Source organism: Brachycentrus maculatus, unplaced genomic scaffold (assembly GCF_059751285.1).
Source record: "Brachycentrus maculatus isolate JH-2025_06_01 unplaced genomic scaffold, ASM5975128v1 h1tg000175l, whole genome shotgun sequence".
Lineage (NCBI taxonomy): Eukaryota > Metazoa > Arthropoda > Insecta > Trichoptera > Brachycentridae > Brachycentrus > Brachycentrus maculatus.
The window spans coordinates 1,401,265-1,509,874 of record NW_028280927.1 but is presented as its reverse complement, the minus strand read 5'-3'; the positions used below and the strand labels follow the sequence as shown (position 1 = coordinate 1,509,874).

Below are 108,610 nucleotides of genomic sequence, written 5' to 3'. Positions count from 1 at the left end.
TTTTGCTTGTTATCATTAAGAACAATGACTTATAGGTAATTTAAAAGAAAATTTGTCATCCTATTATTATTGCAAAACACAGATGCAAGTAAAATTTAATATTTTGTGTTTCTATTATTTAATTGATTTTGTAAAAAATTCGCTGTTTACTTTTTTTTGTAAGTTGATTTTATAAAAATAATTAACAAATAAAAGATTCACACTACCACTTAATTTTCATAAAAATTCCATTTCTCTATATTCGATAATCCAGACGATAAAAAACGAGAGAAAAGTAATCTGATTAATTTATTTTCTTTCCATCAAAATAAATCCCCTCTTCCCCCTTTTTAATTAGTGATTTTTCAAATTAACGTATTTGTTTTTATTACAAAGAAAAATAAATCTGGCTCTAAATGCATCATGTAAAAATACTTACCAGTCAACCAATGTTATATTTATTTCATTTACCCAAAGTTAATTGTCAGTCAAGAAAAAAAACTTCATTGCCTTTTTTCTTGTATAATAATCCACAACAAATTTATTTTCAGATAATAAAGTTGTTGTAGTAAATTATTCATTGAGGGTCTCTTTGCTTTACTTCATATATTTTTCCTTATCTTCCTATGTGCATGTCATGTCAGGTTCCCCCTGACGTCAACTATCACTTGAAAGTAATTGTCCTTGCCTTGGGTAGCTCTAAACAGTGCCTTGACGGTCCTGATTCCTGTCTAATCTCATATATTCGGGAGCCAGGTGATCTGTCTTCTGCCCACACCTCATGAACCTTCTATTAGATGCAATAACTCATATTTCTCTCCTCATACTTAGAACATGCCCCAGATAGAACATCTGGAACTTGATATTAGTCAGTAACTGTCCCCTTGCTCTTGCTCTTTGCAGTATGTTTGTGCAATACTCTCTTTAATAGGAAAAGTTGAAGACCACATCTTAGTTATTATTCAGAAATTGTATAACTCAATGAGTAAGTTATTGTTTTTTAAAACTCGCTAGGCAAATAGGACTCATGTGATGTCACATGGTCAAAACCAGAAATAATTCCAAATAATACATTTCTTTTGAATTTTTTGTGACATGGTGAAGTCATGCCGTAATATGTTTTTCTTGCCATACAATTTTTTTTTTAGAAAACGATTACAAGAAAATAATTTAAGGCAGCATTGAACTTTTTCTTTAAATTACCATTTCCTTAATAAAAAATCACTAATTATTGTACTATGTCATGTGTTTCGATGCTTTCTCGTTTAATTTGACTTTTTTGAAAAGATGACTTATTATCTCAATGGACTAGCCATTATAATCTTCACAAGTCCTACAGGGATGAGGGATAACAAATAAATGTTAATAAAAAACAATCAATTTATTGCATTGTTTAACCTATAACACAACCGTAACAGTATTTATTAAGACATAAATAAAAATATTAATTATCACGGTTGACTAGTTTAATTCAGTATATTGCATATAAAAATGCGATATATGGATTTTTGGTGTTATTATTAGAATAACAACAGCGATATGTTTGCCAGTAGATAGATTGTGTTACAATGAGTTCTATATCAATAACATTTTAGGCTACTTTTCTGCAGGTACTGTAGTTTGTATTCTAATCCCATGCATGTCTTTAATTTGATCTTTAAGTGCTGTAGTAACTAAGCGATGCTGCTTTACAATGGATAGACCTTTGAAATCACTCGACTCAACCGAAACCTGAAAGATAAAAAGTTTTTTAAAATTATTTTTACCCTCAAACATTTTATGAATAATGTTTAAATCGTCATATGCATCCGATGGTGCATAGAGCACTGCATCAGATAGACAGACTAGTATTACCTCAAACATAGCTCCACAGCCTCCGGACACATCATTGACTTGTATAAATGAAGCATTAGGGAAGTGTGTGCGAAGTGATACCGCAAGGTCATCTTCTACAACCAAGGGCCGGCGATTGGACCCCCCTGCTCCTGCTTCCCACCTCCTCTGAAGAATACCCTGTAACTAAACCAAAATAATTATATTCTCAATATTATTATAGGCTGAGATAAGCATTATCGATAAAATTAAGAAAGGTGTGTTGAGATGGTTTGGACATGTGGAACGTATGAGTGAAGAAAGAACGGTTAAACAAATTTATGAGGCGAATGTAGTTGGAAAAAGAAGCAGAGGAAGACCGAGGAAAACTTGGCACAATCAGGTATGTCAAATACTTGAAAGCGGCCGGGTCAGGAGTCGTAATAATCGTCGGGTATGTATGAGGACATGCATGAATATAGAAGAGGCAAAGAATGTTTGCAAAGACAGAGTGGTGTGGCATTCGATTCTCTCTGCTTACCCCTGCGGAGAAGCGGCATGATGTTTAGTTAGTTAGTTTTTAAAAAGTGTTTAAAATACATACGGGTTTTGACAAAAAAAAATTCAAAGTTTATCAACTTTTCAAATAAAATATTACAATTTAACCATATTTCATTTAAAATTATTGTAAATAAAAATTAAGTAGATTTTGGTAGATTTTTAACCATCAGGCTGCCAAAACAAAAAGATATTATTCAAATTTAAATTGTGAAAGTTGATACTATAGTAAAAATATAATTGTATAAATACATCGAGGAACTATCAGTGTGAACGAGTGTTTTTTTTTATTATTTTGAAAACGTTAAAACACTAGGATTCAAAATTATAAAGCACTAAAATATCCTCAGTTTTTTTTTATGATAGCCAAATAAGCGATTGAGTGCATTAAGTATAATTTTGAAAAAATATGCTTTTTAACATTGTTCATTTTTATTTTGGGTTTCAGTAAGTTTTTCAGTTGGAAAAGAGTAAAATATTGTGATTTTTGTGTCGACATTGATCATTTTCTCACCCAGGGCTTCCGAGAAAGTTTTTCTGGCCCATCTGATAAGATTTTTTTCAAAATATTTCGACATGTTATTGTCGTACTAAAAAAAATTTAAACTAGGGGGTACAAAGTATTTTATTTTACATAAATATAAATTTCCATTAAATAATTATAATTGAATTATTATTAAGTTAAACCATAGATATGAGAATAAATTTGCCATTTCATGGTGATAAAATACAGATTAAATATATTACTTTTATTATTACCTACATAATACAGAAAGTTACGTACTGAAAATAGTCTGAAGATAGTCGCGTTTGATCATATTGCCGGAAAGGTGTTCGTGAAAAGTACTTACGTTTAATTGTTTTCCATTTATGGAGGCGAAAATTCTCTTCAACATCTTTAAGTGTATTTATTAAACGCGTTTAAGATCGCATGTTTTAACACCGAGCGCGATAATTTAACAAGACATCCTTCTGTGTAACCTATAAATTGGTAAGTTTAATTTGACATTTAGAATTTAGAATCTTTACAGATATAAAATGTCATTCAATCCATAGACAATTTCAAATAATTTTTACTTTTGCTCCGACATTATCCTCCAATAAACTCATCTTGAAAGCGTTTTCTGTCGGAACTAAAAGGATTTCATACAGTTGTGTAAATCTTGCATGGTCAATGCCAGTTTCGTATGACACTGGCGCCCCCCAAGTGTTCTCCAGATAATTTTATCGAAGTGTACTCTACGTAGAAGTAGGTACCTACTCATTTCAACTAACCATAAACATTTTACATAAATGTTTGAAGCGCTAACATTCTGATTTTCCATTTAAATTATATTGGCGACCTGTTTTGAAACAAAAGCGTCTTTCTCAAGACTAATAATTACTAAAATTAATATTCATTCTTTACACAATTCAGATATAAGACAGAAGATCTTGGGTTGTAATTTGAATCAAAGATGGTCAATGAGCAAACCATTATTAATAACTGACTTAACATACTAAGAAAATTTGTTAATAGTAAATTATTTTTAATTGTTTATATCGTATTTCCCAATATTTTTTTGATAATCTAACGTAAGTCTTCAGTTGCACGTGTGTGATAAATTTGTCCGTGTATATCATATTGCTAATCAACACGTTATCCACGTATATCTTTTTGTTTTCGATCTAATTTCAATTTTCGTATTAAATTAGTAAAGTGTAGTTTTAAATTAACTCGTGTGAAACGCGTGTACAGTGTACGATCATGGGTATGCATCCCTGACTACCCTAGCCGTTATTGCTATTCCCCCTTTCCCAACTGCTGTTTCTCTTTATTTCCCTTACCACATAGCAGTAACATCCATCACTCTGACATCCTTCATTTACGTCAAATATATACCATAAAAGAAATAATGTCAATATGTCCCATAAATTACTATATTCCATACAATAAAATGAAGTTATTTTCCATTCTTAAATCGAAAAACTGGAGTACAAGTCTGATCGCTTTGCTTTCATAAAATAATTAAGTTACGGATTGTATAGCTTATGCGGATGAAAATTTTTATTTTTCTTGTTTTATATACAGATTTAACTATTTTTATTTTGGATGTAACATGTATAGATATGACAAACTAAACTCGAGCATACCGATTATTCTATAGTTAGCGTAGTTTAAATTTATTTGAGTACTAGTTACGTAAACAAAACGATTTCCCCACAACTAATTTCCTCTCATTACCTGCCTCTTGACATATACATAATTACATTTACGTCAAAATCTTTTTAAAAAGATCAAGGAACCTTATATAGGTTTAAATACATAGTTTATATTAAGAGTATCCCTTGCTTCGGTAACTTCGTGATATATTATTTTAATATTATTGTCCAACTTCAATTGTGTAATCATGCATGTAAATACAGCAAAAAACATCAAAATTATGCAGGTTTTTTTATTTATTTAATTTTTTAATACGAATTAGTACCTATCTTGTAGTTGGTGTACAGTGTTATCGTTTTTAATGGTAAGGTACCTCAAATTATGAAGTAAACATTACACAATTTTAGGACGATTTTATCTGTTGATGATAACGTTATGTAGGTAGGTCCACGAGTTACGTTTTAATGAACTCGTATTTTATATTGGATGCACGAGCTATTTTCCAGCCAACGTGAAAAATAAGTGTCGTATATCAAAAGTTACATTTATTTACGGAGTTAGCTTTTAGTAGCGTATAGTAATAATAATGCACATTTCGGCAAAGCCCGATAAGTTTTCGCTTTAGTAGTGTGTTCCGAAGATCGTATCGTACAGGCGCAGTCGTTATTATTGCAGCCACTCCCCTCCCCCCTCTCTTCCCAACCATAGGCCAGGGCTAGCGAGCAAGTGGATGACGGAAGCACTGTTTGTTTACGAGTGGTGTTTGTACACACAGCCGTCGCGCCTGCGCAGTCATACCAAAACAATACGCCGGTCCGCCATTCAGTTCAATTCGAGAAGTTGTCGCGGCCGGAGTGCGTCCGCCGTTCATAACTTTCTAAGAAAACATTTGCAAGAGTCGCGATGCCTAGTAAGCAGGAATTGTGTTTGGTGGGGAATAGTGATTTACAAACGGATTACTTGGCTCGGGACGTGGAAGAGCTAGTGTCGGAAATCAAGGAAAACCTGCGTCTCAAGGCCAAGCCACAGCGAACGCAGGCGCAGAGGCCGTCTCCCTACAGCAGGCCCGAGCGGGCGGCGCGACCCCCCGCCCCCACGGCCGTGGAGGACCCCTACGAGATGCTGCAACAGCTGCTCCAGACCAACTCGCTGGTGGCGGAGGCCGTCCGCCGGCTGCAGGAGGGTCTGGGCCCCAAGCAGCGCTTCTTCTACGACGACGAGGACGAGGTGCCTCTCCTCAACGGAGTGTATCCCGTCGGAGTGTAAGCGCGTCACCACCACCGTCACCCGGGGCCAGCCTGCAGGAGCTCGTGAAAGTGCATGTTGTGAAACTCCGGTCAGGTGATCGTGCGCCGCGTGTATGTGTATGTGTGTCTGTGTACATTCGAGAGAACTCGTTCTCGAATAGTATTTCGCAACGAAGAGTGCTAATTGCGTGTATACGAGTGTGAGCGAGACGAAAACTCGTGACGCATAAAAAAACGAGCAAAATGGCGGCGTGATATTTCTATTTATACCTGAGTAGTTAAATCAATAAATAAAACATTATGTTACAGGAAACAGTTCTCGGCGTGCATAGTACACCCAGATGAGAGTTGACGAGTGATAACGTGTAAATAATTAATTCATTAGTCAAATATTTTCATGTCTAGTTAATAAGTATAGCGTTAATAACGACGATCTGTCGTAAGCACAGAGTAAAAAAAAACTATAAAGATTAAAAACATTACGCTTATATTATGTATAATTTCTTTTTAGTAACTTTCGTTTAGTTTTTAGTAAATTATTTCGGAGCAAAGTTTACTTTTGTTACTATTTATTTATTACAAGCAGAGGTGATCGAATCTTCGGCCTTTAGTCACTCGCCCGTTTTCTTATCCAAAGTAGATTAATGATTAATGACAAGATAGAATATTTCGTCACATCCGACAGCCGTCGGTAGATGAGTCAGAATAGCATTGTTACGGCGTTAATGTTCCTAGCAGTATGGGCGGGTGGTGGCGACTGTCGACTGTCGACTGCCGACCAGCAGTTAGCTTGGCAGTTAGCTGACCCACTTCGGTTACCTCTGCCGGGTACAAAGTTCTGTTCATTCATGTGACGTCCATTACCTGTAAGGATGAGGATAGCGGATAGCTGTAGGACGCCTGACGCAGGCGAGACGGGAGACGACGTTGGAAGCAATGCATGTTTTAATGCAACATTCAGCGTATTCCTACCAATGTATTATTATGTAATCGGTTATGATTTGTGATCATAAAACAAATTCAAGTGATATAAATATAAAAATGAAAAGATACCTGTCTTTTTATTTCCTTCGATACCTCAATCTCGTACGGCTAATTCTGTTTTTATACGGCTATTTTTACATTACTTCGATAAAAATCGACCCAGTTCGTTTTGACACAGCTAAAAATTCGAGAATTCATTTATTTTTATGTAACATATTTGTTTGAAAAAATCGGTGTTAATTAACTACAAATTTACGTTAATTTTGTACCAAACCGAATTAAATGTCCTATTATGTATGTAGCTATTTGTTTTATTCGTGATATTTTCGGTAATGTATCTACATCCACCGTGTAAGAACAGAATTAGATGTACAAACTTAGTATTGTCTGTTAAGTAATTAATCGTGATATCCAAAAAGGTGGCTTGGCGTCATCACAGATGTATTGGAGCTTTTGCAGTCCACAAAACAAAAAAGCTATTTTAGCTAAAAGACGAGGCAGACTAAATGCAGACCGCAAACCATAATTTGCCAAACCTGTTTTAGAATGTGAATTACAGACCTTAGACTCCGAAGCTGTGGGTACACATATGCATACTGAACTAACACGAAAGTCACCCGATCGATGAAATTATTAACATATTTATAAATCATTAGTTTAGATATATAAATAAAACACTTGTTTAAGACCATTTTTTTGGTTAATTAATGTAAAAGCGACTAGTTTCAAAATCTACAGATATTCTCATCAACAGGTGAAAATACAAACAGTTTGTATTTTCAACAGTTAATGAGGGCATCTGTAGTTCTTAAAACTAGTGTTTACATTAATGAACTCAAAAAAGTGATCCATTATACAAGTATTTTGTTTTTATATTTGAATCATCATGTTTTTCCACAAATTTAATACCAAATTATAAATAATGTCATTCGTTTAGTCGCGTGATTTCGGATTTCGTTATTTATCTTTATTTTAAACCTTGAGGTGAAGTGTGCAAGCCTCTAGGTGCATATGACACATACAATGATAATAAAGATGACATAAAATGCTATTTTTTAACGTTAATATGAAATACACATTGTGGGATCGTTAACTTTAATCGTGTATCAAGCACGTGTCTAAGTCAAGTCGCACTGGTTTGAACTCGCGTAGTTTTTGTTTACGGTAAAACGGTTGATCAAATGATCAACTCATGACAGTGTCTTTTTGACGCAGTGCGACCTAATGAAAATTAATTTTAAAAAAAATGAAATTTCGCATTAGTCCTGTATTTATGCTATAAGATAATGGACTAGTACTTGTGCATTTTCGGATAAAATAACGCAACAACAACAAAAAAATCACTTGTATTGATGACGTAGTCATGAAAAGATGACATTCTGTCACCCTAAGGAGTGTATTATGCGCTATCAAGGAAGGCGAATGAAAGAAGAAAAATTAATATTGTTATTGTTTGCAAACTCCGAAACAAATGCAATACAATGGAAAAATATCATACACACATACCAGTATTAGTCATAGCACCGCTATTTGTTTTGACTACGATGTTTTATTTCGGAAATACTGACGGTGATAAATTAGTCATAAAATGTAATCATAATACTTGTATATTTCCTCTTAATTTGTGCTTAGTCACCACCAATCGAATATTAGAAAAAAATATTTCGTCATACTGTAATTATGATGACAAAACTTACCTTTGTGTCTACAAAATGCATTTCCGTTACGAAGTAAGTGGTTGGTAGAAAGGATTTTTAGACATAAATAGTTGTAAAATGGATGCATCATTTTCATTTGCATCCATTGCACAAGAATATAATATAAAACTGATTATTCAGGACTATTAGTCCTTACTATATGACAGTTCTATCTTTTTTATCAAGTCAGGTTTGTATGTCGTTATTTTTATCACTTTTCCAGGTTCTCGTCAATAAGACGATTTCTCAGTTTGATTTATATAAGGTTCATGCTTCAAAAATATTGTTCGCATGAATACGTAGAGTCGAAGAGCCTTCCTGCGGATATTTGTGCCGGAGCTGCACTTAAAAGGTCGAAGAACCGCATACGGCTCCGGAACCACACTTTGCCGACCCATAACTTGTATTGATTTAAAATATGCCTTCATTATTTAGTAGTTATATGTTCTACATATTAATATGGAATTGATTGTCTGTTCATTCACCGAGTGAGTTGAAACTTTGACTTTTGTTTGACTTCGACCGAAAACAGGAATGCGGTACTCTTTTCAAACCAGTCTCTCAAGTTCTTCAGCCGAAGATCCGTCTTCTTTCAGGTCTTCGACTTCCTCGTATCTTACAAAGTGTAATTAATTGGAGAAGTTTAACTGGTTACCCGTGATATATGTATGTCGACGATATTAATTTCCGTTGCTCTATTGTTATTTGAGTGTTTTTTTGTTCGTTTATTGTCGAAACGACAAAAGGAGATTGCGACATGATTCTACACTATGACCATTTGTATCAATGTGTACACAGGTTTCTTGTAACAAAAACTTATTTTCTTACATTTTACTATAATGTTTAACTTATCGTTAATCGTTTATATATATATTTTTAACTAAGGTTAAAAAAAAATAAAAATGTATCAAATTGAATTTAAAAAAGGTTGTTTTTTGTAGACTATTTTTATACGTATTGGTACCTTATTGAAAATAACGTCATCGGTGTTTTGTTGTTTATTCTATCAGACACTGGATCATTACTGGACTCCAAAAAATATGTGAATTATAATAATTTCAAATGAATCCCACTAATGTTCAATTGGAGAAAGCTATATACTTACTTCACAAATTCTCAACTGAGGACAAATTTCCACATGTCGCTCACTCCTTTCAAGAACGTCATAAATCAAAAATCGTCAATTTTCAGTTGTGCATGTTTTCGGAATGCCCAAAAAATGTGCTATATCCCAGCAAAAGAGGCATATTTTTAACTTAATATTTACCCGCTACAGGGCAGAGAATGTTGATTTTGCATTTTGAAGAAAAGGTATTGTTTAATTATTTTTTTAAATATACTAAATATTTTTCAAATGGAGAAAAAACCTTCGGTTTTTACCTAAAATGATCTGTTCCACAGTAAAAAGATCAATAAGGGGCTTGATATTTATTTTTAATACATTGTGTTATATTTTTAAACTTTAAAAACGTTCTTTGATTTATGACGTTCTTGAAAGGAGTGAGCGATGTATCAAAATTACCATTAACTAACATACGAAAGGAATGCAATCACACTGCTTATATAAGTACATACATCTTTAAAAAATGTGCATATGGATGTTCAATAATGGGCAGAATGACTGTTATACAAATGTATAAAGTAATCATTTAAGCCAGCCAAATTCCAGGTCATAAAAGCAATGGAATACTCAAACATCCTTCTTCATTCATATAACTATGATAGATGCTTTCTCCTAAATTTGAAACAGCTGTAACGTAGAAAGTAACGTTCCTCAATAAAGTTTATATGATAAGCTTATCTAGTTATGAAACATGGAGTTGGCAAAAGAAGGATGAATGTAGACTGAATGCAGTCGAAATGCGATGTCTCAGAAGAATGTGCGACAAAACGATGCATGATTGATGTGCGAATAGTGAAATAAGGAAAGCTGAGATAAGCATTATCGATAAAATTAAGAAAGGTGTGTTGAGATGGTTTGGACATGTAGAACGAATGAGTGAGGAAAGAACGGCAAAACAATTTTATGAGGCGAATGTTAGTGGGAAAAGAAGCAGAGGAAGACCGAGAAAAACATGGCACGATCAGGTGTGCCAAATACTTGAAAGTGGTCAGGTTAGGAGTCGTAACAATCGGCGGGTATGTATGAGGAGATGCATGAACGTGGAAGAGGCGAAGAATGTTTGCAAGGACAGAGTGGTGTGGCGCTCCATTCTCTCTGCCTACCCCTGCGGGGAAGCGGCGTGATGGTTAGTTAGTTAGTTTTTTTTTTTATCTAGTTATCTTTTTTTAAGTGATGAAATGGTTTGGCGACACGAAAGCACTTGTAAATAGGAAAATCACAATATTTACCCACGTGTACGTATTATGATTTATTGGACTTTGATGCTGTTTACTCAATTGAACCGAACATGCTAAGCTGTTCATAGGTAGGTACTCGTGTCACAATGATTGGGCCCAAGGATGCTTTGGTCTTATAACTGCATACAAAGTACCTTTACTACGACCAGCGAATCTATAATGGTCATTTGTAAAGTGCAGTTTTGTTATATGCGTATTAGCCTTTCTTGATTGATCTTGATCCTTAATTGTACTATCTGGCGAAGTGCTTTATTCGTCATTGGATGAGGATTAAAAACCATTCATGGGTTGTCTCGGTATTATTTTTGTCAATACTGTCGGTAGATTAGATATTGTACCACATAATGTTTTCTGTGTGACCAAAATCGACATTGTATGGCAAAATAATCAACATAGTTACATATATATTTTTTTTTACGTGCTACCTCACTAAGAGAGCAGATTGCTCGTGTTTAGAGAGGGAGTTCGCTTACAGGGTTTGTACATATAAATAAGAAGTAAAAATAAACTTACAGGGTTTTTACATATAAATAAGAAGTAAAAATAAGAGATAATAAATGGCAATCAAACGGGAGTTTGCCTTATATGTTTTTGTAAATCATTTTTGAAAGATTTTAAATTGATTATATTTTTTATTCTTGCAGGTAGTTTATTAAAATGTTTTATTCCTATAAAAGAATAGTGATTTTGAGCTGCACTAGTATTATATTTTGGGGTCTTTAAGTTATTATGTGATCTTGTATTTCTAAAATTATGTGTCAATAATGTTTCCCTTTCTTTAAATATGAAACAATATCGTCATGAAACAATATCATCTATATAACTAATATATTATATGTAAAACCCTTTAACCAACATTCGAACGGTCACTTGGCTTTATATTTTTTTTTAGCTCAAGCTTTTGATGTCAAATGGATCATTCTCATGTGTTATTATTGGCTAATAAATTAATATGAAAAATCACAAGATTATCGGTAACATTCTTATTGAAATCTGTAGAGAAGTAAGAGAGATATGAAGTTTTAATCTTAAGATATTTTAATAAAACGGACACCGCTATACGTTATCAAATTTTACGTCATCGGGTGTGTTATGGCACGTACCCCTTTATGTATCTGGTTTATAGAGCTGTAATAGTACTGTGGATTCTTTTCTGTGACGTCATTCATTACCAACTTACGAAAATAACGTTTTTTCGAAGGTGAATTTTCCAAAAGAAAAAGATGAATTAAAATATTAATTATTCGGCTGTTATAAACACAAAACGAATCTAATACAATCCTTAATAGGTTGAGTATGTTTAATTAGATATTCATCTTGTCTGACAAAGATCCATTATCGATGAGCAAATGGAGCTGAATATTTGCAAATCTTTGTATGTATCGTTATTATAAAATGTAATGTACATCAAGAACCGTACTTTTTCTTGCTCGCTGACCTACTGCGAGAAATCTCGCACTGAGCACATCAAAACCGTGTCAAGTCTGCTAAGAAAATGTTACTGTTGATATTTATGATTGCGTCGAACCACATTTTTCGATTAGACTGCTCGCCGTAAACACGGCACGCAGTGTTGTTACTAGAAATGGCGCATTTCTCCTACCTGCGTGTTATTGTTTACATTATTCGAACGGACGGGTAGGTACTTACGAGTGTCATGATAAACAACAAAACGTCGTATTTGCCCGATGCGCATTCTAAGAAAGGTTTGCCGCTCATGACGAATGCGATTTCTCCGAATGGATCATTCTAATAATGTGTTATTATTGGCTAATAAATTAACATGAAAAATCCCAAAACTATCCAAAACATTCTTATTTATTGTAACTACAGACAGTTGGTAGAATTCCATAATGGATTGTTGGGAAATATATCCAAAATTAAACACCGTTATTGGATTGAATTCTACTTTTATTTACATATACCTATATGATAATATGTGACGCGTTTTGTCTTATTTGATAATGTCTTATAAAGCAGATACATACAGGGATACGCCCCATAACACACCCGATGACGTAGAGCGGTGTCCGTTTTTCGTTTTATTCAAATATCTAAAGTTTAAACCTTTATATCTCCCTTACTTCTCTACAGATTTCAATAAGAATGTTACCGATAGTCTTGCGATTTTTCAAATGAATTTATTAGCCAATAATAACACATCATGAGAATGATCCCTTGGGGATAATCCAGATTTGTGTACACTCAAAGTATTTGGGCACACTCAAAATATAGTGAAAAATCAGTGTTTTTTTAGTATTAAATAAATATAATAATATAAAATTGGTTTTTCCTTTTAAAAGGGACTGATAAGCCCCGTAAATGCCCAGACTTCCATATTCTTCTTAAATTGTTGAGATGTCAAAAAACTAATAGAATAGGTAGGTATTTTTCTCGAACGTATCGTGTCTGTATGTAAACAGACGGTACTACGTACAAAATAATCTTCACCGTTACAGAGAGCCGTTCTTTTGACCTGACGTCGTCTGTTACTCGACTGGTAATATCTCTGAATAGATGATACGCGGTACCATGACACCAGCCAGCTTCGTTTTCCCGCCTAAGTATCTCATTAAAAAAAACAATAATAAGTAGGTAGGTACTTATTTTAATTAAATCCGTTACATGAAGAATAGTTTTTTTATTTATTATTTTGCCGTATAATATGAAAACTAAAACCACGTACACGAGATACGCCAGAAAAAATCCTTTTCGTTTTATTATTTTAGAATGATTAAGGAAACACTTGTTTTTTTTTTTTAAAATTATTTTAGCTTATAATTTGATCAGTTGATTTATTTACAACATTTTGAGTAGGCCCAAATACTGGTTCACAAGTCGAGATTATCTCCAATTAAATTAATTGGAGATAATCCAAATTTGTGAACAAGTATTTGGACACACTCAAAATGCTGTAAGAAAAGTATTTATTAACAACCCAAAACAATTCTTTATACATTTATTTATTTATATTATTTTTAAATATAAATAAGTACATAAAGTATACGTCTTTTTCCCTTATCCGCACCCGATGGTACATAGGGCACTGCATCATATAAACGCAGTGTTATCTTGATCGTTATATCGTTAACACATAAAGGAAAGGTGATCAGCCCTCCGCTTGTACGTGTAAGTACCAGTCCAGGGTAGTATTGAATAAATATTAGAGTGAAAAAAATCACTTATTTGACCCCTTGGGAATCGAACCCGAGACCTCCAGTACCGAAGCCGAGCGTGCTGACGATTACACTACGGAGGCTACTTTATATAATTTAATTGAAAATGCTTAAAATTTATACTAAATTGTATGACTTTTAAAATCTCACTCGATAGAATGAAGTTACTAAGAAATATCACGAGAAACTTTAAGTCGTGGGTATACTGGCAAAAAACCTTAACTCTAAAATTCCTGTTTTAATAATCTCTGTTATTAAAAGCTTGTAACCTGAACAAAATTCCTGATATTAAACTCAAAGTTGAATTTACTTTTAAAACCACATTAATGTGACTTTTTAAACTACTTAGTGTACTTTCCCACTTTAAAGAACGTTGAAAACTTTACAATATGCATCTTGAAGTCAAAATTTCATATTTTCGAGTAAACGTTTCTTACCAGTGCACCCACGAAATATTCTTAGTGAAAAAATAATGTTTTTGTTTTGTAGTTGGTAATATGAAATTGGTTTATCCTTTTAAAAGGGGCCGATAAGGGTATAGCAATTACTATAGCTATCATATTTCTCGACATTTTATTATCATATTTCTCACGTATATTGCTAACTCCGATTTGATAACCTATTATTTGTTTTTCAACACGTGGAAAGTATTCAACTCAAGGAAAACAATAATGCCAAATCATCAATGAGTAGCTTGACCAGGGATGGCGAACCTTTGTGAGCCTGAGTGCCATTTTTTTTTCAATATAATAATATGTCGCGTGTCACATGCCATGGAAATAAAAATGTATCAAATATTTGTGTAACTTCAGATTTTTAATACATATAAAGACATCTTTAATACATCGAAAAAAATAATCAAGTACTTATTTATGGCAAAGTTAAAGAAATAAATAAAAAAATATATTATTTCGAGAAATAAAAATACTTTGTGTTCTGATCCAATCACATTTTTATTAACCAACTAGTTTCGGCAACAACCTGTTGCCGAAACTAGTTGGTTAATAAAAATGTGAGTAGATCAGAACACAAAGTATTTTTATTTCTCGAAATAATATATCAATATGATCCACAAAGTTAATGCTTTCAATATTCAAAACGAAATAAAAAATAGACTCAATCAATAAAATGTAGAACCAACATTTTGAGTGTGTCGAAATATGATCACTTAAACCAACCTATGACGGTCGTAAGCCCTGTAAATGCCCATACTTCCACATTCTTTTTCATCTTTGATGAGATGAGAAAATAGACTCAATCAAAATAATGTTGTACCTACCAACATTTTGAGTGTGTCCAAATATGATCACTTAAACCAGCCTATGACGGTCGTAAGCCCCGTAAATGCTCAGACTTCCATATTATTTTTTATCTTTGATGAAATGAGAAAATAGACTCAATCACATAATGTAGAACCAACATTTTGAGTGTGTCCAAATATGATCCCTTAAACCAGCCTATGACGGTCGTAAGCCCCGTAAATGCCCAGACTTTCATATTCTTCTTCATCTTTGTTGAGATGTAATAAAATAATATTAAATGTAGAACCCTTGAAACTTCATTATTAGTGAGATTTTTTTTATGCAAAATGCCATTTTTGAAAAATCGGCTTCATAGCTGGTGGCTTTTGATAGAATACAATCAATGGTACTTTCGTCTGCAAGTCTACTTCTTATGTCTGATTTCGTAAAGTTCATTGAAGAAAATAATGATTCACAGAAATAAGTCGACGAAAAAACTGTTAAAATGCCCATTACTGTTTTGTTTTTTTTTCACCTTTATTTCATCACTTTTATTTTTTCTCTTCATTCGCGTGCCATGCAAAATCGTCTCGTGTGCCACCTATGGCACGCGTGCCATAGGTTCGCCATCTCTGAGCTAGTATATCGATGTTTATGAGAATAATATTTACGTCGTCGACTGCGCATTATGTTAGATCGAGGTTCGTTTACCTTAACTGTACCTGTGTGTTGACTTTTTGAACATATAATACTGCGCACACCTACTCATACGTACATGTACCATCGTATTCTTTTATTACGTATAAAACAGTACTTTTTATTCCAATTACATATAATAAACTACCATTAATGGGATTTGTTCACACCGAACAATAAAGCTGTGTATGAATACCACACTTTTGTTCAGGCAAGCAATACGGCTTTAGGCGATTGTCCTCAAATATGAACACCTCTGGGATCGAAATACAGTGAAAAGCTAAAATAATAAAAATGAAAATTATATTTTCTGGCGTTTCTAATGTATGTGATTATAATCCAGAATTCGGTGCTCACATACTAATAAAAGAGTTTCTGCTTAGTAAAAAAGCTTATTTTTATCTCACCAATAGATGTCTCTATTGAAGTTCTAATGATTCAAGAACTACGTTTCGGAATTGGTTCATATATCGGTAATATAAAGGCAATGGGGTATATCTGTCTCAGACCAAATTTTACAGGAGAGCAAAAACAAAGTTGCGTATTGATTTATGTATTTTTACATATAAATATCTTAATATAACTAAAAAAGTATTGCAACTACAGCTATATCCTTTTGCCAGATTATGGAATCCACTATTTTAGACATTTTCTGGAACAAACTTAGAAAATGAAAAATTTTACAGATACGAGTATACCCCTTTGCCATTACACTACTGATGTATAGAACTTCCAAGAATTTGAGTAGTGTGTTTGTCAATAATGGGTAGAATTGGTTTACACGTGTGTCAAGTGATCACTTAAACCAGCCCATGATGGCATTTACAGGGCTGACGCCCTGTAAATGCCCAGACTTCCATACTCTTCCTCATCTTTGATGAGATGTCAGAAAATAATACAAAATTTATTGTACTTTTTGACGATTTGGCTGCCAGTACAGGAGCCATCCATAATTTAGGCGCTATAGGCCCCTCAGGATGGCGTCGTTTGGGTATATGCATACGAGTATTTAATATTATCATATCGCACCCCTAGATCAAAAGAGTATCAACTCAAAAAACTGTTCAGGAGAGACGAAAAACGTATAGTGATGTCGCCTTATATAACAGAAGTTTCCTGTTTTCTTTTATAAAAGGACTTTTACGAACTCTTTTATTCACCAAAAGGAACAAATAGTGCTATATTTTGAAGAATATTTTAGATATTGACAAATCGAATAAATTGATATACTTATGCATCTTCGTTTGTAGAATCCGAATAAGTCTATTACTTCTTCTTTTTCTAGATCCTAAAGATCTGTTTGTGCCTCCACTTTTAGCTCTTGGGATGTTGACTCCCAGCTGTCTTTCCACCTTTTTGGAGGTCTGCCTGGGGGTCTGCGTCCTTCAGGGATTCCTTGAAGAGCGATACGTGGAAGTCTGTCATCTGACATTCTGTTTACATGATCATTCCAGTATCGCCTTCGTTGTCGTCCCAACCTCAGGATATCCTCCGTCTTACACATGCTCCGGATGTCGGTATTTCTTACTCGGTCTCACAATGTGTTTCCGGTTATGGATCGGAGAGTCTTCATCTCGGAAGTTCTAGATTTTGTATCTAAAAAATCACAATTTTTGAGTTGATACAGTTTTGATCTAGGTGTGCGATATATAGGTAGGTATATATATTATCATGACTTAAGTCAATTGGTAATGCTTATCTGGTAATATTTATCACGTTTTATTTTGCGGAATATGTCTTCCTGGCTGTTTTGCGGTTTCATTTACTACAAAAAATAAATATTATGTCGCTAACAAAATAGTGGAATGCTCGACTGTTATCTGGAGCAGCGGTTTCCAAACTTGGAGGCGCCAAAAACTTTCTAAGGAACCAAAATTTCATACCATGAAAATTAGTAAAAATAAATAAAACTTTGTAACGTATCAGTAAAAATTATAAATGAATGCTCATTTGTGTTTTTCTTACATTTTTATACATTTTATTACTCTGTAACAAAATATCTATAAGTAAATTAAGATCTTTTATACGTATTAGTAAAAAATCGGTAAAAAAAAACCATAATAAGTAGGTAGGTACCTATTTTAATTAAGTCCGTTACATGAAGAATAGTACTTACAACATTATGAGTATGTCCAAATTGTTCACAAATCTGGATTATCTCGAATTATAGGAGATATTCAATTATTGTTAGTCAATCATGGGTAGAATTGGCGAATGTTACACGTGTGTAAAGTAATCACTTAAACCAGCCTATGACGGTCGTAAGCCTCGTAAATGCTCAGACTTCCATATTCATTTTCATCTTTGTTGAGATGTCAAAAAATATTTTAAATTTATTTTCATATAACGGACTTTTCGGTTATAAAGAACACACCCCTAATTAGTCCCATATATCTAGGTTTTACTGTATTACAAATTCATCGTTAAACACATTGCTAACTCCTTTCAACAACGTCATATATAAAAAAAAAACTTGATTTTTCAGGCGATCGTTTTTAAAGTTTAAGTATATAATGAAATGTATTAAAAAATAAATATCAAGCCACTCATTGAACGTTTTACTGTGCAACAGATATTTTTAGGTATTTTTTTATTTTTTTTATTTTATTGGCAAAGCACCCAATTTTGGGTGATACCTGTTATATTTTTAGTAAAACCTGAAGTTTTTTTCTCCATTTGAAAAACATTTAATATATTAAGAAAAATAATTAAACAATACCTTTTCTTCAAAATGTAAAAACAATACTTTCTGCCCTGTAGCGGGAAAATATTAAGTTTAAAATATGCCTCTTTTGCTGGGATATAGTACATTTTGTGTGCATTCCGAAAACATGCACAAATGAAATTTGAAGATTTTTGATATATGACGTTGGTGAAAGGAGTGAGCGACATATGTTCAATATTCTTATGCTTAGAAATTAAATACATAGTGACGTCGGTTGTCATAATAATCGGGTTTACCAGTTTAGAAAGGTTTTTATTTTAATGAATGGTTATAGATTTAAAGGACGTCTAAATCATAAAAACATACGGCAGTTAATATTTTTCACATTGATTATATGGTAAATAGACAAGACATTTAAGTCGGAATCAAATAAATATAAGTGATTTTTTCCCTCTTATATTTATTCAATATTACTCTGGACTGGTAGCTGAAGCGGAAGCCTGATCACCTTTACTTCATGTGTTAACTAACGATCATGATTACACTGCATTACACTGCACTTATATGATAGAGTGCCCTATGCACCATTGTTGTACGGATAAGGGTTTGAATGAACGAAATTAAGTGTAAAAAAATATTTGTTTAAAATGTAAGGATGGTGACTGACTGGAGCATTTCGTCGTAACGTAATGTCGTAACATCGCTCGCGGCGAGCATCAGCGAGCATCCGAAACTATGGATGGAGCGCTCGGCTCGGTGTACTGACTACCTGAATGCTCGCATCGTGACGTGTTACGTTACGACGAAATGCTCCGGTCAGTCACCACCCTTATATAAGCTAACTAAAGAAATACAAAATACAAAATAAAAATATCAAGTTGAGACCATTTTAACTAGCAAGCTCATTTAAAATCTCGTACGAAGGCTAGTTTCATATTCTCAATTTGACACGATTTCATAAAGATTATTCCGCACAATATCGCGACTATGTCTCATTATAATTTGGTCTCGTTTGATTTTTATGATGCATGTACTGTTTGTCGTCCGTTTAGTACATCGATACTCAACCCGCGGCCCGCGGGCCTCACGCGGCCCACCAAGTTTTTATGTACGGCCCTAAACGCATTGATTATCAAGAGCATGATTTAAAAAAAAAATCTGGTATTCTTAGTTTCGTACTTTAAAAAAAATTAAGTAGAAATATTTGCGTTTTTATTATTTACACAAATATTTCAACTTCATACTATTACTGTGAGCCTAAGTGGCTCATTATTAGAAATAGGTATCAAATTGTGGTAGAGTGGGTTCGAACCGAGAAACTCTGACTTAAGAGTCCGCGACACTAACCACGGGACCGCAAGCCCACATTCGTTTCAACTTTGACGCACAAGTAGTAACACCTGAAGAGGATTCTCATTATGGTCCACGTCATATCTAGTATAAGAGTGTTGCTATTGCACACGCTAGATTTGTTCCGAAAACAAATATTATATTTTACAGAAAAAAGTACGCGCGCAAATACTTTTGCTTTGATTTTTAATAACACTGGCCAACAATGATTTTGTAACTTAAAATTTGATGACTGATTTGGACCAAGTTAATCGTTCTTATTCAATGTCTAAATGGTGACAAGCTTGTATCACGTTAAGTTTTTATGTTGCAGACATATTTTTATTTGTATGGACCCGATACGTTGAAACCGTAATAGTGGTTGGTATCTAGACATGTTTTAGTCTAAGGTCTAAGGGATTCAAAAAAAGTGTTGATAATTATTGAGTAACAGTGGAAATATTTTTACTTTTTAATATTGAATACGATTCCATTATATGTTTATGTATGTTTATACATAAATAATAAGATAAACTTGAGTCAATATCAGAATTAAAAATATCCATAACTTAAAAAAAGCTAAATTTTTTTGGTATCGTTTTTTAATTTAGCTATGCTATGAAGACCAGCTATTTTTATGCCAGTTACAAAATAAAAGTTGTTTTTTTTTTTAATTACCTAACGTCCAAGTGACTCTGAATTATAGCTACGGCTTATGCAACACCGCTTATCATGACCCTACTCAGGCTTCAACTTTTTAATTTTCATAGCCTATGCCTACTCGTGAGTGGATTTACTTTTTATGTTTGAAGTTACTATAATTTCATGTAATTCATGAGTGAAAATTCTAGGCAAAAACACTTGCTATCTCGCTAGAGGCATGAGTTTATACATTTCATTGATTCTAATTTAGCAGTGAAGTTACATAGGTGTATGATTTAAAATAAATAATAGTTGTTAATTGTTGGCCAGTGTTATTAAATCTCAAAATTGTTTTCTAAAGGGTTGAAGGAGGGGTGTTTCATGATTTTTTTCGTCATACCAGTATTGTCTTGCGATCCGCGTAACATTAAAAACATTTGTACGTGGCCCGAAGGAAAAAAGGTTGAATATTGGTTTAGTAGTACAATGTGAGCCGGCTCATGGCCTCCAGATGCAAGTCTATGGCTAATGCCATTTGCCTACTCTAACCTCTTTTCTGCGCTAAAATTCAATGACTAACGACTCAGCGTAACCACTGAAATCGGTCACAGGTTGCATAACACTGCAGAGACGCCAACGCGACAATCCTATTTAAATGTTTGAAATACAAAGATAAAATAATATTTTGTGTCTTGAGGCCCAGTATTCGTTAAAACGCATCTTAATTTTCTCTAAACCCAGATAACATTTGTGTCGCCTCGTTTCAAAATCCGCCAGATCCAATTTTATAATATTTAAAAAAAAATACTCTATCGGAATGCCAATTTCAGGTATTATTGTTTTAAATATTTATATACTTGAAATCCCTGCTAAAATACTTTAAAATAGCGTTGTATTTCAAATTCTGCTATATTCATGAAACTTACCTTCTGACCCATATCGGCCGATCAGAGAGCGGGGATAGGTCAAAAATTAAAATGACGTCATTATCGGTTTGTGACTCGTGTTTTTTTTAAATACTGAAAAAAATTCCAAAAAAATGTGAAAATTCTCTATTTCATAATATTTTATCTAAAGATAGACAAATCTTTGAAACATAATTGTTAGAATTTTGCATTTGTTGTAAAATCGACTTACATGGATCTGGCGGATTTTGAAAGTAGGCGACACATTTGACGTAATTGATTTTTTTTCTTAAAACACCGTTTATGTATTGGAAAGGTAAGTTTTTCTTCGAAATAAATATACTGTATTCAAAAGAAAAGAATTTAAAAAAAGGGAGAATTTTTTAAAGAAAATACAATTATTATTTTCAATTATATTCTAAAAAACAATAAATATCCAATATATATTATTTTTTAAAATCGTCCGTAAACACACATGTGACATCTCCGGTGGCTTCCAGTGGAATGGATTCTGCGTCTATGAATATCCCCTTAACACAATACTTTTTTTTCATATTCAACATCTCAACGTAGATGAAGAATAATATGGAAGTCTGAGCGTTTACAGGGCTTACGACCGTCATAGGCTTAGTTATATGATCACTTTATATACATGTGTAACATTCACCAATTCTACCTATGATTAATAACCAACGACACTACTCAAAGTTTTGGAAATCATAGATATGTATATTGATCAAATTCGTGACGTAGCATATGTGAGTTCACAACAGCCATCTATGTCGGAAAATGGAATTATTACCATGAATCGATTACAAATAAATATCCGTGAATGTATGTATCATAATATCAAGTATTATTTTTTGTTGCTTCAAATAACAACCTGGTTGATTTTTTCGATTAAAAAATATTACATCTATTCCGTTTCATTTTATTTTTATTTTCAGATCTTATCTTATCTCGTCGACGCTTCGAATATTAGTGCGATGACCTTCATCAGGGTTGTTGGATAATAAACGTCCATGAAAGTCTGTTTTTATGTTACTGGACGTATTTTAGTCTCTCTGGAATGCTGAAAATGATTGAAATGAAGACGGTTTCTGAAAAAAAGCACGGAATTTAAAGCATCTGATATTTTTGACGATGTGAAGCTTCTTTGTATGGTGGTACCTCTATATTCGTCCACCTCGTATTCGTCGCCGTGAAGTTTTTTGTTTCTCGAGAATACTATGATAAAGTTATTTATTACTATAGGCTTATAACTTAATTTAAAATCGTCTTCAACAAAAAGTGACCCTGTGATTTTAAAAGATTTTTTAAAAATCGCATTCGATAACTAAAAAAACTGACTTAACTCCCTGACATTCCAGTGGTTTAAAAATGGCTATGTTCATGATTTTTATCTGCCAAAACAAAATATTTATTTTATCCCATATATTTAAAATGGGGCGAGTAACGGTATAAACATCACTTATTTTGTGCATTAAGGCTTAAAAATATATTAATTTATCTTTAATAATATTTTAAATATTAAAATAGTACACCGATTCTACTGAGTTGTAAATTTTTATATGAAAAAAAACATAAAAACAAAATTCAGTAAAAAGACAGGTCATATTTGATAATGCCCTAACAAGGCGAAACAATTGTCACGAATTTCATTTTTATTTGTTTATTAAAATATGAAAATACACATCTTATTAGACCCTAAAAATCAGTGTTTGAATTTAATATTTAAAATATAAATTATGAAGTTCTACAAATCAAACGCCAAATCAATAATTATTTTAAATAAGGTCGCATATGGTGGAATTCTTAGTATTAATATCGTAACATTTATAATTTACACTAATTTATCAGAAAAAGACTTTATCAAATTTTTAAATTATCTCCTCAACACTCGATTTTTTCAATGATAACTGTGCTCAAAATAATGGTACAAAAATATAAGTATGTAAACAAAAAAACAATGGCATAGTTCCGTTTATCTTGATGTAAATATTATTTATGCGAGTAACAGGCGAACATGTTTTAGTAGGTCAATCATACATTCAGCTATTTTATAATACGGTATAAACAATATTTTTGTTTATTTATTTATAAACCAATCAGTACATTCGCTCTTACGCTTTTGCAATAGGGTCAACTGCTGTTTCTTTAAAGAAAGGCGCATTTTTTAATAAATTATTTTTCGTGCGTTTAAAAAAAATAACTAGAAATAGGCAAAACGTAATAATTACAATTAAAAACGTACTTCGAAAATAGCAGATAATAAATCAATATATTTTTTAAAATTATTTTTCGTGTGTTTGATAAAAACATATACAAGAAATAGGCAAGTTATAATACATAATTACAATAAATAAAATACTTTGAAAATACTAGATAATAAATCAATAAGTATGTGTAATTTTTTCAACAACAGTGATGAAGAATATGGAAGACTAAGCATTTACAGGGCCTACGATCTGTCATAGGCTGGTTAAGTGATTACTTGATACACGTGCAACATTCACCAATTCTACCCAAGATTAACAAACACACTACTTAAATTTTTATAACTCCTAGATATATTGATCAATCTCGTGATACAACACATATGAGTTCACAGGGTAGAATTGATGAATATTGCACTTGTGTAAAGTGATCACTTAACCAGTCTATGACAGGTCGTAAGCCCTGTGAATGGCCCGACTTCTATATTCTTCTTCATCTATATTGTTGAGATGTCAAAAAATGTAAAGCGATTGAGGACGAAGAATTCAACATGTAGGAATAAAAAATTAAATATGTATATCAAAAAAGTATCAGAATCAATAAATCAATATTCACGCATCTTTCTTTGAAGAAATGCTAAATTTTTCGTGTACGTATTTTTTTAAATTTAATTAATCGATTCGGCAGTCACTTTGTGGTAATATCCATCCATTTTTAACTCAAGTTTTACTTGGTAAATACCACTAAGTCCCTTGTGATACGTGTTTCGATGCATTCCGCATCATTCTCTAAAACGTAAATTAAAATCACATTTTTTTTTGTTGAAGATGAACGCCGACGACTAAATAGGGTTACTACTTAATATACATAGGTACTAAATAGGGTTGGGAAAATTCAACATTAGAGATGACCGGTACCTACTTTTCCAGGAAATAGTGTTGGGAACTCTTGGTACTAAATAGGGTTGGGAAAATTCAACATTACAGATGAACGGTACCTACTTTTCCGGGAAATAGTGTTGGGTAACTCGGAGGCAGAAAAGGCAAGTCCTGGCTTTACAATACAAGGGAACGGATTTGGGTTCAACGAACTGAGGATCTGTTTGCCCTGGCGAGGAACCGTTCAAGACATTCCAATATAGCGTCCGAACGAACAACTAACCATCACGGCGCTCCTCGCAGGGGTAGGCAGAGAGAAAAGAACGCCAAACCGATCTGTCTTTCGCAAACAATCTTCGCATCTTCCACATTCATGTATCTCCTCATTTAAAATCTTTCAATATACCTGTCACTGCCAATCTAAATAAATACAAGTGTGTAAATCCGTCACCAAATTTTCTAAATGTAAATTCACAGTAAAATCGGGATATAATTTTTATATTGTTTCATATTTTCAATAAATTTCGCAACAAGAGCAGATCTGTCAGGAAGCCTAGGTGCTTCTGTATCAGATCTAACTAATCAGATTAAACTGTTTTTTTTTAATTATTTATATTATTATCATTTTTTATTATTTTGTTTGTAAATAAAAACAAGGCGATACTAGCTGAAACAATCTCTCACTGGGCGACTGCCAAATAAAAAAATAAAAAATTAAATGTTCAAAGATTTTCACTGCAGACAAAACAGTTTTATTGCAGACTTGTATATATTTGAATACGAAAATGCTTCGATGATTAGGAAATAAATTGTGTTGCAATAAATGTATAAACATTGTTGTTTTTATGTCACTACTTACGTAGCTAAAAGCAGGACTCTGGTCTCGCAAGCATCTCGCTACGTGACCACAAATACGTAGGTAGTGTTTTGTTGATTTATTTATCTACAATACATGTACATATATCGCTCACTCATTTCAACAACGTCATATATCAAAAAACATGATTTTTCAGGAGATCGTTTTTAAAGTTAAAAAATAAAATATAATGTATAAAAATAAATATCAAGCCACTTATTACTGTGCATCAGATCTTTTTACGTAAAACCTGATTTTTTTTCTCCATTTGAAAAATATTAAGTATATTTAAAAAAATAATTAAACAATACCTTTTTTCAAAATGCAAAAACAACTATTAAAGTAAAGGGTAAGTATTATGTTTAAAATATGCCACTTTTGCTGGGATACAGTACGTTTTCTGGGCATTCCGAAAACATGCACAACTGAAAATTGTCGATTTTTGAAATATGACGTTGTTGAAAGGGGTGAGCGATATATCATAATGTATGTATTCCAAACCTTGAGTTGAAGTGTGCAAGCTTCTAAGGTTTATATGGTATAAGAAGTACAATGGTTTTAATATTAAAATCAAACACTGATTTTAAGAGTCTGCTTATTTGTATTTTATTATGAAAAACATACATAAATAAAATTTGTAATCATTGTTTCGCCTTGCTATGGCATTATCAAACTAATGTGAAGATTAAATGAACGGAGGGTCTTTATATAGCTATACAATACTAGGTACATAAGTAATAGTTATAATATGTGCAGTAATAATTTATGGGAGAACTAATAGTTAATGGTAATGCTAGGTGTTCAATAGGTAATGGGGAATTAAGGTACTTTTATTCATTTTCGGGGAAATTCATAATAAAGGAAGAATTGATTAATTAAAGAATTGATATTGACATATCGTTGTTTCTTCACCACTGTTAAACATATATAAATCATTACTTGATTCGGCAGTCACTTTGTGGTAAAATCTATCCATTTTTAATTAATGTTTTACTTAGTACAAACACTTAGTATAAACACGCGTCACAGTAGATTTTAAGAAATAGTGGTATTTACTAAGTAAAACATTAATTAAAAAACAATATAAATCGACTGTTCTGTTAAACATATTTAAATGGACTGTTATTTTACACTATGTTTTTAGTGAAAAAGTTTGTGTGATGCGTTATTGATACACAATACATTTTAAATTACATTTATATTAATATAAATTCTTAAAAAATAGTTAGTGAAAATTCATTTGTGCTAATGCAAGTCCTTGATGATACTTAAGTCATGTATTGGAATAAAAAAAGAATACTAACCTATTATAATATTACGTCCGCCTCCGTAGTGTAATGGTCAGCATGCTCGGCTACCGTTCTGGAGGTCCCGGGTTCGATTCCCAGGGGGGTTTAGTAAATATAAGTGATTTTTTTACTCTAATATTTATTCAATATTACACTGGACTGGTACCTGAAGTGGAGGGCTGATCACCTTTCCTTCATGTGTAATCGATCGAGATAACACTGCGTTTATATGAAGCAGTGCCCTATGCACCATTGGGGTGCGGTAAGGGATTTATTATAATATTACCAATATAATTTTCACAACAATTGTCTAAACCTATTTAAACATTAATTGTCTCAAGACGTTCAATTAGTGGTTCTAAAGCAAGTGTTTAATTTTTAATAATCAACATGTCATTCCACGAAGTTAATGCTATACCAATAAATAATATACTGTAAATAATAAAATACTTTACTACTGTTTTCAACGGTAAGTAATTCGATTAATCTGTTATGGTATCCGACTTTTAAAAATGTAATTACCTAAGATGTTTCGGTTGATAACATGATATTTTCTTAAAAAACTTTTGTGTATTAAATTTTTTTTGGTAGTATTCCTCGTTTCACTTAATTCTCTCTAATTTTAAGGATAATATTACTTTTTACTTGCCCAATTTCACTTTCTAATGTAAGAGCAAGTCATATAACAAATCGCTCACTCCTTTCAAGAACGCCATAAATCAAAAATAGTCAATTTTGAGTTGTGCATGTTTTCGGAATGCCCAAAAAATGTACTATATCCCAGCAAAAGAGGCATATTTTTAACTCAATATTTACCCTCTACAGGGCAGAAAATGTTCTTTTTGTATTTTGAAGAAAAGGTATTGTTTAATTATTTTTTTAAACATACTAAATATTTTTCAAATGTAGAAAAAACCTTCAGGTTTTACCTAAAAAGATCTGTTGCACGGTGAAAAGTTCAATAAGTGGCTTGATATTTATTTTTAATACATTGTATTATATTTTTAAACTTTGAAAACGTTCTTCTGAAAAATCAAGTTTTTTGATTTATGACGTTCTTGAAAGAAGTGAGCGAAATGTGATATTGTTTCTGTCGTTATTTGTAAAAGTTTGGGAATAGGAAAAAGCGTTCTCAGAGAGCAGTTGTGCTGTGAGCGGATTTTCTCCATTGAGATTTTCTAAATGGGAGAGAATCGATTATTATATTGCGGTAGAAATCGACTGGAAAACGCTGTAAGATAGTGACGTGGCATCGATTAAATTAATTATATGTGATATTGAGTGTTATACGAGTTGGCGTCTCCACGTCTGCAAAGCAAACTGCATGGCATTGTAGATTGAAAGTTGAAAGTGTAGATCGAGTGCTAACCAAGGTGCGGTAGGCATGATGTCTTTACTCGACGAAACAAAACGAATTGATATCGAAAATTCGTTTTTGCGCTGCGAGCGTTGAAATTCATCCTTGCTTGCGAGATGCCGAGGCTTCGGTAACCTTTTAGTATTCAGCGTCTTTAGACCGGAATTTATCAAATATCATAAATATATATATATATATATATATATATATATATATATATATATATATATATATATATATGATCCATAGTTACCTAAAACAACGTCGGAATATATTGTTTCACTTTTCGACATATAGGGTCATCCTGCCAATCGTTATGCCTGTTGGAAGATCCAACTCGCTAAACTCGCTATGCTAAACAATATTACTTAGGGTGTTGATCTATTCATTTGTATATTGATTTTTATCAAATACTAGCTGTCCCCGGCCACGTATTGTGTAGCTTAGTCTAGTTAAACAGAAAAAAGATTGAAAATGGAAAGCACACATTTATAATATGTTTCATTCTAATGAAAATGTTTTTAAAATCTTGAAAACAACAATTCAATCGATGCTATCAAGTGACAACAGCTATTTTAAAACATGTTCTCCGCCATGACCAATGTTTAGTATTGCGTGTGTTGCTAATACGTTATACAGATGGCGCTACCATTGCGGTAAAAATATATGTTTATAGAAAAAAGTTTTTTAACAGTAATTTGTTACATTTTTATTTATATAGATAAAAACACGCGTATATTCGAATGCAACGCTGTGTGTAAAATTCAATGAAATCGGTTGATACTTCTAGAAGATGAAAGTTTTATAACAAACGAACATTTAATTCACATGTATTATATAGATATAGAAATATTCTTGAATACTAAAAATATTATTCATCGATTACTACACGATAAGGTCGCTGTTTCTCTTTGTCGAGTAAAGACTAAAGACGTCGTGCTTGTCTCACTGAACTCTGCTATGCTTGAAGTATCTCGTGATTACCGGTTTGAAATGTAGCAAGTCATGGCACCAAACCAAACAAGCCTTTTTGGATTAATATAGCGATGAATCAAACTCCGAATGAAAAGTCTTTTTGACGAAGGTTCATTCAGTACTTATCGTCATTCAGCCGACTGAAAGAAGCTGTCGAGACAAGAATTCTAACGGAAATCTGACCATGCCATGTTTTATTTTGCACGAAGCTGTTTTAACGTAGTTAATGCTCTTTGATCAAAACCTCCGTTTATCTCCATTTACCTCGTTCTTGTCAGATGAAATGTTTATAACTTTTCCACGACAAGCCTCTCTTGTTGCAAACCTTGGCCTGTATTTAGGATCCATGTGTGAGTTGATAAATTAACGATTTTGAAACTAAAGCAAACTTGGCTTTAGGCAATCAGCTATTACTATTACTCGGCTCCATTGTTAGTTTGTTTTGTAAATAATGGGGAACTATTGTATTCGTTGTAAAAATAATGACTTAGCGTAGGTTTTAGATTACTCATAATTATTTTAGCTGGATAAACCTATTTTAGATGAAGGCAATCTATTTTTTGCTGACGTACCCACGTAAAAGGTTTTTGTATACGTAAACGCAAGGCCGTGTGAAATACATGGATTTGTCAAAGTTATAATTATTATTTGATACACTACCTTCGTGAATTTTCATAACTTACAAAATAAATTTGTTATAAAATTACTATATAACTCAAATACAATGAGACATAATGATTTTATAACGAAGTTATTTGGTAAGTTATTTGCTTAAGTAAATAAAATAGAATCTTCACAACTTTTTGAGTGTGTCCAAATACTTCACAAATCTGGGTTTCTCCACTTATAAGGAGTTATTTTTACATTTTTAAAAAGGGTCTCTACTAAATAAAAGCTTTCTGAATCTAATCATAGATAATGTGAACTCCATCATTGAACGTTATGAGATTGATCATACATGTATAACTTCTAAAATTTGGGTGCTTTGGTTATCGATCCTGCGTAAAATGGTGAATATTACACGTGTGTAAAATGTGTATCACTTAACCAGTCTTTGACTGATCGTAAGCCCTTTAAATACCCTGACTTCCATATTCTTCTTTATCTATTTTGAGATGTCAAAATGTCATTTTCAATTGTTACTATCCAGAACTTTACATGTTCTATTGAATTTTTTGACTGTATTTTAATGTTTATTATTTATAAAATATATCAATTTCGTGTTGATCACGAAAAATTACAAATTACGGGTTTCCACCAATTAGCTGTTGGTTATTCAGAGAGTGACGTAACTACATACGTGCAAAACGACCGTCCCATCTCTCACATAAGAAAGTATCTACACCCGATCAACTTTCAAATTCGGCTGAATCATTACTGAACTAATCAATTACACATAATATTGAAACAAGTCTAGAAATATCTGTGGAGCCACTAAAAATACATACCTAATACTGTCCTTTCCTTCTTTGTATTTACATAAGTCCTGTAAATGCAAGTCTGGGTTATATTTTAATTAAAAAACGGAAAATCACATGGTTATTGCTTCAATTATAAAAAGTACAAGTCTAGGTATTTACATGGCTCATGACCTGTAATAGGCTGGTTAAGTGATCACTTTACACACGTTATCATTCTATTCTAAACTATACACCTCTACAAAGAATCCAAAGGGCGGAAAGTAATCAATTTGGTTCCATATAGAAACCCATCAAAAGGAATGTTCAGAGTACAAAATACGCATTTACTACCAATGACGTCATCGCTGACGGGTGCGCGTCACGTGGTTTCGTTCGTCTTCGCGTTAAGAGTGTCAGAGAAGTCTCTAAGGAGCATATCTGGCAAGAGTATAAGAAAATGGGGAATACCAAATATATAAACCCTTATCCGCACCCCAATGGTGCATAGGGCACTGCGTCATATAAACGCAGTGTTATCTTGATCGTTTAACACATGAAGGAAAGGTGGTCAGCCCTCCGTTTCAGGTACCAGTCCAGGGTAATATTGAATAAATATGACAGTGAAAAAATCACTTTTATTTATTTTACCCCCCTTGGGAATCGAACCCGGGACCTCCAGAACGGTAGCCGAGCGTGCTGACCATTACACTACGGAGGCGGACAAAAGGATAAGAGAAATATGCGAGATCCAAGACGACGCGTCGTTAGGTGGGGAAGACAACGAAGAAGACAATGGTATGCGCATGTGAGGAGAATGGAACCATCCAAACTCCCCAAAGGAGAAGACTTCCGGGCAGACAATCAAAGAGATGGATCCCTCTTAAAAACAGGCCACCAGGTCGACATCAAGCAGAAGATGAACAATTCGTACATATTTATTTTTCACAAAAATGTAAGTAATATTGGTATATAACTACTCACCGAGTGAGTGGTTATATACTAATATTACTAACATTTTTGTAAAAAAAAAATAAGTAAAAATGACTAACCACAAAGTAAATGCTTTATAATAATAATAATAAAACCCTTATCCGCACCACAATGGTGCATAGGGCACTGTGTCTTATAAACGCAGTGTTATCATGATCGTTTTACACATGAAGGAAAGGTGATCAGCCCTCCGCTTCAGGTACCAGTCCATGGTAATATTGTATAAATATTACAGTGAAAAAATTACTTATATTTATTTTTACCCCCCTTGGGAATCGAACCCGGGATCCTTTAAATAATAATAATATTGAGAATAGGACAATCAGAATATCGACGTCACAAAATGTGATTTTAAAATTATTAAGTACTATCTAGCAGACTTTAAATTAAAAATTATCGCAAATTTTAGAGATTCGCTGTTCAATTAGACGTAAATTATTTCTATCGCATATCGCTCACTCCTTTCAAGAACGTCATAAATCAAAATACTTGATTTTTCAGGAGAACGTTTTAAAGTTTAAAAATATAATACAATGTATTAAAAATAAATATCAAGCCACTTATTGAACTTTTTACTGTGCAACAGATCTTTTTAGGTAGAACCTGAAGTTTTTTTCTCCATTTGAAAAATATTTATTATATTTAAAAAAAAATTAAACAATACCTTTTCTTCAAAATGCAAAAACAACACTTTCCGCCCTGTAGAGGGTAAATATTAAGTTTAAAATATGCCTCTTTTGCTGGGATATAGTACATTTTCTGGGCATTCCGAAAATATGCACAACTGAAAATTGACGAATTTTGATTTATGACGTTCTTGAAAGGAGTGAGCGATATGTCGATTTGTATAAATTGAAATCAATTATTATAACTATTCTTATTAGTTTTATCTCATTGTTTAGCGTTTGCTTGATAACAAATCATATCATTATGCCTTGTTGCGATAAAATAAATAACATTTTTAATGGAGGAATACAAGGAAAAATGAACCAATTATTCATAGGTACTTTTTGTACCTCGAAATTTGTTTTTAAATATATTTTTTAGTGTTGTTTAAACTAACTTTCAACAGAATTAAAGAATATAGTCAATAGTTGTCTTTATAGTGCAGTATTTTAAAAGAAAAAAAAAGCCTATCAGCGGAAGCTAAACTGGCAGTGCACAACGGAGTCCTGGTTCCAACTCTAATGTATGGAAGTGAAGCATGGAGTTGGAAAAAGAAGGATGAAAGTAGACTAAATGCAGTCGAAATGCGATCTCTCAGAAGAATGTGCGACAAAACGTTGTATAATAGATGTACGAATAGTGAAATAAGGAAGGAATGCAAAACTGAGATAAGCATTATCGATAAAATTAAGAAAGGTGTGTTAAGATGATTTGGACATGTAGAACTAATGAGAAAGAACGGTAAAACAAATTTATGAGGCGAATGTTAGCGGGAAAAGAAGCAGAGGAAGACCGAGAAAAACATGGCACGATCAGGTATCCCAAATACTTGAAAGTGGTCAGGTTAGGAGTCGTAACAATCGGCGGGTATGTATGAGGAGATGCATGAACGTGGAAGAGGCGAAGAATGTTTGCAAGGACAGAGTGGTGTGGCGCTCTATTCTCTCTGCCTACCCCTGCGGGGAAGCGGCGTGATGGTTAGTTAGTTAGTTAGTTTTTATTTTAAAAGAATTGGTACTTAAGATAGGTAACATTTATTTTCAATTGTTCTGGGTGTTTGTGATGTTTTTCACATTTACCTTCCCTATCCTTACTATCCTACCTGCATTAAGCATCTAAAATAGACGCTTTGCGGGTTATTCCTTTAAAAAAACTTAGTCTTCCTTTTTAAATAATTTTTTTATGTCTTTGTTCACCTTGTCAAATATCTTATTTTTTCGATTCGCACAAAACATTGTCGCTATTTGCAGTTAATTTAAGTTTTACTTGGTAAATACCATTATTTTTATACATCGAAACACGTGTCACAATGGATTTTAAGGATTATGATATTTACCACGTAAAAATTAAATTTAAATTGATACATGATACCACAAAGTGACTGCCGAATCAATAAATGAAATTTGGAGTTACATTGGCAGGGATAATATTGACTTATTATAGAACTTATTATGTAAGTTACCATACAATTTAATATGATTTTTACTATTATTAATTTATTTTTATTATTTAAGTACTATACAATTGAATATTATAATAATAAATACAACCCTTATCCGCACCCCAATGGTGCATAGGGCACTGCGTCATTTAACGCAGTGTTATCTTGATCGTTTACGCATGAAGGAAAGGTGATCAGCCCTCCGCTTCAGGTACCAGTCCAGGGTAATATTGAATAAATATAACAGTGAAAAAATCACTTATATTATTTTACCCCCCTTGGGAATCAAACCCGGAACCTACAGAACGGTAGCCGAGCGTGCTGACCACTTCGGAGGCGGGCAAAAGAAAATTGAATATAACTTTTACTATTATTAATTTATTATTATTATTATTGTAAAACAATTTGAAAGGAAAATTCAGCAAAATTTTCTGTATATTTACTGTAGAAAATGCTAAAGGAGAATAAGCTGACAATTGTAACATTTGGTTAACAAAGATGTTACAGAAACTAAAAAGCATTAATAAAAAATACAATAGCAACAAACTGTTGATCTCATGTATGTAATTCAACACCGACTCAATACTTTACGAATTAAACTGATTTATATAACTTGCCCAAATATCACAATGCCTCGATGTAGAAATTATAAAGACGCCGACGCGACGCAAGACGTAACGTTTTATTACTTCCGTCACAACTTTCGGATCGGAGAACTGGATACCGTTTTTCATACCAATTTGTGATCTTTTTTTATTTTTTTTTTATTCATTTAATATATTTACATTTTTATTTATAACGTAATACATTTGAATCATTTATACATATGGAGAACTTTTATATTTCGATTCGCTGTGCCTCTCCATAAAAGACACTGTGCTCTTGTGCTTGGAGAGGGACTTACACTCGTGGTTTAATGTTATATAATAAAATATATAATAGTTTTTTTTTGTATATTTTAAATATTTAAATGTATAGAGCTTTATTTTTTTTCTTAAGTATTTATATATCATCTATTTTTTTTAAATTTCTTTAGGGAGTTTATTGAAATGTTTGATTGCCAAATATTTGAAGTTTTGCTGAAATTGCTTGGTGTTGCATTTCAACGGAGAGATTACTCATCGATGTTTCTCCGTTTTACTTGAGAATTTCATATTCTCTATTAGTGAATATGAAATTCTTGCATGTGTAGAGCACAATATTGTACACGGGTTACATAAGTAATGTGAGAGTATTTTTGTAGGTACTTTTAAAGACTGAAAACATTAAAGTCACGTTTTATTTATATTGAGTTAATAATGCTAATGTATTCATGTATCTACAATTCATATTATAACGATGAAGATATCTTACGTTTCACCGTTTCTTAAAGTCTACACATATCGCTCACTCCTTTCAAGAACGTCATAAATCAAAAAACTAGATTTTTAGGATAACGTTTTTAAAGTTTAAAAATATAATACAATGTATTAAAAATAAATATCAAGCCACTTACTGAACTTTTTACGCAACAGATCTTTTTAGGTAAAACCTGAAGATTTTTTCATTTGAAAATTATTTAGTAAATTAAAAAAAAAATAAACAATACCTTTTCTTCAAATGCAAAAACGACACTTTCTGCCCTGTAGCGAGTAAATATTAAGTTAAAAATATGCCTCTTTTGCTGGGATATAGCACATTTTCTGGGCATTCCGAAAACATGCACAACTGAAAATTGACGATTTTTGATTTATAACGTTCTTGAAAGGGGTGAGCGATATATTAAATTAAAAATTACGTTTGTCAAGGGGCATAGCGTACTAATTACAGATATACATAATTTTTTTGAATATGCCCAAATAGTTGTTCACAAATCTGGATCATCTCCAATTAGGGGTTATTTTTTACAATATTTTTGACATCTCAACATAGATGAAGAAGAATATGGAAGTCTGAGAATTTACGGGGCTTACGACCGTCATAGGCTGGTTTAAGTGATCAGCTCATTTCATCTCACCAATAGATATGTTGTCATGATTCATTCGAACCCTTATCCGCACCCGAATGGTGCATAGGGCACTGCATCATATAAACGCACTGTTATCTTGATCGTTAACACACGAAGGAAAGGTGATCAGTCCTCCACTTCAGGTACCAGTCCAGGGTAGTATTGAATAAATTTTAGAGTGAAAAAATCACTTATATTTATTAGACCTCTGGGAATCGAATCTAGGGTTGCCATGATAGATAGATGATAAATAATATTTATACCATGTCTCAGTTTGTCCCATAATCCCTATAATTTGTTATCGACACTTACAAAGACTTTGCGGTGATGGAGATAAACGGTCATTGTTATCGTTATTATTTATTTGTATATGTTTCCGTCGTTCATTACAGGAGAGTGTACGGACAGCTGGTGACAGTCCCATCCTCAGTGAAACGTTGTCAGCTGGCAAAACTGCAACTATCGCATTCCATATTTTGTCGCTGGTGTAACTTTGCACACGAACAAGATGGCTGCTAAAGGAAAGAATCAAAGGTATGTTGAAATTAGATAATAAAACTAACTTTACATAGATAAAAAGTGGCAATTTTTTTAGGTTTATTGCGTAAAAGTTCACGAGGATGACCTATGCCAAATTGTGTGACACGATAAGATTCATCAATTGATACCTGATTCAAAAACACTCCAGAGGTCACAAGGCCTTAAAATTATACCGTAGAAGTAGAGATGGGTAAGATCCGATCATAATTCGATGGTGGATCTTTTCGGTTATTCTGTCATTCGTTGTGAATAAAAAACAGACGTTTCTTCTCTTAAAAATTTCCAACCTTATTGTAGACCCTCGCTCCAAAAGTTTTACCCTAAGACAGGCGGGCAGAATGTTCGCTATAAATCATATTGACGTTAGCGACTAAATCAATGAGTTTGTGAACCAATGAATTGGTGAATCAGTAAGCTAGTAAACGAATGAGTCAATGATGCAATGAATTTATTTATTGTTTCGGCATTAACTTTGTGGTAAGACATGTTACAATGATTAAAGAAAACACTTCGTTTTTTACCACTTGAGTTTTATTATAGACTACATGTTTCAGAAGTTAAACTTCCGTCATTCAGGTCTGTATAATAACAGATTATACAGACCTGAATGATGGAAGTTTAACTTCTGAAACATGTAGTCTATAATAAAACTCAAGTGGTAAAAAACGAAGTGTTTTCTTTAATCATTATACAATGAATTAGTAACCGAATCAACAAAAGATTCGTTGATGTGATGAGATCAACGATCTGAATGGATTTTCGCTCATGAACGACACTCACTTAAAATTGAGATACACTGATTGAGAGAATGCTTATCCGTTCCGAATGCCACACTGATTGAGTATATCTGGACGGATAATTAAGATTTGGTCGAAGTACGCAGGAACAATTTTACATCCACTATCCTCGCTCATGCGGAATATGAAAAAGAGAGAAATATCTCAAATGTATACTAATGAAAAATAATTACTTTACCGCTTGTCAAAATATATCTACATTCTGTAGAGTGCATTTAGTACCGTAAAATTCTGATTCTTCTCATGGAACTGAGGCTGCAACGTACTAATCATCATACTTTATTCTTCTTTATACGAGTATCGGTGGCATCTATCTCTTTTTTTCGTAAGATATTTTCTGTTGTTTATGCTTCTAGCACAGTGTTCCGCAGACTTTTTCTGTTCAAGGTACAGAAAAAGTCTGCGGAACACCTGCCAAATTAAGAAATTTCAGAGGTACACCATAGAAGAATTTTTTTTATTTATTTTAAATATTGATTTATTATTAAAATAAAATGCGAAAACATATTATATCATAACAAAGTTTATTTAATATCTTGACAAAACTAGACGTTTTTTTCCGCGGCACACCAACTAATCACCACGTTACACCAGTGTGCCGCGGCACACACTTTACGGATTAATGCTCTAGGAATAAAAAAACTGACTCTAATTCACATTCTAGAACGCATGAAAATAGGTCTTTTTAATTTTTCTTTTCACGTAAACGTTTAAAGTCAAAGCGAACTTTTAAAATAATACTTAAATACCTACTAAAATAATGTTTTATTGCTTATACGTTTAACCATTTACCTATTCATTACGTGAATCGGATGTGTGCATTCATATATAGGGTAGACTGGGTACGGTTGAAACAATTTTGCTTATATTGTCCATAGTATTGCTCTTTACAAGTCAAGCGATGAGGAAGATGCATTAAATACAAGAGCGTGTTTCTATCTACTAATGGGAAGTATTATTTCAGTACCCAGTGTGTTATTTTTAGTGGCAGATCAAATTTAAAAAATATATCCGATTTGTTTCAACCGTCCCCATACCAGGGGCAGTTGAAACAGTGATTGGGGTCAGTTGAAACACACGCAAATAAATCAATATTTAATATTGTAAGACTTTTTATTCATTATTTACTTTTGTGTTATAAATAATTATGGCACCGCATGACAATATTAATCAGTCTACAGATATGTAATGAACAAAAACAACTAAAAACAATGGCATTTAAAAAAAAACAAATCGAACGAAAATAATCTGTGAATAAACTAAAAGGAAACACTTCTGTCATTTTGATTAGTCATAAATCAAGCGGAAATCTAGCTTTGGGATCATTCCGAGTCGCAATTGTGGCAAACATAGCTAAGACCACCTTTTGTGCAGTCTTCTTGAGCCCACAGTTTACAAGTGGTGCACTGTATCCACTTTTCACCGGATCTGCTCTCTGAATACAGTGACAGACAAACAAGACAATAGCACTCGTCCTCTTTTGATGATGATTCCTGTTGCGTATTATGATTATTTTTTCCTTTAACGATCCTTCTACTTTTTCTTCCATCCAATTTTTTCTTCACTTACTTAGTTTTCATCCGTTTCAACCTTATTTCATGCTCCTTTCTTATCTCTTCTTTCTCTGTTTTTTTTAGTAGCAAGTATTTTGCAAGCTCCTGCTCCTGCTATTTATTAAAAACTTTGTTGTGGGGTTCATATCCCATTTTCTTCTTCACCAGATGCATCTCGCTTTCGTATATATCTAATGAGCGAACAGTGGTTTAATCCATGCTTTTCCGACGCTTTTCGCAGTGAATCTCCTGCTTTAACCTCCTCATCAGCGTATGTATACCTCGACAAGTCGACCTCTCCTCTCGAAGTCTTTCTTGCGCGTACTCTCGGCATCTAGAAAACAGGAAAACTGAAAAAATATGTTGTTTCAACCGTACCCACAAAAAATGTTTCAACCGTCCCCAACCCCTCCTTTAGGTGGAAAACAGAAAATAGTAATGTTAACAATAATGGCACATTAAAACTAATCACTATATCGTGTTCTACAAGCTTCATTTCAAACACGAAATCATACTCAATAATATCGTTTCAATAGAAACCGTAATAAAAGGAAAATTCTCAGAACAAAAATACTTACTTTTGGTTATCAAAATACAATAGGACCTCCTACAAGCAACTGCACAGTGCGGCGAGCGATGCAACACTGATATTTGTGTTTGAACTTGTTGTCCACTTTGTTCGTCCCTTGGACCCTTCACCCTACCGCATACGGTTTGCAAGATATTTGCTCTGTTTCAACCGTCCTTTGTTTCAACCGTACCCAGTCTACCCTATATATTTCCTAAGTAGACTTTTATGTACTATGTATATATTGTGTTTATCCTGTGAATTTTTTTCTCATGTAATTTTTTTTTTAAAATAATTGTCAAACGTTACAAAAAAATCTTGTATTCTCAGCACGGGATCTTCCAGTGAGAAATACATTGTAAAATCAATACTATTAATACTTGTGTGAAACTTCAAATAAATAAATAATCTTGAACAAACAAAAGGCTTGTGTACGTAATACAAAATAAAAATATTACTTTTGATTTTGATAGCGATAATCACTATTATTGCTACTTATTATTTTTAATCAATTGTTTTTTTTTCTTCCTTTGATTGATTTAGAAACAGTATTATCAGATAGTGACTTTTTCTACGTATTACAAATCAAGGGATTTGTTGTCATTATTGTTGAATGCCTTTCCAAGATAAAATTGTATTTATTATAGTAATTATTAAGACTTATCACGTCTACTTACTTAAAATTTTAAGATTAAGGAAATTCCTTTCAAGAAGGATGTCCAGAGTCCAGATTTTATCCGTGATTTGATCAATTTAATTAAAATATATGATTAAAGAGCGTCGCTAAACGAGTCCCGCAGGACTCATAAAAGGAAAAACCTGTTGTAGCTTAAATACTTAAAGTAGGATATCAAATTAAATTACGAAATAATTGTAGAGAAAAATCAAATAAAAAAGTAACAATTATAATTAATCATAATTAATTTAAGTTAAATTGATTTAAAAAGAGTTTGAATAATTTATTAAAGCGAGAAAATGTTTGAATGTCAGAAGAAAAATAAATATCGATTCAAAACAAATAAATAATGTCAATAATGATAAATGCAATAAAAATATATAAAATCGTAATTTAATTTTTTTTACATGTATGTTAGACTATAAGTTTATAGGATTAAACTAACCAACCGTTACGCCGCTTCCCTGAAGGAGTAAGCAGAGAGAATAGAACGCCACAGCAATCTGTCTTTGCAAACAATCTTTGCCTCTTTCACATTCATGCATTTTCCCATACGTCCCCTAGTTTCTTCCAACTCCTGACCTGACCATTATCAAGTATTTGAAATTCTTGATTATGTCAAGTTTTCCTCGAAGTTAGAAGGAATTCGTTTATGATGAATAGTATGTCTTGTCTAAGCAGATGGTCTATGGGGCCCGGGACACTGGAAGTCCCACTGGAACTCTTCGCCCTCAACAGGAGGCGCCTTGGCTCCCAACTCCCCCCCGACACCATCGCTTTCCTTCAAGGAGGAGACAACATAAACCTCTACGACACCGACGTGGAGTACATCTTCAGGCAGGTAAGTCCGCTAAATTGTCCAACTATGTATGGTGAAAGTCGGTTATAAGGAATGCTTGAGACATCGCTCACTCCTTCAACAACGTCATAAATAAAATAAAAACTAGATTTTTCAGGAGATCGTTTTTAAAGTTTAAAAATATAATAACATACTTATACGAAAAATATTGATCCACTTATTGAACTTTTTACTATGCAACAAATCTTTTTAGGTAAACCCTGAATGATTTTTCTCCATTTGAAAAATATTTAGTATATTTAAAAAAAATAATTAAACACTACCTTTTCTTCAAAATGCAAAAACAACACTTTCCGCCTTATAGCGGGTAAATATTAAGTCAAAAATATGTCGCTTTTGCTGGCATTGGCTGGCTGGCTGGTACATTTTCTAGGCATTCCGAAAACATGCACAACTGAAAATTGACTATTTTTTTATATATGACGTTGTTGAAAGGAGTGAGCGACATATCTAACCCCATCATATGACCACCGCGGTATAAACGAATTGTCCAAAATTATGAATTTTTTTGTATGATGAACAAAACATTTTAAAATTGTATTTATTGTTTTTATACATTTTTATTAAATATAAATAAAAATTATAACACAATCCCATTTTAAAAAAACCGTGATCTCTTGCTGGTTTTTCCTTAAGGATCTTTTTTTAGAATACAATTTTTCAGGGATTATTTTTATTGGGTCATTGTGCCCCCAGCCATTCAATCGCAGTCTCTAATCCTTGCACTGCTTCTTGCTATGTTGGAACATCAACTGACTCCTCATATTACACGTCTTCGTCGACTTCCTCAAAAATTCGTTTCGTATTTATATTTTCGGCTATATCATCATCTATTAGTACGTGACAGATTATTTCATCTTTGTCAGTATTAACCCATTGGTGAATTATTTCTTCGGTAATAAAAAAAGATCTGGGGCCAAGCGCGGACAATTTTTTTTTAAATTTACGAGCGACCATCCACGATAATAAATTAATTTAGCAAACGTTACTTTCTTTATTTCGGATCAATTTCGGTAGGGTTTCCATCAAAATATTGCTTTTTGAATTTAAGCTTTACTTAGTAAATACCACTATTTATTAAAATCTATTGTGACACGTGTTTCGATGCATTCCGCGTCATTTTCAAACACCGTATGTAATTATGTAAGTATGAAAATTATGCGAAATGCAACGAAACGCGTGTCAAAATAGATTTTAATAAAAAGTGGTATTTACTAGGTAAAATTTAAATTAAAAATGGATGGAAACATTGCTTGACAAAAACTTTATTCAACCTTTATTTCATTTTATAAGGTATATTTCAATTAACCTTACAGTGCTTGTAAGTTTATGTTTTTTTTTTCGCTGTGTGCCTTAAAACAAAAATGTCAAAAAATAACCGCGGTAGGCATATATTTGAATGCGCGTTATAAAAGACGCGTTATAACCGACCTCTAATGTAATTAAATGAATCAATAAGATTAATAAAACGAACATATTTTAGGATTTGATACTATAACACATGTTGGTTGTTTGATTATCGCAAACAAATGCATCGAATGTGAAAAAATGCTGCGCACACAAACGATTCATAGGCAATTCGTATTAGTTTTTGTGTTTACAAATCAATAAACCAAATGATGTAATCTACCGAAATAATCAAATTGGATTTTAGAACACTTGTTGATATTCCAGACTTTGCGGTTATGTCATTCACTTTTTACCATTATTGTCTGGGATAACGATCAATTGAATACTATCGGACATAACGTCTTCGAATATTTTTTGTCATTAGTCGGTTGGACTCTTGTGAACTTCGTCGACTTATTAAAAAAAACTAACTAACCATCACGCCGCTTTCCCGTAGGGGTAGGCAGAGAGAATAGAACGCCACACCACTCTGTCCTTGCAAACATTCCAATGACCCATTTATTGTAATATTCATAACGAAATTCGAACTCAACTTTTTCCAATTAACAAACTAAAAATCTGATACATATACTAAAATTTCACAAAATCATACTGAAATCCTTGCCATAACTTATATGTAATTTTAATTGTAATGCACTGCTTAAATTCATTCATTTTTTAAATTTAAGTTTTACATGTAAAAAAAAACCCTTATCCGCACCCAATGTTGCATAGGGCACTGCGTCATATAAACGCAGTGTTATCTTGATCGTTTACACATGAAGGAAAGGTGATCAGCCCTCCGCTTCAGGTACCAGTCCAGTCATATTGAATAAATATTACAGTGAAAAAATCACTTATATTTATTTTACCCCCCTTGGAAATCGAACCCGGGACCTCCAGAACAGTAGCTGACCGTGCTGACCATTACACTACGGAGGCGGACAAACTACCACTTTACTTAAACTACCTTATTATTACTTGTAAACTACCACGTTTTTCTTAAAATCTATTGTGACTCGTGTTTCGATGCATTTTGCATAATTTTCAAATACCATTTTAAATTTTTCACGGTGTTAGGAAATACGTGTCACAATAGATTTTTAACAAATAGTGGTATTTACCAAGTAAAATTTACATTAAAAATCGTTGGATATTAACTACCACAAAGTGACTGCCGAATCAATGAATAAAGTCATCTTATTTAGGCTGTCTTTATTTTATTTATTGATTTGGCGTTGAATTTGTAAAACTCCTTTTTTTAATCAAACATAGTTTTTTTGAGTCTACTAAGTTGTATTTTATTAACAGAAACACATACCAAATTAATATTGTGACAATTGTTTCGCCTAGATATGGCATTTTCAAACGAATGTCTAAATGCCATAACTAGGCGAAACAATTGTCACAATATATTTGTTTTTGTTAATGAAATACAACTTAGTAGACTCGAAAAATCTGTGTTTGATTTAAAAATTAAAACATAATGTTGGGAATAATTTTAAATAAATTAAATTTATTATTTATTATATATTTATTTATTTAGTTCGTCAAAGTTTTTTTGCGATTGATAAAATAGCTGTGAGTCATTTAGTCGTTATTTGGCATTGGAAAACGTTTTATTAAAACCGATTGTAATTATAATGATTTAAACAGATGTTTTTTGGGACACTTGAATTCTTATCGAAATAAATACAGACATTTTGTAAATTGACATAACTGGCAGGCGATTGTGTTCAAACAGCAGTGAATTCATGTGTTTAAAATTTGCTGTGTTTTAAGAGTCCAGTCTTCAACGCCCGAGGCCACTTTTTGGTACTGAAAATATTCTTCAAAAATAATGAGGATGAAATTTATTAAAACAAAATCGTTGTGTTTTTTGCACATTTCGAACTGATAGCTATAATTATTCTGAGTGATAAATATAGCACCATTTTTGTAAAATGCTTCCTCAAGAAAACACTTATGTATATAATTTTCTGTTAAATATATATTATATTTGTGTTTTTATTATTTACAAAAATACTTCAATTTCATACTGTTTTTGTGAGCCTAAGCGGCTCATTGTTAGAGATAGGTATCAAATTGTGATAGAGTGGGTTTGAACCGAGAAACTCTGACTTAAGAGTCCGCGACGCTAACCACGGGACCGCAACACGACACAAGCGATATCTACATTCGCACAAGTTAGAAAAATGATAAGACTTAAATATTAGAATACACCATACCGACTTTTAGCGTTGATCGGTTGTTCGACTAATCGGTCACCTGATAGTTAAACCGGAAAAAGTAAAAAAAATCGGTCGCATTGAAAGCTCTTAACCGCATTCCCAGATCTGTTACAGAAGATCTAGGCTTCCTGAGAGATTCCTGCAAAGCAATTTTTTACGAACTAAGTAGCGAAGATTAATAAAAGTGAGATGAAATACTATCGCAATTTTACTGTGAATTTACTTTTAATAGCTTTCAATGTCCCTGTCTCTGCCAATCAAAATACATTAATCCAAATTAAAAAAAAAACCACCACCGAATTTCTAGAAGAAGATTTTTTTAAAAAGGAATAACCCACAAAGCCTATATTTGAGAAGCTTGTCTGCAGGTAGGATACTTACGAAAGGGAACGTTTATGTGAAAAATACATAACAAACACCCAGACCAATTGATAATGAATATTTCTTGAATTTATTTTGCAATAGGCGGGGGTCGAACACTTAGTTCAGTTAATCAGCTAGATCTGAGTTCCAACCCGACGTTGGCTGGTGGCTAGACGCCTCCACAATCCTGACCAGCACAGCAAGCAGACACGGAGCGGTGCCAAGGCATTTTCAGAAAATGTACAGTCATCGCTATTCCCACTCATCCATTATTCAGCGACATTCTATTACATATCCCTTTCACAAGAAGCCAATTAAGAAAAATAATATCACAGGTAACTGAATTTTCCACACATAATCACAACATGATTTATCAATAACAACAAACAATTGTTTAAAATAATAAAATCACTATCAACGCGATAAGGAAATAATATATACATTTAGGTTTATTTTGTGTTCGTATTAAATTTATCAATGCTAGATTGTGAGTAAAAAAATGCAATTTTTTGCTCAATCTTTTCTCTTCATAAATATTTCCCGCTTCTATGAAGTGCCTTTGTAAAAACATGTACCTACGACTACGGTGACAAATTGGCCTGATAAGTCAGCTTGAAAAATCACCGTGTATTCTACAGAAATATTATAATGTTATTGGTACACTCGTCATGCGTGTAGGCCATTTCGGGCAATTTTATTGTTTGGTCATTTGATTTAACCGAGTGCTATTGAGTATAGTATTCGCTAATATCTCTTTTGCTTGGAGTTTTCGTTACTAGGTTAACAATTGACTGGATCTGTAAATACGGATATTGATCAGAGATAAAAGAAATATGCGAGATCTAAGATGTCGTTAGGTGGGGAAGACAACGAAGAAGAAAATGATATGCGCATGTGAGGAGAATGGAACCATCCAGACTCCCCACATCGCATTACATGGCCAAGGTAGACGATTCCCGGTCAGAGCACTAAAGAGATGGATTGACAGCTGGGAATCAACATCACAGCAGGCCAATTAGCTAATCCCTCTCAAAAACAGGCCACAAGGCCTACACCAAGAAAAAGAAGGATATTGATCAATTTGTCTTCGAATTGTGGTAATGCGATGATATTGACCATAAATTAGATTAAGCCCATGAATGATTAGTCCAGATCACACATATAGTAAGAGGATAGAATGAGATAACTGCATCATTCCGTGTGATGCAGTGAATAAATGGATGACAAGAAGAAAAAGAAGTGTTTCCAAACACGCCCTCTTGAGGTATTCACCTGAGAAATCGTTTATTCATTATGTATCTGGGCGCTTATTTTTCGATGTTTGTTCAGTTTTCCGACTTCCGCTCCGACTGTCTGGAGCATGGTGAATACTGAGGAAGTGTTCGGCTAAATTTCATTGTTATTCCGAACATTACTTTCTCCGTTCTTTCTCTCTTCGCTTCATGCTCGATTTCACTAATTGTCTACCAAAGCATAATCACTCGTTACTTCTTTATTTATTTCAGACAATCGTCGAATTACTTATTAGGGAAAACCTATCATAATAAATTAACACTTTCATTAACAATCAATAGTTTGTTTTTACAATTAAATTGTGACTTGTGGTATAGCACGCATTATCGGTTTTTCGGTAAATCGGTTTATTGGTAAATGCATCTTTTTCTTCTTCCCGTGTCGTATCGAGTCCCCCTACTTATGATAATATGTCCTTATTTTGGGCAGTCCAAAACAGCTCCTCGGCGTTCTGTACTCCTGTTCACTCGTATTTATTATGGAGCCAGGAGATTCATTTTCTTCTGACAACTCTTCGACCCTCCATCTTACTCTTAATGATCAGTTTCAGTAGCTTGTACTTTTGACCTCTGAGCACATGTCCCAAATAGGACACTTTCCGGGTTTTAATATGTAATATTAGTTCCCTAAATGTGTGTAAATTCATATTAATTTTTGACATCTTATCAAAGATGAAGAAAAATATGGAAGTCTGGGCATTTATGGGGCTGGCGACCGTTTATATGATATTTTCTGGCGTTTCTCGTGTGTGTGATTATAATCCAGGATTCGGACCTCAAATACTAGTATAAGAGTTTCTGCTCAATAAAAGGCTTGTTTTCATCTCACCAATAGATGTCTCTAGTGAAGTTTTAGTGATTCAAGAACAATGTTTTAAAATTGGTTCATATATAAAGAACTTTCAAGAATTTGAGTAGTGTGGTTGTCAATAATGGGTAGAATTGGCGAATGTTACATTTGTGTAAAGTGATCACTTAAACCAGCCTATGAAGGTCGTCAGCCCCGTAAATGCCCAGACTTCCATATTCTTCTTCATCTTTGATGAGATGTCAATAAATAAATAAATTTGTGAACAAGTATTTGGACACGCTCAAAATATTTTGTCTAAATTCTATGATCAAATTACCAGTAAATATATTTCCTATATATATCACCATAAATTCAGTAAATTATTTATCGCTTTTTTGTATGTTTGATATAATCAACAATAATAAAATAACTAAGGAATACACGATAAACATACACAAGTAAAAGTCACAATGGATTACTAAATTTGTAATATTTAATGTGTCAGCAAGAAACACACCATTATAAACTCGTAATACGTATACTAATTACCGATATAATCTTTTCTGTTGTCACTTTTAACTATGAAACCTTTCTCTGACAGACAATTCCTTGTTAATAATAAGTTGAAGGATTCGATTCCAGAGGAAAGATCATACTTTAACTATGTAATGTACGAGTAGATATGGTATATTTAACCTTTTCACTCTGGCCATTTTTTCTCATAACTGATCAGCTACTCTGATCAAAAAAATGTGACGTTTTTCTACCATTAAAATAAATATTTTGGTTCGCTAATTTTGGGACACTCTGTCTGGCAATTCGTATGACCATTCGTTTTTATAACTGAACTTGAAAGTGTAACATTCATCGTTTTCCATGGCGGATTAACTATAAAATGTTTAATATAAACACATAAAATGCAATTTCTGTTATTTTAACTACTTACAAAAATTTTGAAATATAATAGTTCCACAAAAAGAAAAAATATGGTCACAAAAAGTGGGAGTATCCTTGGAGAACCGTCATAAATTAAGGATAACGACTGACTGTCCCAAAGCATATAAGCGTATGACAAATATTCTATCACCCATAATGATAATCTATTTTTCCTAGATTATATCTAAATAATGGAAAGTTTTATTGAAGAAATGTTGGTTAATTCAATATGTTGCGATGATTAACTGTATTTATCTGAAATATTTTTTGGTAGAATATACTTGGGTGATAGAGAAATCAGTGATTAAAGTTATACCTGCGCCGGGACAGACATTGTGGCCCACGGAGCTGCCTACTAGAATCACACGGGCCAGAATGTCTGGCCTACAGAGTGGTAAGAGTTAACATTGCTCTAACTAACTAACTAACCATCACGCCGCTTCCCCGCAGGGGTAGGCAGAGAGAATAGAGCGCCACACCACTCTATCCTTCTGCAAACATTCTTCGCCTCTTCCACGTTCATGCATCTCCTCATACATACCCGCCGATTGTTACGACTTCTAACCTGACCACTTTCAAGTATTTGGCATACCTGATCGTGCCATGTTTTTCTCGGTCTTCCTCTGCTTCTTTTCCCACTAACATTCGCCCCATAAATCCGTTTTACCGTTCTTTCCTCACTCATTCGTTCCACATGTCCAAACCATCTCAACACACCTTTCTTAATTTTATCGATAATGCTTATCTCAGCTTTGCATTCCTTCCTTATTTCACTATTCGCACATCTATCATACATCGTTTTGTCGCACATTCTTCTGAGAGATCGCATTTCGACTGAATTCAGTCTACTTTCATCCTTCTTTTGCCAACTCCATGTTTCACTTCCATACATTAGAGTTGGAACCAGGACTCCGTTGTGCACTGCCAGTTTAGCTTCCATTAACATTGCTCACATTCGCTAAAGAACAGATTAAAAAATCGGTAATTTTAACTTGCTGACAATACGGATCCTCGACCGGTTTCAAAATGCGACATTCTTTATAGATAAAATTACATAAGTGATGCTTAAGTTGTCTATCTTAATTCTTTCATAGAAGTCGTTACTTAATTCAGTTTTTAGAATCGATATCTCAAAACTAATCACGCCAATCCGTGCTGAAATTTTGTTACGTATTTCGTATTTTTAGATCCTAATTTACATACTTGACAATTTGACATCAAAAACCTTAGCTGGAAAGGAACATGAATGAAGACAAAATAACAAGTACCGTCATAATAGGGCACTGAAAAAGTAAAAGTAACCCATTTGTCACATCGCTCACTGCTGCTTTCAACAACGTCATATATCAAAAACTTGATTTTTCAGGAGATCGTTTTTAAAGTATTACAATATAATGAAATGTATTAAAAATAAATATCAAACCACTTATTAAACTTTTTACTGTGTAACAGATCTTTAAGGTAAAACCTAAAGGTTTTTTTCTCCATTTGGCTTCTCTGTCCGCCTCCGTAGTGTAATGGTCAGCACGCTCAGCTACCGTTCTGGAGGTCCCGGGTTCGATTCCCAAGGGGGGTAAAATAAATTTATGTGATTTTTTTCACTGTCATATTTATTCAATATTACCCTGGACTGGTACCTGAAGCGGAGGGCTGATCACCTTTCCTTCATGTGTAAACGATCAAGATAACACTGCGTTTATATGACGCAGTGCCCTATGCACCATTGGGGTGCGGATAAGGGTTTTATTATTTTTTTATTATATTTAAAAAAAATAATTAAACAATACTGTAACCGGCGTGGGTTACGTGCGATGACTCTCAAAAATGTACACGCCTGGCCTTCTTCGGAATCTCCCAACTATGCCACCGTTGTAAGGGGTGACGTTCCAGACGGCCCCGCCGTACCGAGTTACCGAGTAAGCGGGATACGGACGGAGGTGAATGGATGTATGAGCCGGGAAGAGCGGCACTGGACCGACAAGTCAACCTCAATAGCCCTGATAAGGGCTTTCCGAAACTGGTCCGTGAATCGGTATAATGAGGCGAAGCGGTCCAGGCTGGCGGCGCGGCGAGTAGTCCAAGGAGCGGGAGCGGAGAAATGAAACACAGGTTTCAACAGTCACACCAGAACTGGTTTATTATTAGAAAATGCGCCCTCTATATACCCGGCCGTGATCGCGTACCGCCCGACAGTGGGAAAGTACAGCCAATCAGCGGCCGGGGGAGAGAGACAGCCATATCTCTGTCTCTCTCTAATGGGCACCGGACGGGCTACACTTTCATACCGTACCGGTGCCGTTCCAACAGTTCGTTATTACATTACAATTTACAAGTTTATTTTATCAGTAATCTATATCAGTAATCTATTTATACAACTTAACATCTAGGCGCATTTAATATTAACATTGTCTTATTCTTTCTTACATCTAATACATTCTGTAAATACATGAGAAATCGGTAGAATCCATAGAGGCCCTTCTTCGGGCCGCATTCCGACGGGCGACCGTTTCGCTCGCCGCCAGGCGCCTGGAATTCTTTTTCAGGGCCGCCGCACGGGGTGTGCGATCTGTCCGTAACACTCCCCCCGTGCAGCTAGTCTGCACCAAATTTCCTGGGACGGATTGCACGTTCTTCTCCCTTATCACGCCGATGGTGATGATTGTGGCCCGTTCAGCGTGGTCTCTCGGCAGCATCCTCGCGTCACCAGAGACACCAGGCCGCGACTCGCCCTGATGGAGTCGCCTTCCGGGTCACAACGCCAGACTGGAGAAGTCTGGGCTTGAGGTGATGCTTCGCGTCACGTCCAGTGATCAGCATCCTTGTCATCCTTCCAGAGTCATCCGGCCGCATCCATACTCGGGCGGAGACATCTGGCTGCGACTTGTCATCTAAGTCGCCTTGGTTTCCATATTACATTTGCCAGGCTGGCATCGCCTGGGCTTGAGTTGATGCTCCGCGTCACATCATGTGATCACCCGGCAGCATCCTTGTACGGCCAAAGTCATCCGGCCACATCCATAATCGGGCGGAGACGTTTGGCTGCGACTCGTCCTTCGTGAAGTCGCCTTGATTCCCCAGCATCCTTACCAGAGTCATCCGGCCGCGACCTTGTTCGGGCGGAGACGTCCGGCTACGACTTGTCCTAAGTCGCCTAAGTTCCGGAATTCTCACCGGAACCGCATGTGCCAGGCTGGCGTCGCCTGGGCTTCAATTGATGCTCCGCGTCACATCCTTGTGATCACCCGGCAGCATCTTCGTACGACCAGAGTCGTCCAGCCGCAATCGTTCGGGTGGAGACGTCTGGCTGCGACTTATCCTGAGTTTCCTAAGTCGCCTAAGCTCCGGTATTCTCACCGGAACCGCAGGGGCCAGGCTGGCGTCGCCTGGACTTTGAAATGATGCTCCGCGTCACGTGCATAGTGATCACCCGGCAGCATCCTTGTTCGGCCAGAGTTGCCAGCCGCAATCGTTCGGGTGGAGACGTCTGGCTGCGACTTATCTTAGTTTCCTAAGTCGCCTAAGTTCCGGAATCCTCACCGGAACCGCAAGTGCCAGGCAAGCGTCGCCTGGGCTTGAATTGATGCTCCGCGTCACATCCTTGTGATCACCCGGCAGCATCCTTGCCAGAGTCATCCGGCCGCAACCATTCGGGCGGAGACATCTGGTTGCGACTTGTCTTAAGTTTCCTAAGTCGCCTAAATTCCGCATCGGAACCGCGTCAATTGCCAGGCAAGCGTCGCCTGGGCTTGAGTTGATGCTCCGCGTCACATCTTTGTGATCACCCGGCAGCATCCTGGCCAGAGTCGTCCGGCCGCAACCATTCGGGCGGAGACATCTGGCTGCGACTTGTCTTGAGTTTCCTAAGTCGCCTAAGCTCCGAACTTCCCGTCGGAACCGCATTACATATGCCAGGCTAGAATCGCCTGGGCTTGAAGTGATGCTCCGCGTCACGTGCTTGTGATCACCCGGCAGCATCCATGTGTGGCCATGAGTCATCCAGCCGCAATCATTCAGGTGGAGACATCTGGCCGCGACTTTTCCTTAATGTCGCCTTGGTTCCGAACTACCCGTCGGAACCGCATAAGTTTCCTGGCCGTCAGGCCACGACCCCTCTGCGAGTCGCATCGGTTCCGAACTACCCGTCGGAACTGCATAAGTTTCCTGGCCGTCAGGCCACGACCCTTCTGTGAGTCGCCTTGGTTCCGAACTTTCCGTCGGAACCGTATGAATTCCCGGGCCCTCAGGCCGCGACCCCTCCGTGAGTCGCCTAAGTTCCGAACTTCCCGTCGGAACCGTATGAAGTGTGCTACCGGGCCGCGACTTGTCCGAGAGTCGCTCCGGATTCCCCATCGGAACCGCATCAGGCGGCAAATCGTCTCGGGCCCGCAGCGACCCCGCCTTCCCATGATTAGGCGGTCGCTGCGTGGTAGCCTTCGCTGTTCTTGCACGCGTATTCGCCGCGCGGCTTCTTTCCTTTGATACTCCCAAGGAGTCGATTGCGCACATTTGCGCCTGCAGTACTCCGCTCGCGGAGTCATTCCCCTTCACTTTGGGGCGTCCGTACGTGACCGGTCCCAGTGCTGTCACTATAGTCAGCTGACCGTCCCTTTGAAGCACTGGGGTGTCGATCGGGAACATTAGAGACGCGTTGTCGAGGCCGATAAGCAACTGCGGCTTGATAACGCCTCCGGTCTGCGCGAGCGCGCCACCTTCACGAACAAGATCCAAGTCCTTAATGGTCCTCGCCCTGATCTCGAATTCCCCGTTTTGTTCACTTTCCAAAGTCACCGTTACACGCTGTGACCTGTGTGTGTTGCCTCGTCCACACGCGCCTTTGATTATTAAATTCTCAGCTATCCCTGTAGCACCAATTGCGCGGGCGACGCCCTCCTCCAGGAGGGTTACAGATGCAGCCTCGTCCATCAAGGCGAACACTTTTGCGGTCCCCCGTGGTCCCTTCAGAGTGATCGGCAACACTTTGAAGGTGACCGGGACCTCACCGTCATTTATCCACAACACCTGCGCACTGTCCACAGCGTCCTCACTTTCATCTTCCACAACACTGTCCGTGCGGAAGGAGTGCAGGATCCTATTGTGGTGTTTTCCGCATACATCACAACTTCTCGCTTCACAATTTGGCACCTTGTGCCCTGATTCCAAACACTGGTAACACAGTTTGGATGACCGCACAAAGTCCCAGCGGTCATCCACGGTTTTCTTCTCGAACCGTTTGCATCGGCGTATGTTATGCCCGTTGGCCTTACAAAATACGCATTCCTTATCACTTGTTGTGTCGCGCGTCGCAAACACGTGATACCTCGGCTCGACGCGTCGAGCGTTCTCGCGGCGGGCGGGCTCGGCGCACTTGTCGCGCTGACCCGCGCGCTCCTTGTCTCTGTTCCTCGCCACCATTCTGAACAGACCTCCGTGGCGCGTGATGCCGGCGGTGATCTCGTCAAGCCAAGCGGCGAGATCGTAGATACTGCTCCTCGTTTCGCGGCGGCGATCGCGGAACCAATCCCACCGGAGTTGCGTCGGCATCTTGGCAACCATCTCCGCTAGCAGCTGCGGGTTGTCGAGATAGCAAGCGTCCATCCCGTCCACGGTGGTGATGACGTTGCGTATCGAAACCGCAAAATCCACGACTGCTTCGTCCGCGGGGTGGTCGGCGAGACTCGGCATCCTCCGGGCGTCTTCCAGTATCTGCGCGATGATGAGTGTCGGGCTGCCGAAAGCGTCCTCCAGCGTCCGCAATATTTCCGACACGTTGCGCGGATACAGTAGCAGGCCTGCTACCATGTGACGCGCACGCCCTTCCAGTGCGCGCGCTAATCTTCCGATGTTGTCAGCGTCCCCTATCCCCCATCTCTCAGTAGATTGGAGATATGCCGCGTTGAAGCGGCGCCATTCCCTCGGGTCTCCGCTGAACTTGGGCAACTCCGGCGGCTGCCCCGACCATCGAAAGTAGTCCCCGCCTCGGGGTGAGGGCTCCGCGTAGATTGCTCTTCCGTCATCTCTGCGGTGCCGTTCGTCCGGTCGAGCTCTGTCGACCCATTCGCGTACCGGGTAGCGATCGCGTTCGTCCGGTGCGCGCCAACGCAAGCCAGAGGTTTCCATACGCCTCGGCTCCGGATCCAACACCGGAACCGGTAGAGCTGCGGCCGATGTCCTGAATCCCGTTCTGGGCTGATTGGCGGCGTCGTCCTGCCGCGTTCGTAGGTGGGTGGATTGTTCGACACCCGCGATAACCTCCCCCCCTGGGGAGCTTACGTTAGCTGCTGTGCACTTCGACAACAGCTCACGGAGTTGCTGGAACTGCCTCTCGTTGCTGGCGGCTAGCTCCGCCATCTGGCGGCGCAAGTCGCTACTCGTATCAGTCCGGACTGAACTGACAGAGTCCCGATCCTCCTCACGGCGCTGCTCTTCGGGCTCCATGGCGACGTTGCGTCCCGACCTCAGGGATGCAGGCATCGTAGCTGGAGACTGCGTTGAAGGATCCGGCTCGAAGGACCAAAATGTAACCGGCGTGGGTTACGTGCGATGACTCTCAAAAATGTACACGCCTGGCCTTCTTCGGAATCTCCCAACTATGCCACCGTTGTAAGGGGTGACGTTCCAGACGGCCCCGCCGTACCGAGTTACCGAGTAAGCTGGATACGGACGGAGGTGAATGGATGTATGAGCCGGGAAGAGCGGGCACTGGACCGACAAGTCAACCTCAATAGCCCTGATAAGGGCTTTCCGAAACTGGTCCGTGAATCGGTATAATGAGGCGAAGCGGTCCAGGCTGGCGGCGCGGCGAGTAGTCCAAGGAGCGGGAGCGGAGAAATGAAACACAGGTTTCAACAGTCACACCAGAACTGGTTTATTATTAGAAAATGCGCCCTCTATATACCCGGCCGTGATCGCGTACCGCCCGACAGTGGGAAAGTACAGCCAATCAGCGGCCGGGGGAGAGAGACAGCCATATCTCTGTCTCTCTCTAATGGGCACCGGACGGGCTACACTTTCATACCGTACCGGTGCCGTTCCAACAGTTCGTTATTACATTACAATTTACAAGTTTATTTTATCAGTAATCTATATCAGTAATCTATTTATACAACTTAACATCTAGGCGCATTTAATATTAACATTGTCTTATTCTTTCTTACATCTAATACATTCTGTAAATACATGAGAAATCGGTAGAATCCATAGAGGCCCTTCTTCGGGCCGCATTCCGACGGGCGACCGTTTCGCTCGCCGCCAGGCGCCTGGAATTCTTTTTCAGGGCCGCCGCACGGGGTGTGCGATCTGTCCGTAACAAATACCTTTTCTTCAAAATGCAAAAACAACAATTTCTGTCCTGTACCGGGTAAATGATAAGTTAAAAATATGCCGCTTTTGCTGGGATATAGAACATTTTCTGGGCATTCCGAAAACATGCACAACTGAAAATTGTCGATTTTTTTTTTATATAATATGACGTTGTTGAAAGGAGTGAGCAACATCTCTAGGTTTACTAGGTGTAGGTGTACCAGAGATATTTCGGGCGGCAAACGCGACGCGCGACGTCTCCATCCGACAAGCGAAAAAAGATCGCACGTGTCACTAACGTGCCTGTCGATGTTTGTTCTCTGACTTGATCTGACTAGGTATCGTCGTCATATGAAAACTAAATAAATTATTTAAAAAAGACAAAATGAACATAAAAATATACGGCTCCCATGAGTACATTTTCCGATAGTTTACACTTTAAATGAAATGTTTTAGAGGATTTTTTTGAATTACCTAACGTCCAACTGACTCTGAAATCTAGCTACGGCTTGTGCAACACCGCTTATCGTGACCTATGCCTACTCGTGAGTGGATTTACTCTTTATGTTTAAAGTTGGGGGGTAAAAATAAATATAAGTGATTTTTTCACTGTAATATTTATTCAATATTACCATGGACTGGTACCTGAAGCGGAGGGCTGATCACCTTTCCTTCATAAGTAAAACGATCATGATAACACTGCGTTTATAAGACACAGTGCCCTATGCACCATTGGGGTGCGGATAAGGGTTTAATTATTATTTATTATATAATTTCGTGTAATTCAAGAGTAAAAATTCTAGGCAAAAACATTCACCATCTCGCTTAGAGGCTAATTTGTTTTAATGCCAAACATATGAAATGCATCCTTATAGAATATTTTTTTGTAAAAACGCATATAAGACAGTTAGTCGAGAGAGCGACGAAATTACATCAATCTTACGTCTTATCGATCTTACGAAATTCCACCGAACTTCATTCTCACTTCGTGTCGTACATAACTCCATGCTAAGTACAGATGTATTGCGCAGTTCTGAGTCCAGAGCGAATCAGAATTGTGCGTAGGTATGTCGTTAGATAGGTAACACGAATATACGTAACTGAACTGTAATGAAATCATGCGACAGAGTTATGCAAACAATAGACAGTAACCCTAAAAATCCCACTGATACTCTAAATTAGATTCTAATAAAGGAGTTCCTATCATCATCAGCCTGTGTCCGTCCACTGTTGAACGTAGGTCTCCCGCACGAGTTTCCATCCTCTTTGATCCTCCGCCTTCCGCATCCAGGTCACTCCCGCCGTTCTTCTTATATCGTCTGTCCATCTTGTAGGGGGTCGGCCGATGCTTCGTTTGCCAGTTCTTGGGCGCCATTCCAATACTTTTCTTCCCCATCGACCGTCGTCTCTTCGACAGATATGTCCTGCCCATTGCCACTTGAGTGTGCCTGTTCGTTGGGTAGCCCGCCTCCGTAGTGTAATGGTCAGCACGCTCGGCTACCGTTCTGGAGGTCCCGGGTTTGATTCCCAGGGGGGGTAAAATAAATATAAGTGATTATTTAACGGTAATATTTATTCAATATTACCCTGGACTGGTACCTGAACCGGAGGCCTGATCACCTTTCCTTCATGTGTAAACGATCAAGATAACACTGCGTTTATATGACGCAGTGCCCTATGCACCATTGGGTGCGGATAAGGGTTTTATTATATTTAAAACTGAGAATCAATTTATAAATTCTCAACAAATTAAGAAGGAAAAACTTGATTTAATAAATAATAATCACGTGTATACACAGTGGCGTCCACACAGATTTTGTTTTTTGTTTTTTTTTATTTGTTCGGGAATTGTACAGCTTTACATATAAAAAAGTAAATAATAAACAAAAGTTACATTAACAATAATAAACATTACATTACATTAACAAAAATAGTTACATTAATAAAAATAAAGCCAATTACACAATTCTACATTTATGTTATATTAACTATTAAAAAACATCCAGAGATTAAAAAAAGGGTATGGTATAAAAAATAGATTTTGCAGGAAGAAGAAGATATAATTAGGGTAGATAGTATAGGTAGGTAGTAAGGTAAGTGTAATGGCCCTGCCATTTCTCATTCGCACTTTTATTGTCCCTTTTAGAAAGTCGAGGGACTCGTCATTTGCTTGCAGTATGTTGTCCGGTTTTAGTATGCGTTCCCATGACCATAAATCGGTACAGCATTTTATGATTCTCTACCCTAAAGCAAGAGGGTTTTTAACATAGTCTAATTTAGTATTTCGTGAGAGTCGGGTGTAACATAACTTAACAGAACTGTTTGGAAGCACATGAGTATTGACTGCCGTATTGTTGTTTTTAAATAAACATTTATATAAATAGTCGATACCGTGTTTTAATTCATACTCGCTTCAGTCCAACCTTCCTCCTGACAAAAAGGGGACTAAAGTGTCCTGTTTAATAGGGACGTCATCAAGTGCACGCGTACGCTGATCACAAAGTGTCTTCGCGCACGTAGCGCACGCGTCCGTCATAACATTACATAAGCTAGATACTACTTACTAGGTTTTTTCCGATGGGAATTGCATTTATTATTTACCTTGCTTATTATGTACAAGGTTTATAGATCATTCAGTGAATTTTTGTTTCTTCTAGATAATTCAATATGTTTTATTTCAATCTGTGTTGGGAACAGGAGGGACAATCTAGTGTACTTACTAGGGTAGACAGTAGATGTAGGTAGTAAGGTAAGCTAGTACTACTTAGTAAGGTACGGTAGGTACTGGTTGGGTTTTTATGTCAGGCGGGTAAGTTAGGATAGACACCTGCTTTTCTGCCTACATGGAATGCATGCCCCTGCTTGTATAAGTTTTATTTCACATGATTAGTTTCGAAAACAGATGTTTTCTTCGACAGGTGATATCACTATTATAAGTGTACTTATACCAACATGAAATTAACTTATACGAGTATTTTGTAGACAAAGGGACTGCTCGAATAATTTTATTTCAATAATTAATTCTTTCCACTCTGACCATTTTTTTTCATAACTGATCAGCTACTCTGATCAAAAAAATGCCACTTTTTTCTACCATTAAAATAAATATTTTGCTTCCCTAATTTTGGGACACTCTGTCTGGCAATTCGTATGACCATTTTAATTAAGATTAACTGTATTTATCTGAAATATTTTTGGTAGAATATACTTGGGTGATAGAGAAATCAGTGATTAAAGTTATACCTGCGCCGGGCCAGACTTTGTGGCCCACGGAGCTGCCTACTAGAATCATACGGGCCAGAATGTCTGGCCTACAGAGTGGTAAGAGTTAATATATCTATGAGACGAAGCAGTTCATAAAAAACGAATATACAAGTATTTGGGTAATTACGACCTGTCATCGGTTGGCCTAAGTAATCACTTTAGTTTATATCAAATCACGGAGTGGTCACCTTTTTTTTAACCTGTCTGTTTTCTGATTTTTTTTTGTGGTCGTCTGAGGCATGGAGCGAAACAAACCCCTTGAAAAATACTGTCCTAAATGACCCATGTTTAGTGTTCTAGTGGGTTAAACACTAAACGTCTCTTTTCACTATCATAAGTTTGAGATCACACGCTAAATGCTAAACCGAGGTTATTTGTCGACGGCAAAATAGTTTTCGTATGGCGAAGCATTGACGTCATACTCGTACTAATATAATTCTAGTTAATTTATTTTAAAAATAGGTTAGTTCAGTTCAGAAAATCGTTGTTCTTGTAGTAAAAAAATACAATTTCTTTACATATATTTTTTGAAATCTCAACACCGATGAAGAAGAATATGGAAGTCTGGGCATACGAACGTCATAGGATACTTTACACACTTTACACATTCACCAATTCTACCCATGATTGACAACCACACTACTCAAATTCTTGTAACTTCTAGATATATTGATTTAACTCAAAACATACTGTTTGAGATAAGAGAAGATTTTTATTAAACTTTTTATTTCAATTGTATGTGTAGTCCGAATCCTCGATTGTATTCACATACTCGAGAAACGCTAAAAAATATCCTTTTCATTTTTTTATTATAGCTTATAATTTGACCAGTTAATTTATTTACAACGTTTTGAGTGTGTCCAAATACTTGTTCACAAATATGGTTTATCTCCAATTAAGACAATCTTCCTAGTTGGAGATAATCCAGATTTGTGAACAAGTAGTTGGACACACTCAAAATGTTGTACAATAAGTTCGGTTTGTAACAGTGGAAAAGAAAAAGTTATAAAATTAAGTAAAAATTAAACACAGCATACGTATTAGACACTGTCCATTCTGACAAGCAATTGTAAATACTATAATGAGGTTGGCGGCATTTACTTTTTTATTTTATAAAATACTAGACTATTTTTTTTAATTTATTTAGTCCAGAGATGATTTAAGTATAGATATCGTCGAAAAAAATATTTTGAACGAACTACGTCAAATAATACCTAATATTATTTAAATGATACCTTATATTTAATTAATTTTCTTATATACTGCCCTAATATTCAGGCAATTTTTTAAAAGTTTAAATAAGTCTAGTATTTTGCGTTTTTGCCAATGCAATGCACCACAACTGTTTTTTTTTATATATACTCGTATATGCATTTTAAAAATGTTGTTTTTTTAGATAAACAAAGTCTAACCATAGATTATAGTAATTTTTAACAAAAGATAGGTACCCAAAAGATGGTATTGTCACAATTTATCTTTGGAAATCTCGTTATAAAAGATAACAAATCGTAAGTCACCACGTTGAAATGATATCTTTGTTTCGTTTCGACGATTATTAACTAGAGAAAATGATGATTTTTGAAATGGATTATGGGTTGAATATATCTGAGAAAATCCGGTTCATCTTTTATTGTGTACACTTTTCGTTACACTGATCAGCTTTCAACATGTGTATGGTATAGTCCCAGGAAGTATCAATATTATGGTAATAAAAACACCAGGGTTGAATGGCCAGGTCAACGCTGTGACGGAAATATTTTAAAACACTTTTTACAATACTTTCGCCAAACGACGCGGTGTATTTTCAAACTGAATTCTAGGTGGCATTGACTTCCTCATTGGCGGGAATCGGCCATAAGCCGACATGCGCTAGGGATTACGAACTGAGCGGACAAGTCAGGATATTGACCCACCGCTCTGTACCATCATTACATTTGGTGGATGCCATTTATAGACAACCAACACGTACCCGATATCAACTTGACTAATAAAGTATATTTTATGACTTATAAGATTGTCTGCTCGTCATATCAAGCTGTGAAGTTAGTAACTAGATTTTGTCGTAACCAAAATCGTCTGATCGTAAAGTTTCATTTTTATATCCATGATAGGGAAGATACACCTTGTTCTTATTTTGAACTTATTCATAGATAAATAACGCAGGTGTGTTAATCAAAACAACTTAACTATAAAATGTACCCCATCTGCCGATTATTTTAGAAGCTCAGTGCCAATAACAATAATAAATACATATACCTCGAAGCAAGCACATTGAAGCAAGATGGCTACCAGCAGAAAATGCTTGGCTATTTTTTTCTTTAAACACAATACATTTGAAAAGTTGGCTTAAATAACAAAACAAATAATTATTTTTGTATACGAAGTAGTTGGTTTGGAACTAAATCCATGCCATACTTACATGTCTTTATATAAATGAGATTTGTCTTAGATGAAGTACGATATATATACTATATAATTACTTGAATTTATTAAATCCTAATAAGTATACATTTATTTATAAACTAACTATATATCTTATTTACTGTATCCGGCTACGCGTTGCTGTGACATAGTCTGGTTAAATGGAAAAGAAAGAAAATTGAAAGCACACATTTCTAACATGTTCAATGATAATATAAAAAAATAAATAACAATGTAATCAATGATATTGAAAGTGACAGCAGCTGTCAAGAATGATGCTGTCTGCTATAAGCAATGTATAATATTTCGTGTGCTGCTGTTACATTCAATGAATGGCGCAGCCATTGCGGTAAAAACTGCATAGTGAAATATATGTTTTTACCTAACAGGCAAATAAAACACGCACTTATTGGAATGCAACGTTGTGATATAATTTCAAGGCAAAAAGGGTGGGTTACTTGAGGATACTTAAGATTTGAACTTAGATAGATAAACTCCCTTTTTATCTCATTGCATTGTCTTCCACCTGTCAACCTGGTTTTGTTCTATACCGGAAAGCGAATTCCGCCATTTGAAACGTCACACTTTTTGCTCGTTCAAAACACACTTTTTATTTGTGTAAGTACCTACTTACATAAGTCAAAAAAGTAAGTTTATAACTCTCTTCCGGAAATGTAAGTTTTGTTTTTATTTGTTTTTAAATGTTTTGTTTCGGCGACCCGGTTAACGGAGAAAAGAGTCTTCCGTTTAGTATCCATACCAGAGTTTCTCAAACTATTATATTTTTTTCACTAGAATCAACAGCGGTCGTTTTGACGGTCAATTTGTTGTAATGTGATCTTATCAGAAGCCATATATAAGAGGATGAAACTAAAAATGCTTAGCAGTAACGAGTATTTTGACTAGAATTTTCACTCATGAATTACATTAAATTATAGTAACTTTAAACATGAAAAGTAAACCCACTCACATGTAGGAATAGGCTATAAAACTTATAAAATTTCAGCCTAAGTAAGGACATGTTAAGCGGATGCATAATCCGTTGCAAGATTTAGAGCCACCTGGACGATAAGTAATTAAAAAAAATCGTACTATTTTGATGAGCCTAAGCGGCTCATTATTAAAATGGGTTTCAAACTGTGATAGAGTGGGTTCGAACCCAGAAATCTTTAGTTTACCGTTTGGTTTAGTTTAAAGTGGGTTCAGAAATTCTGATTTATACATAGTCCACGATACTAACCACCCTACATGTTTACGTAAAACCCGGTCTGGGGTTTTTATTTAATAAATATTTTTATATTTTTTTCATAATTAACCCTAGATTACTAAACTATCCTACGAGTGACGTTGTAAGTAAATATTCGTAAAAAAATACGACATAGAATTGAAATGAGAATAAATAAAATAAAATCAAAAACTTTAAATAATAGTAAAATAATCTCGGTTTAAGAGATCACGTAATAATATAAAAAAAAGGACATTAGGAAGGTACGTACTTTGAAGCAAGAGCACGGGTACGATGCGAACATTGCTTTTTACAGAAATTGTCATTTTGTCGTCGTAATTTTTACGATAGTTTTGTATTTTAAGGTTAATAAAGATTTGCTTTCGCATATAGTTTTCTCCGCCTCCGTAGTGAAATGGTCAGCACGCTCGGCTACCATTCTGGAGGTCCCGGGTTCGATTCCCCGGGGGTGGGGGTCAAATAAATATAAGTGATTTTTTCACTCTAATATTTATTCAATTTTACCCTGGACTGATACATGAAGCGGAGGGCTGATCCTTTCCTTCATGTGTTAACGATTAAGATAACACTGCGTTTATGATGCAGTGCCCTATGCACCATTTGGCTGTAGATAAGGGTTTAAAGAAGAAGAAAAAGAATATATTCTCGGTCGCGTTTAGGATCCCACAGTTTGTGAACATTGGGTAGTAGTATTGCGGAAAATCTGCGAATGATATTTCCGTGGCTAGTGGGAGTAAGTTTTCCACGTACGTTTGTAGATAACGCATTACTCGACCCGTCTGAGATGAAATTTAATAACGTTTAACCTCATTCTCATCCTTCCTTCTCGTCTCGCATCACTTCGTTCAGCTGGCACCGCACATGTGCGCGAGCGTCTAGTTTCTAACTTTAACACCGATTATTTACTTAAAGGGCTGTTAGAAATCAAACAAGATGATAGCTATTCTCAAAGCGTCCCGTTATTTTTTCAAAGTGTATGCTTACCTTTAAATATATAGACTCTTGAATATATAGCTTACCTTTAAATATATAGACTCTTGACATACGAACAATTTATTTATAAAATCAGGTCTTTCAAAATGAAAATGTATAAGATTGTACTACAATTTTATTACCACGAAACTTCTGTCAAAAATTGATATGTTTTATCATATTTATTTCCAACGTAACAAATCCATATCTTTAAAAAATTACATGAAAATATTTTGATAATATTTGTACTGCGTTAATGATATTTCATTAACGGTTGTATTTTTAAAGTGTTTTAATTATTTGACCATGGAGTGTCGAACTATCATCCAAATATGATCGCGATTTCGACCTAATTCCTTTCGGTAGATTGACCCGAATTTCCGATTTTCGGATGTAGAAAAAATTATCGTAAAAAGCAATTTTTTCGGAAACTCGTTAAATTTTTAATAAACTTGTGAAGAATAGCCCTCAGACAAACATTTTTTTAGCCTGCCTTTAAAATATTAAAGGTAGTTCTAGAATAGTCTCAGCGCGCTTGCCAAGCGAAAAAACTATAAATCTATACAATGTTTTGCGTGATGATTTTGAGTTTATTTTTCTATTAATTTATGTGTGCATTGAGCTTAAAATTAATTATGAACCACTAAGTAAATATAGCACCATGATGTAGCTGCAAGTATTCAAGTCCCGTATTCGATATCCGGTGAGACCTTATGCACACCGGACTGCCTCTAGAGAAATTCTGATTAGCTTTGTGTTTTTTTTCCCACTGATTCTACGTTTTATAGTTTTTGATCGGACACGAGTTCACACTTAGGAGTACCTCCGATATACGCATCGACTCCATTAAGAAATTGAAGTTACGTTCACAAGCACTGTATCACAGCAAACACTTTTGTAGGGAAAGTGGCAAGTTAAAATCCCTACGCGAAATCTAAGGGAAAACAAACACTACGCGAAATTGAAATAGTTCACACTTCACATGCTGAACGGAAATACATTTGTTAAGAATATATTATAATACATGCTAAATAAGTTATTTAAATACATGATAAGTTATTTATAATACATCTTAACATTAGTCTAACTTAAGAGTTAGAACTTAAATAATCTTAACTTAGCCGAAAGAAAATATAAGATTAGTTAGGAGACGAGAAGTCAATCTGCTGCTGTTAGCTTTGCCCAAAGTCAACTAACTTTATAGGAAAAGAATGCGCAAGGGAAACAATGTCATCTGGTAAATTCGCATAATGAGTAGTTTGAATTTACCCTAGACCTGATTACGAGCTTAGGAAAGAAACAATAAGAAAAGGTATGGTTCTGAAAGGTCCAAACTTTTCAATCGAACAGGATAACTTCGAGTATGGTCTGGCCGAAATCTACTAGAGACTAGATCAGAAAACATGTTGCTGACTGCGTAAAGTGCATAGCGAGACCTCTCTACTTAATAAAAATCCTCCAAATGTAAATTTTGTTGGAAATATTATCATTCGTCAACCTTTGAGGACCTCCACAATTATAGTATAGGTCCCCATCTCATTAATATTTTCAATAACATTTCTGACATCGTAGCTCTTCCGAGATCGTAAATTCAAACATTCAAAAATGTATTTTAAAAAGGCAATATTTGTGGAGGTCCCCACCAAAAAGTTACATTTCCAATATTGCACAAACAAATCCTTTAAATGGAAATTTGTTCTGTTTACTGTATTGTATCAAAATCTTAATTAAAGTTGCTATAAAATGTGACCAATCCTGTGTAAAACCAATATGAAAGCATTAATCACACCAAAACGTAACAATTTTACAAGCTACAATTCCTGATCACCTAAAATCATTTATAATGGAAATGATACTTTTGGTGAGGACCTCCACAAATACTAACATACCCAACATTTGGTTAATGACTATAAAGTGAGCTTTAAATATTTATAAAAAGTAATATATTATGCTAATAATTTAAGGTTGTACGGAAGCCAATACTATGATGGTACCGTGTTCAGCTCCATCAAATCATTTATAATGTAAATGTAACGTTTTGGTGAGGACCTCCACATATACTTACATAACCAACATTTGGTAATGACTATAAAGTTAGCTTTATATACGAGTATTTATAGAAAGTAATATATTATGCTAATAATTTAAGGTTGCACGGAAGACAATAATGTGATGGTACCGTGTCCAGCTCCATTAAATAATTTATAATGGAAATGTAACGTTTTGGTGAGGACCTCCACATCTGTTGTCGTTTGTTGGGTATCGAGCGGACTAAGCGAGGTACGCGCCTCCGTCGGTTGCAGACACGTTTTGCAAGCTCCACGTCACTAGTTAGCAGAGGTGTCTCTTTCAGAAGCCGGTTGTTGACTTTCGTCGGATTCGCAAAATTGCCGTTGCCCCCCACTTAGCCACATCGCGCCACATGGGGGGACATTTAAATTTCAGATTATAAATATTGTCGTGTCACGTTGCCGACGTTGATCCGGCGAAACGTCGCATGTGCACATTTTTCCCTAACTAACTAACCATCACGCCGCTTCTCCGCAGGGGTAGGCAGAGAGATAAACACCACACCATTCTGTCTTCGCAAACATTCTTCGACACTCATGCATCTCCTTATACATACTCGACGATTGTTGCGACTCCTGACCCTGCCGCTTTCAAGTATTTGACATACTCGATTGTGACAAGTTTTCTTCGGTCTTCCTCTGCTTCTTTTTCCAATTACATTCGCCTCATAAATTTGTTTAACCGTTCTCTCCTCACTCATACGTTCCATATGTCCATCTCAACATACCTTTCTTAATTTTATCGATAATGTCGTGTGAGATAAGATCTCAACCTTGCATTCTTTCCTTATTTCATCATTCGAACATCTATCAAACATCGTTTCAAACAAACGAATATTTGAATGTTTGACATTCGTTTGAAAATGCCATAACTAGGCGAAACAATTGTCACAATATTGATTTTTATGTGTTTTTTTTATTAAATACTATATAACTTAGTAGACTCCAAAAATCTGTGTTTGGTTTAAAAATTAATACGTAAATTAAAATAGAGTTATACAAATTAAACGCCAAATCAATAAATAATCCGATAAAATATTAATATTGATACTGTTGATATCTTTAATTTTTGGCATGAGTGTTCCACAGGACCCTAAAAGTGACCCCTCAAATGTCCTGTCGGTTTTTTGTTAACTTTCCGCAAAAACGTTTAGAGTTCAATGAAAACTGTCTAGGAAAAAAATAACCACTGTTTAATTACAGACTGAACAGCATTTACTTTATTTTGAAGTGACTTGAGTTTTGAAAATTTATTTATATTTTTATTTATTCAGAACATATTACATACTAAGTCATATATACATATAATATTCCCGATGAGTAATTTCTGTTTCTCATTTTGGGACATGGGATTAAGGTTAACAAGACTGGAACACAAATAATAAAGTAACAAAAAGATTTTTATTTTAAATAACCAAAACTATTTTTTTTATTTATTTAATATATTTACATTTTTAAGTTTAACATAATACATATTACACATTTATACATTTAGGAAACTTTTATATTTAGATTCGCTGTGCCTCTCCAAAAAAGAGACTGAGCTCTTGTGCTTGGAGAGGGACTTACACTCATGGTTGAATATTTTATATAATAAATGGTATAATAGTCTTTTTTTTTAGTATATTTTTTCAAGATTTATATGTAATGGGCTTTAATTTTTGCTTAAGAATTTTTAAATCTTCTATTTTTTTAAATTTTTAGGGAGTTTATTGAAATATTTAATTCCCAAATATTTGAAGTTTTGTTGAAATTGCTTAGTGTTTCATTTTGGAGTAGAAAAATTATTTAAGAATCTCGAAGATAAACTTTGTTTTTAATTCAAATAATTGTCACCCTTTAGTAAAACTGATACATGGCAAAATATAAAAACAGTAAACAGGTTAATTAATAGGCATAAAAAGCATATTTAAAAGAAATAAATGAGAAAAACATTAGGTATGAAGCATATTTAAAATAAACAAATGAGAAAATATAAAAAAACATAAGGTTAAAACAAAAAAAGAAAATATGACTAATCACTACATATCGCTCACTCCTTTCAAGAACGTCATAAATCAAAAAACTCTAATTTTCAGGAGAACGTTTTTAATGTTTAAAAATATAATACAATGTATTAAAAATAAATATCAAGCAACTTATTGAACTTCTTACTGTGCAACAGACCTTTTAAGGTAAAACCTGAATGTTTTTTCTCCATTTAAAAAAAAAACTTGGTATATTTAAAAAAATTATTAAACAATGCCTTTTCTTCAAAATGCAAAAACAATACTTTCTGCCCTGAAGCGGGTAAATATTTAGTTAAAAATATGCCGCTTTTGGTGGGATATAGTACATTTTCTGGGCATTCCAAAAACACGCAAAACTGAAAACTGACGATTTTTGATTTATGACGTTCTTGAAAGGAGTGAGCGATATATATCTTTCCCTAAAGTATTTTTCAGATACTTATTTTGGATCCTCGAATGGGTTCTATTTTATATTTATGAAATCCCGGGAGCTGGTCGTTCCTCGTCAGTTCTCTTATTTTGTCGTTCAAATATTACGTTTAGAAGGTTTTGCTGAACAAGGGGCGATCGGACACGCGCACACAAGGAGACAAGCTAACACAATATTAGAATATATAAATAAACCTCTTACATCCACAGACATGTTGTGTTTACTCACATCGAGCACAAACACAGACATAAAGAACAATTGTACCAGACGAGACGTCCTTGTCCCCTATGCATGAATATTAGTAATATATTATCGTGAAACATTCATAGAATTACTCCATTACTCGCACACGTTTCCAGTTCGTTATAAATTATAAATTTTAAAACGTGTCTCATGCGTCTGCGAGACAGTTTCAGAACAAAAAAACTGTTTCGCAATAAATACAGTCATGTAAAATACAGCATTTTTTGAAGTCTTCTTTAATTTTTTTGTCTCCAAATACTCTATTACGTAAAAAATAAAGGAATTTTGTTATATTATTTTTTGACATCTCATCAAAGATGAAGAAGAATATGGAAGTCTGGGTATTTACGGGGCTGACGACCGTCATAGGCTGGTTTAAGTGATCACTTTACACACGTGTAACATTCACCAATTCTACCCATTATTGACGACCACACTACTCAAATTCTTGGAAGAATATATGAACCAATTTTGAAACATTGTTCTTGAATAACTAGAACTTCACTAGAGACATCTAGAGGTGAGATGAAAATAAGCTTTTTATTGAGCAGAAACTCTTTTATTAGTATGTGAGGTCCGAATCCTGGATTATAATCACACACATGAGAAACGCCAGAAAATATCATTTTCATTTTTATCATTTAAGCTTATAAAATTATAATTATAATATTATATTTGGTCAATGACCAAATAATTTATTTACAACATTTTGAGTGTGTCCAAATACGTGTTCACAAATCTGGATTATCTCCAATTATAATTGGAGATAATCCAGATTTGTGAACAAGTTGGACATACTCAAAATGTTGTAAATGAATTTTGTTATAAATTATAAATTTTAAAACGTGTCTCATGCGTCTGCGAGACAGTTTCAGAACAACAAAATGATTTGTAATTATTTTGATGTGTTGTTTGATCTTTATTTGTCTTCAAATCCTCTATTACGTAAAAAAGAAAGGAATTTTGTCGTAAATCATAATTTTTTAAACATGTCTCATGCGTTTACGAGACAGTTTCAGAACAAAATAACTGTTTTGCAATAGATACAGCCGTGCTCATGTAAAATACAACATATTTTTGATGTGTTGTTTTATCTTTATTTGTCTCCAAATCCTCTTTTACGTAAAAAAAAAGGAATTTCGTCATAAATTATAAATTTTAAACATGTTACATTCGTCTATGAGACAGTTATCAGAACAAAATAAAACTGTTTTGCAATAAATACAGCCGTGCTCATGTAAAATATACCATTTTTTTATGTGTTGTGTTTGATATTTGTTTGTCTGCAAATCCTCTATTACGTAAAAAAAGGAAAATAATGACTTCAGGAAAAACGGTCACTGGTTTTTACAAAATATGTGGAATGACAAACGGTAGTCCGATTCATCTCCCTGGTATTTTGAGACAATTTTTTACAGGTATAGAGGTATTTTATTGTAAAAAAACTTACAACATAATATTTCCAATGAGTAATTTGTATTACTCATTTGGGACAGTACTATGTAAGGTATCTACAAACTTGATAAATAACAAAAAGTATTTGTTATATGGTTATTAATTCATATCCTATTCTCAACTCACAAGTTTATTTATTTTTATTTAATTTCATCATAAACATAACTACGAGTACAAATTACAATATGGGCCCTCACTGCGTTTTCCCGTGCCGAGGGCACATTTTACAACATTTATATATAAAATTAAATGAACGAAAATTTATTACCATATTCAATAAAAAAATGTAAAATCTTAGAACTAAAATCATACTCCTACGTAAGTAGCTTCATTACTAACTTAGAATTATTGAATTGTATAAACTCGTGCCTTTACGAGATAGCAAGTGTGTTTGCCAAAATAAACCAGTTAAGAATTATATGAATTTATACTTACTTTGACCATAAAAATTAAACTCACTCACAACGAGGAATAAACTGTAAAAAATATATAAAATTGGCTTTAAAATTGGAGTCTGAGTAGGAACATGATAAGCAGTGTTGCATAAGCCGTAGCTAGATTAGGTAATTCCGAAAAACCTTGTTACACATCGTGGGTTTACTGCCAAAACACTTCAACTCTAAATCCCTGTTATTTAAAACTGTTAAGTTATTTAAGCCTGAATAAAATATCCTCTACTAAACTCAAAGTCAAATTTACTTTTAAAACCACATAAATATGACATTTCAAAGTACTTGGTGTACTTTGCCAGCATATATTGTACATAGAACGTTTGAAAACTTTATAATACTGCATAAGTAGTCAAAATTGCATATTTTCGAATTAACGGGTACACGCACCATACTTTATTCGGCTCTTTATTGAGGTAGAATTATATATTTTATTAATCTTATTAATTAACGTATAATTTTTGTCTCATGTAGCATGTATGGCCACAGCTAAGTCAGAAAGAGATACTAAAAACCGATTTAAAGTCTTGATTTGTATCTGATTCTTTTGAAATCAACAATTTTTTACGATATCTGCGTCGCAAAAAATCGTCTGTGACGTTTAAGTTCGTATGCTAATAGTTTCCTGATTATTTTGATATATTCTGGGTAGGAGAGTCGACACGTGTCGTATCTATCGGTAAGCTTATCACGAATGTGGACATCAAGGTCAATGGTAAGGAATCACGAATTGGTGTTTATCAATACAATAAAACTTACAAAATGTAGGAATCTTTTTCTTCTTATATAACCCTTATCTGCACCTTATCTTGATATTTAATAAGCTAGTATCGCTTAACACCCAGTTTTCGATAAATCGGAACTTAAATTTCTTTTAACCTAGGTTACATTTGATTACGGTTACGGTGAAAACACCGTTTTCGTATTGAAATAATAAACTTTTCTTCGAAATAAATATACGGGTTTGAAAGGAGAAGAGTTATTAAATGGTAAGGAATTAAAACATATCAATATGTATATTTCCTAAAAGACAAAACAAAAAAATCAATAAACATATACTGAAAAGAAAAATTGGGCGTGAAACAACGTCCGGATATTAACGATGCCGGACGCTTACTGAATTTTATTTTTGCGAGTATGGGCGAGGTCCCATTGAAGCGAATAACTCGACACTGGCTAGATCACTCAAAACGGGTGAAAAGCCATTAAAAAGAAGAAAAAGAAGTCCCATTAAAGCGATGCGCTGCGTTCCGTCGTCGCAGCGTCGATCCTATAACCTTTATGCCTTCTTAATTCCATTCCTAAATCCGAGAATCTGGAGCTTTTGAGCTACAGATTCTGATCACCTTGCAATCACATGATTGATATTTGCAATCACATGATTAATAATAAAATTAACACCGCGTCGACCCTATGCGGTGGACGCTGCGACGACGCAACGCAGCGCATCGCACTAATGGAACATAACCCTAAGGCATGAAACGTTACGTTAAATGTACCTACAGTAGGAATTAGAGTAAACTAACAATACTGGATAACTGTTACTTCTTCGGTCACCCAATTGTATGCCATAAAAAATGTTCTTTCATGTAGTTTTATAAAGTAATTTGAAAATGTATACTCGCTACGGGAAAAATCATTATTGTAATTTGTAATTATGTGTATGATAAAATATTATTAAATACATACTTACACTACGTGGTTGAAATGTCGGCTTTCGTATGTAATTCAAGCCCTAGGACCATCAGGGACATGGATAAATGATATACGTAACACCTAAAATTGTAGGTACATATGATAAATATTTGTCAGAAAAAGTGCAGTTCGCTCATTTTGTTTATAGAAGATCCCTACCTCGACTACATTTGTAGTTAGTTACGTGCAAATTTCGTAATAACTTTCATTTTGAACGTTGTTTAGTGTAGTTAATTGTTCATCAAATGTCATCAAACTCCTATTTTTAACGCTTTCTTAATTGCGACTATCTGAAAATTTGATTGTTCGGATAACCGCAGCGGAACGAAGCGGTATAATCTCGGTGTCTTAAGTTTTATGTTTGTATACAGTAAGACCTCTATCTATCGTTTCTCGACTGATCGTTTTCCCGGATGGGCCGTTTACTTCTCCTAACCCGAATTGATTTCATGCAAAAATAGATCGCATCGATCGTATCTCTATCACCATTTAACCACATTCGTCGTTTGAATTACGCTGCATATTTGATATATTTTGTCCGTGTTTTTTTACATTCCTCTCAATTTTCTCAATTTCGTTACATTCGATGACAATTTTCCAACGTGTGGGATAGAAACTATCGAAAGCTGAAGAATGCAGAAGAGGTCAATATTGATGAAAAGGAGCTACTGTCTGTACCTATGTACATTTCAGAGGCATGCACACTCTTTGGAAGATTGAATACTTTCCACTACGCGTACATTGATGCCGAAAAAATATTATTTGCAAAGCCAAAAATATACTGTTGACTTACGGAAATAAAACAGTTAAAAACGAATGTCGATCAAAGATTATTAACAATGCTATAAACTTTCATCTTTTTTTAAAAAAAATTTCAGCTTTGTGTGTGTTTAAAAAAATACATTTATTTACATATAATACTTCCATTATTGTAAGAATTTTAACCTACCAATGGTTATGCAGTTTGGGAGGATGGTATCTTTACTCGATCGTATCTTCGTGTATATTGACCTCTTAATCCCGCATTCATAGTTTATTTCAGTAGGTCCCTTCAAAAACGATAGATAGAGGTTTCAATATATTATGATTTATTTTTTCTAGACAACATTCCACTGGCCTTTGTTCTCTCTGTCTGTTCGTCAACCTAATCTCAAAACCGAGCTTGATGACAAAAATAACAGCATCAGCATTTAGCCGAGGCGCGTGGTCGAATTACACCACGGTCTCTCGCCAAAACTTCGTGATATCTCGTATAAACTTAGTTTGTGATCACTCGAAAAAGTCGTGGGGATTGTTCGGTAGTTGGAATTATCAGTTAAAAGCACGTGACTGCCAGAATGTCGTCTCAATGTTTCGGTTTTCCGGATCGAATTATAATTAGCGCAGCAGAAATAGTCAAAACATTATTATCGCTTTCATGAAGCGATACGTCATTTTTTATTGTCATACGAACGAGAACTTTCTAGATAACAAAATGCATTTCTTCATTGTGCATTATAATTAATAGGAATTGCATCATCCATTGGCAAATGGAGCGAAGTTTACTTTTGGTATTATCGGCAACACGGGAAATGCTAGTTGACGTAAACACACAGGTTCCCAAGTATTTTTAGTCTAGCGCCTCTCTGCCGAAATTTCTAGACGAAAAAAATATTTTTCTTATTTATTTTTTTTACAAAAATGTTAATAATAATAGTGTATAACCACTCACCGAGATTTTTATGTCTACCGGTTTCGAGACGTACCCGTCTCTTCGTCAGGACAATCACTAACACAGCATGCAAACAATACCACCTTTCACCACCATAGCACCATTTACACACTCAAAACTACACAAAATGTCTAACACATGCAATTTTTGGTTTTAAGTGCAACATGCACTTAAGTTTTCGACACAGACATGCATATATGCAGACATGCACATATTTTTTTCATTTCCCAGACCTCCCCTCTGTCTCGTAGACCCTTTAGTAGTCCCTAGAAGACCTCTCAGCACCCACAAAGGGCGACTGCCCTCGTTAGGAATCACTGATATAGGAGAAAACATCGAATATTGTAATTCTACAAGTTATCCGTATACAAATTGTTAAAGAAACAATTAAGAATGTCACTAATATGGTCACTATTAAATAATTGTACATTTTAAAACATTCTAACAGTATTTTTACTTTTAATTATCAATAATACCGGTATTATCGGTTATGAGACAAAATGCTTCGATAGTGAGAAATGACATTAAATTTGTAATTCATAATTAAGTATAGTTTTGTTTGTCAAAAATGCAAAGAAAGGTTTCGTGGATTCGTGGGTTAGCAAGAGTAAGTCAGAAAGTATAATACAAAAACTGAAATCCTGATCTCAAACAATTATTCTTATAATCGTTGATTATATATATTTAAAAAAAATAGATTTCAACACATTATATGAGAATTTATATATTTAAAACTTAATTAAATGATTAAAAAAAAACTATGAAATGATTTTTTTCTGATTTTTTCATGCAAAAGTTATAATAATGTCACGATTAAGTACGCAGATTAGAAGATAGTTCTTCCCCACAGTCTTGAAGTAAATTTTTTGCTTAAAAAAATAAATCAGCGACGCCAAAAGATGACACAATTGATAAAACTGTATCTGGCGTCACGTGTGGTTTGATAGTTAAAATGTTGAAAATAGTATAGCTTTAGTATTAGCATTTCTTGGATAATTTAGAATTTTTTAAAACACGTGTAACATTTTCATGTAGGCCCTATAAAAGTACCTACGTCTGGAGCCACAGTATTTACTCGAATTCGACGTTAGTCATTAGTCATTAGTCATTGTATTGTACGAATATAGTCAGTGTAGGTACTCGTACATTCCCTGTCGTAGCTTGGTTATGTTAATCTAATTTATTTTGGTTTGCAGTCGGCGTGGGGCTAAATAACAATACATATGCGAGAGCCATACGAGTGGAATATATTATGGGATGGCCCGTCTGGGGGTCAAGAAAGACGAGAATGGCACCCGATGTACCTCCACTTCGGCAAGACAATGATTTCTGACGACAATATTATTTCAATCGTTATTTTTTCACTAAACAAAGACAATAACATAAAAATACCTACTTTGTAAAAACTTTTTTTTGTTGACAGGGACATACACGATTGAATGTACTTAAGAAAGATTAATATTTTTTTACAATTAATTAAATAAATTAAAAATCCAAAAAAATTTTTTTTTAGGATTTTTATGGAGTGTGTGGAAATTTTTGGTGAGAGTATTTTAATGTTTTTGAATTAAAATAAACCCTGATGGTTAAATAGTATTAATAAAAAAGTGGTGAAAACAAAGTTAATTAATTTTATTAAGTTTATAAAATGTGCAACAAAGTATCTGGGGAAAACATTCAAGAAATATTTTTTTTTTACAATCACAGTTTTTTTTAGATTGGAGTTTCTTTTATTATTTACTAGGTTTAGAGATCAATTAGTGGATTTTTGTTTCTTCTAGCTATGTATACTAGCTGTTACGGCTGTCCAAACTCAAAACACAGTAAGGGACATTTTTTTAGTACGTTTTATTTTTTATTTTTGGATTAAGTAGAATCTAAGTCCAAAAATGCAAAAAAAACGTAAATAATAACCATATCCGCTCCCTAGGTGGAGCATATGGAGTCCATAAACTGTCTCCAGGCTTTTCTGTCGGCTGCCAGCTCCCTTGCATCCTCCCAAGTCAGATCCGCGTCCCGAAGTTCTGACGAGAACTGCCGACGAATTGTCAGCAGTGGTCGTCCTGGGCGGCGCGAACCTGATGCCTTGTAAAAGAGGCAAACTTGATTAAGGCTCTCAGGAGGCATGCGGAGTACATGGCCAAGCCAACTGAATCGCCTTTTCTTGACGACAGTTGTGACCAAGATTTGCTGCGTCCTACGCCTTATCTCTTCATTCCTCACAAAGTCAAACCTGTTGAGGGGTCCTCGGACCTCAGGCCTCGGGAGCGCAGGGCCAATCACTCTGCCTCCCTAAATCTTTCGATTACGTTAAGTCGCAAAAAAACGTACTGCAAAAAAATGTCCCTTACTGTGTTTTGAGTTTGGACAGCTGTGTAGGTATGATAACATGTTTTATTTTTATCTGTGTAGGGAACAGGAAGGATAAACTAGTGTGGGCCAATCAGGAACTTCTAAGCATTTACTCATTGCTGTGTCAAAACCATATTAAACTCTTCAGGAGAAGCCAGAAGGACTGTTGACTATCGTCAACAGACCTTCCGTTCCTTTAGAAGGTTTCACTGGGTTTAATCCTGGATGGTCATACATTAACCGTTAGAGCACTGAGAATCGATATATCGGCTCTGGTAAAATTTGCAAAAGCAGGGCCGTCGATATACCGACGGTGATGCCAGGATATTTTGGCGGTCGAGCTGGGAGGTTGTGTCATTTTCAAAGATCCCATTCGCCTATAATATTCACAAATAATCAAATGTAACTATTTTTTTTAGTTTAATGTAAGACAGGGGTTGAAAATCCCTGTCTTGTTGTATAAATTTAAAATCCTGGAAAAAATAAGATTAAAATATTCAATAGTCAAAGGACCAAGTCATGTATTCACCTTTAATATACCCACTAGAAAACAAACAATATCCTGTCGATAAGAAATAACTGCCGGAAATTTTACGAGTATATTTCAGAGAACACAGGACTTCCCCATACAGTAATGAGAAGAAAGAGTTGTCAATTAACGGTGATCGATTCAACCGTGTATTATTTAAATTTACATGCTAAAATCCATTTCTATAGTAAAATTATCATTAGGTACAATCCTATTTATTGATTTGGCGTTTAATTTGTAGAACTCCATTTTAATTTATGTATTAATTTTAAATCAAACACAAATTTTTGGGTCTACAAGTTGTATTTTATTAACAAAAACACATAAAAAATTAATATTGTGGCAATTGTTTCGCCTAGTTATGGCATTTTCAAACGAATGTGAAGATCAAACACATAAAAAAAATATATTTTGTTTATGAAATTTTTATGGGTTTTTGTCAATAAAATACAACTTAGTAGACTCAAATGATTGATTTAAAATTAATACATAAATTAAAATTAACACATAAGGTACAATCCTACTTAAAACTTGACCGAGAGTTAAATGCTATTATTATTACAATACGCTACTTCAATTTATTCAATTTAATTTAATTGAATCTTCTATTTATTCTAACCCCTATCCGCACCCAATAGTGCATAGGGCACTAGATCGTATAGAAGCAGTGTTATCTTGATCGTTAAATACACGAATAATAGTTCTTTCTTGGTAATAACGAAATGAAAGACTATGATCATAATAGGTATAATCTTCTCTAATCAGATTAATCCTTGTTGGGTAATATATCCAAAATAAAACAAGGTTTTTGTTGGATTGAATTCTACATTTATTTATATATAATTTAATACGTGACGCGTTTCGTCTTCTTAGGACATTATCAAACACGTTATCAAACAAATGTATTTCATAATGTCCTAAGAAGACGAAACGCGTCACGTATTAAGATATACATAAATAAATGTAGAATTCAATCGAACAAAAAACTTGTTTTATTTTGGATATATTACCCAACAATTCAATATGGAATTCTACCAACTGCCTGCAGTTACAATAAATAAGATTAATCCTTCTTTTTAGGAATCTTATTTCACCTGGACATGTGGGGTCCGCGAGCCCGGATGCTACCTGGCCGTGCAGGCCGGCTCAGGAGCCGCGTCTCTGTTCGTGCCTCGACTCCCGGAGGAGTACGCCGTCTGGATGGGCCCCCTCCTCTCCCTGGAGGACTTCAAGGAGATCTACCAAGTGGAGCAGGTCTTCTACGTCGACGAGGTAAACACAACTCGACAAACTAATGTATTTTTATTTTATTTTATTGGAAGGAAAAACAACAGTTACAATTTATGATAAATCAGAATACAAAAAAAAATCATGAGTACCAATTCGGCTGTCCAAATTTAAAACACAGTAAGGGACATTTTTTTTGTAGTAGGTTTTTTTTGTAGTAGGTAGTCCATAAATGCAAAAAAAACCTACTACAAAAAAAATGTCCCTTACTGTGTTTTAAATTTGGACAGCCGAATTACAGTTCTTCACACCTATGCATAAGAAAAGTCTATATATAAGAAGAGACATGAGACAAGGATGGGATAATGAGAAAAGGAGATGACAGTGATAGGAAAAGAAGAAAAGGAAAGGACTGGGAATAGAATTACCCTTTTAGGTTTATAAGATTTCGAACAATTTAGCTTTAAAGTTTGAAATATTGTATATTTATAGATTTGGTTTTTAATTTGTAGAACTCTAATTCAATTTTTGCATTAAATGTTACACCAAACATTTTGAGTCTACTAAGTTGTTTTTGGGTGATTCCATTAGATGTTATTTGGGGTTGCCACGCAATGCATAGTAAAAATAACATTTAGGATTTTTTACGGAATGTGTGGAAGTTTTAGTAAGGGAATGTAATTAATTATGAGTATTTTAATGTTTTAGAATTTAATGAACCCTGATGATGACAATGTTCTTGTCGAAACCGGTAGGTTAAAGTGTACTAATACTAAAAAAGTGGTTAGAACAAAGTTGTTTAATTTTTTAAAGTTTATAAAATGTGCCACAAAGTACCTGCGAAAAACATTGAAAAAAAACTACTAAGTTGTATTTTATTGTTGAAAAAACGCATAAAAATCAAGTTTGTGACAGTATATACTTTTTTATTTTTTATTTTTTTATTTAAATATTAAAAAACAGGAATAACCCGCAAAGCGTCTATTTTAGATGCTTGTCTGCAGGTAGGATAGTAAGGACAGGGAAGGTAAATGTGAAAAATACATTACAAATACCCAGTGTCCGGTTGTGGTCCCGTGGTTAGTGTCGCAGACTTTTGAGTCAGAGTTTCTCAGTTCGAACCCACTCTATCACAATTTTGATACCTATTTCTAATAGTGAGCCGCTTAGGCTCACAGAAATAGTATGAAATCGAAGTATTTTTGTAAATAATAAAAACATAAATATTTATCTTTTTATTTAAAAAAAAATACCAATTGAAAATAAATCTTTCTTGAATTCATTTTGCAATTGGCGAGAATCGAACCCGCGACGCGAGTTTCGCAGTCGAGCGTGTACCCAACTACGCTACGGCGCCTGTCTTGTTTCACCTAGTTATGGCATTTTCAAACTTTCGTTTGAAACTCCTATAATTCGTCCGCCTCCGTAGTGTAATGGTCAGAACGCTCGGCTACCGTTTTGGAGGTCCCGGATTCGATTCCCAGAGGGGGTCAAATAAATATAAGTGATTTTTTTAGTCTAATATTTATTCAATATTACCCTGGACTGGTACCTGAAGCGGAGGGCTGATCACCTTTCCTTCGAGTGTTAACGATCAAGATAACACTGTGTTTGTATAATGCAGTGCCCTATGCACCATTGGGGTGTGGATAAGGGTTTGAATTGGAAAAATAATTGGAGATAATCCAGATTTGTCAACAAGTATCGTTAAAATGTTGTAAGTAGTAAGTGTGTAATGTCGAGTTTCATACTTCGGCGATGAAATTGAATAATATCGTCGGCGCTTCGCTAACCTCAGTCAACAGTTATGTAAACCGAGCCCGGGCGGGGTCGGGAGAGGGGTGTGGTGAGGTGTGAGGAGAGGGGGTGAGAGTCGCCCGATCAATATGAGCCGTTCCCTCCGCCCGACCAAGGGCGGCCGGTCGATATTGGCCCACATCCCCATTCCCGACTTGAACTCTGAATACTATACTCGTTATTAGGTGCCTAACCCCGCGGGCTCGATGGCTCGATCACACGCCAAACAGGCCTCATTATCAAAGGTGTCTCAACATGATTCTTCTTCTTCTCTTCTGTTCTCTACTGCTCGGCTGTCCAAAATTCACAGTAAAATCGGGATACAATTTTATATTGTTTCACATTTTTAATAAATTTCGCAACTCAGTTTAAAAAAATAAAAAAATTGCTTAGCAAGAGCAGATCTGTCAGGAAGCCTAGATGCTTCTGTGGGACAGCTTTCAATATGTCCAAACTTAAAACACAGTAAGGGACATTTTTCTGTAATACGTATTTTTGCATTTTTGGACTAAGTAGAATCTACTTAGTCCAAAAATGCAAAAAAAAACGTAGTAGAAAAAAATGACCCTTACTGTGTTTTAAGTTTGGACAGCCGTGCTAGATATCACGGAACTAAAATGGCTTCACTTCAACCAGCGCATAAATCTTCAATCATAGTTGAGAGTTAACTCTCAACTATGAAGTCATTAATATGCCCAATAATTAATAGACTAAAAAAATAACGACGAAATTCTCTATTATCAACCAAGACGTCATTAGTGTGACCAATAGTTAATTATTTTAAAAAAAATACAAACTTCTCTACTCTCAACTAAGATATGACCATGATCCACCTTCTCGCACGGGACTAAAATTGCTTCATTTCAACCAGTGCATAAATCTTCAATCTCTCACGCTACTTTATAATATTCTAGATGACCCCTATGTACCTAAATATCTTGCTGAAAGTTTTATATACCTCTCAGATCATAGTCTATCACTTCATTCTTCCCAAGAAAGAACACTTTCCATTCCTCGCCATAACACATCATTCTTAAGTAATTCCTTCTCTGTCCAAGCGGCCAGACAATGAATGAAATACCTCCCCTTGTAAAAAATGCACCTTCTCTAATAACTTAAGAAACGTCTGAGACATTACTGTCTATCGTTAGAATCCTAACCGACCATCAAACCTCCTTAGTTTTTCTCTCTTCCTCCTTCCCTAAACTCCCTTTTTTCTTTGCCTTCCTTATTATCATCAATTTGTTTTTTTTTAATGTTCAAGTACTATATACCCTCTGACTGTATTAAATGATTGTATCCTCTGATGGTATCAAACGTTTTGACCAATATCACTAGTCTGTTTTTGGTTGGTTGGAAGATATTTCTTTTTAGCAATAAACCCGCCAATGTACTTATTTCTTTTCTGTACGTGAAATTTAAATAAATAAATAAATTTATTTTCATATAGGCCTCTTGGGTATCCTTCCATTTCCTTCAGTCGGTTGCTGTTTACAGCCAGTTTCTACCTCCCACACCGGCAATGTCGTCGGACCATCTTTTTTGGGGTCTTCCGATGCCTCTTTTATTCTCTGTCTTAACAATTTTAGGGTCCATCTTGTGGGGTCCTGTTTTGCAATATGTCTCGCCCATTGTCACTTGAGTCTTACCACGCGATCCATGATATTCTCTATTTTGGTTTTGTTTCTGATATCTTCATTTCTTACTACATATATCAGGCTTAGATTAAGTTTAAACCAAGCATGGATTTTTCCATATATCGCTGTGTGCATTCGAGCTTCTCTGGTTTTTTTTTGTCAGAGCCATAGCCTCTAGTGCATTGTGTTCATTGGCAGTATGCAGGATTCATACGTTTTTCTTTTTAGTCAGGTCGGAATCTCTTTACTTTGTATAATTGGTACGATTGGTTAATCTCAATTTGATACGAAAAACATATCGTTTCTTTTTAAAGTAGGGCCCAATCATTGTGATACGAGTACCTACTGGTACTATTAACACCTTAGTATTTTTGGTTCAATTGAGTAAACAGCATCAAAGTTCAATTGATCATAATATACGTACACGTGGGTAAATATTATGATTTTCCTGTTTACAAATGTTTCCGTGTCGCCAAACTGTTTCATCATCAGTTCCATTAAAAATGTATTTTAAAAAGATAACTAGATGGAGCTACTCATAGCAACTAAATTAGGGAAGAATATGAAAGTTTGAGCATCCCAGGGTTAACGACCTGGCATTTACCTGGCTTAAGTGATCACTTGTGCAACGTTCACCATTTTGCCCATTATTGAACATCCATATTGCATTCATTTTTGAAACTTGTATATATGCAATATACCTTAATAATATTGAAACAGGCGTCGTTGATTCGATTCTTGTTAATATTAGATGAATTCCGGACCTTTGAATATAATAATACATAGTAAGAGCCCAGCGAAAGCTACACTGGCAGTGCACTATGGAATCCTGGTTAGTTAGTTGTAATATAATACTACAATTTTAAAACCGAATGAAAAAAATCACGACTAAATAATAAAAGTGGAATTAATATTTTCCAAATGAGAGGGAGAGAGAGATTTCTTATATGTATTTATTTTTCTTTAGTGTAAACAACTATTTTTAAAATAAAAAATATACGAGTTTATTATTAGTTTTACGCTTACTATTAATCTATAATATTAAGATATGTTTTTCCTTCTTTTCAGTATTTATCGTTTGTTGTCGTTTAATTGTTAACAATTAATAATGAATTTTAATACACTTAATGTCAAACTAGAATGATAAATGAGAAAAATAATGGAAAATATATTTTCAATTGGTCTGGATGTTTGTGATATATTTTAAATATCCTCTTTCCCATCTCCAATATGGTGCCTGAAGATAGGCTTCTGAAATAAAAGCATCGCAGGGTATTATTTTTTAAAAACGAAATTAAAAATTGCATAGCGATAAAAAATTATATGAAGCTTTTTTGGTCAAGCTTACAAATGATACAAATATTAGGACATAGGTAGGATGTCTCTTGCTCGATGTTGGGATGCTATCATCAACATTTCCAAGCATGCTGAAGGATAACTGAATCCCTGTTGCATGGTGATTTGTAACCTTTGTTACAATACCTCAACTCAAGTAGTTGGTGCTGTAATCGCCACCAAAATATCGTCTACCCCACGCGCGATCGCCATCTTGTTCGTCAAAATAAGTCACTTTCCCGCGGACGCGACGCCGCGTTTTATTTCGTTTGCTATTTGCGTCACACTTAACCGGGAAGCATGAACAAAAAATGGCCAAAAGAGAAACGGACAAGCTATTTAATGATTGAGGTTTGCTTCCAGTCAGCAGGGCAAAACTATTTTTAAAAAAAGATTTTTAAGAAGGTACTAATTATTGTATGTAGTATTATTAAGTTTGTACTACTGTTAAAACGGCAGGTCATATCGGTAAGAAGCAGGGTCTTTTATCGTTAATATTACCTACCCTGAACTAGTAACGTAAGGGCAAGAGGGATATTGTATTTATGTATTTACCGATCAAGTTAACATTGTGACAATCCGATGCAGTGCCCAATGCACCATCGGGTGCGCATAAGGGTCTGAAAAATAATAATACATTGATGCCTTATGAAGCGGCCTTTTAGTTGGCGATATAACAAGAGCCCCAGGGATTTGGCGGCCTATTTCTGTGCGCGGGAAAACTGACATTTGACCCGTTTGACAGATGAAATTATGCCTTTTTATTAATTTTACTTATTTAAGTTTAAAAGGGTTCTGTAATTCCTTTCTATCAATCTTTAAATCAATGTAATGGTTCTATCTATACGCGTATGAGCTGTAATATTATTGGAACGCTTTTAAACTCGCAGGAATATGTCAATAATTATTTAAACACAGCAGGTTTTAATGTTTACTAATACAATCTATGAAATAAGGATTATTCCGTAAAATTTGACTAAGAACACTTAGAATAAAAGGATAAGTGCCAACATATAGGTACATATATATGAATATGATAAGCGGTATTGCATAAGCCGTAGATATATTAAAAATTGGAAAAAAATCAAATATATTCAAAGTGTTTTTTCCCTCTTATATTTATTTAAAATTACCCTGGACTGGTATCTGAAGCGCAGGGCTGATCACCCTTCTTCATGTATTTAATAATCAAGATAACGCTGCTTATATAGAATGCAGTGCCCTATGCATAATCACTTTTCTAACCCATATCCAGAGATAAGGGTAAGAAAAGTATATATATTCTTAAATGTATTATGAATTTTCTATTGTAAGTAACATGATGTGGTGTTCTGACTTCGTAATACAGAACTTGGACTGATTTCTGTTAATTTGCAGATCGCCGACATCCTAAAATGCAAGAACCCTAAGAAGCTTCTGACTTTGGTATGTACAAAAATGCATTATTTTTGTGGAACTGATATTCAATTAATATTTTATCATTTTTGATTATAATGAAAATTTATACTTTGTTCTTAATAACTCTTAAAATCTTAATTTTTTATGTATCTTAACCCTAGATTCATGATTTTTTTGGACCTTAAACTTCACAATATACAAATTATATTTTGATATGGGAGCTCAGTTCAGTTATATAAAAAGTACATATGTTTTTTTTTATTAGTATATAAATCAGTAATTAAACATGTAGGTATACGTATTACATTTTGTTTACTAATTGATGAAAAAAAAATTGCTCAGAGATGAAAATGTTCATTGAAGATTCATTTTTGTTTATTTAATTTCTTAATTAAAAAGAATGATTTGTGTTGTTATATAATATATCATAACGTGTTGCATATGCACAAATTTTTCAATTCAATATGATTTTCAGGTAACCCTAAACAGTTATATTGGTAAACAGGAATTAAGTTGCGGCAATGTGGTATTGAACCTAAAATCTATGGCTCAGACTCCAGAACTCTCCACAGGGTCATAACCCGACTCTTTATATTTTTGAATAGTGGTACTCCCAAATATGATTATGAATCTAGGGTTTATAGTTATGCTACGGTTATTGCCTAATATTTCGAGATTTTCACTAGCATGTTTTGTAGTTAATAATAATAAATTTGGATAATTTATATAGCGCCATTTTCGTAAAAAAATACCTCAAGGGCGCTTCACTGTGAATGAATTGGGGAAAATATTATTGTGGAAATGATTTAGCAAACAAATGTGTTTTTAGTCTTTTTCTAAAGATCATCTCACTCTCACTATTTCTAACCATTGGTGGAAGAGCATTCCACGCCGTCGGTCCTGCAACAGCAAAGGCGCGCTCGCCAAATTTAGTGCGTTGATTGTGAGCTGGTAAGATCACTTTGCCCATTGCAGATGTTGTAGCCGATCGAAGCGTGAGACATCTATCAACCAATTCATCTGGAATACACAGCTCCTTAAGATACTCTGGAGCCATATTATGTATTGATTTATACATGAGTAGGCAGAGTTCATACTCAACCCTTTCGGGAAAGCGTAACCAGTGGAGTTTGTGAAGTAGTGGGGTGATGTGACTGAATTTAGAAATTCCAAAAATTAGTCTCGCTGCTGCGTTTAACACTGATTGCAGTCGAGTAATTTTATTGTTTGGTAGACCCGTGTATATACCGCTACATATATACCGTGTATATATAGTTGTTGTATTATCCCTATAAATATGGCAGATACGGTTATAATTTCTTATGCAATCATCTATCGAAATCTTACATGATCTTTCAAAACAAAAGCACTAGAAAAACATCCAAAGAAACTTTTTCATTGAGATATTATTTCTTTTTCAGAAAGGAGTGAATTCTGACAGTGGTCTGACAACTAAGGATGTTGTATTTGATAGAATTGAGGAGTAAGTTATTTGATTATACCAAATTCTTCAATATATGCGATTTTATTTAAATTTATCCATTTTTGTATCAACGCACATTGCCACACTGGTATCGGTCAGTCTTCCCACCAACTGTCGACTGGTGTAGGTATTTGTAAATACTTTAGCAATCAGAAAGAAAATGTATTTTATGACAGATAAAAATAAAGATGGTCGCAGTTAATTTATAGGTCTATAGATATCAGCCAACTGTTTACAAACTTGTCTTCGCAGACTCTAACAAAGTTGTGTACACGCAGAGTTTCCGTATCCACGTATAAGTAAAACATTATAATAGAATTGTTTCTGGCTTACAATGTTTTTAATACATTCACAATCCAATTTAGTACCAGTAAACAAATTTATGTTCGATTCCAGAAATCAAAACACTTTGTGTGGAAAAGAATGTTATAACTGATGTAAATGCCCACACTTCCATATTCTTCTTCATCTTTGATGAGATGTCAAAAAATAATATGAAAAGTAACTCCTATAATTGGAGATAATCCATATTTGTGAACAAGTATTTGAACACACTCAAAATGTTGTAAAACTCAAGCAATTGCATCGGAGGGAAAGATATTCTATATACACACAACATATCTAGATCAAAAATGTTCCATTATACTAGTTGTTTTATTATTATTATTATATGATTATTATTAAATAAATAATCATAATATACAGTGACTTCTATGTGTTTGCAAATGTGTTAAAAATTCACTGTAACTAGTAAATGCCGCCATTTTAATATTTTCTCCGGTAAAGGGATGTGGTTAAATAAATGAATCTGCCTTATATTTAGTAGCACTCTAGCAACGCAAGATATAAAAATATACTTAATAATTATAGAAGAGGTTATATTATAAAACAAATATATTTTATTTTCAGATTTGCTGTGGATAATGAGATCCTGTATCCCATTATTACAGAACTGTAAGTATTTAAAAAATCTAACTAACTATTATTGTATGTAAAATTATTCCATATCAAGTGAAACTGTCAAATGAAATCACGTCATTGTTTTGCCCTGTTTGTTAATTAATAACTGCTGGTGGACTATGATGAGTTACCTTACATACCTATATGAAGTCTAGATCATATCGCTCACTCCTTTCAAAAACGTCATAAATCAAAGACCCTCAGTCCATTTAATCTTCACATTATTTTAATAATGCCATAACAAGGCACAACAATGATCACAAATTTAATTTATATTTGTTTTTAATAATAAAATACAAATTCGCACACTCTTAAAATCAGTGTTTGCTTTTAATATAAAAAATATTGTATTTCTTATACCTTATAAACCTTAGAACCTTGCACACTTCAACTCAAGGTTTGGAATACATACATTATGATATATCGGTCCCTCCTTTCAACAACGTCATATGTCAAAAATTGTCAATTTTTAGTTGTGCATGTTTTCGGAATGCCCAGAAAATGTACTATATCCCAGCAAAAGAGGAATATTTTTAACTTAATATTTACCAGCTACAGGGCAGAAAGTGTTGTTTTTGCATTTTGAAGAAAAGGTATAGTTTAATTTTTTTTTTAAATATACTGAATATTTTTCAAATGGAGAAAAAACCTTCAGGTTTTACCTAAAAAGATCTGTTGCACAGTAAAAAGTTCAATAAGTGGCTTGATATGTATTTATTTTTAATACATTGTATTATATTTTTAAACTTTAAAAACATTCTCCTGAAAAATCAAGTTCTTTGATTTATGACGTTCTTGAAAGGGTGAGTGATATATTATGTACTGTTATTTTAATATTTAAATGTGCATTCAATTACAGGAGAGTAATAAAGACTGATCTTGAAATGGATGTAATGCGTTATGTGGTGAAGGTGTCTTCAGATGCTCATAAACAGGTAAGCAGCTTGTTTTAAATTTGTATAGCTATTAAGTAATTATGTACTATATTTCTGATTTATTGAAAGGTATGTGACGAACTTTCTACTAATTAGTATATTATCCCAGTGAATGTGACCTCAGATTCCATAGTCTATTCCGATCTACGAGGGACAGATGCATGAGTCATTAAATTATATTATTCTTTCTTATAAAACTATATTCTTACAACATTTTGAGTGTGTCCAAATACTTATTCATAAATCTGGATTATCTCCAATTATAGGAGTTATTTTTCATATTATTTTTTGACAAAAATATCAGCCCCGTAAATACCTAGACTTCCATATTCTTCTTTATCTTTGATGAGATGTCAAAAAACTATATTCCTTAACCTACTACCTAGAATTTTCTAACTAAGCTTCATTATGAACATTTCAATATGATTACAGCTTGAAAAAGTTGCAAATAGCAAAACCGAACTTAACCATATTCTTCTTCTTAGCCCTCTCTCCACTGCTGGGTGTAGGTCTCTTATAATTTTTTCCAGACTTCTCTTGTTTGGGCATTTTCAATCCACTTATAACCCGTGACGGGGACAATGTCATCGGCCCATCTTTTCTAAGGCTAGCCTATTCCTCTTTTCATGTCCCATGGTCTCCACTGCAGAAGTCTGGATGCCCATCTGGGCATCATCATCTAACCATAATAACATCAAAGAACTATTGTATTTGTATATACATATATCCCCATAGTAAATAAGTAACAATTTCAGCCACATATATTTTTTTGATTGGAAATTCACCATACTGAGTGTTTAGCTTTAGATTTAATAAATGGGTGTTGAAATAAAAAATAAAAGAGTATTTGACATGGACTATTACTATATATAATAATGTAATATATTATAATTAGTTTAGAGCTTTTTTAAATTAACGTTTTACTTAGTAAATACCACTATTTCTTAAAATCTCTGTAACACGTGTTTTGATACATTCCGCATCATTTTCAAACACCGTATATGATGTTTGATCATCAATGCATCGAAACACGAGTCACAGTAAATTTTAAGAAATAGTGGTATTTACTAAGTTAAACATTAATTAAAAAAGCTCTAAATTTATTAAAATATATTACATTATTACATATCCGATATATTACATTATTACATGTCCGCCTCCGTAGTGTAATGGTCAGCACGCTCGGCTACTGTTCTGGAGGTCCCGGGTTCGATTCCCAAGGGGGGTAAAATAAATATAAGTGATTTTTTCACTGTAATATTTATTCAATATTACCATGGACTGGTACCTGAAGCGGAGGGCTGATCACCTTTCCTTCATGTGTAAGCGATTAAGATAACACTGCGTTAATATGACACAGTGCCCTATGCACCATTGGGGTGCGGATAAGGGATTTATTATATTATTATTACATATAGTAACAGTCCATGTTAAATACTCTTTTATTTTGTGAATCAAGATTTTACCACAAAGTGACTGCCAAATCAATTACTGAAAGTTTAGAGCTGCCCAAGACAAGGACAGTTACTCTCGAGTGATAGTCGACATCAAGGGGACCTGACATAACAAGCACAGAATAAAAATAATCTAAACATTTAGGTTCTTGTTAAAACTAGTTCAATTATACAGCCCCAATGTTTTGTCGTATCAGGTTATGTTGCACGCTAGTCCCGGCCGTACAGAGTATCACTGCGAGTCGGTGTTCTTGCACTATTGCTATGAGAAAGGCGGCTGCAGACACGTCTCTTACACTTGTATCTGCGGTTCCGGAGAGAACTCTGCCATCCTTCATTACGGCCACGCCGGCGCACCCAATACGCGACCAATTGTGGACGGCGACATGTGGTAACTATACAAATATGTTTTTCAATGTCCACCACAGATAAGCGGGATTTTTTTGTGAATCAAGTGATGTGTAGAGCACTTGATTGTTATCATATGAAGGCAGGGTGATTGGTCCTTCACTCTAGGTCATGGATATAGGAGTGGAATATAACTGAATGGGATTTAGAGGACCGAATTGTCGAAGCTCAGTATGAAGGATATTGCTACTATACGGGAAAGGAAATTAAGGAAGAAAGGTAGATAATATAGGAGAGGAAAATAAGTAAAGGTGTGATAGGTCGGGCAGTTCGGGTTGCGTATGTTTTGTGTAAGTTGTACACTGCTAATATGTATAAGTGAGGTAAAATGTTTTTCATTGCTTTAAAATAAACCTGTGAGGATTAACACAAGAAATAGATATAATTGAAGCAATCAAATGTTACAAACATATATATATATATATATATATATATATATATATATATATATATATATATATATATATGTATATATATATATATATATATATATATATATATATATATATATATATATATATATATATATATATATATAGGTATGTATATATATGTAGGTACCTTAAGATTTCTTCTAGTCTCTATCAACACCCAAGTTGTGAATAAGGCACCATATTACACAATCGAGTGTCTACTCGATCATGTTTATATATTACATATGAATTATAACATTAATATATATATTAATTCAATTAACAATCAGAGTTATCTGTAATAATTTCTATGGCAGGCGCCATGACATAGTTGGGTAGATGCTCGACTGCAAAACTGACGTCGCGGGTTTGATTCCCGCCAAGTGCAAAATAAGTTCAAGAAAGATTTATTTTCAATTGGCCTGGGTGTTTGTGATGTATTTTTCACATTTACCTTGCCTATCCTTACTACCTGCAGAGAAGCCTTTGAAAGTAGAAGCTTTGCGGGTTATTCCTTAAATATAAAAAATATTTTATCTTATATGTATGTAATTTAAGCTTGTACGATATGGGAGCCAACTACGCCGGGTATGCCGCAGACATTACCTGCAGTTTCCCCGCCAACGGAAAATTCACCGAAGACCAGAAGTTGATTTACAATGCCGTTCTTGAAGCGAGGAATGCTGTTATCAGGTAATAATAATGTCACTGGAAATATTAACACATTGGTGTCGGGAGTCTAAGCACAATAAATGATAGGTAAAAAGCAGGAGCCCACAAAACTCAATTCATTCAAATTAGCTGTGGGGTGTGGGAAACTTGTAAAATATATCGCTCACTCCTTTCAAGAACGTCATAAATCAAAAAACTTGATTTTTCAGGAGAATGTTTTTACAGATAAAAAATATAATACAATGTATTAAAAATAAATATCAAGACACTTATTGCACTTTTTACTGCGAAACAGATCTTTTTAGGTAAAACCTGAATGTTTTTTCTCCATTTGAAAAATATTTAGTATATTTAAAAAATTAATTAAACAATACCTCTTCTTCAAAATGCAAAAACAACACTTTCTGTCCTGTAGTGGGTAAATATTAAGATAAAAATATGGCTCTTTTGCTGGGATATAGTACATTTTCTGGGCATTTCGAAAACATGCACAACTGAAAATTGACAATTTTTGATTTTTGACGTTCTTGAAAGGAGTGAGCGATATATACGTACCTGTTAAGTGTTGCTTTTCATTCTTAAATTTTTATATTGAAGAGATACGAGGATTATAAAAAGGAAAAGAAAAACTTTCATGCCGCTTATGAATATCTACCGAAAAGGCAAGTGTATTGTAGATAAATATTAGTGATAATATTTTTTGAACAACTATTGATTCATATTTCTTTTATAATTTTGTGAAAATACAAAAGAACAAAAATAAAAATAACTCATTTTACTAACTTTTTCTCTCACATTATATTATCAGAGGTGATGATAATAGTTGTAATATGTATTGTAGTTTGAAAACCAAACAACCACATTACTTTTCTTATGCAAATTATTAAATTTATTATCTTATTGCGAGCAATAGTTATACACGTTTCAAATAATATTTCAGGGAAGCAAAGCCGGGAGTCATGTGGCCAGATATGCACCTGCTTGCTAACCGTGTCATGTTGCAGTACCTTCGAGATGGCGGACTCCTCAAGGGAGATGTTGAGGACATGATCAAAGTATGTACCATTTGATGATCCAAGGTAACCTGACCTTGTACCTTAATCATACAAATATGGAAATTCATTCATTTGTCCATATTTGCTCCCTATGTGGAGGACATGGAGTTCACAAACTGCCTCTTGACTCCTCTGTCATCTTCCCAAGTTAGATCTGCGTTCCGAAGTTCAGACGAGAACTGTTGATAAGCTGTGGATAGCCTGGGCAGTGAGAACCTGATGCCGTGAGAAAAGAGGCAAGCTTAATTACATAGTAAGTCTCCTGGGAGACTCCTCATTCCTCAAAATCAAATCACCGCATACCTCAAATTATTATTAACAACTTAATAGTTTTTCCCACATATATTTTATTTGACTAGTGTCGACGAAACCCGGTCACTGATAAAATAAAATATGTGTGGAAAAAGTATAAAGTTGCTAATTTATTACAAAAAAATGAAAATTGACATTTTCTAATATGTAGCATGTGTGTTGATTGGTCAGGCCGGAATCAACGGGATCCTGCAGCCGCACGGGCTGGGGCACTTCCTGGGGCTGGATGTGCACGACGTGGGGGGGTACCTGTCCAGCGCGCCTCCGCGGCCCCCCGTGGCCCCCCTGGCGCGCCTGCGCACGGCGCGCATGTTGCAGCCCGGAATGGTGCTCACCGTGGAACCCGGCTGCTACTTCATAGATATGGTTGAGTTTATGTCTATTACACTTTTTATCGTTAAAATTGTTGGGAAATTTGCCTGATTAAGAAGAACTAAAAGATATGTGAACCTTTCTAAAGGTGGAGACTGACCGGAGCATTTTGTCGTAACGTAATGTCGTAACATCGCTCGCGGCGAGCATCACCGAGCATCCAAAACTAAGGATGGAGCCCTTGGCTCGCTGTACTGACTGCCTGAATGCTCGCATCGTAACGTGTTACGTTACGACGAAATGCTCCGGTCAGTCTCTACCTTAAGGATGTGCAATGATACCATTATTAAAACTAGGAACTAATATAAATGCATCTACTTTGATGTTTGATATTTTACATTTAGTGTTCGTGGATATTGCGCACTCATTAAATTATAAATAAAACACTTTTTTTTACCACTTGAGTATAATATTATTACGACTAGTTTCGGAAGCTACAGATGCTACCATCTACAGGTTGGATCTGTAGATGGAAGCTTCCAAAACTAGTCGTAACAATATAATACTGAAGTGATAAAAAACAAGTATTTTATACATAATTTAATCATGTCTTACCATAAAGTGAATGCCGAAACAATAAATAACATTGTTTACTCATGTTATGTACATCCAATGGCATTATGTGCTCAATATTTTTATTCGGAGGTAACTTTATGGTAATATCTATAAAATGTCTACTTAACTTTTTCTTAGTAAATACCACTATATATTCAAATTTATCGTGACACGTGTTTCAATGGATTAAACAATATTATCAAACACTATATGTGAAACAGATTTTAATAAATAATGGTATTTACCAAGTATGTAATAGAAAATGACCCTTTTTATATTTATTCACATCTAGTTGCTGGATAAGGCTTTGGCTAATCCAGACCAAGCAAAGTTCTTCAACACTGAGAAACTTGTGAATTTCCGTGGATTTGGAGGAGTTCGTATCGAAGACGACGTTCACATTACAGAGAATGGAGCAGAAAATATGACTTTTGTACCGCGAACGTAAGTATTTCAATATATATGTATTTTAATTTGTATTGATCGTAACGAGGCTTGTTGTTTATTTCTTTATTATTTGTAAATTTCTGTCAGTGGTCTAAATTTTGTGGATTGGTCTGCAGCAACAAATGAAACCTCCTTCGCCATTCCATCTATTTGTAAATATGAAGACCACTATATATAATTTCATTAAACAATGAAACTATGTATGTAGTAAAGAGCAATAGCTATACATATAGAAATATAGAATTTTATATAATATACATAAATATATAATTGAATAATGGAGTTAGATAGACTTGAAATACATTATATGTATCATTTGGCCATGTATTCATGTTGCAAGACCGATGATAGAAAAATAACAAACAATATAGTAAAATGTGCCCTCGGCACGGGAAAACCCAGGGACGACACATTATTGTAAACTTTAAATTGTAAACATGTAAAAGATATAAAATGAGATGTGATCTACTGATGACAATGACAGTGTGATCTACCAATAAAAGTTTCAAGCAGCGTTGTGTGGATACCAATAAATTTTTATTAAATACCAAAATGATACTTGAACTTTTGGTTTTCAGTACGTCATAATTCAAGGAATGGTATTCAATATTGATATATTCTAGGGTTGAGGAGATTGAAGAATGGATGGCAAATGGGGCTAACTTCAAGAAGGTCTAGTGGTGAAAGGAATCAAGGACGGTCCGATGTGGCAAATCACAATTATCCTTTTATTGGCTGCTACTAAATCAGTCAAAAAAATTAAATTTCTTAAAAAAAAATAATTTTTATAAACATAATTTTAAGTCAGTACAATTATTATACATATTATATATCTTCCAGGAACACTTGCTATATCATACATATTATTTAACATTATATCACATTATTGTATTTTTTGTATTATTTACTTTTTATACCACTGAAATTATTAAATTAATTTTCATTTCATATTGTTTAATTATTTATTTTAACAGACGCCCTTGAAGGTTCATAGTGTTTATAAAAAAAAAGGGTAAGAAGAAGAAATATTCAATGCTGATTCGTTACGTTGGCATTAGATTGACGGTATGTTGGATGGTTGACAAAATCGTTTAACCACATACAAAATAATAATCTAAAATGGCGGCAGCCGCATGTAGGAAATGAGTTGAGATTCTTAGAGTACTAATTAAATTCTTATTAGTACAATGGTGAGAAATAAATATGTATACAAGGAAATCATCCTTATTGAAAATGATCGCAGATTTACATCACCGATATTATAATTATAAATTTCAATTAATGCAATATAAAAAATGCAAGTTGACTCATAACATCTATACACAGATGTGAAATGCAATTACGTATCGCTCACTCCTTTCAAGAACGTCGTAAATCAAAAAACTTGATTTTTCAGGAGAACGTTGTGAATGTTTAAAAATATAACACAATGTATTAAAAATAAATATCAAGCCACTTATTGAACTTTTTACTGTGCAACAGAACACCTGAAGGTTTTTTTCTCCATTTGAAAAATATTTAGTGTATTTAAAAAAATAATTAAACAATACCTTTTCTTCAAAATGCAAAAACACTTTCTGCCCTGTAGCGGGTAAATATTAAGTTATAATATGCCTCTTTTACTGAGATATAGTACATTTTCTGAGCATTCCGAAAACATTCACAATGAAAATTGACGATTTTTTATTGATGACGTTTTTTAAAAGAGTGAGCGATATGTGGTTTAAAGCTCTAAAACTGTGGAGGTCCTCAACGAAAAGTAACATTTCCAATATTGCACACAAAATCCTTTAAATGCAAATCTGTTCTGTTTACTGTATTAAACCAATATGAAATCACACCAAAATGTAACAATTTTACAAGCTAGAATTCCCGATTACTTAAAATCATTTATTAAAGAAATGTAACGTTTTGGTGAGGACCTCCGCAACTGGGGTCTTTAGTAATAGATTTTCTACGATCAGAGATATGGCAAAAGTCATATAACATGCTTTGGTGATTGTGAAATTTCAATTGAAAACAATTTTTAGATATTTATTTTAATGCTATGGATGAGTTTGGTTCAATAAGAGCTATTTTCACATAATATGTAACCAAATAAAATTAATTATATTGAATGACAATACGAAACATAAAAAACTTAATAGAATACCTATAAAAGAATCATCACAAGATGTGATGTTTAACTTTATTGTTAATTCAACATCACCCTGGACTGGTACCTGAATCGCAAAACTGATCACACTGCCTGTAAATGACTAATGATCAATACAAAACTGCATCGATGCGATGCAGTGCCCTTAGTACCATTGGCTGTGGATGTTATAAGATCTATTGTTTGGGAATAGTCATCAGCCAAGTGCTAGAAAATTACTTTGTTACCATAATTTGGCGATATAACAAATTCATCCCCCCAGTCGATACATACGAGTATTTTTACTTAACTTTCTGCTCAAATCATGTTTTTAGTACTTTGAAATAATCACTGACTCTTTTCTGACTGTTTTCACCATCGCCGACCCAACATGAAAAGTATTTCTGAAAAGTAAAATAAAACATATTAATGTTTAAAAATTAGGTAGGGCTGTTCAATTGACGTTTTCCTTCAGGCTGTCAGCAACTATTGAGTTGAAACAAATGTTTTCACTAACCTGCATCGCTTCGCAGCCACCATTTCCCGGAACTGTAGGGATGACAGCTTTGGGTTGAAGGAATTTAACAAACCGCTGTAATTCTGAGAAGCTGGAGTGCTCACTGTATGGTACACCTGATGATTAAATCAATTAAAAATGTTATCGGTTAATTAATTAGTAACCGAAATAACTGGACAAAAAAGAAAATTTTCCCATTATAATGCAATCTTGCAAGTAACTAGATCAAAATTTTACAGGGTGATACAAAAACAGCATAATACATATCTAGATTTTTGTATTATATTTGATATTATCAATGTAAAAACATAAAAAAATCCACATATTATGCAATATTTGAGACCCCTATAAGTTTTTCATTAAACGGCTTATGAGATATTGCTTTACCGTGGAGTGCGCTAACTTAACAAAAAAAGAAGCCTAATTGAGAATACAAAAATGTATGTGAGTGACAGAAGTGCCCTTCCTGATCTGTCTTTTTCTAGCCCATGCTGATTTTCACTCTTTCCGGTTGGCGACCCTGAGAAATCAACAATAAAATTTGTATTGCCATAGTACTCCTCCAGGTATCTACTCCAGTAGGTACCTGGAGTAGGTACCTGCAGGCTTATTTATGAAATTTATGGCTATGGTAACATTTCAGTAATACAGGACTTAATAAAGTGAGAGTAAATAATATAAAAAAATAGCTTTACCGTGGATAGTGATCTTTCCTCTTTGAATAAGACTTCCCCTGGATAGTTCCCAACCGCTTGGTTTGAATGCAATCACTTCGGAAAAACAATTTCCTAAGTTTTTTAAGTATTCATCGAGAAACTATAAGAAAAAATACAGATAAATAAAAGAGAACAGGTAACCATAGATAATAGATGTAATTTATTTGAAAATCATAAATAAATAAAATATTGTAATATTATTATGCCAAAATTGAATATATCGTTATGTAGATTAACAAGTGTTTATTATTAAGGTTTATAGCTTCATTAAAATATTTCATTGTAGTGAATTTCTTCAAATTAAACATTCAGGATTTTTTTTACCAGTAAATTGAGTTTATTCATCGGCAGAACGTGGAGTTGGCAACTTTTGGCTGGTTTTAGTCCAAAATCTCGTCCCATTGCGATTTTCAAAACTTTATTCTTCTCCGTTGAAGCCCACACATTGAGTTTAAACTCTTCCGCTATTCCCATAAAAAAGTTTTCCTTTCCTACAACAATTTCTTACTGTGTTAATAATAATAAAACCCTTATCCGCACCCCGATGGTGCATAGGGCACTGTGTCATATAAACTCAGTGTTATCTTGATCGTTTACACATGAAGGAAAGGTGATCAGCCCTCCGCTTCGGGTACCAGTCCATGGTAATATTGACTAAATATTACAGTGAAAAAATCACTTATATTTTATTTTACCCCCCTTGGGAATCGAACCCGGGACCTCCAGAACGGTAGCCGAGCGTGCTGACCATTACACTACGGAGGCGGACAGAAACTACTGTGTTAGAATGTAATAAAATACCATAACATATAATACAGAAACAAATATTAACATTACAAATATGACATTCATCATTCTACCCATGATTGAAAACCACACTACTCAAATTTCGGAAGTAATATGCTACAATTGAAACCATCCAGTACATGCTACTGCATCGGCACCATCTATGGCTGGATTTAACTTTTTTTACTAGCAGAGAACATGAAATGTATGTAAGATGCGGGAGATGCTGGAAAATATCCTATAAATTTTTTATCAAACTTATATTTTGACCAGTTATTTATTTGCATATTTTGAGTATGTCTAAATTTTTGTTCTTAAACCTGTCAGGTGGAATATGTATCATGGGCATAAACCCTGTAAATGCCCTAACTTACATATTTTTTTTCATCTGCGTTGAAATATAAATAATTTTTTTAATGTTAGTTAAAATACTAAGAACACAATTTCCGTTTACATATTCTGGTAAAAATTCTGTTAAAAAATCTTGTGAACGAAGATTCACACTCAAAATATTATCAATTATATATTAAATAGATTTATATTATCCACTGACACTTCGTGATGGAATTGCATTTTTAATATATTATTAGATTAAAACCAATATTTTTAGCTATTCCACTTTATTTTTATTTGACCAGCGACCGGGTTTCGTCGTTACGAAACCCGGTCGCTGGTCAAATAAAAATAAAGTGGAAAAGCTAAAAATTAATAACTAAGCTAATATTGGTTTTAATCTAATAATTTATTACTATATATGTATTAACATGGTCAAATTAACCTGATGATATTACAAGTGGGCACATCTAATATTGCCTATGTATTATTAATGTTACAGAAATGATTGATTTGACAAGAGAAAATCTCAGATTTGAGAGGCTGTTACAACTTTTTGGCTTGTAAATATGGGTCCATGGTGATCAGAATATTGTTTACTATATCAGACATTGGATTATTTACCCTACCGATAGTTGTCTCAACTTGACATGAAACATCTACCATACCTCTTTATATGGAAGGAGATGGAAGTCTGAGCATCCCAGAGCATGTTCAATAATGCGCAGAATGGTGAATGTCACACAAGTTTGTAAAGTAATGGCTTAAGCCAGCCAAATGCCTGGTCGTAAACGCCCTGGGATGCTCAGACTTCCATCTTCTTTCATATCAAGAGGTACAATAGATGTTTCATATCAAGACAACTATAATATATAATATTAACCTACCTATAGTGTAAGTTCCACACACAATGAGGAGACTAGAAAATTGTCTGCCATTGAGGATCATGGTCTGTTCCTTGGCTCGGATGAGCTTGATGGCCTGGTCAATACTTTCATTCTGGGTTGGAAAATTATATCGGGGATTGCAATAACTGAAAAAAATTATAGAAATAATTCAGCAAACGAAATTAGAAAACGAAAGACAATGGTATCTTGTTTCCTATTTTTTTTCTTTATTCTATAAACACTTTGCCACTTTTTGTTTTATTTAGTCTCTTCATTTTTTGGAAGGTTTTCACATTTAAAAATACTGTTTAATTTTCTGAATATTATTTAATAAGATCGTCTATTAAATTAACCTGTTAACCAAGAGGGACGTATATATATGTCAAACGTAAACAAGCCCTGCGCCCTGGAATGGGCAGGACCTATATTTTCGAACAACAAAGGTAAATTAGTCATCCATACATGTTTCGACATGAATTCTTTTTTATTTGTTTGTAATTTTATATTTTTCTTTGTGATTTATACATAAAAAAAAGAAAAAAATATATTTCATAATCTTTTCATTTATTTTAAGCATAAATAAAATATAAATATATATATATATATTTTTTTAATAAAAAAAAATTGTTTTTATTATTTACACAAGTATTTCAATTTCATACTATTTTTGTGAGTCTAAGCGGTTCGTTATTAGAAATAGGTATGAAATTGTGGTAGAGTGGATTTGAATCGAGAAACTCTGACTTAACCTTTTAAACGCGTTAACTTTGTTCCTAAGAGACGCCCGTGCGCGGCGGTATTTCGCCGTTTTTTAAATGATTACTTTTATCATGTATTTAGTTAAGAAACGATTTATTTTCCTAAACAAAAACGTTCAATGGGATTCATTGTGCCTTTTTGGTACTCTATAATACACGTGTGTCACATTATTCTTGATATATATATTGTAATATAAACAAATTAGATCGTAACATAAATAAATCAAAGCACGCATCGTGTGTCACTCTTACCCACTGGCGATGCGTAGCGTCGAGAGTGAGACAGATATAGGGCATGATTATGGCGCGGACTAATTACTGACCGCAAGAAAAATCAGGGATCTGTTGTTTTATTTATCCTTGTGATGTTACAAATTATTAGTCAGATATTTCAACAGATGTCATAAGGCCGAGGATTGACGTATTATTTTATCCAAAGTTCCACACCATGAAAAAATCCCTCCAAGTTGAACTGAGGTTCGAAACTTAGAGCAAAGTGAAAACACAAACGCTTATGTCAGCCGCGTATGGGGCATGTCTTGTAAAAACACAAACGGTTATGCGAGCCGCGTGGATCCGGTTAAGAGTCAGCAACACTAGCCACGGGACCACAACCCGACACTCGTATAAAAAATCACATCCACTGAGCGTGACATGTCCTAATGAAAGAATTCGCGACGTATATTGCGTAATTGAAAAGTGAACTCACCGGTTAGCAGGTTAAGCAAGGGTCAACTGTTCAAGTAACTTACGTTGTGTCAAGGTATACGGTGTGAACTTCCATATTCCAAAAAACTGGATAAGATTCCATTATTGGCGATGCCCTAAAATCCCCGCAGTGTAGAATATTCTTTCCACACGGCAAACTGAACACTAGCATCACAGATCCGGGACAACTAAAAAATATATATGAACACATACAAAATATTGTGGGAAAAAAACAGATCTGAATAATCAACAGTTTGATGATGTCGGTGACGACAAAATCCGGTCACTGGTCAAATAAAATAAATGCGTGGAAACGAAATACTTGTTATTTTATTATATAAGATCTGAATAAGTATGCTGCTGAAACATGGACCGTAAAAGCAGCAGAAATGAGAAAAATTGACACTTTTGAAATGTGGTATTGGAGGCGCATGCTCCGAATGCCATAGACAGCTAGACACACCAACGAGTCCATTCGCTAGGAACTACACTTGGATGGCTTGACTCTAACCAATGTCTGTTCACAATGGATTCTCCAGTTCTTTGGACACGTTGCAGGTGGCAATGGTGATAGCCTGGAAATACTGGTTGTGATTGTTAGCCTGAAGGGGAAGAGAGGGAGAGGAAGATTCCCACACGATGGACCGATCAAGTTAAGTCAGCAGCAGGCATTTTGTTGGTTGGAGCGCTACGTGTTAAATATTATAATACGTGGTAAATATTATACAAAGACAGTTGGTGTGGCATTCTATTCTTTCTACCTATCCCTGCAGAGAAGCAACGTGATGGTTAGTTAGTTAGATTTAATTATTTTGTATTTTGAAAGCATTTTCAACTTTGTGGTAGGTATGGTATGAAGCCATCACTTGGGCCAGACAATGACAGGTTTGTAAGCCCTGTTTGTAATACCCCGACTTCCATATTCTCACCTGATAAATGCAAACATACAGTCTAGAATTTCGCACATAAAAGGGTTTAGTAAATAAAAAATTACTGTATAATTAAAATATAACTCTGTTTTAAAATCACTGTAAATATTTTACTATAACTTAATTTTAATGTCTACCGATTTCAAAGCTAGTTATAATAAAATATTTATAGTGATTTTAAAACAGAGGTTTATTTTAATTATAAAATGGAAAATCATAATATATATTCGGGAATTAAATATTTCAATAAACTCCCTAAAGAAATTAAAAAAATAGAAGATATAAAAATTCTTAAGAAAAAAATTAATGCCCATTACATATAAATCTTGAAAAAAAGACTATTATACCATTAATTGTATAAAACATTAAACCTTGAGTGTAGGAAGTCCCACTCCAAGCACAAGAGCTCAGTCTCTTTTTTGGAAAGGCACAGCGAATCTAAAACTAAGTTTGCCATATGTATAAATGTTTAGAAATTGTATTATGTTGTACTTAAAAATGTAACTATATTAAATAAATAAAAAAATAAAATAAATCAATTATAAAAAAAACTTACTGATTGGCGTCAACGGTTGTAACTTGTATTCCACAAATATTGACTGTCTTGCCAACTTCCAAAATGTGAATGCAATTCATTTTTACATACAATTTCTGCTGGCAAAGGTCTCCTAGAACACAAATTAATATGAGTCAAGTAAAGGTCATGTTCCTTAGCTGCGTCTAATGAAAGCGGCAAACAATCCCATTTACAAATGAATTACGTGATTTGTCTGATGAATCATTGCAATTTGGTCAATGAGGTGAGTGAATGACATAAAAACAATAAGAAAAAATATACAACTATAAATTGGTGCAACATTTTGGGTATTTCCAAATCCTTGTTCACAAACCTGGGTTTCTTCACTTATTTTAATATTTTGACATTGTCAATATAATCAACATCGATACAACGAGTGAAGAAAGAATAATAAAACAAATTTATGACGCATATGTGGTTGGTGATAGAAGCGGAGGAAGACTGAAGAAAACTCGGTATGAACAAGTATTTTAAATACTTGAAAGTGGTCAGGTCAGGAGTTGTAATTATCAGCGGGTACGTATGAGGAGATGCATGAATGTGGATGAGGCGAAGATTATTTGGAAAGACAGATTGGTGAGAGGTTCTATTCTATCTGCCTACCCCTGCAGCGGTGTGATGGTTGGTTAGAATGAATTATTTTGTATTTTAAAAGCATTGTTAACTTTGTGGTATGGTAATACGACACTCTCCTTATCATTCATCTTTCATTTTGTGTAATACCACTTAAAATTTCTACTTTACAACTACCGGTTTCGGAATAATCGTTTCCATATTAAGTCGACTATAACTATTGACCTGATAAGGAAATGGTTATTCTGAAACCAGTTTTTTTTTTTAAAGGAATAACCCGCAAAGCCTCTACATTAAGACGCCTGTCTGCAGGTAGGATAGTAGGATAGGGAAGGTAAATGTGAAAAACACATCACAAACACCCAGACCAATTGAAAATAAATCTTTCTTGAATTCATTTGGCAATCGGGAATCGAACCCGCGACGTCAGTTTCGCAGGCGAGTGCTACCCAACTACGCCACGACGCCTGTTATTTGAATAATTTATTCGGAGTTATTTGGGTAAATAGTTTTTGGACAGTTACCTGTTATTTTTGTGCAGTAAATAGGTTTCTTAAAGGACTTGTTGAGGCCAATGTAGTGATCAGAGTGGAAATGAGTCAGGAAATACACCTCAACTCCGGGAAGCTCTCCGTAAGAAAATGCATCAACGGCGAATGGAGTATCTGCAAACATTTAACACATTGTTTGCGGGAAACGCTGAAAAGCGTCTTTTACATACTGATGGTAGAGAGCAGGAGACACTTATAGGCGTTTTAATTGCCTACGTTTAGTAGAGCGCGAGAAACATAAAAAAACATTGTACAGATTGGAATTGGGTTTGCGGTTACTTGTGTTAGTATGCTGAGGTCGGGCGTCAGACTGTCTGAGTATAATTAGGGACGGGGTTGATGAAAAAACCGCCCGACAACAATGTATTATGGTAATTCAATCAAATTAATTACACCATATCCGCTTCCTATGTGGAGAATATGGAGTCCACAAACTGTCTCCAGGAAAAGGATGTATTATAGTAAAGAAGAAATATCAGATTGAGTCCGATCACGGTATTGCATATCGCTTATAACATTTGCACTGCATTGTGCAATTACAATAGTTTATTTAATGACATTGTAAAATACTTAAAAACTTTACAAAAAATACTTTAAATAAATGAAATCAGCGAAATTTTTATTAATTGAACTGGCAGTCACACTGTGGTAATATCTTTCCATTTTTTATTTAAGTTTTCCTTTTTATTTGACCAAACTGAGCCACAGTAACGCGTGGCCAGGTACAGCTAGTATTTTCTAAAAAGTTGTGGTATCTTAGACTACTATGCACATTTGTTATTGCTGTTAAACCCTTATCTGCACCCCAGTGATGCATAGGGCACTGCATCATATAAACGCAGTGTTATCTTGATCGTTAACACATGAAGGAAAGGTGATCAGCCCTCCGCTTCAGGTACCAGTCCAGGGTAATATGGAATAAATATTAGAGTGAAAAAATCACTTATATTTATTTGACCCCCCTGGGAATCGAACCCGGGACCTCCAGAATGGTAGCCGAGTGTGCTGACCATTACACTATGGAGGCGGACAAAATACATTTAGCATTTGCACATTTAGCATAGGTATATATATATAGCCAGGGATTTTTTTTCATGTAACCTGGTGGAACGGCATTCTGGCACCTTTTATAAAGGATATTTTTATTTAAATTTTCAAAATCAATTAGAGGAAGCAATGTTTGTGCTTACGTAATTACAATCTATATTCATACAATTAGTCAAAATGATAAAATATGGTATTGTAATGAATATTTAAATGATATATTTGATCTGATTTCTTACCTGAGGGGGTCAAAATATATAAAAGTGTTTTTTCACTCTAATATTTATTTAATATTACCAGATTAGATTTTAAGAGATAGTGATATTTACTAAGTAAAACTTAAATAAAAAAATGGATCGATGTTACTACAAAGTGACAATGAATTTATGAAATCATTGTAATTACCTTTGACGATCTTGTAGCCGGGGCATTTCTTTTTCGGTTTATTTTTCCGTGTTGAAAATATTCCAGGGGACTGTTTATTCAACATATTCGGGCTTCTTGCATACGGTTGCGAAAATCTCCTTTGTGAATAAGATGTCACAGATGCGCAATCTGTCACAGAGTCATTAACCGAGTCGTTTAGAGATTTTTTATCACCTATGGAAGTGACGTCTCCCGATGGACAAATTTCCACAGTAGAAGTATCGGAGCTATCGCATAGATCGTAGATGGGCTGCGTCATGTTCAATGGTTCGGAAATCCTTTTACTCCTCATATGCAACTCTTCAATTTTACTCTCAAAAATAGGGTCGAGCGAATCATTTTTATCAGATTTACCGGAATCAAAATAATTTAACAGAGTATTCTTTTGTATTTTGACTTTCCTTTTTGGTGTGTTGGCTTTTTTTTCACTAGGCTTGGATTTCGGCATGTTTTCATGTTGATTTTTGACACTGTTTATTAATTGCTTGTGGTAAACATTGAGGTTGTCTACAGCTTTGATAAATTGAAATTCAACATCACTTTTATTGCTAAAGATGATGTTACTGGTTTGAGACAAGTCCTGTAATGGGCGTCGTGCAGGCACGTGGGCTATATTATTCTAAAATAAAGTATTTATTTAATTATAATCCAGATAAGTCGACTCCAACACATTTAGTTGCCATATTATAGAAAGACTTTATTGACATCAAAGTGAATTTTTTCACCCAATTTGAAAAATTTAAAATAAAAAAGTATATTCTTATAAATCAATGTACCCATCAATGTACCCATCAACCCAAAAGGTTAATAAAATATTATATCGTATATCGTTTGTCCGCCTCCGTAGTGTAATGGTCAGCACGCTTGGCTACCGTTCTGGAGGTCCCGGGTTCGATTCCCAAGGGGGGTAAAATAAATATAAGTGATTTTTTCACTGTCATATTTATTCAATATTACCCTGGACTGGTACCTGAAGCGGAGGGCTGATTACCTTTCCTTCATGTGTAAACCATCAAGATAACACTGCGTTTATATGACGCAGTGCCCTATGCACCATTGGGGTGCGGATAAGGGTTTTATAATTATATATCGTATATCAATGCATGTACAAAATTAATTTATTGAAAAAATCCTAGAGCAGATAAATTGCCACAAAATATATAATATTTTTGTTGTTGTTTGAATAATTGTCTTATATATATTTATGACATTGAAAAGAAGTCACTTAGGTTCTTTTGGCAATAGGTGAATACGTCATATTTAGTCTTCAATCCTTGTTGGTTCTACCGCTATTGGATGGGATAAAAAGATGGGCGTGTCAAAATCAACATTTTTGATGCTACTTATCAGTTCCTTGTTTACATTAAAACATCTTTGATTTGTTGCGATTTCGCAACCGCCTCTCAAATGAGTAAAAATACATTTATTCCACCCAATGGCGTATGAACCCTTCATTTATAACCATGGAGTACCATTTATATAATGGACTGGCGAAATCAAATGAAAAATAGCAACCAGTGTTGTGGACAAAATATGGAAATTTGCACAAAAAATAAACATTAAAAAAAAACTAACATATTTATCATCACAAAACAGGCATACAAGTCAATTTCGAATAAAAATGTTTTTACCGTATTTTGTTCAGATTTTTTAAGGGAAAGTTGTCGTTTTCTCGCTATGACCTGAAAATAACATAATTACATCATTCATCTGTTTATAAACTACACAAAAATTAATTATGAAATGGAAAAAAACTTACTCGATTTGTCTCGTTTTTTCGTTCCCACCTCGGGTGAAGAAGAGAAGGGACAAAGTTATTTAAATCTTCATCCATGGGTTATATAAATCTACATTTTACATTTATTTGTTAAAAACGGTACGTCGAATTTATCGTATTTCACAAAACAGAAAGTAGCAATATAAAGCAGCGACATAAAATAAAAAAAACAATCACAAATTCAGCATGTATTTGACAGTTGCAAGTGTTGCCAGTACAAAATACTTTTAAAAAAATGGGATACATTTTTTTTATTTTGTACTGGCAGCACTAATAACTGTCAAATACATACTGGATTTGCGATTGCGTATGATAAAAAACTAACCTTACTAACAGTTGAAAGTCAAATGTAAAAAAAAATAACTCGACACTGGCTAAAACACCCAAGATGGGTGAAAAGCCATTAAAAAGAAGAAGGATTTGCGATTGTTTTATGTCGCTACTCAAATTCAAATATATGTACTCTGGTACCTACATGATACGAAAAAATGCGAATAAGAAATTATTATTTATTCTTTAGTACCTAATATGATTTTTTTTAAAATTAAGTGTATAGATAAGGTAAATTTTAATAAAAAAAAATTAACTTCTATACCTAGAGTAAAAATGAAAAATTATGTAGATCATACTGGAATATTTTAAAAACGAGATGTTACAAATACATGATGCCTTCATGTTTTATAATAAAAAATATTGACTTTAATCAGTTCTCAAAATTTTCTTTATTTTAACAAGGAGCTTCAAAGTAATTTTTAAGAGACTTGTGGAAGTACTTCTGAACCATCTCTATTGATTTTGCAGACTCATCAATTTGATTTGAAACATTTAGGGCTTTTCACAGATTTATTGAATACACCCTCATTATCACAATTAATTATGACTAATCAAACACACGCCATGTCATATGCAATCTGCTTATACATATAATAGCTTACCCAAGCGTGTACGACTGCTGGTATGTATCCCCGAGTGTCCTCTCAATTGTTTTTATTTTCATATTACTACCTACTACATTTCCTTTTCCAGAAGTAACGTCCTTCATCCTGAGCTTCTTCACTTATATAATCCGTATCCTATCAAATTAATATCATAGATCAAAAAATCTGGAGAACAGGACTAATTACTTCACCTTTATACAGATTGTCATGTCAATCTGATACGGTGCCCTATGCACCATTGGATCAAAGATTAGGGATTAAAAATGTATTTATAACTCATTTAAATAACTTTATTTTATTTTTGGTTCATTAAATTTTTGTTTTATTTTATAAGGCCTTCTGAGGATTGATATAAATTGAGTAATGATATAATTTTATTATTGCAGGCATAATAACTTACTTACGTATCCTAAATGACTCACTTCTACAAATTGTTCAAATGGAGATCTTGACTATGCTTCAGGAAGGTATTTGTTGGTATTCATTTGCTAATAGTAATAATATTTGTATTTACTTATCACTTCACAAAATTTCTTTCTATTCACCAGGTTGCCACGTTTTTATTTACTTATAAGTTCACTGGTATGTTTACACCCACTAATCAGTTCACATAACTTCTATTTAATCATCAGTTTGCTATGTTTCTACTACTTGTCAGTTTGTTGGTATGTTTACATTCACTCTTCAGTTCACATAACTTGTATTTAATCATCAGTTTGCTATGTTTCTACTACTTGTCAGTTTGCTGGTATGTTTACATTCACTCATCAGTTCACATAATTTTTATTTAATCATCAGATCACTGTTTCTATTACTTGTCAGTTTGCTGGTATGTTAACACATTGACTGTCACGGCAATTCCGGTCAAAAAGCCAATTTTATTTAATCATATAATATTATTAAAAAACTCTAATAATAATTTCTGTCTGCCTCCGTAGTGTAATGGTCAGCACGCTCGGCTACCGTTCTGGAGGTCCCGGGTTCGATTCCCAAGGGGGGTAAAATAAATATATGTGATTTTTTTCACTGTCATATTTATTCAATATTACCCTGGACTGGTACCTGAAGCGGAGGGCTGATCACCTTTCCTTCATGTGTAAACGATCAAGATAACACTGCGTTTATATGACGCAGTGCCCTATGCACCATTGGGGTGCGGATAAGGGTTTTATTATATTATTATTATAATAATAATTAGTATTTTACTGCATAATTATATTTCCTGTTTATTTATTAATAAATTTTCTGTTCATGTAAGCCAACATTGATTTTTTGTTTTTTTTTTCCAGAAGCCATCTATCCATATTAGCACTGATATATCGTAGTCGTACAGGAGAAAGTGACCAACTAACAAAACGTAAAACGTTCAGGAGGGCCATGTAAGTCACTTTTGCTTGGCAAGAAAATAAACATCAATGCAGTTAGTCATTTTTAACAAGTCAATATATCATACTTCCAAGTTTGTAAATCGCTTTGCGATTTTTTCAGGGTAATATTGAGCTAGTAAGATATGAAATAGTCAATAATCACATTTTTGTAAAAAAAATGCACTTGGTCACTTTCTCTTGTATGACTACGATATATCAAAAATCGACAATTTTCAGTTGTGCATGTTTTCGGAATGCCAAAAAAATGTACTAAACCCACCAAAAGCAACATTTTTAACTTAATATTTACCCGCTACAGGGCAGAAAATGTTGTTTTTGCGTTTTGAAGAAAAGGTATTGTTTAATTATTTTTATAAATATACTAAATATTTTTCAAATGGAAAAAAAAACCTTCAGGTTTTACCTAAAAAGATCTAGTAATATTATGTTAAAAATATGCCTCTTTTGCTGGGATATAGTACATTTTCTGGGCATTCCGAAAACATGCCTAACTGAAAATGGACGATTTTCGATTTATGACGTTCTTGAAAGGAGTGAGCGATATGTAATTTATGTTCAGTCATCAAATTACTTTGTTTCTATTACTTGTCAGTTGGCTGGTATGTTTACATTTAGTAGTCAGTTGACAGTTATGTTTTCATTCTAGCAGAACTTTAAGTATGTCCATACGATTGTTTTCAGCTGCCCAACTGAGAATATTTTCTCCAAGTTCATTTGTAGCTTCGACACTACTTTTGTTCTGTTTGAGACACTTGATAATGTTAATTTGTGTCTGCTTTTCCATCTGATTTTTGGTTACATACTTCACTGCGTAGTATAGAGGACTGAATCCACGTTCATCCTTCGAGTTGATATTTTCTACCAATGGACTCAAAAGTGTGACTAACTCTAGGTTCAAATTTTTAACTGCTACATGCAGTAAAGTACTGCCTGAAAATTAAAGCAAATACTGGTTTTACCACAATAGTTGTAATCATATTAACTTGCAGAGGAGAGTTCTGCCATCTTGAGCCTTAACAGTAGTAACAACATATACATATGAACTAAGCATTTGGGAGAACAATAAAAAAAAACTATATAAACAAGTACATATCTGCGATATTGGAATTCAGTAAGAGGTTTTTGCATTCTATCATCAGTACATATGTAGATGCATACCTGTTTGTAGATCTTTTGGGGTTTTTTAAGTATATTTTTTATCCAATATGTTTGGGGGAGCAAAGTATAAAATTCAATATAGACGTGGGTGCCATACCAACGCGCTACAGATATTCTATATTGGCACTCCATTACAGCGACCATTGACGGTAACAAAACTGATACTGCGAGTGAGGACGGAGTTAATGTCACCAATCAGTATGGCCATGTTGTGTTTCTTTTATTTAGGCTTTGGACCACCAATACCAGAGTTCTTACCATGATTTTATTTCAATTTACAATTAGGATATTCTAAAACTAACTAACTAACTAACCATCACG

The 108,610-nt window shown here is 34.5% G+C and overlaps 4 protein-coding genes and 1 long non-coding RNA gene across 5 annotated transcripts; 2 read left to right on the top strand and 3 right to left on the bottom strand.

Annotated features, from left to right (window-relative positions):
* Window positions 1-1,339: 1,339 nt before the first annotated feature.
* Window positions 1,340-3,340, bottom strand: LOC148308166 (bolA-like protein 3). The gene is made up of 3 exons (XM_088262221.1): window positions 3,201-3,340; window positions 1,834-1,998; window positions 1,340-1,710 (listed from the first exon to the last, which is right to left on the bottom strand). The coding sequence occupies exons 1-3, from the start codon at window positions 3,243-3,245 to the stop codon at window positions 1,576-1,578; spliced, it is 345 nt and encodes a 114-aa protein (XP_088118347.1). The 5' UTR covers window positions 3,246-3,340; the 3' UTR covers window positions 1,340-1,575.
* Window positions 3,341-3,505: 165 nt separating this feature from the next.
* Window positions 3,506-6,791, top strand: LOC148308165 (uncharacterized). Its single transcript, XM_088262220.1, has one exon. It carries the CDS (start codon window positions 5,396-5,398, stop codon window positions 5,756-5,758), a length of 363 nt encoding a protein of 120 aa, XP_088118346.1. The 5' UTR covers window positions 3,506-5,395; the 3' UTR covers window positions 5,759-6,791.
* Window positions 6,792-35,919: 29,128 nt separating this feature from the next.
* Window positions 35,920-93,037, top strand: Dip-C (dipeptidase C). Its single transcript, XM_088262219.1, has 13 exons — window positions 35,920-36,025; window positions 40,307-40,466; window positions 76,710-76,901; window positions 83,003-83,050; window positions 84,445-84,506; window positions 85,416-85,460; window positions 86,326-86,401; window positions 88,053-88,246; window positions 89,235-89,369; window positions 90,289-90,403; window positions 90,887-91,081; window positions 91,935-92,086; window positions 92,713-93,037. Exons 1-13 carry the CDS (start codon window positions 36,000-36,002, stop codon window positions 92,765-92,767), a joined length of 1,455 nt encoding a protein of 484 aa, XP_088118345.1. The 5' UTR covers window positions 35,920-35,999; the 3' UTR covers window positions 92,768-93,037.
* Window positions 37,923-39,095, bottom strand: LOC148308164 (uncharacterized). Its single transcript, XR_015837718.1, has 2 exons — window positions 38,960-39,095; window positions 37,923-38,715 (listed from the first exon to the last, which is right to left on the bottom strand). It is a non-coding gene; the product is annotated as an uncharacterized LOC148308164 (long non-coding RNA).
* A 1,075-nt stretch (window positions 93,038-94,112) lies between the features above and the next one.
* LOC148308162 (uncharacterized) lies at window positions 94,113-105,007 on the bottom strand. Its single transcript, XM_088262218.1, has 11 exons — window positions 104,788-105,007; window positions 104,660-104,710; window positions 103,008-103,647; window positions 101,532-101,672; window positions 100,414-100,525; window positions 98,973-99,116; window positions 97,463-97,608; window positions 95,781-95,947; window positions 95,436-95,556; window positions 94,741-94,856; window positions 94,113-94,627 (listed from the first exon to the last, which is right to left on the bottom strand). The coding sequence occupies exons 1-11, from the start codon at window positions 104,860-104,862 to the stop codon at window positions 94,547-94,549; spliced, it is 1,794 nt and encodes a 597-aa protein (XP_088118344.1). The 5' UTR covers window positions 104,863-105,007; the 3' UTR covers window positions 94,113-94,546.
* Between the last annotated feature and the right edge of the window lie 3,603 nt (window positions 105,008-108,610).

Bases quoted from the DNA above. Each gene is read 5' to 3' on its own strand.
- LOC148308166 (XM_088262221.1), bottom strand. From the start codon at position 3,245: ATGTTGAAGAGAATTTTCGCCTCCATAAATGGAAAACAATTAAAC. The intron at 1,999-3,200 runs GTAAGTACTTTT...ATTTTGGTTTAG, and splicing joins TAAATGGAAAACAATTAAAC to TTACAGGGTATTCTTCAGAG. The intron at 1,711-1,833 runs GTAATACTAGTC...TTTATCTTTCAG, and splicing joins GCTGTGGAGCTATGTTTGAG to GTTTCGGTTGAGTCGAGTGA.
- LOC148308165 (XM_088262220.1), top strand. From the start codon at position 5,396: ATGCCTAGTAAGCAGGAATTGTGTTTGGTGGGGAATAGTGATTTACAA.
- Dip-C (XM_088262219.1), top strand. From the start codon at position 36,000: ATGGCTGCTAAAGGAAAGAATCAAAG. The intron at 86,402-88,052 runs GTAAGCAGCTTG...TTGTCGTATCAG, and splicing joins CTTCAGATGCTCATAAACAG to GTTATGTTGCACGCTAGTCC. The intron at 90,404-90,886 runs GTATGTACCATT...TTGATTGGTCAG, and splicing joins ATGTTGAGGACATGATCAAA to GCCGGAATCAACGGGATCCT.
- LOC148308162 (XM_088262218.1), bottom strand. From the start codon at position 104,862: ATGGATGAAGATTTAAATAACTTTGTCCCTTCTCTTCTTCACCCGAGG. The intron at 100,526-101,531 runs GTAACTGTCCAA...TTTGTGTTCTAG, and splicing joins TTACTGCACAAAAATAACAG to GAGACCTTTGCCAGCAGAAA. The intron at 95,948-97,462 runs GTAGGTTAATAT...AAATTGTTGTAG, and splicing joins GTGTGGAACTTACACTATAG to GAAAGGAAAACTTTTTTATG.